The 144,179-nt window shown below is 40.2% G+C and overlaps 1 protein-coding gene across 1 annotated transcript; it reads left to right on the top strand.

Annotated features, from left to right (window-relative positions):
* The first annotated feature begins 33,732 nt into the window (after positions 1 to 33,732).
* Grpr (gastrin releasing peptide receptor) lies at positions 33,733 to 74,139 on the top strand. The gene is made up of 3 exons (XM_075958229.1): positions 33,733 to 34,589; positions 64,851 to 65,202; positions 67,264 to 74,139. The coding sequence occupies exons 1-3, from the start codon at positions 34,174 to 34,176 to the stop codon at positions 67,648 to 67,650; spliced, it is 1,155 nt and encodes a 384-aa protein (XP_075814344.1). The 5' UTR covers positions 33,733 to 34,173; the 3' UTR covers positions 67,651 to 74,139.
* The last annotated feature ends 70,040 nt before the right edge of the window (positions 74,140 to 144,179 follow it).

Genomic DNA, 144,179 nt, shown 5'->3' with positions numbered 1-144,179 from the left:
AAAGCATTCAATACAAAAACCTGTGGGGTGCATTCAGTGCTTGTTGGAGTTTGCTTTCTGTTGCTGTGATAGACATCATTACCAAAAGCATCTTGAGGGTTGGAAAGGATTTATTTACTCCTTTTTTATTCTTTCCTTTTATTGAAAATTATTTTTTCGTGTAATATATTCTGATTACACTTTTCCCTCCATCTATCCTCCCAGTTCCTCTCCTCCTCCCCTAACATCTAGGTCTACTAGAACAGGCTTCTGAAAGATAATGTTAAAATGTAACAAAATATGATATAGTAAAATAAAACCATCACAATGAAGTTGAATGGGACAAATCAACAGAAGGAAAGGAGCCCAAGAGAAGGCACAAGAATCAGAGACTCACTCGTTCATACACATGGGAGTCCAATAAAAACAAACCATAACATATGCATAGACAGCCCCGTTCAGACCTGTGCACGCCCTGTGTGCTTTACTTCGGTCTCTGTGAGTTCTTATGAGCTTTGTTCATGTTGATTTAGAGGACCTTGTTCTCCTGATGTCCTCCATCCCCTCTGGCTCTTACACTCCTTCTACCTCCTCTTCTGTGGGGTTCCCTAAGCTCCGAGGGTGAAAAATTGAAGATATTTCATTTAGGCCTGAGTGTTCTAAGATCTCTCACTCTCCATGTAAGGTCTGGCTGTGGGTCTGCTACAGGAGGAAGCCTCTCTGATTATGGCTGAATAAGGCACTGATCTATGAACATAGCAGAATACTATTAGGTGTCATTTTATCACTACGTCTTATTGATTTATTTTTGAATAGTATCATTTTTAATGTTTTTTAAAAAACTATTTTTTTTCATTTTACATACAAATTCAAGTTTCCACTCCCTCCCCTCCTCCTGTTCCCTCCGCCTTCTCCCCCCCCCCCACTCCTCAGAGAGGATAAGGAACATTGCTTTGAGGAAGGACCAAGGCACTCCTTACTATATCTAGGCTGAGTTAGGTATTCCTCCAAAGAGAATGGGTTCCAAAAAGCCAGTACAAGCAGTCGGTATAAATTCTGGTGCCACTGCCAGGTGCCCCACAGTCTTCCCCAGCCATACAACTGTCACCCACATTCAGAGGCCTTAGTTTGGTCCTGTGATGGTTTCCTCACTATCAGGCCAGAGTTGGTGAGCTTCCATTAGCTCAGGTAAGCTGTTTCAGTAGGTGTCCCCACCATGGTCTTTACCTCTTTGCTCATATTCTCACTACTTTCACTTTTCGATTGAACTTTGGGAGCTCAGCCCAGTGCTCTGCTGTGGATCTCTGACTCTGTTTCCATCAGTTGCTGGATGAATGTTCTACGATGACATTTAAGTTAGTCATCAATCTGACTACAGGGAAAGACAAGTTTAGGCAACCTCTCCACTGAAGCTTAGGGTCTTAGCTAAGGTCATCCTTGTGGATTCCTGGGAATTTCTGTAGTGCCAAGTTTCTTGATAGTCCCATAATGGCTCCCTCAATCAAAATATTTCTCTCCTTGCTCGCCATGTCTATCTTTCCCCCATCTCAAACATTCAAGAAGGATGAGACTTCCTGCAGTTCTTTTATTATCAAGGATTTTTTTTCAATCCTGCGTCTTTTGTTTTTCAATATGAAGCTAAACATTGTCCTTTCAAGATCTGTAAAAAATTGTGTTGGAATTCTGATGGATATTGCATTGAATCTATAGATTGCTTTTGGTAAAAGGGTAATTTTCACTATATTAGTCCTACAGATCCGTGAGCATGAGAAAATTTTCCATCTTCTGATATATTCTTCAATTTCTTCAGCGTCTTAATGTTTTTATTATGCAAGTCTTTCATTTGCTTGATTAGAGTTTCCTCAACATGTTTTATATTATTTGAAGCTACAGTGAAATGTGCTGTTTCTCCAATTTCTTGTTCAGTCTGGTTTATCATTTGTATATAAAGGGCTACTTTTTAAATAAATTATGTATCCAGCTACTTTGTTGATAGTGTTTATCAGACTTTTAATGACTACTTCTATTTCACTAGGTTTTTAACTCTGTTTAAATTGTTTATTTGATCTTGATTTAACTTTGGTAAGTGGTATCTACTGATAAAATTATCTATAGATAATTATCTGTAGATAATAACCATAGATTTTTTTCCATTTTTGTGGAGTACAGGTTTTTAAAATATATCTTTAAGATTTTTTGGATTTCCTTGGTGTCTGTTGTTATGTCCCCCTTTTCATTTCTGATTTTGCTAATTTGGCTATTCTCTATCTGCATTATAGTTAATTTGGATAATGTTTGTCATTTCACTGATTTTCCCCCAAGAACCATAGCTTTGTTTCATTATTTGTATTCTTTATTTATATTTTATTCATTTCATCCCTGAGTTTCATAATTTTTTCCTCTCTATTCCTTTTGGGTATAATTTCTTCCTTTTGTTCTAGAGCTTTGAGATCTGCTGTCAAGTTGCTATTATGAGACCTCTCTAATTTTTTATGCAGTCACATAGTGCTGTGAATTTGCCTCCTTGAAACATCTTTATTGTGTCCCATACATTTTCATTTCATTATAGAATGTCTTTAATTTCTATAGTGACTCATTCATTTTTCATTCAATAGAAAGCTGTCTAGTTTCCATGAGTTTGTAAGCTTTCTGTTCTGTTATTGCTGATATCTAGATTTAATCCATGGTGTTCAGAAAGGATGCAGGGTGTTATTTCAGTTTTCTTGTATCTGTTGAAACTTGCTTTGAGTATGTGGCCAGTTTTGGAGAAAGTTCCATGAGGGGCAGAGAAGATATATTCTTTTGTATTTTGGCAAAATATTCTGTAGATATCTAGTAGGTACACTTGATTTATAACGTCAGCTAGCTCCAGCATTTTTCTGTTTAGATTTTGTTTAGAATACCTATTTGTGAGAGTGGAGTACTGAAGTCCCCCACTATCAGTGTGTCATGGTCAATATGTGATTAAGCCTTAACAGTGTTTCATTTATGAACTTGAATACCCTTGTGTTTTAGGCATAGATGTTAAGAATTGAAATATCCTCTTGGAAGATCTTTCCGTTGATGAGTATATAACATTCTTCTTTATCTCTTCTGCTTAGTTTTGGTTTCAAGTTTGTTTTGCCAAATACTAAGATGGCTACACCTGCTTGCTTTTTAGGTCCACTTTGCTAGAATATCTTTTTCCAACTCTTTATTTTGAGATGTTGTCTGTATCTGATATTATAGTGTATTTCTTGGATATAGCAGAAGAATGGATCCTGTTTTCACATACATTCTGTCAGTCTGTGCCTTTTTATTGGGGAACTGAGACTGTTGATGTTGAGAGGTATCAATGACCAATTATTGTTGGTTACTGTTATTTTGTCATTGTTGTTGTTGATGGTGGTGGTAGTGTTGCTCTCTCTCTCTCTCTCTCTCTCTCTCTCTCTCTCTCTCTCTCTCTCTCTCTGTGTGTGTGTGTGTGTGTGTGTGTGTGTTTCCCTCTTTGGACTTTGCTGGTCTGAGATTTACCTCCTATGTTTTCTTGGATGTAATTAAACCTCTTTAGGCTGGAGTTTTCCTTCTAGAACCTTTTGTAAGGCTAAAATTTTAGATAGATTTTGCTTATATTTGGTTTAATCATGAATTGTCTGCCTCAATATTGCTTGCTTTTGAACAACTTGTCAGCAAAAACAAATTTCCATTCATTCCAACAACTGTAAGTTGAGTTTCATATTATTTACTATTGAGTACATTCCCCATGGATACACTTTCAATCTTATCTTTATTTTCATAGTGTTTTATTTACTTATTTATTTCGTATGTGTACTATGTAGGTACATATATCATGGCATGTGTTTAGATGTCAGAGGACAGCCTGTGGGAGTCAATTCCCTCCTCTCACCATGTAGATCTCAGGAGCTGAACTCAGGTTTAGCAACAAGTGTCTTTATTCTTTGAGCCATCTCAACAGCCCCATTGTGATTTCTTTCTTTTGTAAAATCTGCTTATTTTTTGTGCATGAGTGTTTAACCTGTATATATGTGTACTGTGTGCATGCCTAGTATCCAGGGATGTCAGAATAAGGTATGATTCTAAGGACCCTTAGAACTGGGGATAAGGATAATTATAAACTGCCTCATGGGTCCTGGGTTTTTTACATGAACTCAGGTCCTCTACAAAAGCAGCAAGTGCTCTTGACCATTCGGCCATCTCTCCAGCTCAATCAACAATTCCATAATGTGTTTTTTTTGTTTGTTTTTTGAGACAGGGTTTCTCTGTAGTTTTGGAGCCTGCCCTGGGACTAGCTCTAATAAATCAGGTTGGCCTCAAACTCATAGAGATCTGCCTGCCTCTGCCTTCCAAGTGCTGGGATTAAAGGCATATGCTACCACCTCCCAGTCAATTCCAAAAGGTTTTAACATGATGACCCAAAGGGAAAAATGTGTACCTCTTAGAAAAGTGATAGCAAGTAAAGTTCTGTCATCCATGAAACCACTGTTGTAAATTGTAAATAAAAGATTAAGCTACCAAATTGCAAAGTGTAAGTTTCAATTTGGTTATAATGGTTTTGTAATGATAAATTTAGGGAAAGGAAAATGAAAGTAAAAGCCCTATAGATTTGACTATTTTCATTATATATTCCTTCTTCTCTATATCACCTCCCCAAAACTCATTGAACACAGTATATTTCCCCTTTCCATTGATTTTTGTTTTGGCCATATAACTTCCTTTAAATGTTGGAGGCTGCTCATTCTTTTTTGGCTGCCCAAAACTGAAATAACCATACAGAAACTATATCATTTGCAATATTGTTTGGTAAATAGATTAAGCATATTTTGGGCTAACTCTTATATCTTAAATTAACCAATTTATATTAATCTGTGTATCACCATGTGGCTGTGACTTACCGGTAAGGTTATGTGGGCTCTGTCTTCTGTAGGCAGCTACATGGCTTCTCACTGACTCCGACTTCTTCCTCCTAGCAGTTAGTTTAGTTTTCCTGCCTAGCTCTATTCTTCCATGACTACATATCCAAAGTATATTCTCTATTAACCAATGGTATTCACAGCATACAGAAAAGAATCCCACATCACTCCCTTTTTCTGTCTAAATAATATAAAAAGGAAGTTTTTAACTTTAACATAGTAAAATTACGTATACTAAAACAAGTATTAAGCAAGAATTACATTTACAATATTTATATCTACTTTATCTTTTATCATTACTAAGGAAAACTATAACTTTTTATTCTTCAACTCTATCAAATATTCTATATACTATTACCTAAGTAAACAAAAAGTATATTGTAAGCAACTTCTAAATCTCTAGAATTGACAGAAACATCTTGCTGCCTGTAAACCAAAATTCTTGGGTAATGTTGTACCATCCATCTTCAGCCTACATGCCCATTGAATCCTGCAGACATTTTATGGAGCAGGAAATTTGAAGATCTCTTATCTTGTATTGTCAAAGTTTATCAGTTGCTTTCTTCTATGTCCTTCAGAATGTTTTGCAGACTTTTCCATGAAACGGGAACCCCAAAGGACTGTCTCACCTTTTTAGGCAACTTCAGCAGTCATTTTTCTGTGTGTCCTGCAAGTCCAGTCAAGCAGTTCAGGCAGGAGCTGTTTCTTGCCCAAATGGCCAACAAACTCCATAAGGAGCCTCTTCAATGCCCATCTTCCTCTTGAAGCAATAGCAGATGTGTCTCATTGTCATGAAAGTCTAAGTTCTTAAAACATTTTAAATGCCATATTCTGATGGTCTCTGAAAGATTTGAAGAATACCTATCTAACTGAAATATATCTCTATATATATCTAGAAAACCTAACTAATATGGCTACAAGCTTGACTGTTATAGATGACTATAACCTATATGTCTTAATTATACATTATATTTTAAAATGAGCTGAACAAGCACAATACCTTAATCAAGAGAAGAAATATGTTGTGTGTGTAATAATCTTTAAAAGATCCATAGCAATGCAAATCTCTATAGCATATCCTCATTTAAATGAAAACAAACATTTATAAACAATATTTGGGAATTTGGGTGTAGTTTTCTCCAAACTGCTTTCTGTTTTTTGTTGGGTGAAGTAATTTTTGGGGGTGTTCATAGCGACCTTTTGGGGGAGGATCTTGGTTCATCAAAACACATTAGTCTGGAAGGAATACACAGGTTCTCATCTTCTCTGGAAACAAATGTAGAACATCTTTTCCAAAGCAACAAATCTTTAGACCCAAATTTTGAAGTCAAGATACCTTTAAAACATATGTGTTGGTTTAGCTTAGCAGCCCATACAATGAGATGTCTGTCTGTACTTAGCTCCTTTACCATCAAATAAAGAATACACAATAATATTCATAATCCAGGCTCTCTGTGTATATTCTATCTTTACATATCTTTTTTTGCTCCTTTTATCTATGAATAACTATACTCTATCTCTTTAAAGACTTGGTTTTATTTATTTACTTATTCATTTAAAATTATTTACCCATTTTTATAACTATTTCTTCTCTCTCCCAAGCCTATGTACATTTATCCAACACTGTGACCCATTTAGAAGTCTTTTTTATCTGAATCTGTCTTTATTACATATCTGTAATCCTTTTCTGACCAGGATAGCTTCTTAAAATGTTAAGCAGCTTGGTTGCAGCAACTATGAATGCTGGCTCTGCCTCTCTCTACCTTTCAATATGGTGGAGGTACAATTACCACCAGCTCTGGGACCACTAGGTATGAGTTGTGCTCACCACTTTAACTCTGAGATGGAGCATGTAGCACATAAATCCTTTCTATCTGAGTAATAGCAAATAATATAGTTTCTGTATGGTTGTTTTAGTTCTGGGCAGCTGGGAATGAATGAGCAGCCTCCAACAACATATTGGCACCCAATATAGGGCACAAACCTATGACCCTGGGATTAAGAGTCTCATGCTCTACTGACTGAGTTAGCCGGGCAACCTGGAGCTCCCTCAAAAATGCCCGACTTTAACATGACTATGGTAAAAAAGATGCCCTCCAGCAGACTGTGCTTGCAGACTAAAGATAAGTGTGAGATCATCCCAGGAATCAATCTTAAAAGATAAAATGTGCTTGGTTCTATGTCTTGTACTCCCACTTCCACCACTGTAAGAGCATTCTAATGTAGGCCCCTGATCTAAGAAGGATGACTAAACTTGGGCTCAGAATAGTTTAGATGAACCCAGGAAACATGACTAAGAAATAAATGTTATTATATATCAATAAGTCTTGGAATGCTATGCTATACAGCATTAGTATGTGAATAGGTAGTTTATACACAATGCTGACAGCGGAATGCCATGGGGAAAGGTATTTCAGTAGCAGAAGATGGTCCTATTTAACTATGTTAGTCACATTAAAACTCTAATCTGAACTGACAAAATCATTCTTTCCCAGTTGACTAGTGAGTGTATGAAGAACATCCTTGATATAAAGAGGAGTCAAGACAGGTTTTTACTTTGAAGAGCTGGAAAGCAGAGTAGGAAGAGTGAGCAGGTTTGGTGTCTTGCCTTTAACAATAAAAGTAGAGCAGGTTCTAAGGGAGTGTGGATTACCATCTCCGAGGAAAGCTGAGAAAAGAAGTTGTGTCATGACCATACCCATTGATATACCCTGGAATTTCTAATTTTTTTCTAATGTTTGGTGTCCTCAGCCATTTTTTTCATCCAAATAGTATTAAATCTTTGAATACAGAAGAAAAGTGTTTGTTCTTATTTTGAGAGGACAGTGAAATAGAGGTACAAGAAAGCTTGCTTCTACCTCCAGGCAGTCTTTTGGAACATTTCAAGAGGATGTAGTAAGTTTAAAGGAAAGTTGAACTGAGGGCCTGATGTGTGAGCTACATCTTACCCTAAAAACTTCACAGTAATGAGGCATGTTAGTTCCTCAGTGTTTTTGAATAGAATTACCAAACTGTAGAATACAGAATTTTAGCTTACACAGTAGGCATCATTTAGGAGGTAAAATATTTAGTATCAAGGAAATTTTATAGATCAGCTTTCTGTGCCAGGTGACAAAACACCTTTAAGAAACATACCAGCGATGGACAAATATTATGGCAATTGTATCAGCATATTGATTGTACATATAAATGCATTACAAAGTAATTTAACAAGGGCTAATATTGGAACACAGACATCTCCCTGGGCTTTCTGAAAATCCTTATATGACAACTAATTTCCCTCAGAGCATGGAATATGAAAAAGCATTGTTCCCTATGATCTACCTCAAAACAAACAAATAAACAAAACAACAGCAACAAAAGTCATCATTTTATCAATCTTATTTTATTGACAACATGAATTTTAGTGTGGGAGAGGATTACAGAAAAGCATGAATTCTAAGAAGCAGATCACTGAGGACCACTATCGTGGAGACTGACTACTCAACATTCTGATATATGGTGTGTGTGTGTGTGTGTGTGTGTGTGTGTGTGTGTGGCTGGAATGCACATGTACGTACTTGGACAAGCTTATGGAGGCTAGAGTCAACAACAGGTGTCATTCTTGAGCTCCTTTCACTGTATTTTATTTTTATTTTGTGAGACAGAGTTTCTTGTTAAAGCTGGAGTTTATGAATTCAACTAGAATGTCTGGCCCGTGAGCCCCAGGGGTTCTCTTGTCATTGGTTCCTCAACACTGGAATTACAGGCAGATGCTGCCACATCTGGCTTTTCTTTTTTCTTTTTTTAAACAGGGGTCTTGGGGATCAAATGCAGATCCTCAGACTTGCACAGCAAGCACTTTGTAGACTGAGCCGTCACTCCCTCCAGTCTTCTCATACAAGTTTTTGTTGTTGTTGTTGTTTTAATATCGTCTACCTTTGCTTCCTCAAGCACATTTTTAAACATGGATTTATTTGGCAATACTTACAGATATTTTTGCTTGCCCCACATGATGAAGGGAGGATTACTAGCATACTTGTGTTCCTAGTTGGAAGAGGTCAGGGATGATGCTCAACATCCTACAACACACAGGGCTATTCCCCTTACAAGTAGGTATCATTCAGCCCTGAATGTAAATAGTTATACGGCTGAGAAACCCTGCATTAAACTGTTACAGTCTGCTAGAACGTTAGTTTCCCTTCCAAAGCCTTCAGTATATCACATAAACATTGCTTTTCATTTTCAGTCAAGTATAATCAGATTAAACAAAGCTGAGCTATTATAGTGCAAGATCAAATTGCAGGTGCATAGTCTAAAGGGAGTGAGCAGGAGACTTGAGTCTGGTTATGAAACACACACACACACACACACACACACACATCTCCGGAAGTATGGTGGGGGCAAATAGGTTTCTCTTTTATGTGAAACATTTGCTAATTTGCAAAAGCAGCCTCACATTATTGAGATTTCATTAAGAACTTCCTGCCAACAACTCAAAATGACATTACCTGCACGACATGGTGAGTGCTCTAAAAACCCCATCTGGTATTTTAAAGACAAGCGGCAGAATGAGAGAGTGAATTCAATAGCATCTTATTGACAATGTGTAGCTTGAAGAGCTTTCTTCTAAACTTTGACAAGTCTTTGTATCTGATGTTTATTCAAGCACTCAGAGGGGCTTATGATAGTGAATCTATAACCCAGCTGCTTTTGCCAGGGACCAATCTCCTTCTTCCACAGTATTCAGAAGCCAACAAGGAGTGATTATTAAGCAGACCGCCCTGATCTGGGGACAGCCTCAGGTCTCCTTGTTCGCTTCAACAATTAGGAAAAGAAGATCAGCCTGAACTCTAATTGTCCTTGAACAAACCATGCAGAACTGAATTGGCTTCTGGGCAATGTTAAAAGCTTGAGATGATGGGAACAACTGAATTGGACCAGACCTTCTGAATGTCTCAAGGCTAGAGCGTGGGTGATGCTTCTTCAGGAAAAAAAATAAAAAAAGGAAAATGTATCTTTGCATTGCAAGTTTCATTACTTGATGAATTATATATGCCTGTATTCTTAATCTTATTTTAGAAAATGTGATTAAGCAGTGACTATAAAATGATTTTCTGTCTTCCACATGGGAAAGCCTGGAAAGGGCTGGCAGGGGAGGAATAAAATTTTTCCTGAGACTGGGGTCTCTGCAAATAGAGGAAGCCATGTTCAGTGCTGGTTGTTTGGCATGTACATGGACAGTGGAGAAGAGGGGATGATGGGGATGGGGTACCTTTTTGTGAAATGGAGCTTTACAACAGCTGTGACTGACTTAAGGCTCCTGACAGTATCATCAAACCAAAACCAAAGTGCCAGCAGAGCTGGGCTCCCTTCAGAGGCACAAGGCAGTGAGTGAGCTTGTCCCTGTCTCTTCTGGATCCTGGTGGTCACTTGCATGCATGGAGGGGTTCTGATCACTCCTGTCTCTACCTCCGGGTTCACATGCATCTCCTCTTTCATCAGATATTCCTCTGCCTCTCACTGACAAGAATATGTGACTGCATATCTAGTGGCCATCCTGATAATCCCAAATAATATCCCTGCCTCTATATCCTTAATTGTTGACCTTCAAAGGTAAATACTGGTTGGATACTTTGGGCTTGCATTATGTGATCCCAAACTCCAAACTATTTCTGCTTCTCAGAAGATGCTGATCTTCCATTTTTTATACCCCTTCCCCCCTCCAAGATATCTACTTGTTTTCAAACAATAAGTAAATAGGGCCTTGTTCAGGAGAGGTTACTTAGAATGACAGAAATTCAATGTGGACTGTCTGAGACCCAATCACTGCACGTCTCCTGTGTGTCTTCAGCCATGATTGGTATACTTCATACTGTCTAGTGGGTGACATTAAATACATAATCCAGAAGAGTAACAGTTTCAGGAATCAGTGTGTTTTAGAGATACAAGGTTTACTTTTTTTAAAAAAAAAAAATCAGCTATGTATAAAGTAAGAGGTTTTTTTTTATTTTTGTTTTTTCTTGGAAAAAGTGTGATAAAAAATAGCATAGCAGAGTTCTCAACTTCATTTGGAGTCAGTTCAGAGATGAGGAAACAGATAGCATTTTAAAGAGAATAAGATGTGTCATTCAGGTAATGTCCATACAAGACAGTCATAGAGTCTTAGCAGTTTATAAAAGGCATACATTTCCCTAATATAGTTCTGCTTTGTTTTCGGTTTAGTTCAATGTGACTCTCATCGTTCTTGAACTAGTGCTACAACTGGAGGAGATTTTCTTATCATGATAGCAGAGGCCCAAAAGAACAAGTCAAACTATACACAGTCTTTTAAAGTCTACACCTGAAACAGAGGGAAATACTTCTACCCATTGCCCAAAGTAAGTCACATGGCCAAGCCCAAAGTCAAGGGGTCCACAATGAGGCCCATCTAAAGGTAGAGATTGGAAGGCAGGTAAAAAATTAGAGGTAGCCATTTAAGGGGCAGTCATTTAATTATCCACACATAATTTGTTAAGATCAAAGTATTACATAATGTTTCAGTTAATACATTGAATTAAGGGCTCCTAATTCCCCTATCCAGGGAAATAGCTTGTTTGGTAAAGTAAGCTTTGCTTTGTAAACATGAGATCTTGGGCTTGATTCCTAAAAGTGACATTTTAAAAAGCCAGTTGTGGAGAGAGAGAGAGAGAGAGAGAGAGAGAGAGAGAGAGAGAGAGAGAGAGAGACTCACCCACTGGTTAAGAATCCATAGTGCTTTTGCAAAAGACCAGAGTTTAGTTACCAGCACCCATGTCTGCCTTCTGCTGGCCTCAAGAGGCAACCATACACATACCTCAATCTCAGCCTATCTCTCTGTTTCTCCCCTCTCTATCTCTCTGCATGCCTCTGTCTCTGTTTCTTGCTCCCTTCTCTCTAAACATACACACACAAACACACACGCACACATACAAAATTAAAAAATAAGTCAAGTGTGTGTGTTGCAGGCCTTTAATCCCAGCACTTGAGAGGTAGGTCTTTGTGAGTACAAGACCAGGCTACACATTGAGTTCTAGACAAGTGAGGAGTAAACTATATTTAGACCCTGTATTAAAAACAAGTAAGGAAGAAGGAAGGAAGGGAGGGAGGGAGGGAGGAAGAAAGAAAGGAAGGAAGGAAGGGGAGAAAGAAGAAAGAAAGAAAGAAAGAAAGAAAGAAAGAAAGAAAGAAAGAAAGAAAGAAAGAAAGAAAGAAAGAAGGAAGGAAGACATTAGACAGGGAAGGAAGGAAAAAGGTGGACACTGCCTGAGAAATGACATCTGAGTTTGTCCTCTGCCCACCATAGACACAGGTATACACTAGCATACACACACACACACACACACACACGACAGAAGAAGAAAGGGGGAGGGAAGGAGGAAGGAAGCGAGGGACAAGGAGAGGAACAGACAGACAGACAAACAGAGAGACAGACAGAATAAGAGAGGCGCATTTCACCGGTTTTGTAAATTCTCTTTCTGCTGTCTCCCAAGAAACCCTGCCACCGTCTTCCTTTTGCTGTGCGGTGCTTCCTATCCCACCTGGGGGCAGTGGTTGATGTCTCAGACCTCTGCATCCTCAAGTCATCAAGGGGACACCATGTCCCCTACAGCCGAATTCACAGTTTTCAGCAGGATGGCAGTGCAGCGCTTCTTCTGACCTGTGTCTTTAAACTTTTTCAGGAAAGCAATGTCTCAGAGATGACCCTTTTCTGTGAGCTAGGGCAAATTTTGTCTTGTTTCTGCCAAGGGTGCTTATGGAAATGTTTATAGACATAAATTCATGTGAGAAATTTTTAGAGTTTAGGCCTAAACTAAGGCTGTGTGTGTGTGTGTGTGTGTGTGTGTGTGTGTGTGTGTGTGTGTAAAAGAATGAACTCTTAGATCAACAGAAACAACATCCCCCACCTGGAACTCATCAAGGTAGTCAGTCATTTTCATAAGGAAAGGGAAATTAATGGTGGATAGCACGTTTTCGTGACTTGTTTGCCAGTTCTCGTATTTTCCTCCTTGGGAAGTATTGCTTGAGAATTTGCTTAATGATTTCTACAATGTAATTTATAGGAAACTCCTCAATTTCATGAGGCATAACTAAGTTGAACTAGAATATGACAAATCCATTTAATTTTGTTGAGAATGCCTTTAGAAACTGCAGCCTCTCCTCAACGCTCCCACGTATCCCCAAAAGCCATTTTCTCCTGCTCAAATCCACTTTTAATATGGCTCTGAACATGTATTAACAGATGAATTGGGGACTCATGTTTCAACTTTCCTTTCTCGGTTTAAATATCTGTAGCTTCTTTTCTTTCAGCCAGGAAAACGAAATGGGCAAGCCACTTCAGCATACATTTTCCTCCTTTGGTATCACTTTGCAAGGAGAGGGGGGGATTAGCCCTTCTTAAATTGAACAGGGGCCTCGCACATGCTGAGCAAGTACACAGTTACTCCAGCAGACAGAAGCATCTTCTTCTGAGGTTCATCTAGCCCAGTGCTGTTCTTTCATGCTGCACTCTCTTGAAAGCTACCTTCATCTCTCTATACTTACCAACTGAAAAATAAAAATGTGTTTATACCCTGTGAATATAAATTTACACTATATTAAATACATTTCCTCAAATTAGCCATGCTTTCCGGGTATTCTGACCCATCCTTACGGGAAAGCACTGCCCTGATCCTGTTGTTTGCTTGTTTGTTTTACTTTTTTCAAGGCAGGGTTTCTCTATGTGGTCCTGGCTGTCCTGGAACTCTCTCTGTAGACCAGGCTGCCCTCAAACTCACAAAGATCTGCCTGCCTCTGCCTCCTGAGTGCTGGGAATAAAGACATGCACCACTACTGCCCAGTGATTCCCTGATCATTTTTATAAGTGCTGTCTTTTGATACTCTGCTAGCAAAGCAGTTATTGTTTGGACCTCATTCATATCTACTTTGCCTTACAATTTTAGGAGACAGATTTTATTTCCAGCTGCCAAAAATAGCATTGAGTATAGCTGCCTTCCTGGGAATTTTATATGGCCATTGAAGCCCTCTCCATGCACACACATGGCAGGCCAAAGGTGCCCCAAATGATGATCTCCCTGGGAGCAGTCCTTCAATGTGTGAATGGTGTTGGTTAAGAATATCACTACTCTGTTGCCTGTTCGGAAGAACAATTACCAGGCGTGTCTTCTATTTTATTCCCAGCATTTTTCTATGTGATTAAATTCAACCTGCCTACAATGGTAAATGGCTTATTAATCTTATCTTTATTGACTTTTTTCTTTCCCTGATACACCACCCCATTCAACTTCTAGAACTTCTTAAATTATCTGATGTGTAAATTACTACAATCGTTTTGGTGACACCATGGCGCGAACCTTGGGTTTGGGACATAGTAAGCAAATGCTCTACCACTAAACAACACCACCAGCCTCAACAAATGAACGTTGTTAAGTTCATGTCTCAAGATCTTCTAAGGAAAATGAAATGTACTGAAGTTAAGAAAGCCAGTTTGCCCTCTAACAGCAACAAATAGGATACTCTTGACACTGAATAAAAAACACATTGGGTGTTGATTTCTACTCCTAGAATTATTTAGAATCTACCAAAGCATGAAAATATAATGTCCTTTGACATGAATCAATAGACATGCTATACATATAGTTTATATACAATCCCATCAGTTTCCAGCTCTATGAGCTCACTTTCATCATCTGGAAATTAAGGTTAATATTAAGAGTCACCCCACACAGCATTTATAAAATGCCTAAGGTAATAGCTGATGAATGGTAACAGTTTAACACCGAATTCTCATGCTATACCCTGAAGAGTCCTGGGTATCTATAGTGTATTCGATTCATCAAGGCACAGCAATCCTTCTGACATTTTGAAGGAAACATGGGCATACACACTATCTTTTGGATGCTATGCAAACTCCTGCCTTAATGCAACTTGCAGTTTCCACATAAGGTCTGCTGACATTCTGCTGAGTACCCCACAGACACACATACCCCACTGGAGAATTGGCCATAGTTGTTCAACAATGAAATTTTTTGCCAAAATTTAAAAGATGTTTGTGTTACTGTTTCAGATTGCTGCTAAGTTGTTTGGATACAAATAAATATTTAACAAGTTGTTTGAACTTAATAAATGGAATTGTTAAGGTTTTCTTTTGGTCTTGTGATACCATGAACAAATTATAAACACACAGAGAGCTATAATCTAAAAAGATTTAAGAATCTCTTGTATATTTTAGCTATTAAGTAGCCGATTAAAAATTGAAATTAATTAAAAGTATTTGTTTCATGCTGCTTTGTAGCTGCCCACTACTTAGAAAAATCTTGGTATCTGCCAAGAAGACACCATCACTTCCAACCCATAGTTATATATGGTTATGCATCTCACATGATCTTTCTTAATGTATCTTTCACACCTAATCTGCCATCGTCTTGTTAAACCAAAATAGTTTAACAACTATTCTAAATCTAAACAGTACAACTTGCTCTTTCTCCCAGCTTTATGGTCTACATATGATACCTTTTCCACTCATGGCAACTTGCCAATTCTTCAGGAATCCTTCAATGGCAGAGTACATGTTATCCCTGTTATAGCCAGGGATTTTGCATGTCTTTCCTGTCAGATATGAATTCTAATGCTTAGAAACTATGAAGACTTTTACAAATCAAGCATATTTATCTCATACCTTCTTCTCTTAAAAAAGTATCTATTTTCTGTATGAGTATTTTTACTGAATGTATGCCTGTGTACCATGTGCAAGTCTGGGGCCCGAAGAGGCCAGAAGAGAGCTTCGGATTCCCTGGAGCTGGAGTTGTGGATGATTGTGAAGTGCTGTACTAGTTATGGGTACTATTGTGCTGAAACACCATGACCAGAGCAACTTGCGGAGGAAAGGGTTTACTTGGTTTGTACTTCCATATCACTGTTCAAAACAGCAAATACGCAACAGTCCCATTAGTGTCAAAATAAATCTCAAACTTCCCTCTAGAACTTCACGATGCAGGCCTTTATCATCTGCATTTCTCTCAACTCCCTTTTCTTCTACGTTCCCATAGAACAGCTCACCTACCTTTTAATGCTCAGTGACTTTTCCTTCCCCAAATTCCAAAATCCTTCTACAATCCTCTGCAAAACAACATAGTCATGTCTGCCACAGCAATGCCCCACTATCCTGGTACTAATTTCTGTCTTACTTAGGATTATTGTTCTGATGAAACGCCATAACCAAAGCAGCTTGGGAAGGAAAGGGTTTATTTTGTTCATCATCAAAGGAAGTCAAACAGGGCAGGAATCTGGAGGCAGGAGCTGATGCAGAGCTCCACGGAAGAGTGCTGATTACTAGTTTGCTCATCCTAGCTTGATTATCCTGATTTCTTATAGAATTTAGGCCTACTGGTTCAGGGATCATACCACACACAGTGGGCTGGATACCTCCCACCCCAATCACTAATTAAGGAAATGCTCTACAGTCTTGCCTACAGCCTGATCTTTTGGAGGCATTTTCTCAGTTGACGATCCCTCCTCTCAGATAACTGTAGGCTGTGTCAAGGTGACTTAAAACTAGCCAGCACAGCTGCTATGTGGGTTCTGGGAATTACACCTGCTTTCCCTGAAAGAAGCAGCCAGTACTTTTAACTGCAGAACCATCTCTCCAGACCATTTTATTTTCTTTCTTATCCAAAGGAAAGTACCCACATGATAAGGACATGTTATTTTTGGAAATGAGTCAGTGAACTGGACAGATGACTGGAAGGACAAGGATAGATGAATGGTTGGACAGCAACTTGACAAATGAGTTAAAAAGATATAGGCACAGCTAGAAGATGTGTAAATAAGAAATGGATGGGTAGATAAAGAGGTGCTCAGATAAGTGAGTGGATGTGTGGATAAATGTAATCGCTGTTTAAAAAGTCATTTCCCCTAATACTTCAGTCCTTCATAGGCATAGGCATCAATTACCCAAAGGTCACATCCAATTAATAATCATTTTATCCTTTCATGCCTTATTAGTACTCTAACATCTCTTCTCATATCATGAATTAAAAGTTTCTCCTACTTACCGATGAGATTTGTTTCTTACAGTAAATTTTACACATCAGTCTCCTATCAAATGATTTTATTTACCTACTTAAAAAGTATATTATGATAAATAATTTTCTTATATAATAAACTTTGTATTATTAGCCACATAAACACAGTGCAGTCGCAGAGGAAAACAAAATCCATTCATAAACTAGCTAATTTTGTAGAAATATGGTTCAAGAGATGGTAATGGAGATGACTTTAAATATTACATGCAAAATTTGGCAATATTCTTAGGAAAGCAAACCACTGTTTATTGAGTATTTCTCTGCATCGTTGAATTCTCACAGACTGCCCTGCTTTCTCCTATTTTCTGTTCTTTCCTGAGACAGGCTATAGAAATTGGAATTCCTCTCCCCCAGGCAGTCAGAATTTCTAAAAACATGGCTCTGGTCCTCCTCCCATGTTTCACTGTAGGACCTTGCCATCAAGAAATTCTCTGAGATAACTTGTCTGGCACTAGATCAGAAGACCCTCATTCTAGAGAGATACTGTCCAGAGCCTATGAAGAAGGAATTACCCCAAAGAATGGTCAAGTAGAATGTGACCAGACTGGCTTTTTTTCCTTTCAACCAGTTACTATTAAGTATAATCCCATGTCTGCATAACTGTCCTTTTTGGGGAGTGTGGAACTTAAGCACAAGAATAATTTTCTCTGGATTATTTCTAAAGCCTCCTGCGCTACTAAAACTTTGAATAAATTAAGATTATGGTTTGTCCTTATCAATCTATCTTCTTCTATGGGAGTGTCAACTGTGGCTCAATATGGCATATTATAACAGTCATTACATTGTTTCTGAGTTAAAACCTATGCATTCAGTTTTTATACTGTGTATTTCAAAGAATTAGAGAGTAGAAAAAAGAGAGGGTGGTGAACCAAGGGAGGGAAAAACAAGAAGGACCTGAAAACTCTCCAGGATCAACTTTATCCACAGGATTAACCTTATCCGCAGCAGAACTAATGAGTCTCCTACCTCTTACTCTTTCTCCCTCCAGGCAGACCTGCTGACTATTGATCACTTATTGCAAGTCATTCACCTTAAGACTAGGCGTCTAGGGAAGGCAAAGAACAGGACTTGTTGTTTTCGGTTACAACTTTATCACACAGTCTTTAGACGGCACGCTCTTCTTGGTTTCCTTTCTTGATATGTGGCTCTAAACCTCTCTGTGCCTCTGACTCCTTAACCATGACATGAATGCAGCAATAATGTCTATGCTATTGTGTGCGTATAAAATTCAAGTCAGGGTCAATAGGTGTCAACGGTGATGAAGTGATTGTGGTGGTGGTGGTGGTGATGGTGATATGATGAGGGTAATGGTGACAGTGATGTTACAGCGATAGGATGATTTCCCCCAGAGGATTCCAGGGAGACTTGGGGGACTAGTGACATTTGAACATGGAGTGAAAACGAGATTTGCTAGCTGAAGGAGAAAGCAGAAGATCCACAGGACATTGCAAGCAGCACTGAGGAGCCTTATAGGGCACTTCTGAAATGGCTTACAAAAAATCGCTCAAACGTCTCATCAACAAACAAATAAAACACACAGTTCCAGTTAGTTAAATGCACTGTATTTTGACTAGTGTAAGAATTGGGGGCCAGAGAGATGGCTCAACAGTTAAGACCACTTTCTGTTCTTTCAGAACACCCAAATTCAGTTCTCAGCACCCATCAGGAAGGCACAAGTGCCTGTAACTCCAGCTCCAGAGGATCTGATGCCGCTAGCCTATGGGCACCTGTACTCACACGCTTGCACACACACATACATACACACACTGCTAAAAATAAAATGTTTTCTAAACAATTTTTTAAAAGTAATTGCTATTTATTTATTATTTGCATCTGTGTGCACTGCACACATGTTCACTTGCTTGTATAACTTATATGCACTATGTGCATACAGTGTTTGAAGGGGCAAGAAAAGGGCACTTACTCGGTTCTAGTACTACTGAGTCTCTGATTGTAAGAATTTCCTAATGTTAATTTAAGACTTACTTTCATGAAGGAGACTGTTAAAAATGTAAAATTATATGTCAATACTAAGAATTCACTCATGTTAAAGACAAGAGAAAGGAATAAAGCTATTGTTCAAATGATTGACCTCTAAATTTGTTAGAAACATCAAAAATATTTATATGAGGGGAGACAGCTTAATGGGTAAAATGCATGTTATTCAAGCATAAACTCCTAAGTTCAGCTCTCCAGCACTCACATAACGGGGGGCATGCATGTCTGTAACCCTAATGCTGGAGGGGCAGAGATACGAGGACCCCAGAGGCTCACTGGTCTGGTAGTCTCACCGAAATGGTGAAGTCCAGGTTCAGCAAGAGCTCTTGTTTCAAAAAAACAGAAGGTGGGATGAGACAGTGGAAGGCACCCAATGTCAGTCTTTGGCTTCCATAAGCAAAAAGATAGGCAGGTGAATCCTCACATGCAAGCACTTGTCACACACACACACACACACACGCACAATCTCAAATACAAAACATCAGATGATTTCCTCATATGCAAAATCTAGCTAATATATGTGTGTGTGTGTGTGTGTGTGTGTGTGTGTGTGTGTGTGTAAAGACATGTGGGTACAGAATACATGAAGAAAGAGAACAAGAAATGCTAAGTGTAGTAGGATGAGTACGGGGTGAATGCAGGTAATGGCCACGAGTTATGACAAAGGATACAAAGACAATTGCTTTTCTAGTTCTAATTCTGTCATGGATATTTCAGTTTTGATGGCGGATAAGTGCATAAAATATATTTAATAGTGAAAGAATGACTATTCCAACTGTATATAGGGTCATTGAGGTGTGAGGTCTGGCTAATTTTGGTATATGGTGTTTATTTTATTTGCAAGTTGTTTTATGATAGAGTTCAAAAAAGAAAGAATATGAAGTCTGTGTCAGAGTGTCTAAGTTAGAAACCAGGTTCCAGAACTGACAAACTGTGTGATCTTGAGTAAAATATGAAAAACTCCTAGGCTTCTATTTCTTTATTTTTAAAATGAGATCAAGAATGGTGTTTCTTTAAGAAGGTTCAAAATCCAAACAGTGATAGTTCTAGCTCCTACCTTCCTTGGCATTCATGCCCCAATTTACAAATATTCTAGACTAGGCCCAGAGCTTGGAGTTAGAATTTAAGAGGTTACTGTGGGAGCAAGGCAGGAGAACCTGAAGTCTCCCTTAACTACTTGGAAAGTTCGATGTCAGTGTCCTGTGACCTTGTGGAAAGAAACAGAGGGAAGGAGAAAGGAAGGAAGGCATCAGGCAGACAGGTAAGTAGAAGCTAAAGCAATGGCTCAGAAGTTCAGAGTGCTTGATGCTCTTGCAGAGGACCCAAGTTTAGTTCCTAGCACCCATAGCAGTTAGCTAACAACCACCTGCAACTTCAGCTATGGGTAGACACTTAATAACATCCTCTAGCCCTTCATTTCCCCCGTATGTCTCTGTGTGTCTGTTTCTCTCTCTCTCTCTCTCTCTCTCTCTCTCTCTCTCTCTCTCACACACACACACACACACACACACACACACACACACACACCTTTAAAAAGAAGTGAGTGTGCCTCACTTTCGGTTAAGCAGCTGTTCTATTTAGGAGGAAGCTGAGTGCCCTGGTTTCTGGGAAGGGGTAAAAGGCATTTTTTTTTCCCCCAAAGTAGAGTTTGTGTTGTTTCTGGATTGCCTAGTAACAAAATCCTCTTCTTGTACTTTTCTGACCTGATTATTTTCAGCTCAACAAATATTTTTGATTGAAAGTTTTTTTTTAAAAAAATATTAATTGTGCTTTACTTCCCAAGTCATTTGAAGTCACCAAGTCTTAAACAAAACGCTGGAGAAGCACACAAACATTCTCATCTGCTTTCACCCACACAGTTACTCACTTTCTCTTCTGTTAGACTTGTGTGCTTGGCAACCCAGTAAAAAAGAGACCTGCTCTTAAGTTGGCCTTACAGCCTGGGTTGCAGGGTGGTGGCAGCGGTGGCAGTGGGAGGTGTCACACTGATCTCTTTTCAAATCCAAGGTTCCCACATGATCAGACCTTGATTAAGAAAGAGAATGTGGGTTGTTTCCAGGTTCTGGCTATAACAAATAATGCTGCTATGAATATAGTTGAACAAATGCTTTTGTCATATGATAGGGTATCTCTTGGGTATATTCCCAAGAGTGGTATTGCTGGGTCCAGGGGTAGGTTGATCCCGAATTTCCTGAGAAACCGCCACACTGATTTCCAAAGTGGTTGCACAAGATTGCATTCCCACCAGCAATGGATGAGGGTACCCCTTCCTCCACAATCTCTCCAGCAAAGGCTCTGGCTTTGTGGGAGCCTAGCCAGTATGGATGTTCACCTTCCTAGACCTGGATGGAGGGGGGAGGACCTTGGACTTTCCACAGGGCAGGGAACCCTGACTGCTCTATGGACTGGAGAGGGAGGGGGAGAGGAGTGGGGGAAGGAGGAGAAGAGTGGGAGGAGGGGGAGGGAAATAGGAGGCTGGGAGGAGGCGGGAATTTCTTTTTTTTTCTTTCAATAAAAAAAAAGAAAGATAATGTGTTTTGATGATTGGTGCAGTGGGACAAAACTCAAAGAAGACGCCTGGGAATTATTAATCATAAGAAAAGGAGAGTCTAGCAAAGAAGAAAAGCACACGATTTGGTTTGGAGGGCTTGAAGGTACTAGGCAAGCACGCCATTAGTGAGCTACATCCTTAGGCCAGAATGTGTGTGGTTGAATAGGTATGAGGTTTAAGCCCATTACAGCAGTATGGCTGCTCCTTTTGTAAAGATGGCTTCTCACTGTTGGTGAGAGGAAGCAGGGCTTGGGTTGCGACAGGGAATGGGGTGTAGTAAAGGAAACTGAACAGCCCAGTCCCAAGTTTCTCTCTAGTCCTAGGAGAAGCCTTCCTGCTGTGAGATGGGAAGTAGCAGTTGGTCAGTGCTGCTCTGAGTCATTGGGAAGCCTAGCAGCATTCCCTCACAACCTGGCATAATTTGCTGCATTTATGTCTCACCTTGTTTAGTACAAAGGGAAGCTCACTTGCAGTCCTGTCACCGCTGGGATTCTGCGAGTTTCTGTGCCTTTCTACTCTTTATCTTAAATTTCTTTGATATTAAGGAAATGTGACTGTAGACATGAAATAGGAAACAAGCTTCCTATGTATTTCCCCGGAGGCAAAATCTCCACCAAAAAAGGAACAAAGCAAAAATGTATTTTTTTTTGTCGAAGAAGAAATCAAAGCCATAGCTGCTGCGTTCTCCATCTTGTTTTTAATCTCTCCTCCTTTTCTTGGCTACACTTTCAGTTCTCTAATTCTTTATCCATAGTTTCTATTAATTCGTGTCTCAGAATCTCTTTATTTCTTTTTTTTTCCAGGTGTCCTCCCGGGAGAATCTGAGTCATGTCTTTCTATTTCACCTCTTTACCCTGAAAAGAAGTGAACTGATGCCTAAGCTCCCAATTTTCAGAACAAAGTTGTTAGCCATGGAAACGCAGCCCTATTGCTTCTCCTCCTTCAGCTCCTCTCCTGGAGGGGATACAGATAGCCTTGCCCCATAGGCTGTTTGGAAGGACTCCAGGAGAGAACTAATGTTGGTTCTTTGTATGACTGTGTCCTCTGTCCTTACTTCTTTCCATAGATCTTGCAGTAGTCATTGTCTATCTGACCAGCTTGGCTTGTATATAACATAAACCGGTTTGAAATACACTAATGTAGAATCAGGTATGGTAATATAAAGCTATAACCTCAGCATTCTTGGAGCATGAAGTAGGATCATCATGAGTTCAAGGCCAGCCTGAGCCACAAAGTTGGAACTTGGCCAGCCAAGCGATACATACATAGCAAGAGTGTGTCTCAGTAATGAAATATAATGTCCATAGAGTGAAATGAGAAGAGATTGGGTAGGAAAGCAGTAAAAACAGAAAATTTCCAAGGCATCTAGAAAGCATTTTTGTAGCTGACAGGTCAGCAACCACTGTGAAATCACCTGCTGCCCATGCCACTTGGTTCTCGGACCTCGAGATTGACCGATGTGGGGCACTGGCAACGCACACCTGAAGGGTGGACTGAAGAGCATGCACCCCCATGTACAACCAGTCTTAAAGCAACTTTCAACCCAGCCTTACCTTGGTTTTGCCCCTGCACATTTCTCCACTCCCTACCTGATGTTGAAGCAAGTTCTGATCATCACACCATTTTGGCCATAATTATTCTGGCAAGTTTCTGTGGGCCAGCATGTCATTTTATAAGTAAAGTTTGCTGGAACACAGCCACGCTCATCCGTTTGCCTATAGTCTCTTGGGTCTTTCCCTGAGTCAGCCTCAAAGCTTCACAAAGTCCAAAATATTTATCATTTTGCTTCTTAAGAAAAAGTATACAGAAGTTTACTTTAAACAAAAATGATTGAAAAATTATTATTTACTTAAACAATAAAAATAATGCCTTCTAAAGACAATCTATATCACCATCATGTTTCAGAAGTGATAATAATTGGCTACAAAGTCACTTGAAATTGTTTAGGAGTTTATCGGTTTTCAAATTCTTTGTTATTTGCTATCTCTTTTGAATCTTGCAATGAGAAGAATGAAAAGAAAATCCAATCAAAATATTCTTGAAATTCTCTTTGTATGCAAAACCATGGAAGCATAGAGAGTTTTTTAAATGACCCTCAACTGATCAATGCAAAGAGAATAAGAAACTGTGGCATGCTCAGAATGAAATGGGTTTTCTAGATTACCCCATCCCCAAGGCTCAGAAATTTTCAAAGAAGAGGAAACAGAAAGAAAGCCAGAGATAACGGACAGCTTCAGGGAAACATTATTTTCTGGCTACAACAGGTCAGTTGTACATATGAACTCACAGGGATTGCAACACCTTGACAAGACCTCCATACGTTCGTGCCAGGTAAAATTCCTAGGTGGAGAAGAGGTGGGCACGACATCCCACCCATATCTGAGGGGCTACTGGCATTTGATAGCTGCTGGGAGAAGGAAACAGTTGTCTTAATAGTGTGACACCCAGTAGGTCAACCACATTCCAGGGCAGGTCCCACTTCCAAGATTAGCTGAGCAACACAAAATGAACTTGAAGTATTAACAACTTTTAAAGAAGAAAACTCGAAGTTGAGTAGATAGGAAGATGAGGATAGAAAGGATGGATTTGGGGGAGTTGGGAGGAGAAAATGATCAAAATACTCCATATGAAATTCTCAAAGGATTAATAAAATATTATTTTAAACTAACATAATCAAAGGTAGTTAGCTAAAAAGCCATTGGAACAGAATCCCTTTGCTGCATACGATGGAGCTTAGAGAACCATGAATCCTGTAGTATGTGACTGGTCAATTTCCTGTGTGTTTCTGAGCTGCTCCATGTCAAAGTATTTGACTTGAAGAAGCTGGTATGGGAAATATATTTCAGACATGACTTGGACTTAATTTAAGGTGAGACTCCTTCAAGCAGTAAAAATAACAGCAGGTTTATATTGAGTGAGAGTTCCCATGGAACCACTTTGGAGTTTGAAGTGCCATACTGGCATTTGGAGGGAAAAAAATCTATGGGTAAGTCTTTTCTATCATCTTCCTTCAAGAAGAATATAGTGTGTTATTTTACAGACCTGGGTGGGGCAGGGGAGTGAAATGCGAGGTTTGGACTCTCCAGTTCCATGAACACCCAGGGTCTGGAGGCTCAGCTGGGCTTGTTTGTTCCGTAAAACCTTCTACAAACAAAATGAAAACTAGATTTTCTTAGGAGAAACCCAGTGGAATTTTTTAACTGTTTTTCTGAGAAATAATACTCTATATTTGAGAAGAGACTTCAAGAGAGCATAGAAAAGTGAGAAATACAGTAAGTTCAAGAATACTTTAGAAACTACAAGAACAATACTTTATTCTTCATTTACTTATCATTTTTCGTTTGTGACAAATTCTTATTATGTAGTCCAGGATAGCCTCAATTACCTGATCCTTCTACTTTACAAGCACTGAGAGTAAAAGTCTGCACCACACCCAGCTTTTCCCCATATGTCACTACAGTTCCCAAAAAGGCCAGAAAAGAGCATAGATTCCCTAGACTTGGAATTAAGGATGGTTCTGAACCATCCAGTGTGGATGCTGAGAACTAAATTCCAGTCCTCTCCAAGAGGTTAAGTATTACACACACTTAACCACTGAGCCATCTCTCTAGCCCTTGGTTCTCACCTTTATATTGCCTGAAACCCATCAAACAACCAAAGAATATTACTGAAGCAAATTCCAGATTATTTAAAAGGAATGCTTGTTTATACTGACTGATGTTTTCCTCAGAAGTCAATTAACTTCTTGGAAACAGGGACTACTGCTAGATACTTTTTGTATTTCTGAGATCTAGAACTGGGTTCTGTAAGGGAATAGCATCCCTTCTTTGTGGCTTTGAATGGCTACATAATGTCAACATTTTTCTTTACCTATACATAAATCAAATCACACTTCTAGTAATCAACAGGAACCTGTTACCTTAAATAGCCTAGCAGGCACCACCTTAACCAAGTGGTCACGTTTAACATGGCCACTGAGGACTGACATGGAATAGCAAATACCCTGTTGTGGGATGAATAATGGGTCCCAACAGTATCCAAGCCCTGGTCCTAGATCCAGTGTAAATAGACCCCTGCACATGACAAAAGAACTCTGTAGACAAAGACTTTTTTAAGATGTAGAGATTATGCTGGATCATCTGAGTGGGGCCAGTGTGTCACAAGGGTCCTTATAAGTTGGAGGCAGAGGAAGACTTGCTTGAATAAGAAAAGATAGGATGATGATGGAAACAAAGAATGGGGTAATATGGCCATAAACCAAGGAATGCTGGGTCCAATTCTCTTTGGAGCAGTGACTCTTATCCTTCCTAATGCTGTGACCCTTTACTGCAGTTCCTAATGTTGTGGTGACCTCACCATGAAATTGTTACTTCGTAACTGTAATTTTGCTGCTGTTATGAATTTTCGTGTAAATATCTGATATGCAGGATAGCTGATATGCAGCTGCTCTAGAGCCTTCAGAGACAATCTGCTTGAATAACAATTTAAATTTAGTCTTAAAGATTCATTTCAGAATTTTAGGACATAGAACTGAGAACACATTCTTCTTTGATCACATTAAGGATGCTAATTGGTTATAGAAGCATTTAACACAAACTCCCTGAGAAGATTTGAAGTGAAAGACTCCTGATTCTGTTTTTCCCTCCAGAATTCATCTCCAAAGTCTGATAATAAAGTCTTAGCAAAACCAAAATTGAAGGATAATCTATAAAATACCTGACCCTTGCCCTCTCAAATAGTGTCAAGATCAAACTAGGTCTGGTAACTTGGGTTTGAAATGAAAGATACTCAGGAGGGCATGGCAGAAGGAGCTCATAGTTGAGGCCTGTGTGAGCTACAGAGTGAGGTCAAGGCCAGCCTGACAAAAACTTTTTTAAAATACAGAAAAGGAAAAACTGGGTTCAGTCCCGAAAAATGGAGACAGGAAAAGGGGGGAAGAGGGAGGGATGGAGAGAGAGAGAGAGAGAGAGAGAGAGAGAGAGAGAGAGAATATGAAAACAATGGTAGCCTGAGAAACTCACAGACAGAGCACTAGTCTAAGGGAATCATAATGATTAACTACCATGAAGCATCTTGGATTACACCCTGGAATAGAACTAGGACTAAAGTCTGAATAAAGTCCATTATTTGTACAATAATATTTTACCAAAGTGAATCTCTTAGTTTTGTAAGATGTTAACAGCATGGGGAGTTGGGTGGTGGATATATCTGGAATCTTTGCCCTGTCTTTGCAACTTTTCTGTAAACCTAAAGTTATTTCAAAGTAAAATATTTAAAAAGGGATTCATCCTGGCACCTTGTTGTCCTGTCAGACATCTATTACGGATAGGCAGAAATAACTCAGGGATGCTTTTCGGGACATTTAGTACTCTTCTGGGGGATGGGGGAAGACTGGAAAGAAATGACGGATCTTAGAATGGTGCCTCTCTTGCGTGTTCGGTTATTGGTCAGGACTGGTGCCTCTTGTCATCCTGGGGCAAAGGAAATGGAGGAATGTCCCTGTATTTCAGATGGAAAATCACAGCACAGAACACTGCAGTAACAAATAATGTTCATTGAATTGATTTGACTTGCCCAAGCTCACGGAACAGATATAGAGAGGGCATATAAATTGTCTAATTGCCGGATATATAATAGCTGAGCAGCTAAGTTCAGCTCATTTATACTATTTCCAAAATACATACATTTTAGCCAGATAAGAAACTTTGGTGTTCTTGGATGACAAATGGATTGCTGTCTGCACAACTTCTCCAGACTTGACCAGACTTTCCCTTCATGAACCCCAGTTTAACAAGGTTCGACTCACTCCTTGTGATCTTTTTGTTTCTTTTGTCTTTTTTAGTGGTTTGTTTTTTTTCCTCCTGTTGTCCACTCTACTGACCAAGTGGAATCCATTGTATTATAACACATTACCATCGAGTGGTGATTTAACAGTAACAAACATTTTTAAACTCACCTCCTCTGGTGGTCAGGGCTTTGGGAGTGGTCTGGCTGGGTGTCCTGAGTCAGGGGCTGTCATGAAGCTGCAGTAAGGTATTGGCCAAGGCTTCAGGAATCTGAAGGCTTGGTTGTCTCTAGGGGCCCTATTCTTAAAATGACACACAGCTATCTCAGTTCTTCATCAAATAGGCCTATCGACATAGCCATTTTAATGCTGCATTGGTTAATTTCTTAACACCTGTGTCAAAATATCTGATAGGAGCAACTTCAAGGAATAGAGGTTTATTTGGACTCACAGTTTAGAGGGTACATTTCATCATGGTGGAGGAAGGCATGGTGGTTTGGTCTGGGGCTGTGGGACCTTGTGGCTGCTTCTTCCATCTTGGAGAATCAGAACTAGAATCAGAACATCAGTCAAGGTGTGTCTCTGTCAGACTAGATTGTCCAGTTAGGCTCCATGCCACAAAGGTTCCATGACTTCTCTAAAACCATTGCTGGCCAAGTGTTCAAATGGACCGTGGTGGCGGGGGCGGGGGGGTTGGATTTCATATTCAAACCATACCAAGTATCCTCATGAAATGGCAGCTGGCTTCCTCCAGAGCAAGTGACCCCAAAGAAGAGGTTGTGATGCTTTTTCCTATCTATTCTTGGGAGTTGTACACCATCCCTCCCTTCTTCATTGATTCACTTGTTAAAATCAAGGTAGTAAGTAGAAATTAATCCTGGTTTCCTAAGGAGACACATTCTATGTTGGTTACTTGTTTCATTGCTGTGACCAAATACTAACAAATTAGCGTAAGGAAGAAAGCACATATTTTGGCTCCAGGTTCCTGGGTACAGTTCATCATGAATGGGAAGTTGCTGTGGAAGGAACTTGAGGCAGCTGGGCACACTGCATCAACAGTCAGGAAACAAGGAACAATGAATTCCTGTGACTACTTCACATTCTTTAGATTCAATTCAGGACCCAAACCCATAGACTGGCACTGAGCACATTTAGGGTGGGCCCTCGCATCTCAATTAATCCATCAAGAAACTCCCTCCTTGGTAAACTCAGGGATTTGTTTCAAAGGTGATTCTAAACTCATCAAGTTGACAATCAAGGTCATCTAGTACACCCATCCAGAACAGGTGGAGTTAAAAACCACAACGTTGAGTGTTCCTTTAGCTTTAAAGTGAGTTAATAATCTGGGTTTCCCTGATAGCTGGGGGACCTACATAGGACCTAATTAGGTCCTCTGAATGTGGGTGACAGTTGTGTGGCTTGGGCAGTCTGTGGGGCCACGGGCAGTGGGAACAGATTTTATCCCTAGTGCATGAACTGGCTCTTTGGAACCCATTCCCTATGGAGGGATACCTTACTCAGCCTTGATACAGGGGGGAGGGGCTTGATCTCACCTCAACTTGATATACCAGACTTTGTAGACTCCCCATGGGAGGCTTTACCCTTTCTGAGGAGTAGATGGGGGGTTGGGTGGGAGGAATGTGTGGGGAGAGAATTGGAGGAGAAAAGGGAAACACAACTGTGGTTGGTATGTAAAAATGAAAAAAAAACCTTTTAAATAAAAAAAATTAAAAAAAAGAATGTGAGCTTCCTATCCAGGCTTTCTCTGGTCATTTGCATTTATTTCTGCAGCTTCATGAGGCTCAGCTCTTTGGGAACACACCCTGTGTCTTTCACGGAAGTTTTCCAGCCCATGAAAAGTCAAGAGCGGTGGGAACAGAAAAGGGAACTTGAAACAATCCCAGTTTTGTAGGATCTGGATAGAGTCATCTGCCTTGTCTGTTCCTGCTGCAGCACTAAAATTTGACATCTCTGATTCTTTTCAAGCAAGAGTTGCTGCAGCCCTCTGCACAGCTTCCCCATGCCGCTGTCACTAATCTCCCAGTAAAACCATACCCAGTGCCCACTGACCTTCAGCGCATCACCTCATCAAAGCTGAAGGTCACGCTACTCTTGAGCCTTTCTCTGTATGTTTGGACTATTAGACATCCATCATTCTTGTTTCTCAGTTCTCTTCAATCTCTCCTTCTCTATCTTCACGTCATTTCCATTGACTCACTTACCTTCCTTCATTCCTACAATGAATTCAGTTGGCACAAGACCAGGTTCAGAATTTCCCTCTAGAATGACTCCCATCTTATCCTTGCTTTTTATTCTCAGAGTGATATTCCTATAGTAAAGAAAAAAATCACTATCCTATGGTTGGGAGAACTGGCACATGCCCCGAATCTCCAAACTCAGAAGGCAGAGGCAGGTGGATCGTTGTGATTAGAGTCTTATTCATGAATATAGTGATGCAGTCTAAGACAGTGGGACAACTCTCGGTCGTTCTCAGGAATCTCAAGGAAATTCTTGACCATTATCAGGGGTATGAAGAACTCCTCATGCAGTATTTAATATTTTTTATATATTTGTTCTGCAATTTGGAACTCTTAATTCTCCTGCCTCAGACTCCCATGTGTTTGGGCTACAGACATGCATTTCCACACTGAAGTGCAGGGCTGCAGTGGTTCGTAGTTGAATTTTGAGGTGGTTCAGTTGCTGGTTCCATGCTGAACCTGAGCAAGCCTCCAGCCTCCTGCCCATTTCTCATTCTACTCTGGTTTCTTAACCATCGACCCCAGCTATTCCTGAGGCCTACATGCATCTTGTTACAGTGAAGAGTGCAGCTTATCAGGGGGAAGGGGGAGTGCCTAGGATTCCTCATTTCTAAAATTGTATTTATTATTTATTTTTTTGTTTGTTTTCTATTTTGTATGTGTGTGAGCATGCGCAGGCACTAATGTAACACACAGTATGGAGGTCAAAAGAGTAAGTTCTCTCCTGCCACCTTGTGGGGTTCAAGGATTGAAGTCAGGTTGCTAGACCTGAGCAAACACCTCAACCATTTGAGCCATGCCCTTGGTGCTGAGGTCATGCTGATGCTGCTGTCTTAAGGATTACTCTCAGGTAGCAAAAACCCATAGCAACAATGTAAACTCTTAAACCTGTTCCCTTTCTTACTCCCTCAGTATAAAGGACACAGTAAGTACTGCCATGTTGACATGATCTCTAGAGCCTATACTGTTGGCCTCATTAACCCCCAGGACTGCAAAGATCTGGAATCCCCTGCAGCCCTAAATGAAAAACAATGGTTGCTTGGTTCTGCCGTTGGAGATTTAAAATGAGTACATATACACTCCCCAAGAATCTTGCTGATTAACATTTTTGTTTATTATGTGTATGTGTGTGTATCTGTATGTATGTGTGTGGGTACACACATGTTGCTGTAGGTACTTGCAGAGGCTAAATGCACGAGTCCCCTTGGAGCTGGAGTTTGGGAGATGCGCATACTGGGGACTGAAATCAGCCCTTGTTAAGAGTACTATAACACTCTGAACTGCTGAGTCATCTTTCCAGGCCCATCTATTTGTTTTTTTAAGACTTGTACCTGATAGGCTAATCTCCAACCTGAAATCGTAAATGAAAAGTCTTCACCAACAGATCCAATACTCTTTATTTTATTTTGCAGTTCCTGCTCTGCTCTGGACACACCCACATTGTAACTAGCTCACTTTAGTTGTGTGTGTGTGTGTGTGTGTGTGTGTGTGTGTGTGTGTGTATATATATATATATATATATATATATATATATTTGCCTTTTCAATAATTTTAGCTGATGAAAACCAGAATACCAGCACATAATCATGCGAAGAAACTTTCTCTCTTCTCTTTAATTGCGTAGACTCCAGCTACCTTCCTAAATCTTATCAAATCTTTGTCCCTCTTCTATTAAAGTTCACAGAAGAGCAACTTTTCTGGAAGAGTAGAAAATGTGATCTGTTGACTGCAAGGGAAACACAAGTGACGTCATTGCTTCAACACAAAAGAAAAGACATTGCCCTATTCCAATCCTATTGAGACACTGAATTTTTTAAGGACAGTTCCATGTCATTTGCATAAGTCACAAGCATCTTGTGCTCATCACTAAACAACAAGCTAAACAAAAGTCTGAGGATACTCAGGACTTGCTTGGAAGATGACACGGCACCAGAGATGGACAGAGTCCTTATAGATAAGTAGTTGAAATGGCTTCAGAATTCCCTGGCTAGCCTTTTCCAACATCTTTGCGTCTAGAAAGTAGTAGATATCAAGCCTCAATAGACCTTCACTCTGAAAATATCGTTAGAACAGTCTATACTGCTGTGGAAGGCATGATGTTAACAGCAGCTTTGAGAAGGCAGCACATGCCAACAGCTGCTTATATGGGAAGAAGCACTAATAGCCTAAGTGGATTCAGGAAGTGAGACTGACTCAGCACATGGAGGCGTCTGAAGAAATAACAAGAAGCCCACGAGTCCTCTTTGTGTACCCAAACAGTGTAGGCAGAACTTCATAGCAACAACATGGGATTCAATACTGTCTCACCAAACTGCCTCCAGCTGTGTTTCATGTCGCACCTTCCTTGCGCTGTCTCTTCTAATTTGAGTGACCTTTATAAAGGGGCTTCTAGTGCTTCTCTTGCTCAGTGCTGTCCCGTCTTTGTGCCACTAATCACATGCTGCTTTTTCTCTATTCAAAAAGCTCTAGCCCACACTTAGCAAACCTTCAGCACCAAGCGTCACATTTTCTGAAGAAACAGTGGCTGTTCTTTTTCCATTCTAGAAAGGCAGTGGTGTCTAAAGAGGGGCACCCTTGCTCAGCGCCACCGTCCAGACTCATACTTGTGTAGTAAGTAGTGCCCGGCAGCTGTAAATTTCCCTCAGGTAAATAAAGGAGTTAGTTGGTGTTTCACTGGTGTGAGTGCAACTCCCGTCTATTGATTTGAGATCAATCAGTCTTCTGAGCTGTTCCAGAGCAAGTCTTTTCACGTCAGTCCCCAAATGGTAATTATGGTAATCATGATAAGTAGCTAAAATTAATCAAATGGAATTAATACTATCCAGTCTTACCAGGGATTGTGTTTTATTGACCTTCATAAATTATCCCCGCTCCACGGATAAAGAACCTGAACCTGAAGATGCATAAGTAACTTGATCAAGCAATGTGCCAAGGTAATAAATGAGAGGGGTCAGTCAGGACTGGAGCCCATGTCCTGCATCAGGAAGTGGTACTACTAGCGGCTGATTGACACCACTAGGCTCACGGTTATTGAGTCAGTAACAGTGATGCTGCACTCCACTAAGAAACCCTCCCACCTACAAGCAGGTACCATTAGTCTTCTGCCTGCGAGGAACGTTTTCTATTACAAAAGAGGTACAGCAGCCACTTGGGTACCAAAAGCTGCAAGGGTCCATGACAACACACTTGGAAGCTTTCTTGGTGGACCCCGACATAGCAGAAAGCCCTCATTTCTTTCTTTCTTATCGGTCCTGAAAAATGAGCCTTTCGCTAGCATTGTCTGTTATTAACTGGCTTTCAGAAAGGGCCAGCTCCACAGAAATCTTGAAGGTATAGCCTTATAATGTATTTATTAGTGCCAGCTAAAGGTCAAGCCTGATTCTGATAGTATTTTTAATAGAGTCTTTCTCAGCACTGCTTCGTCCATAACTCGTTTCTTTCACCAGTCTTCCCTCCCCATTTCTTGGGAGAGTCCACAACTGTTGTTTAGTTCAGAGGAAATTAAAAACTACACCAAAAGCTAGTTCATGTGATGTTTTTAGATCAGAAGAAAAAGCAATTTTTTTCTACTGGAAAAGATTATTGATCTTTGAGTATTAAGCATGCAGCTGGCTCCATGGTTAAGGAATATGGGGACTTGGGAAATATTCAGGAAAGAGCCCATGTGCACTGTGCTTCTGCTTTTCCTGGTCTGTGGCTGAAGGTTTATGGTGTGAGCTCTGCGCACGCAATTGTTATTAACAGTCCCTTTTCCAGAGCGACTAAGTAGGACAGCTCACACACAGACCCGGACGTGCCAATCTAATGCATTACTAAAGATTAGAAAGGGGGAGTGTTATGTGTCATGAGTCACATATGAACTCATGGAGATAGTATCAGAGATAGCTCCAGGTTGCAGAGAGCAGCATTTATTAAATACCGACCATAGGTGCTGCTGGCTTAAATGAAAAGGCAAAGAAAGGTATCTATCTGTTAAGCCCCAGGAGTTGCGATCTGCTGGCTGGTTCTCATTTGGAGAAAGCCGGCAGCTGGGTAGTGATTGAAGCGTCCAGCAGGGGGCTGGCATTCGCTGTCTATACGTGGTCCTGGCTCCTCTTCAGAGCCCCAGCTCAGGAGAGCTGCCGTTTGCTGGGGAAGCCAGTGACGTGCAAAGCATCCTGCCTATAGGATTGGAGGCTTTCTTGGTGCAGTTTTTTTCTACCCACTTTAAACCTCCAGGTTCTACATATCAGGAAAGACGGGAAATGCTGTGTGAAAATACCAATCCCAAAGTTCTTGGTAAACTGCAGCCAGAGGGACTCAGACTAGAATGGAGGTAGGAAGAGCTGGGTCAGATTGGGCTTAATCTTAAGCTTTTCTTTGGGCTGAGTTTCTGATGATTGTTAACTTAGGGCATTTACACTGTACTGCTCACTGGTGGTGTGGAGGCTGGGGCAGAACCAACATCAACGTACTAAGCTAGCTTTTGGAATACCAGTGTGTGTGCATTCAGAGTGTTTTTACTAAAGGGGATCAAGAGCCTAGCACAGATCTTAACTTCATCACCTGACTGCAAAACCAGAAGTTAAGAAGCAGCATCTTAAAGGTCCTTTTTTTAGAGAGAGGTCTTGAGATGGCTCTGAACAATTGTTCCCACCTGAACTTGGAAGTGGACTCTTTCCTGTACTGCAACAACACCTTCAATCAAAGTCTGAATACCCCCAAGATGGACAACTGGTTCCACCCGGGAATCATTTATATCATTCCTGCAGTTTATGGGATTATCATCGTGATAGGCCTCGTTGGCAACATCACCTTGATCAAGATCTTCTGTACAGTCAAGTCCATGCGAAATGTGCCGAACCTGTTCATCTCTAGCCTGGCTTTGGGAGACCTGCTGCTGCTGGTAACATGTGCCCCTGTGGATGCCAGCAAGTACCTGGCTGACAGATGGCTTTTTGGCAGGATCGGTTGCAAACTGATCCCCTTTATCCAGCTTACCTCAGTGGGGGTGTCTGTCTTCACACTTACGGCACTGTCCGCAGACAGGTAAGTACTGATTGGAACTTAATGTCTTCTCTTGGGGTGGTGGACCACACAGGAGAGCTGCCTTCAGGAAAGGGAAGTTTTACTCAAATTCAAACTCCCTTCCAGGCATGGTTTTGTTCTGGAAATTACGTCTGGAGTGTGGCATATTAGTTTAAGAAAAGAAAAATGAGTGAATGGCGGAGACAGGAGGAAACAAATGAGAATTAAATCTCTAAGCCCGAGACCCAGGGACATTTTTTTCTGAAGAAAAATTACTGTCTTCTCCCTCCCTAAAAAAATTAATTGAGCAGTGAAAAGGACAATCACACCCCATAGTTTCAATATCAGGCTAATGTGTCTTAGAAGCAATTCGGAACCTTTCAGAAAACAGGGAAGTTTCCACTGCCCCTCTGTGAAATCTTTGAGAAAGAAAAATAGGCTCCATTTCTCAGAACTTTGTCTTCCTGGGACAGTCTTAACTTTTCTTACAGCTGATTTTTTAGGTGTGTCTGAACAGAACAATTGTGTGTTGATTTTTTCCAAGTTGTCCTTCAGTGCATTTAAACATGATTGCTCCCTTTGGTCTGGCTAAGCAAGTGTTGCTCAAGGTTGACTTCTAATTTTAATAGCTTTATTAATGCCCTTCTATGTTCAATGTCTTTGGAGCCTAGTGGGCTGGATGTCCACTTTTATTCTGGAAAAACATATCTTTGTATATATATATATATATATATATATATATATATATATATATATATAAAACACTCACACATATATACATATATATGTGTGTGATTTTGCACTGACATAATCTTAAAACCTGTTCTCATGCATTTATCAAACATCTACCATGTTAAAAAAAATAAAACCCATGTTTGAACAGCAAGGAAAGACATATTTGCAGGATATTCACATACATTGTTGACCAGAGTGTATACTGGAAAAAGCATAGGTACATTTCTTAAAAGTTTAGAATCTGAAGAAAATGGCCTACAACTTAATACATGTGGTGTTGGAGTTTCTTTGTATAAAGGAACAAACTGTCCTCAGGTGAGCTGGCCTTGGTAAGTAATGGACAAATAAAGATAGTGTTATCAGTGTCTGTGGCCATGTGTTTATCCTAAGCTACTTAAAGTACACTGCTCAGTACAGATGATATTCTCAGAGACTTCAAAGGAATGATTCAGAAATGAGGGTACTGGGTGGACCAGACAGGAATCCTCCACTCACCCTCATCTTCCTTGCACGCCGCCTTTTTGCCTCCCCCCACCCCCAGGTACTAATGACCACAGATAGTTTTCTGCGTTCGTTCAGGGCCAGCAAACTTTGGAGCTGGCCGAAGCTCCATGGCTGGTTTCCACTGGTGGAGGGCACGTCAGGCTGAGTATAATTTTCTTGATGGGAAGAAGAGATTTGGGTTTCCGGGCTGGTGAATGCAGTGGTCCAGATGGTGTTTACTGTCTCCTCGGGGAGGCGAACAGAGTGGAAAGGGAGGGCATGGAATGGAAAACCGCAGCTGCAGGGACCCTCTTCCCAGAGTTGCAGAGCAAACCGAACTCGCCATCAGCAGTCAGGGAAAGCTCCGTGCAAAGCTGAGTTGAATGCCACCGCAGCTGCAGTGTGTCCTCACTAACTTTCTGTATTTGGCTAGGCCTTGCAAAGGCTGCTGGGTCACCAGAATTACAGGTGCTGCATCACACTGCCTTCAGTGGCCTGCCAGTTGGATGATAACACAAGACTGTACTTTCCTATTTATCTTATGTTTGAAAGCTACAAGATTCTTACAACGGCTTTATGGATTTGGCAATGTAAATATGAATTCTATATTTTACAATGTGTCATCTATGTGTACAGTAGAGTAAGTTAGCAGCTCAATATTTTACATGTAACTGTGTAGCCACTACACCGTTGAGATATTAAAGGTTTCCAGTACCTTGCCCCTTCCCGAGAGAGGCAATTGTTACTTTGATTCATTCACCCAGTATTATTTATTGTTTTCATATGGAATCATACAATGAATACAACTTATCTGACTTCTTATGCTTGGCAGAGTTCTGTGCTATTCATCCGTGTTAGTGTGTTTAGCAGTAGTTTTTTGATTGTGTGCAGGATCCCACTAAAAGAAAAGACCTCAGTTATCCTGATGAACACTGATGTATTTCTTATTTGGGGCTGAGAACCTTTTCTGGGTATCCCATTCTTTTTTGTTTTGTTTTCTTTGTTTGTTTGCTTTTGTTTTCCGATACAGGGTTTCCCTGTAGCTTTGGAGCCTTCCTGGACCTCGCTCTGTAGACCAGACTGGCCTCAAACTCACAGAGCTCTGCCTGTCTCTGACCCCCGAGTACTGGAATTAAAGGCATGTGCTACTACTGCCTGATGGTTTTCTTTCTTTTTTTTTCCCCAAATATTTCATACAATATATTTTGATCATATTCTTTGCCCTTCCCCAACTCCTCCCAGATCCTAACACCTCCCCACCTCCCCAACTTCATGCTCTTCTCTTTTTTTTTTTTAAAAAAAGAATAAACCGACAACAAACACACACACACACACACACACAAATAGACAAGCATGGGGTCTATTTTGTATTGGTCAGCTGCTCCTGAGCAGGTGTCCTGCTCTGGGGTGTGGTTGATATACCAAGTGCCACTCTATTGAAGACAATCGATTTTCCCTCTCTCAACAGCTATCAATTACAGATGGCTTCTTATTTAGAGGTGGGACTTTATATCTCTTGGTTGGCATAATACTTTATTTCTTCCAGGCATATGTTCAAGTCTGAGATGCATTAGTTATGAGTGCCTATATTTAATAAATATTGGCAGTTTCCAGATGAGCCTCCATATATAATAGCTTGGTAAAAGGATCAACCAAATTGTCCAGGGTGGATGATCATCATAACCAAAGGGGGTTTTCCAAACCCTACAGAAACCTAGGCCCCACCTGAAGCTACTGAAACAAGCTTTCCAACTTGTGAGTGGGACTCAACAGCAGTAATCGTCTGTGCCTACCCACCATAGATTGGCAGCGATGCCAGTGCTCATGTCTACCGCCCTTCGGCAGCCCTCTCTATCCACAGGTGAGGTTGAGTCTTTGTTACTAAGGAAAGAACATGTTCCTAGAAAACTTTGTGCCAATGTCACCATCCCCAAAAAGGAGATTTCAAGGTCGTCTCAATAAGTGGAATCCCAGGATTACCACAGCTGACCAATTTCAGGTTCACATTACAACCCCTCCAATTTTGGTTCCCGTCTTCTCTCTCCATTTGCACTTGCCTTCACAATACATTAATGCACTCATGCATGGTCACATCTTGTTGAGTCCACTCTTCAACATGTTTCTTTCTTTTACAAGTATACGGTTCCATTCCTCATCCCCATGCATAGGCTTGGGTGGGCACCAACAGGCCTGTGTTTTAGACATTTATCTGCTATTGCTATCCATGTGGGGGAGTTGGATCGAGTTGCTTAACTAACTTTCTGGCCTTGGCTTAATTACCTGTAAAATGGCCGAGTTTGGTAGCTTGTCTTGTTTAGAGAGAGAGAGAGAGAGAGAGAGAGAGAGAGAGAGAGAGAGAGAGAGAGAGAGAATTGTGTGCATCCACATACATGTACGTGTAGAAGCCATGGTCAGCCTCAGAAGCTTTCCATGTTTCCTGTTTGGTTGTTTGTTCGTTTTTTGAGACAGAGTCTCTCACTAGCTTAGAATTTACCAAGTAGGCTAGGTCGCTTGGCCAACAAGCCCTAGAGATCTGCTTGTCTCTGTGCCTTCTCAGCACTGGGAAGCTCTAGAAAGTTCATATTCCCCTTAACACCCAGGGTCCGCTCTACTTATAAGAGTTGAGGAACTACAGTCTGGTTGATGTTTGAGCAGTGAGCACGTAGTCTAAGCAAGCTGATAGCAGTCGAAGCAGGAATTTTTCAAGTTCCAACCCTTGTTTAACATAGAAACAAGAAACACGTGATGAGATTTAACCTTCAGGACAAACTTGGAGAGAAGGGAAATTAAAGCCTTACTCCCTTCACTGCAAGCCACAAATTCTTTAGCAAAACTTGACACTTTCTTTAGCAACAATCAAACTACAGTCTGATTCCATTTCCCTTCTCCTGACATTGGGAGCTACAGGCTCAAAATCGGGCTGTTCTAAAAGACGGTGCTGAATGAACCAACACAGAAAGGATCCTTCTCTCTGTTCACGTCAACAGGTCTCTGGCTACTATGGCAAGCTTCCTGGTTTCTGAGGAGATTGATCTCTTTCTCACAAAAAGAAGATTCAATTTAGTTTCTTCTAAAGCATCCATCCAAAAAAGTCCATTGGTTAGAGGAAGTTGGGTGGGCTGCCAGTTCCAAGTTCTCTATAGTTTGGTTTTCAGAGGCATAAGCTATCACTCTGGAAGGAAGTATAACTTGTGTCTGCCCATAGCCATGGCAAAGCAGCACTGTAGCCATCAGATTTGGGAATGAGTATGGTCCAGGCGCTGAGGAAGTGGGCTTCCCAGCCAGGCTCTCTCTCAACTGGAATGAGGTAGAAGAGGAGAGAGAGGCGGGCAACAAAAACCTTCATCTTGTCTCTCACACATTATCTTTTCAAGTGTCAGGCTTTTATGTGATTAATTAAGTATCATCTCTGGCAACTTAATATGCATGACGGCAAAAAAAAGCACAAACTTCATCATGAAACACGCAGCATCTCATGAAAGGGCTCCCTGGTGAGGTTTTTTTGAACTGTGCCTGTCAATAACATTCTTTAAAAATAGACCAAATTTGCATTCTTGCACTTATAAATCTTCCTGGTGTGTGGGGTTGCATAAATTCTCTCTTAATTAAAACACATGCTTTCAACATAAAATGGAAAACAGAAGCTTTCCTCTTTATCACCTCTGAATAAAAGCAAAGAGGGACATGCAAAAGGTTTCTGTTCCACAGTAGTGGCCTTCGCTAAGAAACCTTCCTTGGCCACTCGGTCTAACAAACTGGCCAACGCCAGCCTGCCAACCACTTTATTTCTTTTTTCCAGCTTTATTGGGATGGAAGTTATACATAGTAAGTTCTTAGGGGGGACATCAATAAGCCTCGAAATTCCCCACCTCGCCACATCACCTCCACCGACACAGTCCAAATAAATATCATTTCTATCGCCTCCTCAAATTCTTTCTGGTCCTTTTGGAGTGTACCCCCTCCTTCCACCTCAGCTCCTGAAAACCTCCATCTTTTCCAGGATGTTCCATAAATGGTAGCATATAGTCTGGTACCTTTTACCACACTGTGCCATGGTTTATTTATCTGTCCTCCTGTTCGTGATCAGTAGGAATGTTTTCGGTTTGGGGTGATGACGAATAAATCTGGCGTAAGTGCTCATTTACAGCTTTAGCGTGGATATAAGGCTTCCATTCTCCTGACTACATACAATCCATGATTATTTTTCTTGAGAATTTCTTTCCTCTTTTTTGTCATACTGTAATTACATAAGCACAAAAAATGGGAGTTTGGAGACTAGGGGGATGGCTCAGTTGGCCAAGTGCTTGTCGTGCTAACATGAGGATATGAGTTAGATCCCCAAAACATGCCTGTAATCTCAGCACTGGGGAGCCAGAGATAGAGAGATACTGGGGGCTTGCTGGCCAGCCATTTAATCTGAATTGTCAACTTCTGGTTCAGTGAGAGTCCCGGTCTCAAAATATAAGATAAAGAGCGACAATGTCAACTGCTGACCTCTGTCCATGTGTGCACACAGGGTGGGTACACCCTTGATTATATACACATATAAAAGTAGGAATCAATCTCATTTGTTAATGCATTCTCGGATACCAGAGCGGTTTCTAGCCTGCACTGAGTGCTCAAGATATCTTTGCTGAGTAGATGAAATGAAAGATTCATGAAAGGAGGAATAAAGGGATGAATGAATTCAGATGGCTCGTACCGGATGCACCTAGAATACTTGATTATGATCTGCAAATCATGTTCATTTCCTCTGATGATTCAGAGGAACACAAGAACAACAGTGGCGCCAGCCACAGATGACAGGAGCTAGGCTTTGTGGAAACTGAGGAGAGTTTTTAACAAAGAAAAACCAATAAAAATTTAAACAAAAGGTTTAACAAACAAATATTTAAAGTCATTTAGAACTTATGCAACAGAGTTGATAATCAAATGAATTACAAGTTAAAAGAGTTAATAAATTCCATAGTCATCACAAAATTTAGAAAAGTATGATAATACCTACTAACTAGTTTCCTGAGTTGACCATGCTTGTTTTCTTAAATATTTTGGCTCCATCCTCATCTGATTCCTCTTAAAATAACCATCATCTGGACGTATTATTTCCTTTTCTTTGCTTTCTTTTTAAGCGCTTGAGGCTGAACTGAAAACCTTAGGCATGCATGCTAAACATGTACTCTACAGCTGAGCCACACTCCCAGTCCTGAGAACAGTCATTTCTATAAGAAATTAGAATCAGTCTTCCCCCCAAAAGAGTCCCCTGGTAGCTTATCCATTCCCACATGGTTAGCACTACACATAAGAGCAACATGAAATAGACACTGTGGACTGTATTTCTATAGGCATATGTATATTGTATGCATGAATTGGAATTCTAGGAGAAGAGGTCATGGATTAAGAACAACTGGGGGAAACATAGGAGGAGTTGGATGAGGAGGAGGGATGGAAATGATTTAAATACAGTACTCGTGTGAAATTGTCAAAAAAAATAGGATACCATGGCTTACAATTACAATTTCCTTGAAAAGTGAAAATTTGACATTAAAATGAGGAGAAAAATTTAAAACAGAAATTAGAAGGGTACAGCTGTGTTCTATCATAGATGATTAAAATCAGTTTTTGGTAGAGGTTAGAAAAGTTTCCATCCAACTTCCACAACTCATTATTGAGCCTATCATAGAATTATAGAGTTTTTGAGAACTGTTGTCTTAATCTTGTTTTGCTCTTGTTACAACAGAATACTACAAACCGAGTAAATTATAAACAAAAGAAATGTATTTAGCTTATTGTTCTGTAGGCTGTGACATCCAAGAAGTGCTAGCAAGTAGTGAGGGTCCATGCTTGCGGTGATGACGAATAAATCTGGCATAAGTGCTCAGTTACAGCTTTAGCGTGGATATATGGCTTCCATTCTCCTGACTACATACAATCCATGATTATTTTCCTGAGAATTTCTTTCTTTGCTTTATATATGTGACTTGAAAATTGAAGGACTATTGGGAAGGAGAAAAATTAACAATAGCAGAGGGGTGAATATAACGAAAGCACAATGATACATACATGCAAAAAATATCATAATAAAAACAAATTCACTAAACTGTAAAAAGTAGCCATTCATTGTTGGTGAAACTAATGCATTCCTGCAACAAAGGCATTGATTCATTACTAAGGTTGGAGACCTCATAATCTGACCACTCTGTAAAGGTCCCTCCTATTAACACTGTACTGCTTGAAAGACAACCAAATTTCAACCCTATTTTTTTTCAGTGGAGGGAGGACATTCAAACTGTTGCAGCCACTACCAAGTTTTGCTTCCTATATAGGTTGCTAAAGTTGACAGTAGTTCCATTTTCTTGTGTTTTGAGTAATCTTAAGTACTCATTTGATGAATGGCACCTACTATGAGCTTTTTGCTATCTTCACCAGTCTTGGTATTTTTGTGATTTTGAATAACACAAGCAAATTGATGCAATACACTTGATAACTTGTAATTTGGTCACAGGCTTCTGCTTTACGAACACACACTGGTAAATTCGGTTCTACTTATATATCTAAATCAAAGATCTTACCTTATTACTTGATTTTTTATTGTTCACACCTGGTCTATAATTTGTCTCTCTTTTCTTACATTCTGTGCTGGCTAGTTGTATGTCAGCTTGACACAAGACATTAGAGAGGAGGGAGCCTCAAGGAAAAATTACCTCCAGAAGATCAGACTGTAGGCAAGCCTGAGGGCATTTTTAATTAGTGATTGATGGGGCAGGACTAGGATTGATGGGGGGTGCTATCCCTGGGATAGTGGTCCTGGGTTCTGTAAGAAAGCTGAGCAAGCCACGGGGAGTAAGTCAGTGGGCAGCACCCCTCCATGGTCTCTGCATCAGCTCCTGCCTCCAGGTTTTTGCCCTGCTTGAGTTCCTGCCCTCACTGCCTTTGATGACGAACTGTTACATGGAACTGGGAGTGAAATAAACCTTTTCCTCCCCAAGTGTTTTCTCCTCCTCCTGCTCCCTTACCTTTTCCCCACACCACTTCCCATTCGCTCCTCAGAGAGGGTAAGACCTCCCATGTGGAGTCAACAAAGTCTGTCACATCACTTGAGGTAGGACATCCATAGGGAATAGGCTCCAAAAAGCCAGTTCATGCACTAGGGATAAATACTGATTACACTGCCACAAACTGCCCAAGCCACACAACTGTCACCCACAATCAGAGGGCCTTGTTTGGTTTTATGCTGGTTCCTCCATTGTCAGTCTAGAGTCAGTTAGCTTCCATTACCTCAGGTAAGCTGTTTCAGTGGGTATCCCCAACATGTTCTTGACCCCTTTGCTCACATTCTCACTCCCTCCTTTGACTGGACTCTGGGAGCTCAGCTCAGTGTTCCGCTGTGGATCTCTGCATCCGTTTCCATCAGTTACTAGATGACGGTTCTATGATGAAGGTTCTATGATGACAATTAGGTAGTCATCAATCTGACCACAGCGGAAGGGCAGTTCAGGCGCCCTCTCCAATATTGCTTAGATTCTTAGCTGGGATCATTCTTGTGGTTTCCTGGGAATTTCCCTAGTGCCAGGTTTCTCGCTAACCCCATAATGGCTCTCTCTATCAAGATATCTCTTTCCTTACTCTCTCTCTGCAACCTTCCGCCAACTGGACCTTCTTGGTCCTTCCTGTTCTCCTCTCCCTCCCCACTTTCCTTCCACCCTCTCCTCCCTATGCTCCCTTAGATTTTGCTGTATCTTCCTATTTGTCTTCCTGCATTTTTCTTTCCTTTGTGATCTCTAGAGATCAGTCTCCTCCTGGCCAAAGAACTCCCTATGGTGTCCCAGTTAGTAGTGAGTCCAGTAGCGACACGTCCTCTTGATTTATGTTTGATAATGCCTTATTTGGGGTTTACTTTTGGAGAATATTTTCAGAATTCTGAGAGGAGGGTTTCTGTCTCTTGACACTTTGCTCTTACTATTCATCATCATCTGAATTCTTCTGTGAAGTCACAGTTTTATTGTAGTTTCTTTAACAATATTGTGTTTTTTTCTAATCTAACATTTTTTGTCTTTTTTCAACTTTGAATGGTATTACTGTGGTGCATATAGATGTATAGTTTGTTTGTTTGTTCACATTATTGGGGTTCATATTATTTCTTCAATCTGTGTCCTGAAGGTTTTAGTCTGTTTGGGGAAATCTCTTTCTATTGTAACTTTTTCCTCATTGTCCTACGGCAGCCTACCTATATTGTCTCCAGCAAGACCAAGCAATTTTTGTTTGAATGCCTATATTTGTATATGAAAACCTTTAGGTAAGTTGAGGCTCTGGGTGCTATTATATTCAGAAAATATAGCCTTTGCCCTTGTTGGTAGCTGGAAGGTAGTACTGAATCAATCTTAACTGGAACTGAACAAATTGGAAGCTGATCCGTGGCCTCTGTGAGCGTTGGTCTGCATTTGGGGGTAATTCAGGCCCAAGCTGTAACCTGGTCCAGTTCCAGTTTTCCTCTTCTGCTGATGGTTACCCCTCTGGGGCTCTCAGCTTAACCTCCAGGCTGTTAGCCTCCTTCAGGGGCTCCTGGACTGCCCTTATTACCCATCTTCACCCAACAGCTGCTTGAAATCTGTGAAGGCTTCAAGGGAGAATAGTACAGAATGCCAGCCTTCATTTCTCCCCAGGATTCCAGCTTCTCGCATTATTATCGCCTCTGATGGGTTTCAAAGAGATTTTTTTTCCCCCTAACATTTTGTTTCTGAAGCTCTGCCCGGTCACTAGCTAGTTTGCCATGATCAGGAGTGGAAAAGCTTACCCCACCTCTCTGAAAGACCTTCTAAGCTGCGCTGAAAAGGGCGTTTGTCTGCTCAGCCCAGCTCGGCTAACATGGAGTTTCTAGCTACCTAGTTGGGCCTGTGAGGTCAGCATTGAGAGTCTCAAACCCCCTCAGCAATTTAGCATCAGAGAACCGAGTTCTGGCTCACTTCAAAGTGAGTCAGTCAGAAACCTCAGCAGAGGTCTGCAGCAGTACCTACTGCGGAGAGTGCGGGGAGTGCAGGAGTGCGGGAGCATCAAAGCCTCAGGGATCCTGAAACTAGGCTGGGACTCTCAGCCCAGTAAGCAGGAGTTGAAGCTGAAATTTAGTTACACGATGTGTTTGTAAGGGTTGAAATTTCATGGGAAGAAAAGAGCCAGAGTGTTCTTAAGATGTGTTTCTTTAAATTTCATTATTTAATATTGTTTGAGAATTTCATACTTGAATGTTATATTTATATCATGCCCACCCCCTCTCTCTCTCCTCTAGTTTCTCCTATGTCTCCCACTCTTTCTCAAATTCATTGCCTCTTTTTCTGTAATTATTATTGTCACATACATATGTGACAATGCATATGATATAGATACACACATACATACACACACACTCAGGATGTGGGATGCCCCTCTATATGTTGTGAATATGTTTTATTACCATTGGTTAAAAAAGAAGCTGCTTTGGCCTATGGCAGGACAGAATATAGTTAGGCTGGATAATCAAAAAGAGATAAAGGGAGAAAGAAGGTAGACTTAAGGAGATGCCATGTAGCGGCCAAAGGAGAAATATACCAGTCACCTGCAGAGAAAACAAGATATGTAGAAAATGAGGTAATGCCATGGCCACATGAAAATACATAGACAAATAAAAAATTAATTTAAGATATAAGAGCAAGCTAGAAATACACCTGAGCCATTGGCCAAACAGTGTTGGCATTAATATAGTTTTTGTGTGATTATTCAGGTCTGGGCAGCTGGAAAACAAAACTACAATCTCCATTTACACATTCACAAATGTACACATCCTACTAAGTCAAATTAGTGTTGTCCATAGTGTACGCGTGTTTATAGATAACCCTTGGGACTGAATAGGGACTTGTCCCTGGAGAAATGGATTCTTTCAGAAACTCTTTATGTCTAGAAGACACTATTTCACAGTCGTGTCCTGGTTTTCCGGCTCTTGCTATCTTTCCACCTCTTCTTCCAAAATGTCCCCCGAGCCTGCAGTGTGTATGGGGTTGATATACTGATTGAGGCTGGTGACCGTATGGCCACTTTATTCTCTACACTTTGACCAGTTTGAGTTTGATCGTAAAAGGCATTGTGTATCATTATATTGTACACAATGATGGGTGACATAAAATTATTTTCATAGAAATATAAATTGTATGCTGAGCAAGTGTCCCAGCCTACTCTACTCTTCCCCCGTTCTCCTTCTCATTTCTTCTCATTACTCCTTTTTGGTTCCCCAGATGATTTTCCTTCTACTTTCACATAACATATCCATGCACAGTTTATATATGTAATATAAAATCTAGGAGCCAGGTGTAAAAGAAAGCATATGATGTCTTTGTAACCCTAGCTTAATTTGCTTTAGTTATGTGTGATGGTTAATTTTCATTGTCCATGCAATCTTGAATCACCTGGGAGAAGGGCTTCTGAGAAGGTCTACGACATGAACTAAGGTGGGAAGGTCTGCCCACTGTGGGCGGTGCCAGGGGATCCTGGCATATATATATATATATATATATATATATATATACACACACACACACACACACACACACACACACACACACATATATATATATATATATATATATATATATATATATATATATATATATGAGCTGAGGAGCAACACATAGGCAATTATGGGACCTCTTTTTCTTCATGTGGACTTAATGTGACCTGTTGCTTCAAGCTCTTATTGCTGCAACTTCGCCACTATGAAGTACTATATAACCTAGAACTGTGAGCCAAGATGAGCTCTCCTCTGTGTTGTCTTTGTGTGTTTTACTGCACCAACAGGAAAGAAAACTAAAACCTATTTTCCCAAAAATGATATGACTTGGTTCTTTTTCATAGTTGAAAAAAAATTCCAATCTACATCACATTTTCTTTACCCCTTCCTCTGTTGTTGGCTACTTGGGTTAGTTCCCTGGCTTAGCTATTATGAACAGTGCTGCAATAAATGCTGATGTGCAAATAGCTCTGTGATATATTAGCCTGGAATCCTTTGGGTAAACACCCGGGAGTGGCATAGCTGGGTTCTATGGAAATCTATTTTTAGTTTTATTTCTTTATTATTTTCCCGTCTCCCTTGCCTTCCTCCTTTTTGTTCTTCATCTCTATTTCTTTCATCTCTGTCTCTTTCTTTTGTATTCTACTCAGGCTAATTGGTCAGTGAAAACTACTGATGATCATATTAAAGAGATAGGGGGAATATGAAATTTGGCAATAAGGAAATTTATTTTTGAGCAGAAGGACTTACTGTGATAATAACATGTCTGTGTGACTCATTTCTTTCTTTACACTGTCTACATATAAATAGAACTATAGGTCACTTTCAAGCTTTTCAATGTTTCCCTTTGCCCTTTGCTAATTTTGTTTTGTTTTGTTCTGTTCTGTTGAGTTCGGCAGTGTCACATCTGGGTCAAATGTCTGTTAGGAAAAGTACTTTAAGCACAATTTTCAGAACAATGAAAAATTATGTTACAGTAAAACAGCAGGTAGTTTTTTTTTCCATGAAAACCTATGGGGAATGCTTTTCTAAAAACATCTTTTATTTTTTATTTTATTATATGGATGTTGTTTCTGTATGTGTGTCTATGCACCATTTGCATGACTGGTTGCTTCAGAGGCCAGAAGAAAGTGTTGGGTCCCATGGAACTGTAGTTACAGATGATTGTGAGTCACCAGATAGGTGCTGGAAATTGAACCCAGGTCCTCTACAAAGACAGCATGAGCACTTAACCACTGAGCTATCTCTCTAGCCCTGGAAATGCCTGATAAAATATGATGATCCAAACTAAATTTTAAAAGACTCTCATTATTGGGTGATTATCTAATTAGATATTGCCTGTTATTACATTAGTTGATCAAACACATTACAGAAGAATTAGAGCACAATTTTTTCTTAGATTGTCAACAAAAGTGGAATTGAAAAGTGAACTGAAAATTAAAATAGTGTGAAGAAGGCATGTGCCGCAGGATGCTCATAAATATAGTCAGTATTCAGTATTTTCTAAAAAAATCTTATTTAAAAGTTTTTCATTTTATATACCAACTGCACTTCCCATCTCCCCTCCTCCCGCTCTCCCCACCTCCTCAATTCCATCCCCATCCACTCCTCAAAAAGGGTAAGGCTTCCCATGGGGAGTCAACAAAGTCTGGCATATCAAGGTGAGACAGGACCAAAGCCCTGCTCCCTGTATCTAGGCTGAGTAAGATATCCATCCATAGAGAATGGGCTTCAAAGAGCCAGTTAAAGATAAATCCTGGTTCCACTGCTAGTGGCCTCACAAAGTGCCCAAGCCACACAACTGTCACCCACATTCAGAGGGACTAGTTTGGTCCTTAACTGGTTCCCCTGTTCTCAGTCTGGAGTCAATGAGCTCCCACTTGCTTGGGTCAGCTGTTTCTGTGGGTGTCCCCATCATGGTCTTGGCCCCTTTGCTCATATGATCCCTTCTCCCTCTCTTTGACTGGACTTCGGAAGCTCGGCCCAGTGCTTAGCAGTGTTTATTTTTAAGCATTCTTTACTTGTGCCTTAAGGGAAGACACAAGGTTTTAGAGAGCAATAGTCTTGCTCCATCTCTGAAAACTAGCTTTCAGGGTACCAGAAGGCACTATGCAAGCATCCTAAGGAGGGAGACAGATAACAGTCCTATTCAGCCATGATGTTATGAACCACATCAATGACCAGCATGGCACAATAACTCTAAGGGTACAATAGTGTTTTACATAACTTGGTGACTCACTTAACAAGATGGAAACAATGCCTAGTATTGGAAAGCTAGCTAACTATTCAGTGCTACTGAAATCATAGTAACTAGAAGAGAATCACCAATTTATTACACTAACATAATCCCTAACAGCTGTCTATAAACATTTGTCCTTATAGCCACAGATTAGTACAGTCCTAACTACTCATCAAGGAAACATCTCTTTGCAACAGCTATAGACTACTGCAGATAACTACAACCAATCAAAACACAGAGCTCTGGATCTCAGTTCCAATGAATACATCTACAAAACACTACCACACCTCAGGCTCAAGAAACATGGCGGAAGATGGGGCAGAATGATTGTAAGAGCCAAAGGAACAGGGAGTTTTCTATGAGATTGTGTCTCCTAGTAATACCAGATGCTACACCAACAAAATTGTATCAACGTGACTCTCCAAGCACGAGCTGAACAAGGATGACACCAATGGGCATGTCAGAGTAGAAATAGGAACGTCTACACAAAGAACTATAGGTACCCGAGAAAACCTTGAAGTTGGAGAGGTCTACCCCAGGGTATACCAATTGGCTGTTTAGTGCCAAATGGTCAGCCCTGAAAACATACATACAAATAACATTATATGGACTGAATATATATGCAATAACAACTGATGAAAAAGGCTATGCATTTGAAGAAGAGTGGAGAAGGCATATGGGCATATGGGAGAGTTTGGAAGGAGGAAAGGCAATGGAGAAATGTAATTATAATGCAATAATAAAAGTTTAAAAATTGGGCAGTCATGGGAAATCATCACGGAAGGGGCATCTAGAGCCTTAGGCTCTGGGACGTTCCCAGGTAACTGGAAATAGTACTCGGATACAATGGTATCTTCTTCAAGTGAAAGAAATGACACTTGATGCCTTCCTGCTTTCAGGCCTATAGTTCCATGGAGGAGAGATTTGGAATTAGAAGGATATGTGCATTTGTCTCTATTGTGGTGCAGTATTTCACATATTGATCCATTGCCATCATCTCTAAGGGCTCTTCACAAAGATCTATGTAGAAGTTATTGTCATGTTCATTAAGGGCTTTTTTTTTTCTGGGGGATATCTTGCTTCTCCAGTTAGACTTTAAATCCTCATTGGCCAGGAACTTTTACATTCAGATTGCCAAACAGAGCCTGAAATACCAATTTAGTCCTTCAGTGTCCTGATGAATTGACTCAGTGTGCTGAGCAGTGAGAGCTTGGTACTAGAAGCCCAATGGCAGGGCTCAGTGGCCTATTGTCTTTATTATCACAAATTAATAAGGCTAATAAGCAGTGTTGTGTGATGGGAGGCAGGCTTACAGCTATTTAAAGATGGAATAAATAGCTTGGAGGGGTACAAGCAGAGAACACAGGAACATTGGCCATGTCCCCATATTCAGTGCACATAGGCCAGAACTTGGCAAACAGTTATGTAAAGAGCCAGATGATAAACATTTGAGGATTTGAAGACCACAGGGTAGTCATTGCCACCGCTAAATTCTACTTTTGTAGCATGAAAACAGCTATAGATAAGGTGTAAACAAATGAGTATGGCCGTGTGCCAGTAAAACTTTATTTATGGGTGCTGAACTTAGAATTCCATGTAATTTTGACACATCCCACTTAAAATGTAAAAAAGAACCATTATTATATCATGACCATACCAAAAAGCCCAAAGACACGATTTGGTCAATAAGTCCCAAATAGTTTACTGTCCATGATGCAGACTTGTGTGCACACTTTCTGGAATGGAGTGGGCCTAGGAGAGTCCATGATCCCATTCCAGTTATCCAGGACGGAGTTGCTAGGGAACATTATATATAAAAAATCCAAAATCTTGGGTTGCAAGGAGATAGATAGCTCAATTGGTCAAGCACTTTCCTTGCAAGTATGTGTTCAATCCCCCAGAACAATGTGAAAAAGCTTCCCATGGTGGTGCACAATTGCAATACCAGCTCTAGGAAGTCAGAGACAAGAGTGATCCTGGGATTCACTATCCAGGTGAATCATGAGCTTCTATATTATGAGCTCCAGATCAGTGAGAGACACTGTCTTAAAAAAGCAAAGTGGACAGCAGTAGAGGAGGAACTCTTAACATTGTCTTCTGACCTCTTGTCACACACATGAACACACACATGGGGTCCTACATCTCTCTGCTATTGTAGTGGTTCAAGTCTCCTGCCATAACATACACCTTAGCTTTCCAGATCATCAAGAACCACTGTCATCTATGTTTGTAAATGGTGAGGTGGGGTTCTATAGCACATGATCAGAATACAGGAAAATCGAGAACAAAGCCAAGGTCTTTCAGTCAGGTATTTCTTCCTGCATGTCCTCGGTTGTCTGAAGTGAACACTTTAAACCCAGAAAAGGAAAGGCTTCGGACGGCAAAGTTTAGCTATATTCCAACACACACTCTGCTTCTCGCCTCCCACTTTGCATTTCACCATTGTGCATGGTGTTGCTTCCTTTTCATAGAGCTCACTGAACAAGTTTAATAAGTTGTGAATAATAAAGGGGGAAGGGGGAGGGAACTGGGTCTGGCAAGATCATTTCTCAGTCATCCCTAGTGAGTTTTGAAGACTTGAAATGGCCAGAGAATGGGAAAGAACTTGGAGTCTGTAAGGTGTTCAGAGCAATGTTGTGTGAGGTCTTGAGAGGACTCTTGAGCTAATCACATGACAGGAGAGAACTGAGCCACTTGAACATCTCAAACCTGTTTCCTTATGTGGAGTTACATATGGTGTGAGCCTCCAAACATGGGTGCTGGGAACTGGAAGAACTGCATGCATGTGCTCTTAACCACTGAGTCATTGTCCCAGCCAGAATCATCATCCTTCATTTCCAAAATGGAGTCTGGAAAAAAAAGTCACTTCATGTCCAAGCTTATGGATTCATTCACATTAGCTAGTTCCTAGTATAGGAACCTGCCAAAAATAGATACTTAAATATTCTTCTATGTTACCAGACATGCTGCTTTCTGGGTAGCTGGGAGTGCTTTGCTTCATTTGAGCAAATTGGCAGAGACATGAGAAAGAAGACACTGTGTTCTCTAGAGATCACCAGACTTCCTTGAAAAAACAGTGGCCAAAGAGGCTTGCTAGCATTGGCAGGGTACAGCCTGATGTCTAGAGGGGAATCTGTGGGATATCACAAAATGTTTATATGACAGACTGATGTTAAAAGATACAAAAATTCTAATTTTAATCCTCTAAAAACAACCAAAAAAGTAATTGGGAAGAATTATATCAAAACATCACATATAAGACTGTTTAGTAATTCTTGTTTTGTTTGTAGAATTCTCCTCTCTCTCTCTCTCTCTCTCTCTCTCTCTCTCTCTCTCTCTCTCTCTATCTCTATCTCTATCTCTATCTCTCTCCATGGTGTACTCTCAGGACTCTTGCACTGTGTTAACCATTCTCATTCACCTTCCTTGTTGATATCTTTACTGACTTAAGGTAACTATGTCAATTGGTTCTTGATCTATCTATCTATCTTTCTATCTATCTATCTATCTATCTATCTATCTATCTATCTATCTATCTATCTATCCATCTACCTTTCTCTTTCTCTGTGTGTGTGTGTGAAAGAGAGAGACAAACACACACAGAGAGAGAGAGAGAGAGAGAGAGAGAGAGAGAGAAAGAGAGAGAGAGAGAGAGAGAGAGAGAGAGAGAGAGAGAGAGAGAGAGAGAGAGAGAGAGAGAGAGAGAGAGAGAGAGAGAGACAGAGAGAGAGAGAGAGAGAGAGAGAGAGATTGGAAGTGGAACCCAAGGTTTCCCAGATAAAGGAAATGGGGCCTCTAAAGTCTTCTGCTCTAAGCCTGGACTCAGGAGCCAGATAGCCTCTGTTCAGATTCTAGTTTTTCCATTTTGTGTAAGAGAGAATGAGGGGTGAAAAGGCAAGAGGGTGAGCGAAAAGAAAGAATAGAGGTAGAGAAGAGAGAGGGGAGAGAAAGGATGTGAAGGGCAGAGAGAAATGATGAATAGTACTGACAACATTATACCATAATAAGGATTTTATAAAGGTAAGAGTAATTATTGAAAAGTATTTCATAGAATATTAGGCTTTTATTCCTCAAGCAAGAGTTCCAAAGGCATTTGACTGAGGATGCTAATAGGTATGGGCATAACTGCATTAAAGTGAGATTTAGAATTTAATGACAGAAAACATTTCAAGAGCTATCCATCTCTTACATAGTAAAATTCGAATTAGAGACCTTTTTATCATTTAGTGTCAATCTATCTCTTTCTTAAGTTAATTCTTGAAAGCCATCAAGAACTGTGCCAGGTATACAGTACATGCAATGTAAGTTTTCGTTAAATAACAAAACAGTCAAAAGAGAATCATGATAAATTGTTAATGGTGAAAGTAGAGTCTCAGGTCCCCAAGCCCCACTCTGCCTCTCTCCTTGCCCCCCAGCTCCTTCCTTACACAATAAGCCCTCCCCAACGCCGCCAATGCCAACTTAAGCTGGAGGACCCAGTAAGTTACTGAGCTGAGCCACTGCTCTTACTGCTTCTCAAACTTCTCACCAAAATTTATTTAAGTATACTGCTTTTGAACTTTTGTAATTCAACAGAATGAGTCATATGCCATGATGGTATTTTTGAATTTCAATGCATCTTGTTTTGGAAAAAATTGTAACATACTTTGTCAGGGTAGTTTAGAAATTCTATTTTTGGCCCCAGTAATGTGAAATATACTTAAAACCAAACACAGTCTCCAATGTTTTAAAGTTTACATATATGTTGAATAAACTAAATGGAGCAGGAAAAGAATTTCTGTTGCAGGTGGTGGTTGTATCCCCCTGGTATGCCCTGGGAGACTTGGGCTTTCTTTAAGAGATCAAGGGCAAACATTGTGCCCAAGGAAGGTTTGGGACAGGCTGAGGCCATCCCAGAATTAACAACCTTCAACAAGTCTCAGCCAAAGAGGGCTAGGGACAGGTGGGTAAATGCTGTCACTTTGTCCTTGGCTGGTACAGTTCTGTAACGTGCTCCCGAGGCTCTTATGGATTCCCTTGCTCTTCCTCCTTCTCTGTCTTGCTTTCCACACTCTCCTGGACTTTCTGGTAACTTCTCCCTACTTCATTTAAATCTTCACATCTGAGTCTGTTTGAGATGAATGAGCAGCTTTGAAGACAGTCTATGACCCCAGTCAATGATACATTCTATCCCAGGCTGTGAGTGAACCTTGTCTTTGGGTCTTGTCTCATTTTTCCATTTTCAGTGATTTTCTAGGCTGTAAGGTAGAGTGACTTCACTATGTCTGACTTCAGAGTAAAAATGGAATCTGGAAATGGTCTTCTAACTTTGAGGCTCATAAATTGCTGAAAAGGTGTAACGAGATCTAAATATATGTTCTTCCCTCCATAAAGTTTTTGAAGAATGGGCTATGAACAGCTTGTGCCAAGATCCTTGCATGCCTACCGAAGTTTAACTGGGTTACTGCTTTCCTTTGTCATTTTAAACATACCTGAGGGCAAGGGAGATATTTCAGCCTGCTTATATCCCTTCTCAAAAGCTTCCTTATGAGATTAGCATTGAACTCTGGAATTAGATCATCTTGATGAAACTCATTTTTGGCTCCAGGTTCAACTGGTGCCCAATTCCTTATGAGAAAGCATTAAAAGATGTCTAACAACTGATTACCTCTCTCTTCTCACTTTACCCCTAAGAGTTTCACAGCTCTCATATCCTAGACTCAGAGGGCTCTGTGGCTGTTGTTTTATGGTACTGAGGATTGAACTCAAAGTCTCGCACGTGCTGCACAAGTGCTCGACAACTGAGCTACACATCCAATTTCATCTCCCAGAATCACTAGCTTTCTCTCTGAAATATTCCTGGCATGATCCCAGATGCTAGCCTGTAGGCTTCTGCTTCTTCATTGATGCCAATACTTTTTTTTTCTTTTTAAACCTCAGCTCCAGGGTCTCATTCAGATTACCCTTTTAGGACCCAGGGGTCTCTCTCTCTCTCTCTCTCTCTCTCTCTCTCTCTCTCTCTCTCTCTCTCTCTCTCTCTGTCTCTGTCTCTCTCTCTGCGCATATGTATTGGGGGAGGTGTATGTGCATGTGTGTGTGTGTGTTTTAGTATATCAGGAATACCAGGTTTCATGATCAACTGCAGGACCATCAGATTAGGAAGCTCTCATGATGGTGAATAGGCTCAAACTTTGTCGCTAATGTTTAACATTGGTGGTCTTGGGAAAGGTACTAAAGCCCAGTTTACTCATCTGTTAAAGAACAGTAATATTGGTGTCTGCCCTACGGGATTGCTATGAGGACAAACCATGATCATTTAATCAAAACATAGCATAGTCGGTGCGAGCACAAGTGCCTGAGCTCCAGGTTTAGTGAGAGATCCTGCCTCAAAAAACTGAGGTGGAGAAGTGAAGAAGATACATGCATCTATCTCTGGCCTCCATCAGGTGCATACACAGATAAACATACACACATGTACACAAATAAAGATAGATATAAAAACATAGAGACACACAAAAGAAAGTCCCATATGGTGGCTGCAAAGTGAGACTTTGAAGAAGAAAGGAAATATGCGGAAATATCGCTGCCTGTTAACTCTTAACCTGGTGGGGGGATTTTAAAATCCTTCTTTGGGAAATAGTGTTCTTTCCTTAGTGAAAGGTGAACACAATGACGTTCATTGTACTATGGAACAAATAAGCGACATCGCTCCTCCCCAAAGCCGGCTATGCTCTCCAGGAGATACAGGGTGTCTATTGGGAGAGGATATGGTGGAGAAATTGCAACGCCCAGATAAAAAAACTTTAGAATTGTCTTGGGCATGGAAGGACTCTGCCTACATAGGCTATTTGGTTTTTTTTTTTTTTTTGATCTCTTTGAGGAAAACCAATTACATTTTGGTCTCTTTGAGGAAGTCCAATTACGTTTCACAGCATGGGTCATGACTCACTCCCTTGGCCTAGCTTTAAAGTTTGCTTCTTCCCAAAGAAGGAAGATCTCTGTTGAAGATTTCTAGGAATTCCACTAAAACCTTAGCTATATCATCTGGAAACTTTCCTATGGGACAGTGGACCCCAAAGAGGAGATCACCCATTTGGAGAGAGAGTTGAGACCTAGATAATGAGTAAGAAAGGAAAGTATCAAACCTATTTATATTGGCTTCTATTTAACTGTAAGGATGAATTAATCATTAGGGTCTAAACTGAAGCTCACTCCCTGACCACTCTACCACAGGATCCATTACCATCTCGCACCAGGCAGCAGAAGTGGTGCCCCCACCCAATGGCAGCCTCATTCTTCCCTGTGGCTCAGCTCACAACCAGTCACTCTGGACTGATGTGTATTTGTATGTAATCTAGTTTTAATTAAACTAGCCTCCCTCAATGAACAAGTGGCTTAAAAATAGTCCTGATGAAACAAAAGAGAACACAACAGAACCTCACAGGTTGTAGACAATATTAAAATTCCAAACCCAAGAGAACAATGTGACTATAGCCAGGAAGATATATCTCTTGCTCTTGGTGTAGGTCCTGAGCTGATAGACACATTCAGTCACATTTCAATTAAAATTTAATAATGTTGTTGACAGGGCAAAGGCTTTTACCTTTAATGGCATTAAGCAAAATATATGACATTATGTCTTAGTTAATTTTCTATTACTGAGAATAAATATTATGGCTAAGACAACTTATAAAAGAAAGAGTTATTGGGTTTACAGCTTCAGAGGGTTAGTCCTTGAACATCATGACAGGAAGCATGGCAACAGACAGGTAGGCGGGCATGGTGCTCAAGCAGTAGCTAAGAACTTATATGTTAGGACAATAACCACAGCAGAGAGGGGGGACAGAGAGGAAAGTGAAAGAGGGAGATGAAGATGGAGACAGGAAGAGGGGAAAGAAAGAGAGAGACAGAGAGAGAACTAATTGGGAGTGGTGTAGGCATTTGAAACCTCAAAGCTTGCCTGCAGTGACACACCTCCTCAAAAAGGTCACATCTCCTAATCCTTCCAAAATAGTTCCAAATGGAGAACAAGCATTCAAATGTGAGCATCTATGGGGGTCATCCTAATTCAAACCACTACACATTATTTTACCTTTAGTCTACTGTCAGCTTATCTTTTAAAAATATGTATTTAGAATACCTACTTACATCCAATAAAAAACATTTCCTCAATTTGCCTTTACAATGTAGTATGTATGGGTGTAAATGTTTGTGTTTATGTTTGCTTGCTGTGTTCTATGTTGAGCTTTGAAAAGTAAATCCCTATATACTTGAGTGTTTTTTCTTAGAATAAGGACACTCTTTGTCTTAGTGTTTCTATTGCTGTGACAATCTACCATGACCAAAAAGCCATTTGGAGAGAAATGAGTTTATTTGGCTTCTATTCCATACTGCTGTTCACTATTGAAGGAAGTCAGGACAGGAACTCCAACAGGGCAGGAACCTGGAGGCAGGAGCTGATGCAGAGGGAATGGAAGAGTGCTGCTCCTTGATTTGCTCCCCCTGACTTGCTCAGCCTGTTTTCTTATAGAACCTAGAACCACCAGCTCAGGAATGGAACTACCCATGATGGGCTTGACCCTCCCCCATTGATCACTAATTAAGAAAATGCCTTACAGCTGGGTGTCATGAAAGTATTTTCTCAACTGAGGCTATCTCTTTCAAGTAACTCTAGTTTGTGTGTCAAGTTGACATAAAATTAGCCAGCACACACTTCTGTATACCATTATCATATTGAGAGAACTTAATGAAATTTTTAACAACATATAATATTTAGCCCATAATCAAATTTCCCTTATTGTCCTCTAAAACTCTTTTATATCTTCTTTTTTATAATTATGGACCAAATTAAAGGCTTATGCATTACATGTATTACATGCATTATACCTCTTCCAGCACATTCCATGTAGAACCTTCCATTTTCTTTACTCTCAATTTCTTTAACAGCAATGGTATTGATTTTCTTTTTCAGTCTTGGCTGTCTTGGAACTAGCTCTATACATGAGGCTGGCCTCGAACTCACAAGGATCTGCTTGCCTCTGCCTGCTGAATGCTTGGATTAAAGGAGAGCGCTACCACCATCCAGCTTTGTTTTCAAATGTGCATTGGCATTTTGCTATGGCTGTTGGGCATGTGAATGCTGGGACTTGAACCTGGGTCCTCTGAGAGAGGAGTCAGTGTTCTTAACCACTGAGCCATCTCTCCAGCCCTAACACTGATATTTTTTAAATATTTTGTGTTTGCTATTTGGCAATTCCATACATGTATATAGTGCATCTTGGTTGTCTCCACCCCCAGCTTTCCCCCAACTCCCTTTGGGCCCTCTCCAAAACATCTCCCTCCCACTTCATGTCCCATCTTCTTTTTAAAAAATAACTCAGCTAAGTGGAATCAGTGCTTCCCATGTGTGCATGAGCCTAAGACTTTCCAATGAAGAATGAGAAACCTACCAGTTGCCACCAACAGCCAATAACTCTGCAGCTAGGGTGTGACTTCATGACCTCCTCCCCAGTCATGCTATAATGTTAACTGGTTTGATCTTATGCAGGTCACCAATACTTCTCTGAGTTCATGAGAAAAACAGCAATCTTGTATCCAGAAGACAGCATTTCGCAGCACTTTCTCCCATCATCTGGTTCTTATGTTCTTTCCTCGTTCTGTTCTGAGATGTCTCTAGAGATTGAACATGGGGGTTGATATAGATAACCTGTTTAGAACTGAGCATCCAACAGTTACTTATTATTAGCACTTTGGTCAATTATGAGTCTCTTCATGACCTTGTTACCCATTAGAAAAAGAAACTTCTCTGACCAAGGTTGAGATTAGCACTAATCTATAGTTATAAACATAAATACATTTAACTATTTATTTATTTTTATGTATATGAGTGTTTGGTCTACATGTATGTGTGTGCACTGGATGTGTGCCAAGTGCTCATGAAGGGCAGAAGAGGAGGGAACTGGATCTCCTGGAACTGGAGTCACAGTTATAAGCTGTCCTATGAGTGCTGGGAAACACAAGAGCAACAAGTGCTCTTAATTGCAGAGCTATTTACTTCTCCGGTCTCAAACATAAATATTTAGGAGGGAGTTTGACCCATCTATCTTGAAAAACAACAGTAGTAAATTCTCTAGAATTTATGACCTTTCCAACCATGAAATTTTGAGCAGGTTTATAGTACTAGGCATGAATTCTTCCTGCGGTTCAGACCTCTAACCCAATCCTAAAGAGGTTGGTTACCTCTATGACAATTATTCCACTATTGCACGAGTGGGCACATCATGTCTGAGGGTTGGTATTGTAGCATGCAGGGTTAACTCTTGGGTATATAATGACGAATTTCCCCACCATACCCCAAAGTGGACTTTGCATCAGATTCTTGCACTAGAAAACTGGCCAGCAGGAAGGAAATTTCCAGATCAATTACAACATGATCTTCTATGTCCTGCAGCCAAAGTAAGTGGTATCTTTCTTTAGCAGTAGGTTCCTACTATCTAGTTACAGTTGCAATAGATATTGCTATTTTTGATTACTCAAAGTCAGTTATTTTTTAGAATGTACCAGAATATGGATTTGTCTTTTTTTCTTCATGTTTAGATTCTGATTAAATGTTCCAGTCACAAATACTGAATGCATAGGTAGTCATTCTGATGACTCAGGCCTATAAGCCTAGTTACTTCAGAGACCAAGACAGGAAGCTTGCAAGTTGAAGGTTCCTTTTCATGAATACATTAGTATAATGACAAAATCAACATGAACATATTTTTTAAACTTTTAAATAAAATTAAAGAATTTTCCTGGACATCCAAGAATGTCTTAAGCACTGTGCCATGTGCCTATACTGTTTAAAGGAAAAATTTCCCTTGCATTTGATATGTTAAGGGGTAACTTCTAGATCCTTCTATCATAAAAGTGTATTTTCCAATTTGTAACCAAGTAGTGATCTTTAGTGAGCACGTTGTATGAATGTCTTATTACTCCCAAACCTCTAGCCTCAATGGTTTCATTGTTTTCAACAGAATCAGTGATTATATAGAAGGTTACAAATAGACATCATCTAAATGTGTTTTTTCTTTGTTAGCTGGCCCTTTTCTTTTGTTATTTAATTGTAAAAGAAAGGCTGGAAAGATGGCCCAGAAGTTCAGAGCAGGTAATGTTTTTGCAGAGGACCCAAGTTGGGTCTCATGCTGGTTAGTTGATAATGGCCTGTAACTGCAACTCCAGGAAATTTGACTTCCTCTTCTGGTCTCCACATGGTGAACATAAACTCAAGCAGAGGCACACACATACACATAAAATAAAAATAATGAAACAGCATAGGTTTTAAATAGCTTTAAATTCACTGAGTTATCTATTACCACTGCTCTAACTTTATTGCTAAAACTGTTCTGAAAAGACTCTTCAATATGTTTTCAATGTTCATTACTACAACTCTCTCATCCTTCAAACACTTTCTTTCTGCCTGTCACCATAGTGTATTTGAAGTTCATCTTATACAATTCCTACTTCAGGTTAGAATTAAACATTTCCTCCAAGAGCTTCCATTTTCTTTTAGTGGGCAATAATTTTAGAATATTTTCTTAAGGTACATGTATTATTTATAAAGAAAAACACATACATTGAAGGTGCATGTCTGTTTATTCTTTCTTGAGTGATGTTCCCAACTAGTACAACGAGTAGTGCTTTTACCCTGTATTTGAAGCTGAGTAACTCCTTGAGGCATTTAGTTTATCATCCTTCATTTAATATGATTGAAAATCTTCTTTAATACCTTTGCAATAGGGAAGAAAGATCGAATTCAACTCTATGCCCAACTTTTATTTGTTCATACCACTTCCACCAAGCCTTGGATAGGGAAACAAGGGAAACAATTTTAACAATTTTAAGTATTGAGGATCTGCTGCCTTGTGCTACTAGTGCCTACCCCATCCCACATGCTTGGGAGGCATGCATTTTATTATGGCGGAGTTGCATTTCACTGTGAAAATTACCACTTTCTGAGTGACAGCCCCTGCTTAGTCTTTAAAGCATTCTCAAAAAAAGTGTCTAATTCCCTCTCAACTACCCACCGCTATTACACTAGCTTCCTTGGGACAGTGAGGTGCATGACAAAGTCCAGGTGAAGGCGAGTGCATGACACGACAAGAAGAGAATCGTATTAAAGAGTCAGCCTACTGTTTAGTCCTTTCTTCTCCTCATTCCTTCTGTCATCTCCATTTACCCAACATCTCCTATTTCCTGCTTCCTTCTATATTCTCCCTTAACTTCCTTCCTTTATGTCTTTTTCTTTTTTCTCAACCTGTCCCTCCATTCAGCCATTTTCCTGGGGATTCTGCTTTGATCACAAGCCTAAGTTATAATCCAGAAGAAATTAGAGTATATTCAGATTCCCAGGATGAAAAAAAAAACAGGAACCATTAATGTGGGGAGAAATAGGAAAAGAATGACTGTAATATGTCACATATTTAAAAGAAAAGAATTGAATCTTCTGCAAGAACCACTAACCTATTTGCTGAGAAATAACTCTGAGGGATGGGGTAGAGGAGAGAGACAAGGATCTGGGAGGAGTTGGGAGACGAAACTGTATGATCAGAATATATGGTATGGAAAAAACTTTTTGAAAGATTCCACTTCTCTATGCTCTGGGTTATAGGCATCTTACAATCAGCTATTAGCAGCCTCACATTTTTTTCAAGGAGGACTGTAGGTGCTATTCTCAATGGAAAATAAATATGAGGTTTTGTGGTTTTGTCAAAGTTTATCTGTAGGATTCTAATTTAATTTCAGGAAACATACCTCAGAGACTATTTTGCTCATTTTGTTTTTTTTTTCTAGACCAGTCTTCCTTGTATAGTGAGCATTTGGATTATACTGGGAGTTTTAAAGGGTTAATGTTTGACAATTCCTACTGAATACAGTAGATAATTAGAGACAAACAAGGGGTGAAATATTTGAATAAAATAATGAACTGAAACTATCATCTGACTTATCAATTGAGTAAAAGTCATGCCTTTCTGTGGATGAAGGTTTCCAATATTGGACAGAGGAGTCAAATCAGTTTGAGTCTTTGACACATTAATTTTGTGAAGACCATCCTTCACCCTTTCCAATGTTGACACAAGAAAAATGAAGCACAGATGTTTTCAGAAGTGGGAAAGAATTACCAAGAGCCTCGTATTATCAGCACAGTGAATTTGCCCATCTACAGAAGAATGATTATTGCTAAGTGTGTAATAGTGAAGCCCCCCCCTCTCATTTGTGAGACCCTAGGAAGAAGAGATTCTCCTCCAAGTTATATATTGACAACCAATAGCAAGTGTCTGCTGAGCTCCTACTTAAGCATATGTAGAACAAGGGACTTGGGACATTTTGCATGATATAGAAAAAAATGGAAAGAAGTCAGAATCTTCATACTGGAGGAAACTGATGAAAAAGTCAGGTAGAAGAGGCATGCCCATAAAAAACTAGAAAGCAATAAATTAATGTTTGGCCAATTGGTGCAGCCCATAATCCAAGTTACTCAAGGAAGCAGAGGCAAGAGAATTGCAAGAGTGAGGTCTACCTGGGCTATAGAGTACGTTCAAGACAAACCTGGGCAATTTACAAGGATTGTCTCAAAATGAAAAGCAAAAAGAAATATGGGACTATATAGAGGGCTTGCCTAGCTTGCATGTACAAGGTCTTGGTCCAATACTCAGTACCACAAATAATTAACTAAAGACAGTGCATAGTAAGTGTAAGATGAGAAGAGCTGATAACCCTATAAAAATTCAGCTATGTTAGGAGGAAGAATGAGAGTGTTTGATGCATCAATTAGTCTGCAAAATATTCAAGATGACAAACTAGGAATTGTAAGGATCGAATTCAGATGTATGCAGACTGGACTGAGCATGAAGAAAGAGGGAGGGAAACAGAGATGAAATGGAGATTTCAGCATTTTCATATGTATTCCTTGAGTACAAAGAGGCGGCTTGTTCTTTTAAGGGTTGGAAATGATACAGGAGAAATGTGGTAGTTTGAAGGAAATCGGTCCCCATAATCACATAGGGAGTGGCACTGTTAGGAGGTATGACTTTGATGGAGTGGATATGACCTTGCTGGAGGAAGTATGTCACTGTGGGGGCAGAATTCGAGGCATGCTCAGGATACTTCCAAGTGTCTCAGTCAACTTCTTGTTGCCTGCAAGATATAGGACTCTCAGCTACTAACCCAGCACTACACCTGCCTGCATGCCTCCATGTTCCCTGTCATGATGATAATGGACCGAACCTTGGTAACTGTTAGCAAGCTGCCCCCAATGAATTATTTCCTTTATAACAGTTGCTGTGGTCATGGTCTTTCTTCACATAAATAGAAACCTTAACTAAGACAGGAAACTATCCTGGGAATAAATATGGTGGCAGTTTCAAATGGCCATTGTAGTTGACTATTTCATATAAGGCTCTTTTGGTCACAAAAATGGAAGCCACTTAATGTAACTCAAGAAAAAAGGCAATGACAGAATGTTCCAATTATAACACGAGGTTGTATGTTCAAAAGTAGCTCATAGGTCAGAAATGAAGGACTCTCTGTGACTTAGGGCCACATTGTCTCTGTTTCCTCTCATGTCTGCTTCATCCTTTTTTTTCCAGTCTATCTACTCTCTTTCCTTATCTTCTCCAGAGTTGAAGCACGACTCCTCTGATCACTTCTTTGACAGCAAAAATCTTTTCTCTACAGTATCAATCATTAACTAGCTATATTTTCTGGTTAGATGTTTAAGAGAAAGAGAATCTCTTCTATACCTGAGTAAACAGTTTATTAGCTGGTTCAGCTCAGCTATCCACCTCAATAGACCGTTGACTTCAGGCTTGTGCCTGCTTCCCAGAGTTCTTAACCCAAGGCAGCAATGGTACAGGTGCCTCACAAAACAGTAAGAGCTAGGGCAGAAGGAAGAAAATAAGACAGTGAAGCGAAGATCAGTTTGCTAATTACAGGCCTCCTTCTGGGTGTAGCATTTTCAATGGCCTATTCATTCCTCAATCTTTGAAAGAAAGAAGAGAAATGTTGAAAATATTTAATGACTTCAGGTTCCTGGAAATGGATGTGAACATTCAAAATGAAGACTGTGTCTCTCTTTAGGTAACAATTTGCTTTGTTATTCATTTCTGCAATTTATTAAGAAATCTGAAAGGAACATCAGCTTTTCTGAGAAGCACTCTTAAAATCAAGTCACAGTGAATTGTGCGGCACAGTGACTGCGGTTATTAACAATGTATTATATGCTTGAAAATCAGAGTCAATTTTAATTGACTTCATAGAAACAAAACCCAGATAACTACATGAGATAATACATATTCTAATTAGCTCAAGTCTTTGTATAATGTATATATATTTTGAAACATAATATTGTACACAATAAATAAATATATATAATTTTTAAAGGGAAAAATCTCATGGGAACCCTTGCCTAGACAAAAACAACTTCGGGCATCTAAGGAATGATGAGAGGGGGAGAAATAGTTTTCCCCAGGGAAGACTTCACCTAATTGGTTATTCAATACCAAACATTCAGTCCAGAAATTATATACATACAAGTAACATTAAATTACTGAGCACATTATATTATATATTTAGGAATGTGTGTGTGTGTGTGTGTGTGTGTGTGAGAGAGAGAGAGAGAGAGAGAGAGAGAGAGAGAGAGAGAGAGAGAGAGAGAACACACAGACACACACACACACAGAGAGGAAGAGAGAGAGAGAGAGAGAGAGAGAGAGAGAGAGAGAGAGAACACAGACACAAACACAGAGAGAGAGAGGGAGAGAGAGAGAGGGAGAGAGAGAGAGAACACACAGACACACACACAGAGAGAGAGGGAGAGAGAGAGAGAGAGAGAGAGAGAGAGAGAGAGAGAGAACACACAGACACACACAGAGAGAGAGAGGGAGAGAGAGAGAGAACACACAGACACACACACACAGAGAAGGAGAGAGAGAGAGAGAGAGAGAGAGAGAGAGAGAGAGAGAGAGAGAGAGAGAAAGAAAGAGAGAGAGAGAGAGAGCATAATGTTACTTCTCAAGGCATACATTATAGGCCAGCTAGAATGAGGCAAGGGACATGATCAGGTTGCCAAATTTTAGAAGGCAATTTCAGAAGGCACTCACTTTTGGGGTTATGAGAATTCAGAGTAAATATTTTCATGACTTAATGGTGAGTACTTCCTTAAATTTGCACCTCAGCAGCTTAACTTGCTTCACCTTGGTCCTAGCTGTGGGATAATCTATAATGATGTTGAACAATTTACATAGACCCATTCGTTTCCTTTTTGCTGCCCCAGGTACAAAGCCATTGTCCGGCCAATGGATATCCAGGCATCACATGCCCTGATGAAGATCTGTCTCAAAGCTGCCTTGATCTGGATCGTCTCGATGCTGTTGGCCGTCCCAGAGGCTGTGTTTTCTGACCTCCATCCCTTCCATGTGAAAGATACCAACCAAACCTTCATTAGTTGTGCCCCCTACCCACACTCTAATGAGCTGCACCCCAAAATCCACTCTATGGCTTCCTTTCTGGTTTTCTACATTATCCCACTGTCAATCATCTCTGTTTACTACTACTTCATTGCCCGAAATCTGATTCAGAGCGCCTACAATCTTCCTGTGGAAGGCAATATACATGTCAAGAAACAGGTGGGTGCTTACTGTCGGTTCATTTTCCTCCTTAGGTACTTGGCCTCTTGCACTAATTCTGAATCTTAGTGACAAGTATGGTGTGTAAGTGACCACTCACTTGATCTTGAGATTCTAGGAAGTGAGTGATGCCTCTTTAGGGGCTTTGGGTTATTTCTGTGATAGGGCACTTGCATAGCATACTCTAGGCCCCCGGATTCAGTCCCCTGGAACTGTGAAAAAAATAATTTCAGGGACTCCAATGCTTTCTATAGATTTATCTTTTAATTTTAATCATGCTGTTTGACCAGGAAGAGAGGGACCACACAGATAAAGCAGAGGGAGAGGAAAATGAGACTGGGTGAGGAAAAAGATAATCTGGTTAAAAACAGCTAGAGAGTTGACTAAAGTCAAAGGACATGACATGCTTGAACACCAATGTCTTCATGAAAACCATCTCAATCTAGGCAATGCATGCCTAGGCTTGCAGAATGATTGACTCAAATCCAGATTTGAGTTTCCCTTTTGAGGCCTCAGTTTTCTTATCACTGTTATAATGGTGATACTTTCTATTTTGTAAGGTTATTGAGAGTATAAGAGAGGATGTATAAGAGCTACAAGTCCCAGAATGCAGAATAACCCCCTATGTCACTCCACCTCTATCTCCATAGAGCCCTGAAATTTTATCCTAGAGGGACAAGTAGAAACTAAGGGTTCTGGTTTTCCTTTTTGTCAGTATTTTAATTTTTTGATTTATGTATTTTAACTTGATGTATATGACTGTTTGCCTGAAATGTATGTGCACCGTGAGTGTGCATGGTACCCATGGAAGTTTGAGGAGGGCATTAAATCCCATAGGAGTAGATTTATATGTGGTTGTGAGCCACCATGTGTGCAGGGAACTTAACCCAGGTCCTTTTTGAGCCACCTCTCCAGCCCTAGCCACTTCTTTTTGCTTCCTATCCCAAATGCAAATCATATGTATGTATACACACACACACACACACACACACACACACACACACACACACACGAACAAAAAGACTTCCCAACTCCATGGAAGTGAATCGCCAATTTCTTTTTTTGTCCCTTTTTTTCTTTATTCGAAGAACTAACACATTTTTTTGTTTTTTAATTTATTTATTTTTTATTGAAAATTTCCACCTCCTCCCCTCCTCGCACTTCCCTCCCTTCCCCCCATTCCCCCTTCCCCTCCCTCTCCAGTCCAAGGAGCAGTCAGGGTTCCCTACCCTATGGGAAGTTCAAGGTCCTCCTTGCTTCCCCCAGGTCCAGGAAGGTAAGCATCCAAACAGACTAGGCTCCCACAAAGCCAGTCCATGCAGTAGAATCAAAACCCAACACCATTGTCCTTGGCTTCTCCGTCAGCCTCCACCGTCAGCCACATTTAGAGAGTCGGGTTCCCCTTCCAAAGTTCGTTCCTTACCAAGGAGAAATAACAGTTGTCAGTACAACTGACTACCTATTTGAAAGGCCTTTAGTAAACAAACACCCACTCTACCCCAAATTGTTTAATGAGGAAGAAGTCCCCCCTTGAAGTCACAAAGGTAGTTAAGCACAAAAAGAGATGTTCACTCTGCCTTGAATAATCACCTTACTCACTGTGTCATCCAGAAATAGCTAGAGATTAAAAAATAATAATACAGACTTATCTCAGCTTGGCCAATGAGGAAGAATAAAGCTTGCTGCTGTCTTGAGCATCAGAGGGGATAAGAAATAATTAACTGTAAAGAAAGGCATAAAGTCGAATGGCTGATAAACTGCCCCAATGCTCTCTGGAGGGAAAAGAGGGCATTTACTAGCATTTCATTGTGCAATCCATTCAAGCATGTAATCAACTTTATTTAAAGATCTGGTCTCAGCAGTATGATGTAACTATTTTACCTCACGTGTTTCTGCTCCCTGCCTTATCAATCTCTGTTTCTGATTTAGCTCCCCCCCCCCACATTATCTTCATCTCCAATTGAACTCTTTCTGGCAGCTCTGCTCCCTCATCCATTTCCCTGTCCCCGTTTGTCTTCATCCCTCTAACACTGCACCCCCTCTGCCTCTTTCTCTGCTCAGATCGAATCCCGGAAGCGACTTGCCAAGACAGTACTGGTGTTTGTGGGCCTCTTCGCCTTCTGCTGGCTCCCCAATCATGTCATCTACCTGTACCGTTCCTACCACTACTCTGAGGTGGACACATCCATGCTCCACTTTGTCACCAGCATCTGTGCCCGCCTCCTAGCCTTCACCAACTCGTGTGTGAACCCCTTTGCCCTCTATCTACTGAGCAAGAGCTTCAGGAAGCAGTTCAACACTCAGCTCCTCTGCTGCCAGCCTGGCCTGATGAACCGCTCCCACAGCACTGGCAGAAGTACCACCTGCATGACCTCCTTCAAGAGCACCAACCCCTCGGCCACCTTCAGCCTCATCAACGGAAACATCTGTCATGAGGGGTACGTCTAGACTAACCCTTCAACCTTGCCTCCTAAGGGACTCCAGATTTTGTTTTATGGATGGCCGGAAGCCCTGGAATCGGTTGTTATCTCTGGACCTTCCGAAGACCCTTCAGGAGGCTAAGTGATGCAGATGGGTAGAAGAGATGACCAAATGCATCAACTAGTATTGTATCTCAGAGGAAGCCAGTAGGCTTCCTTTTCCATCTCAGCCTGGGAGGGCTTTTTCTGATGGCGATCAAATTTTCCTTTAAAAAAGAAGGAACAAATTGGAAATTATTATTCAAAGCACCAAGTCCTGCAATGCAAGTATGGTCAATTAAGTCATAGGAATTATATGAGCAAAGAGAGCCGAGAAACCACACACTGAATATCTACTCTGTGAAAGATTTTATTTAAACAGAAGCTGATTGCTTTCAAAACACGGCTTGACTCTTTTTTTCCAGAAATATCTATAATATGTAAACCAAGGGACAACTTTAATTTACATTCCTAAAATAAGAAGCCAACTCCAAAAAAGAGTCCCATGTATGAGGAATGGACTTCATTAATAACATTGGAAGCCAGTGTAATATAAAACAAACCTCTAAATATTGACTTTTAAAAAGATGTTGCTGAGGACATAGGAGAAACACCCAATATAAATTGTAAGGCACAATACAACCAAACACATGGCTCCATATATGGATATAGAGCAACAGTTTATGTTCTGACTTCTTGTTTCATAGGAATTCGGATTGTTAACCCAATTTGGGCTATTGTAGTGTCATTCTGCCATTTAGGTGAAATTTTTTTTGCAGGGAAAATGTTCATTTTATCCAATAACAACTATTTATAAATGTATAAAGGATGGCATTTATTCTTGGTGTACATGTTTTGAATCCAGTACCTTTACTTAGGTTTAATTGTGTTTGCTATGGTGAAGCAGGAGTTTCAATACGAGGAAGATCATAACTGTAGAGAAGAAAAGTCATGTTTATATTGGATGTATAGTTCCCCTAAAATGTGTGGAGGAAATTAATGTAGTTTTATTAACATGAATTTGTGTCTGAACATGTCTAAAAAACAGTCACAGAAAGCTTAAAATTTTTGACCCAACCAAAAAAGGTACATATTTGTTTCTATTTTAAAGGACTGTGCATGAAATAGCCCACATGCAGATAAAGACTGGACCGGTGGCTCCATCTCTCTCTAAATGCATGGAAAGCACCCTGTAAAGTTTGGACTATCTTACTTGAGAAATCCTTCTTTGACTTTTTCTGAACTTAAAGAAGGGCCAATTCTGACAGACTGTGAATATGCAGACTCACTTGACTCTAAATCCAAGTTGTACAAGTGTTTCTTAATGTGTATCCCTTAAATCCTAAGGCAATTTTATTTCAAGCTTTCTCTGCCTGGGTGATATATAAACAGCAAGCACATACATAGCACATATAAAAAGCTTTCTGTCGGTTGATGCGGGGAAGTACTGGCTGGCTGTGGAGCTTTAGGCATTAGACCCAAGACAGTGTAAGGATCTGTGCTGCTTACAATTGTACCAGCTGGAACAAAATCTCTTCATTCCCGCCTTCTCTGGGCTTTTATGTACTATAAACACAAGCTTTCCTGGTAGTCCTTAATTACATTGCACTGTTTGAAAAGCGAGACAGACAGCAGAGGTTTAAAAAAAAAATCAAGAAGACTTGCTATCCCAACATCACCTCTAGCTATATGACTTGGTTATCTGTTTTCACTCCTCTAGGCTCCCTTTTCATGTTTAAAATGAGAAGACAGAGCAAAGTCCCTTCTATTGCTAAGACCCCCCTGTGTCTTTTTATCTCGTCCAGTTCTGTCTTGAACGCGCATCCATGTGGCCCATCTCCTTACAGTTAGTACACTTCTCTTTCTTCTATAACCAGAAGTCACTGGAGACCCCTTACCCACTCTTCCATGCCCCCGGGTACATAGGTGGGATGAAAGAAGCTAGGTTGTTCTGCTACCCGAAGGCTTTTTGGCATCACTCACATGAGGAAAGCTCCATGAGCTTACAGGGTTTTAGAATTAGAGCTGAAAGCTACATAAAAAAACGTACGGCTCAGTCTTCTCACCATTCAAAGGGAGCTCTTGCTCTTTGCTCTTCTTTAGCTTTCAAACACCTGCTCTATCAAAATCCCGGGTCACAATTTACCTTTGCCTCAACCCTTCAAATCCCATGAGCATAAGTGGCTATGTGTCTAGATAGTTGTTAACATAGACAGCCTTCCGGGATGGCTAGAATTCTGGCATATGGAATTTGGAATTGTAGTTTTAGCTTCTCTGATAGACCTGCTTCTAGAGATGTTCCCGGGACAGGTTTCAGTCTCCTGTCTCCTTCAGTTACCTGGAGGTGCAGATTGTGCATCTCTTCATTAGCCACTAGACAAACAGTGAGAAGATCAAGGCCTGGGTATTGCTGAGTGTTCTAAGGAATCTTGTTATTTCCTTGTGACTTGTAAATGAAAGAGTTCGGGGGAGTTTTGGCAGCCAATGACCCAAAGTGATAAACCATAGAGTGAATTAAACAATGGGTCGAACCAGACCTTCTTATTAGCAAAGACTTCATTGGTCCATTATTTCTCTAACTACATTCAAGTTGTATTTTAAAATCAAGAACCTAAAATCATATGAGAAACCTGAGAACCATGTAGTGTCCCTTCTGTGCCAGGACAGAACACATTGGGACTGCAGCTGAGCCATTTCATGCCTGGCTTCCAAAGATAATCACGTTTAGCACTTATGTCTTTGGCGAAGGAAAAAAAAATCAATTTTTGCTGTGGAAACCCATCTGTGTTTATTCAATTGACAGATACTACCTTTCAATCTATCTTAAATTGAGCCTCCCCAAGGCAGGCAGCTCAACAGTGATAGATTAAGCAATAAACAAAGCAGTCTCCCCACCAAGGGCTGCTGCTGGCAGGGAAGGTACAGCTGCCATTGGGAGCGATAGTCTACAGCAAGATGATCCTCCCTGCTTAGGGCAGACAAGGCCCCTCCCTGCCGGTGATTTTATGATCCCCATAAATGGGCATGGCTCAGCCCACTTCTGGCTGCTCTCACTTCCCCACTGAATCGAGCTTTCTGCCTCATTAGCAAAGCCTCTTTACCCCACTAATAATTTGGTTCTTCAACTTAGAGGCTGAAGAGCCCGTAGGGAAGCTATTTAGAAGCTGCTACAGACGAAGCCATGTCTCATCCTGGTAGGAAAGTGCACACTGAGCACAAGTAAATGAACTAGACTGTGAGATGTGGGAGAACCCGGGTTGTAAAGTTCATGTTTCCGCCAAGAGGAGCAGTTGGTTATTGGTTTCTGAGCCTCATTCTGTGTCAGCTGGCCTCTAGCAAAGGAGATTATCTTTGTTTAGAGAATGATGTGGGGAATGGCATCCTCACCTGTGGGCTAAAGGTGGCGGCTAAGTCACTTTCCTCAGAAGCTGGATAGAAACAATTGCCCTGAGGGCCTGACTGTATGAGGATTGAATGAACAAATCATGGGGTTTTTTTAAGGTGTGTGTGGGGGGAGATGTGCACTTTCTTGCCATTGGCTCTCTTCACATCGATACTAAAAGGGAGAGGTTGTGCGAGAACGGATTAGAATTCACCCTGGGGTTCAAGGAGGGGCAGAGCATATTTCACAAAATTCCTGTAACTTTGGCCCCTTTTTCGGGGAATGAGCTAACAGCTGAAAAGAAGCAAGAATGCCTTACTTTACAGGACAGATCTCTCTGGCTCTCTGCATCTGTCTTCTCTCTCTCTTTCTCTCGGCCTCCGTGCGTGTGCGTGAGCGCACACGTGCTATTCATTGAAACCACACCGCCCTAAACTCCTTCCGTCTGAGTCTGCACTGCTATTCCTCCCAGCCACACCTCTCCCACAGAACAGACACAACAACTTCAACACTGCTCCACTCCTGCGGTAACTTCGGCCTTCAAGGCCAGTGAGACAGCGCAACTGGTAAAGGCTCTTACTGCTGAGTCAGACGTGCTGAATTTCACCTCCAGAGCCCATGTGGTTGAAGGCAAGAACTATCCCACAAGTTGTCTTCTGACCTCCACACATGCACCATGGCACATGCAGGGGCCCTCCACGCAACCACCCCTCCCCCCACACACGTAGATAAACAGAGGTAATAAAAAGAAGGTTTGAAATATTATAATTTGGGCCTTCAAAGACATCCTTTGTTAGACAAAGGAGGAGCAAGCATATGCTCCAGGAGAACATATATTATAGAGCACTCAACAAATAGCACACGAAGAACAAACTTGCCTTTTATGAAACCTCATGTTAGAAATGGCACTTAATGGAGTTGAAATATTTTCTTACAGTTTCAAGGTTGCACATGTATTCACTGTAGGAACCTTGGGTTAGATGATTACAGTCCATGATTAATTCAAAAGAATATTGCATTTACCTCATGTTCATGGTCTATAAAGTATTCTCACACGCATTACCTCATCAAATAAACGTGTTTCCCACTGACCGAAAAGACCATTTACATCCTTTAGTATGGGAATTTAGAAGTATTAAAGTCTCTTACTTGTTACCATCTAGCACTGAATTAAAAGGTCCATGGAATCATGGGACTGAAGCATGAGCTGTCAAAATCAAACCACATTTGACCCACGAAAAGGAAAAGGCTGTTTCATCCACTGTAATTTAATGTGATTTCACTTTTCTCTGATCTGAATTAACCATTCTGAACGAGTCTGTGGCTCATTCTGTGAAAATGACAGTCATTACTTCCCCAGTTTCCAGGACGTTTTGATAACCCTAGAAAGAGACTCCTTACTTTGGTACAAGGGAGTTAATAGGGTTATTGTTGTCTGTATAGAAGCGGTAATAACTTCCCCTGTTATAAGGAAGTGTTATAATGGAGCTCCTAGGACTTAATACAAAGTTACTCTAGATGTTACCCAAAGGCCTGACCTAGTGAGAGAATGAAAAGGGATCAGGTAAAGGACTCATTGAAGGCCAAGGCAGGGATGCAGTACAAACTGGTTGATCAGGGAAGTCCCTTAGCTTATACCTTCATCCCAACCCGGAGATACATATTAGTTGCAAGGACCCACATGCTTCTGTGGCTAGCTGAAAAACCTACCCAACAGGCTGCTTGGGGACACAGGCTTGTAATCCCAGCACTCAAGAGGCTGAGGCACAAGAATTATTACAAGTTCCAGGACAGCCAGGGCTACATAGTGATACTTTGTCTCAAAACAACCCAAAAAAATCAAATCAATGACAAATAACTTAGCAATGGACAAAGTCAAAGAAGAGGACCCAAGTCCGAACAATTAACTTTGTGTGGGTCAGGATTCATTGGAGAAAGGGTATCAGGAATGAGGCAGAGCCACTCACTCATCCCCCATCTTCCTTACTAAATAAATATGACAATGAATGGTTTCCTAGAGCCTGGGGACCCAGGCTACAACAGGAATGGCCTCTAATGGAAAAACTATTTCTTGGACTAAGGGACTTGAGCAAAAACTCAAATAAGGAATAGGTTGTCTGGATTTCCTGTTAGAATCCCAGATCCCATTCACTGTCTCTGCCCTCCCTGAGTTTTTACATTTCTAGGAGATAAGATTTATATTTTCCAAAATTCACTCCCAGAGTAATAGAACACAGAGACTCTCATAACTTTATGGTTTCTTAAAAGAATAATTTTAATGGATGATAAAACTTCATTAACTCCCAGGCAAGCTTGAAATTTTTGGTATAATTCAGGGCCTCAATATTTAAGACACATTGTATAATCTGGTCCTCTTGTGTATTCAAGATTTTCTTTGAGTTGGCTTTAGCTATGACTATGACAATGACAAAGGAAAAGTGTGTTCCCTAAACAATATTCTGTTCTGTATGCTGAGCTTTACTGATCTGTACATGACCTTTCTTGCATTCGAGACAACAGCGTTTGAGATGACACACTCCAGTGAGTTGTGAAACCACACGACACATGCCTCTTTAGTGTCATTTTATGTTTTGTTTTAAATACTAGGCACATGTTTTGTAAATTACAGTTGTACTTGTTAATATTAGCCATAAATATTTATTGCATTGAAAAATATACTTTGTGTTAAATAACTCAGAACGAGTTCCAGGTATGGTACTCAGTGTAAATAATGTCATAGCTTGGCTTTTCTAGACTCTTTGGATTGATGAATTCTGTAGAAGAAATTCACAATATGAACATGACTGACTCAGATGCTTTCGCCTTTGCCATGTGTGTAACTGTATGGTCGTGTGAAACTCGCTCTGTACAAAGTGTGCCCTGTGATTGAATTCGGAGTTCTCCAGAAATGCTTCCAAAGCTACTATTTTATCCTGTGTGCTCTCTGTGACAGTAACTCAAATCCAGTGTAGAGAACTGGATGTTCAAAGTAGTAGAAGATAGGTAGTTACTCTTATTTCTTAACACAGTAAAACATAATTTATGAACTGGACAGATGCATGCATCCAATAGTCAATAAAATAGTTGTGTGACTGCAGTCTGTGACTCTGTGTCCCTTTTATTATTAATAATAACTATTATTATTATTATTAATTTAGGGGTATATGTACAGCCTGGTACACATGCAGGAGATTAGAGACCACCTTGTGGGAGGCAGTTCCTTCTTTGGCCGTGTAGGTCCTGGGGATCAAACTCAGTTCTCGGGCTTAGTGGCAAGCACATTTTAATTGTTGAGCCATCTCACCAGCCCTGTCCTTTAGATAATTGGTTCCTCAGACCTACATCAGAGTCAATCAAGCCGATTTGTTACAAAATATAGAGTTTCTAATACTTTATTAATATAGAACATTCTGCATTGAAAAACATGCACTCCACATAATTCTCAATAACTAGAGTTTTATTACATTTTGCTTATATACATAGCATCTTAAAACCTATTTTACTTTTTTATTTTTTTAAATTAATTTATTTATTTTGAGGTGAAAGGGTTTATTTTAGCTCACTATTCCCAAAGAATCAATAAAAATAAACATATGGATATTTTAATGTACTTTTGAAAGTTAAATTTTTCACATACAATATGAATAAACTATGCATTATGAAAAAGTATGAAAGGGGTTTGTGATCATAGACTCATAAAACATAAAATATGCACAGGGAGATGGATGTGTTAGGAAAATACTTGCTATGTGAAAAAATTTTCATCTATGTGTACACATAAATGGAATGCAAACTATCTTTGCACAAATAAAAGGATTTTCCCTCCATCTGACATTATGTCTTAATCACTACTAATACAACATACAAAGAGTAGAAAATCAGAAGTTTTTCCTACTTACTTTATATTTCACCATGGCAGATGAATATGAGTCTTGATCAACAGAGCCTTCTTCCTTGACTTCTTTTATGTGTATCTGTAGAAACAGATTTTATGAATTCTTTGTATTTTGATCTTATCCATTTCTTACCCCTCCCCTGAATCTTCCCAGGCCCACCCCACTTCCCTATGTACCCTGCAACTTCATGTTGTCTTTTTCTTCATATTTTAAATAACTCCATGACTCTGAATTTGCACTGAACCATCTGGTAGTGTAGGGTTGGCCTATCAGGAAGAATACCCTTAAAGAAAATGGGCTCTCCCCACCCTCAGAAACCAAGTGACCAGAGTTCTTCAGTTAAGAGTAGGAGCTTGGGAACCTCTTCTTCCTCCATGCTAGAATGTTGACAGTCTTGGTCTTGTGTGGCTCTTGTACAGGCAACCGCTGCCGCTAGGACTTTGTGAGTGCAGTGGTTCTTTCATGCCGGAGGCTAGCAATTTGCTCTTATCCTCCCTACCCTCTGTCTCACGGTCTAAAGAACTAAAAGCACACGTCTCAGAACTAAAGGCATGGAAAATGGTATCTAGCACCGTTACTTAACTGTTACTGCCCCTTTTCCTCCTAATGCTCAGCATCCAGCCCAAACCCTGCAGCTGGTGATCATTGTTGTGTTGGTACTAGTGTGTTTATGTGTCTGCTGCAGTGCTTACACACATATATGGGTAATAATAAAATGTTTTCACACATTCCATCCTCAATTTACAGAAATGGTAGCATATTGGTTGCCGTGCCCCTGTTTACTCATGACACACCATATTGTGAAGATCTTTTGCTACCAGTGCCTGAAATGTTTCTTTATCTTTACTAAACTTACACGGCATAACCTCATTTTTTTTTACCCAGTCTCATTGGAGTTTTTCAGTGTTTTCCTATCATAAACAATGACATGATAAATAATAAAAATAATATGTTTGTAATTTCATGCATGTGAAAATGTTTCTGTAGAGAAAAATCTAGAATGTAGAATTGCTGAAACGAGAGTTTATAATTGTGACAATTATTCCAAACTCTTCTCCCTAAGACTTAGATGCTAAAATATAAGGATCCCTGCTTTCTGTAATTATCCTAGATAACACAAGGCAGACAAGCTCTTAAAAATTTATGGCTTAAGCAAGACCAAAGCATAAGGATGAAGTGGGCATGAAGTCCCACCCCTAGCCAAGGCGATATTGGCAATTATTAGTTGCTGGAAGAGGAACAGTCAGTTTTCTATATGAGTGTATCCCCTGGTAGGCCTACTATGGTCCAATAGAAGACTATATACCTAAGAACATTTGAGCAACATAAATTGGATTTAATGGGCTTTATTTTTAAAAAAGGACACAGTCTTTCCTTGGTTGCGGAGGCAGCTATGGGAAGAGTTGAGAGAGGGAAATGAAAGTGATCAAAATTTGCTATGTGAAATTCTCAAAATATTAAAAAAGAAAAGGCAAATGTGTGTAAGAATTCCTCTCATCATTTTTATAATGAATATATGCTAATGAAAGAAACATGCTAATGAAAATAAAAAATTCAATTTAAGCATGTGGGGGGATCCTTATGAATCAAAGTGAGGAAATCCAGTTAACAGATACAAGACAATTAACACATTACCAGTGTTGAGTTCTATTCTTTTTTCTATCTACTCTATGTTATTGTGAAGAAAAGCAAACAGATTTTAAGGTGGTATTTCCAAAAGCTATTTGGCACTGAGTTCATGAATTGTCCTATCCATTTCCATAGGACCAGTGGTCAGAAAGCTAATTATTTCTTCCTTGTCACCAATTCACTTACATAAAATGTGTGTGTATTGCACGGTGATCATGTCTTTTGAAATATTTAAAATACGCAACAGCAGCTATGGCTTGATATGGTTTGAGTATCTCCTAGGGCTTCATGTCTTGAGTTGAAGTCTCTGTTGTTAGGTAACAAGAGGATCAAATTTAATCCAACTATGAAATTAGAGGTGAAACCTTCAGGTGATGTAGATTAACTGAGGTCCCCATGATTAAATTTTGATGGCTTATAAAAGGAGGGAAGAAATCAGAAAGCCAAATATCATCCTCTCATTTGTAGTTTCTCGTCGCATGTAGTGTACAAAATTATGTGTGCATATTTAAAATGAAGCAGAAGTGAAACTGTTCTAGGGATGCAGGGGAACAGAAGGGAGGAGAGAGGGGCAAGAAAAGGGAGGACATAATTAGAGGTAAGGTGCTTTATGTATAACATAAATCTATAAGAACATATAAAATCAAATAAAATTTAAAATTGAAGCCACAAGGAACACACACACACACACACACACACTGCCCTGCACTGCCATCAAGAAAACCATCCTCTTTGGTGGCACAAGAATACCTGCAGTATTAGTACTTGGAAGTCAGAAGCATAAAGCTCATTGGAAGTTTCAGACAAGTCCTGGCTCTTTAGTGAGTTCCAGGCCAACCAGATCTACAAGCATTACTGTGTCTTAAAACAAAACCAGCAAAACAGACAAAAGACCATCACTAGCCCTAGCACATTGATATTGACCCTTCAGAGCTGGAAAACATAGATTTTTCCTTATAAATCTGTCTTTCTTGGTAACAGAAAATGAGCTAATGGAAGGAAATTGACAGCAAAGCAATGGCATAGTCACAGTGGGTGTAAATAAGAACCACCCAGACTCTGTGCCTTGGTGAGAAGAGATAATACTTGGGGTGCCTACCAGATGTAGTCAGAAAATTTCCTGAAGGGCACACTTGTCACCATGCCAAGAGGCTTCCAGAAGGTAGACTTTGAATGCAAGGAAGTTTTCTCATCTTACATGTGCCCTGCCGTGTACTCCACCTTCTTGATACCTAATGTGTACAGACCACAATTAAGTTGTAAATGCTTTATGGAAGTGTCAACACTTTCATATCATAACTGTGCCTAAAGTAATGCTTGAGTCTCTGGGTTTCGGGGATCATATGGCGATACAGTCCAGCTAAAACTTTTGGGCTATCCAGGAAATAAAATGCCAAACTGAATGGAAGGTGGTTCCTCTGTGATCACTCAGTTTCATCCATAGCCCAAATGATATTTCCTCTCTGAAACTCTTTGTAAGCTTTTTACCTACCATGTCAGAAAAAGAAAACTTTACTAATCCACGGATTGTAGTATAGAGAGTTTAATACTCTCTCAGACGCATGGGTTATCAGTGTTATAAGACATTCCAGAGAATGCCATACATAGCCCCTAAATTCACAAATGAGGAAGTTCAAGAAAAGTGTCAGAATTTATGCTTCATTTAGTCATCAGAATTTGAGAAAATGAAAACGAATGGGCTTGGAGATAATGTAGATGAAGTGGGCGGGGTTTCAACAGTCCCTTTTGCTAGGGGAAAGGTAAGGCTGTACAGGACTATGCTGCAACACACTAAGCTTGTTCATTAGGCTCAACGCTGACAACTGATGCTTTCTAACACAAGAGATATGTGATAATTTCTCAAGGAAACAACACAGAAGCCAGAGTCCTATCCTTTGTATGTGCACTGAACTGTGTTTACTATTAGAAAAATGAATTTCTGAAAGTACCACCCTTTTCTGGACTTGAGGTCAGGAAAGCCAAACACCTTGCTCCAAACCACAGGCCAACTTTAATTCCTCCCAGATCCTCTAGGCTTTTCAAAGGGGCTGCAATAGTTCCAACCAGTGTTCTCTTTACTAAGATCAGCTACTTTTGTGTGTTCGCCCAGGACAATGGTAGCTTGTGTATGATTCGTGAATCATTACCTAGAAGCTGGTTGAAATTAAGATTTGCACACCCTATTTCAGGCCTTTGTTTCCAAATTGGCATGTTAATAGATCACTAAGAAATTTTGTTCTTCGTGATCCCAGAGAATGATCTGTGATAGCTATATTTTAAGTTTGTAATGAGTGAATTTACGGAATGTATAACATGCAAAACACTAAATAGCAAGCATCAGCTAGCAAAACAGCATTAAATGGATGTATAAAACATCCAGTAGAGACAACTGAATTGGGCCAAATGAGGGAGCAAACAAAATGTAACACCACCAAATCATGGATCAGAAATATCCAGTAGAAATTTATTGGAGAAACCCCATTGAGACAGTCAGCAGGAGTTCCCAAAAGAAAGAATCCCAGGCAGAAGAAAATGTCCCCTCAGATGAGGCTTCAAAATAAATGAATAGTGCCGCCTAAAGATAACATTATCAAATTGGGCGCTGGCAACATCCTGCAGAAACCAACTGGGGAAGCTGAGGGCGTCAGATGGAGTTCCTGATTGATTGCACTTTCTCTCCATGAACAAGCTTCCCATGGATAGATTTCTGGCTTCTCATTCACACCCTCATTCATGGCATAAAACGATACTGGCCTCTGTTGCTGGTTCACCTTTTAACTGTTCTCAAAAACACAGTGGTTTTATTTTGAGACTGTATTACTCAACCCTCCTCCTGGCCACAGTGTTAGCAAAGGGGCAGCCCACACCTTGACAAGGGACTTTGGAGGACACTTTGAAATAAATGAACATGCTTGTGTTTGGAAATGGAGGGTGGCAGTTTCTTGGTGATTTCAAAGAGGACGTGACAATTAACAAATATAACGTAAGTTACAAGCTTCTCTAGATATTGAATTCATGACCACTGGGCAAAGACATCATTTACCATGGAGAAATCTGTGTTGGTATATCTGGTGTCTATTCACTCAACACTTCCCTTTCCTGTGGGATGTAAATGAGGTCAGCCTACAATGGCTATTGTCTACTGGACCCAAGTCACATTTTGCACTCAGAACCTAATTTTCCCTGATAGAAGCTAATTTAGTTATGTTATATGTCCAGCGTTCCCATGAGAATCTTCTGAGGAAACACTAATATAAACTGATATCTGGAGGCTGGAGAGATGGCCCTGTAGTTAAGAGCTCTTCTTGAGGGTGCAGGCTCTATCCCTAGCACCCACATTGTGGCTCATAGCCATCTGTAACTCCAGTTCCAGGGACTCCAACATGCTTTTCCGACCTCCACTAAGCATGCATGTATATGGTTTACATACATACATGCAGGTAAACGGCACATACAAGTAAAATCAAATAAATCTTAAAAATTAAACCTTTGAATCTGCTTATTTCATAGAAATAAGAGCTATCTGCCCATTTAATCCACCTCAAAGGAAGTACTGTTTTTCCGATTAGACACAGTCCCCTCAATTTTATTCGAGTTAGAAGAGACTGTGTCTGCCTGTTTACAAGCACATTTCCTGATACCAGGCAAGCCTCTGGTAGCACCTTTCCTACGGAGATGTGGCCAAACTCCAGACAGGACATTGACAAATTAAAGAAATGATTTCATCCAAGTCCATGCTGGTGAACCAATGAATTTATTGAGATTATGTACAGAAGTTTGAATGACTCAAACTCAGCTGTATCATTATAAGGCCCTGCTCCAGAATGAGTGACAGCCTCTTCAAAGCTGCACGGATGAAGTCTTGCCCTCAGTCACCAGTTCATCTCCTATATTCTCTTGAACCCTTCACGATCATATGCAGATGATGCAGATGGGAAAGCAGGTGAGAGTGGTAGATGGATGCTCAGGAGAGGGTCAGGGATTGCCCCTTTCCTCCTGTGGGGGAGTGCCAAGAGCCTCATTATTATTACCATAGATCTGCCACCATTACCATATTTTACTGCTGGACCAAGTTAGGCTGAAGGTCAGCAGAGGAATCTCAGCTTCATGATAGGCAATATTCCTATCAGGCCTGGAGGAAACAGCTCTGCTACATCTTTCTTTGCTGTCTCTGTGTAGCAGGAGGATACCATTCTGCTTTGACACGTTAAAAAAGGGAACTATCTCACAAGTCAAGAAATGAAACCAGTTGGGGCCTATCTGAATTCTGACAAGAAAACAAAGGCAACAAGTTCCTTATTGATCTACAGGTGTCAAAATGTCTTGAAACTTCATCCTTTTTGCATATTGTAAGAAAACGTAAAAGTTTCTCTCAATTCTTCAGGTACCCAATAACAAAATCCATTCCTACATTGATGCCTGGGCTGATTATATTCAAAATCAGTACCGCTGTTCCTTAAGATGCTTCACCACTTTTTGTCTTTGCATTCTAAAGGCTGTCAAGATTTCCTCCATCACCAAACCTCTAAAGTTTATCATCATCTTTGATTCCTTCCACTTTGATCACTCACATCAGTCAGTCCCCAGGTCTACAAATGTCCATCTAAAAATGTCTCAAACAAAAAGCCCATCTCTTAAGGACTCCATTCAGCAATGAGATGCTAGTCCAAAAGCCTAAGTGCTCCCTACAGTCTCAGCTTCTACATTTCTGCTTCTCTGTCATGCAGAAAGCAAAAGTTTGGGCCTCCAAAGCAGAGGTCTGGACAAGACTAGATAGCAAAGGCTCTTCTAGTTCCTGTGGCATGCCTAAGTTATTATCATTTTGCTCCCTACTTTTAAATATGCCTAGCCACATGTTAGCATCCCAGATGTGTTCCTTGTTCTGCCAAAACCCTCTCAAATAACTCCTAACAAGCTCTGATTTCTGACCTAGGACAGTTTACCCCTTCTTAGGCAATATGGTGTCCCCCAGTCCCTAGAGGTCACTATATAAATGCGTAGCATACTGTAGCACAGAACTTCTGAACTCAAGTGCTCCTCCTGCCCCAGTTTCCTGAGTAGCTGGTACTACAGGTGTGCCACCACTGTGCCTAGCTAGGCTCTTATTTCTATTTCCTCTTCACAGTATTTTCTATATCTTGTTTCATTTTAAACATCTGTATCATGGTGTTCTCACCACCACATTCAGTGATTAACTCCTTTTCCTAAAGCAAAGTTCACACAAGTAGATATTGACTCCCCACCACTCCCAACTTATCTCCTGCTCCCTTAAGCCTTCCCCTGTACCCAGAGTATCTATCTTAGTTAAGGTTCCTATTTCTGTGATAAAATCCCATGACCAAAACCAATTTGGGGAGGAAAGAGTTTATTTTATCTTTCACTTCTAGATCATAGCCCATCACTGTGGGAAGTCAGGGCAGGAACTCAAGCAGGGAAGACCCTGGAGGCAGGAACTGAATCAGAGACCGTGGTAGAGTTCTGCTTACTGGTTTGCTCCCCATGGCTTGTTTAGTCTACTTCCTTAAACAACTCGGGACTACCTGCCCAGAAGTGGTACCATCTTTCTTCCCATGGGCTGGGACAGCACACATCAACCATTAATCAAGAAAATGCCTTACAGAAGTACCTTTAGGTGATCTGATGGTGGCATTTTTTCAACTGAGGTTCCCTTTTCCAGATAATTATAGCTTGTATCAAGTTTTAACAACAAACAAACAAAATCAACCAGGACAACTGACTTTTTTTGTCAGTTTGACATATCAATACATTACTGTCAAACCATAACCCTTCCTTTCTTGTTCATCCCCAAGATGTCATATGAATATTAAAATCACATTATAAAACATTCCAAAGTCCCACAGCCTTTAAAACTCCAAACACTTTGAGATTCAGTCTCTTTAAAACATCGAAGGCTTTCGAAGTTAAAAAGCCTCCCTAAAATTCTAAAGTCTTTCTAAAATATTCAAAGTTTCTCTAAAATTTCAGTCTCTGTAAAATTCCCAAGTCTTTCTTAAATATCCAAAGTCTGTCTAAAAGTTCAAGGTCTCTGTTAAATTCCAAAGTCTCACTTTTGTGAGTATAGTAAAAAAAAAAATAGTGAGTCATATAACTTCTTACTCTAAGAGGAAAGAGCCTGGGCACAGTTAGATTCAAATCAAAGCAGAACTAATGTCCAACAGTGGAAAACTTAGTGTCAGACATCTGGAACTCACAAGCTTCGGGCCTTCAAGGGGATTTCTCCAGCTCTACTACCATTGCCGGCACACACAGGCAATCTCTAGGTTCAGGCCAGCTCCACTCCCCAGCTGCTTCCATCCCTAGCAATCATACAATGGTGCTACCATCTCTAAAATGCTGGGATCTCTGCTACAACTGAGCTACACCTTCATCAATAGTATCCCCTGGGCTCACTTCAGGGACTTCAACCCTGCCGCATGATGCCAGGCCTCAACTTCTCACCACAACCTGACCTCTCATGGCACCAAGCTTCATCTGCTTTCCATGACCCCTTAATAGCGTTTAAACCTGTATCACCTGAGAGACTATTACACATTACCAAGTGTGGCTTACAGTACAGGGTACAGCCTTGGTCCTCTCTGGACCACAGATTCTGTGTGCTGACTATGAGAAAATACTTTCCAGATTTGCCTCATGGATGGTCCCCCTCTCTCTCTTCTTCATTCCCCACTTTTATTGAAAATAGATTCTTTTCTTATACAGTATATTATATTTATAGTTTTCCCTCCCTCTACCCTTCCCAGTTCTTCCTAAAAGTAGAAGAGTCCCACCCGTTCTCACTGAGAAGTCCCATAAAAATAAGCTAATAACTGTTACAGAGGATCTGGTGCTGACTCATGTAGACCCTGCGCTTGCTGTTTCAGTATTCTGATGTCCTCCATTCCTTCTTGCTCTGGCAGTCCTTCCTCCTCCTCTTCTGCAGGATTCCCTGAGCTCTTAGGGGAGGAATTTTATGCGGACCACTCATTTAGACCCTCTCTTTCTCTGGTAATGTCTGGCTCTGGGTCTCTGCATCAGTTCCCATCTGCTGCTAGAGAAAACCTCTCTGATGATGGCTGCACAAGGCACTGGCATATGAGTATAGAAGAATCTAACTAGGTCTCATTTTATTGATAATCTTTTTCATATTTTTTAAAGACCAGTAGTCTTTGATTTTAGTCTCCCATTCTTAGATACCCAAGCAATGTCAGGATTCCCTCTCATGAAGTGGGCCTTAAAAAAATCAGACCTTGGTTGGCTACTCCCACAAGTTCCATGCATCATTGCCCTGGTATATGTTGCAGGCAGGACAGATTGTAGGTCAGAGGTTTTGTGGTTGGACTTGTGTTCATGTTTCTCATTTGGTAGCCTGCAGAGTACCTTCCTGCAACAACAAGACTAGAATGTAGGAGTGAGGGCTCCATGTAGGCACCAGCCTGGCTTGTTCATGTTCAATGAGTTGTGTGGACATTGTCCCCAGAAATGGGGCCCTATTGACAGTTTGCAGACACCAACACTTTGTCTTAGCAACAGACTGGATTGTTTGAAAATTTCAATGATTCCCCCACCCCATTGGCCAACAACCTAATTGAATGCAACCTAGTTCTGCCACTTGAAGCCTCCCTATCTCCCATTTCTAGGAATACTCATTACCATCACCTTTATATATTGGAAGAAGTTGTCACTGTACTGGGTTTACATATCAACACCCACAAATGCCCCACAATTTCAGCCATCTCTCACGACACTCTCTCCCTCCACTCCATCTCCCCCATTGATCTTCTCCCCAATGCTCCTGTCCCCGCCCTCTCCCAGTTCACCCATAAAATCTCTTCTATTTCCTCACTCCCAGGGAGATTAATGTGTCCCTCTGAGGCCCCTCTTCTTCACCTGACCTCTCTGGGTCCGTGGACTGTAGCTTGATAATCATTTACTTTACAGCTAATGTTCACTCATGAGTGAGTACATACCATATTTACCTTTCTGTGTTTGGGTTTCTTTACTCAGGATGATCTTTTCTAGTTCCATCCATTTGCCTGTAATGATATCATTGTTTTTAATAGCGGAGTAATATTCCATTGTGTAAATGTACCACATTTTCTTTATCCATTCTTAAATTGAGGGTTATCTATGTTGTTTCCAGGTTCTGCCTATTATGAACAAAGTTGCTATGAACATAGTTGAGCAAGTGCTTTGTGGTATAATTGAGCTTCCTTTGAGTATATGCCCAAGTGTGATTTAGCTGGGTCTATAGGGAGATTGGTGCCCAGATTTCTGAGAAACTACCCATATTGATTTTTAAAGTAACTACAAGTTTGCACTCCCACCATCAATGGAGAAGTGGTCCCCTTACTCCACATCCTCTCCAGTATAAGCTGCCATTAGTGTTTCTGATCTTAACCGTTCTGATAGGTGTAAGATGGAATCTCAAAGTCATTTTGATTTTCCTTTCCCTGATAGCTAAGGGTGTTGAAAAACTTGTTAAGTACACACTCTGCCATTTGAGATTCTTCTGTTAAGAATTCTCTCTATCCCATTTTTTCTTTTTTTTCACTGATTTTTTTATTTTTTCATTGATTTTTTATTGAGCTCTACATTTTTCTCTGCTTCTTTCCCTGCCTCTCCCCTCCCCTCAACCCTCTCCCAAGGTCCCCATGCTCCCAATTTAATCAGGAGATCCTGTAATGGGATTATTGTTTTTTTTGGTATCTGGTTTCTTGAGTTCTTTATATATTTTGGAGATTGGCCCTCTGTCAGATGCATAGTTAGTAAACATCTTTCCCATTCTGTAGAGTGCCACATTGTCTGAATGGTAGTGTCCTTTGCTATGCAGAACTTCTCAGTTTTATGAGGCCCCATGTATTAATTGTTGATCTTAGTGCCTGCACTAACAGTGTTTTTTCAACGTTGTCTTCTGTGCCAATGAGTTCAAGTCTATTCCTCCAATTTCTCTTCTATCAGGTTCAGTCTATCTGGTTTTATGTTGAGGTCTTTGATCCACTTAGAGTTGAGTTTTGAGCAAGGTGAACAGGATGGATCCATTTGTATTATTCTGTGTGAAGATACCCAGTTTGACCAGTTCCATTTGTTGAAGATGCTACATTTTTCTCTATGTGTGTTTCTGGCTTTTTTTTTAAATGAAAAATCAGGTATCCATATGAGTGTGGATTTATGTCTTGGTCTTCAGTTTGATTCCATTGTTCAATGTGTCTGTTTTTATGCCAGTATCACACAATATTTATTACTGTGCCTCCATAGTATAACTTGAAATCCAGAATGGTGAGACCTCTGGATGTTCTTTTATTGTTTAGGATTATTTCCTTTTCCTGGACTTTTTTGGTTTTACATATGAAGTTGAGAATTGTCCTGTCAAGGTCTGTAAAGAACTGTTTTGGAACTTTTATTACGATTCCACTGAACATGTAGATTGCTTTTGGTAGGATGGCCCTTTTTACTATGTTAATCTCACCAATCCATTGGCATGGGGAAATCTTTCCATATTCTGGCATTTTATTCAATTTCTTTCTTCAAAGACTTGAAGTTTTATCACACAAGTTTTTCACTTGTTTAGTTAAAGTTACCCCAAGATATTTTATATTATTTGTGGCTATTGGTATGAGAGTTATTTCCTTGATTTTTTTTTCCTCAGACAATTTGTCATTTGTATATAGGAGGGCTGCTGACTTTTGTGAGTTAATCTTGTATCCAGCTACTTTACTAGAAGTGTTTATCAGCTGTAAGAGTTCCCTGGTGGAATTTTTAGGGTCACTTATATATATTACCATATTTTCTACCATAAAACATACTTGAACTTTTTTCTTTTCAATTTTTATACCCTTAATCTCCTTCAATTGTCTTATTGCTCTATCTAGAACTTCAAGTACTATATTGAATAAGTATGGAGAGAGTGGACAGCCTTGTCTTGTTCCGGATTTTAGTGCAACTGCCTTGAGTTTCTCTCCATTTAATTTGACATTGGCTATAGCCTTGCAGTCAACTGTCTTTATTAATTTTAGGTATATATCTTGTACCCCTAATTTCTCCAATATTTTTATCATGAAGTGTGTTGGATTCATTAAAAGCCTTTTAAGCATTTTATGAGATGATCATGTTTTTTTCTCTAAGTTTGTTAATGTGGTGGATTATAGATCTTCATATATTGAAACATCCCCGCATCTCTGGGATGAACCCTTACTTGATTATGGTGGATGAATTTTGGATGTGTTATTGGGTTTGGTTTGAGTGTGTTTTATTGAGTAATTTTGCATCAATGTTCCTGAGGGATATTGGTCTGTAATTCTCTTTTTTTGTGTTTGGGTCTTTATGGGGTTTAGATATTAGGGTAACTGTGACCTCATAAAACAAATTGGGCAATGTTCTTTCTGTTTCTATCCTGTGAAATGATTTGAGAACTATTGGCATTAAATGTTCTTTTATTTTTATTTATTTATGTATTTATTTACTTATTTTTGGTTTTTCGAGACAGGGTTTCTCTGTGGCTTTGGAGCCTGTCCTGGAACTAGCTCTGTAGACCAGGCTGGTCTCGAACTCACAGAGATCCGCCTGCCTCTGCCTCCCAGTGCTGGGATTAAAGGTGTGCGCCACCATTGCACTGTTCTTTTAAAGTCTGGTAGAATTCTGTTGCTAAACCATCTGGCCCTGGGTTTTTGTTGCTGTCGTTTTAGGAGACTTTTAATGATTGTTTAAATGATTGTTTATATTTCACTAGGCATTATAGGTCTTATCTGACCTTGATTTAATTTTTGTAAATGATATGTATCTTGAAAAATATACATTTCTTTCAGATTTTCCAATTTAGTGAAGTAAAGGTTTCTAAGTATGTTCTTATGATTTTCTGGGTTTCCTATATGCCACTTTTTTTCTGATTTTGTTACCTTGTTTATTCTCTCTCTACTTTTTATTTAGTTTGGATATGGTTTTGTCTGTCTTGTTGATTTTCCTGAAAAACAAACTTAGTTTCATTGATTTTTGTACTGTTTTTGTTTTGTTGTTATTGTTTCTACTTTATTGATTTCAGCCCTGAGTTTGAATATTTCTTGCCATCTACTCCATTTGAGTGTGATTTCTTCTTTTGTTCTAGAATTTTCAAGTGTGTTGTTAAATTGCTTGTGTGAGAGTTCTCCAATTTTTTTAACGCAGACTTTTTTTTTCAAACTTGACTCTTAGAATTGTCTTTATTTTATCCCATTCCTTTGGGTACATTTTATATTTATTTTCATTCAATTCTAGGAAATCTTTAATTTCTGTCTTGACCCAATTTTTATTCAGTGGATAACCATTCAGTTTCCATGGGTTTGTAAGCTTCCCATTGTTTCTGTCATTGTTGATATCCAGCTCTAACCTGTAGTGATCTGAGAGGATACAGGGTACTATGTCAATTTTCTCATATCTGTTGAGATTTGCTTTGTGTATGATTATGTGGTCAATTTTGGAGAAAGTTCCATGAGGTGCAGAGAATAGGGTACATTCTTTTGTGTTTGGGTAAAATGTTCTGTAATTATCTGTTAGGTCCATTTGGTTTATAATGTCTGTTAGCTCCAGCATTTCATACCCTGCTTTGAATTCTGTTTACTTGTATAAATGCTGCTCTTTCCCACTAGAACATGGATTGGAAGACATTTTCTATAAAGTGTCAGATAATCAATACTTTAGACATTACAGGACATAGAGTTTTTGTGGTGACCACTCAACTATACCATAGCAGAATGAAGGCAGTCTTAGATAAAATGGAAATAATTGAGAGTGGCTTTGCCTCATAAACTAGTATTTGCAAAACTAAGATGTGCCCTGAAACTCCTAGTTTGCTGATCCCTGCATGATGCTAACACAACTACTTGGGGGTCATGGACCTACTCTTTATACCTCACCTCAATCCCTAGTATCTATTACGGGGCCTGAACTAATGAACATAAAGTTTCTTTTTCTGGAACTCTGTCTAGTCAGTTTCTCACTACCTTAGCCTAGAGCACAAGCAGCCAAAGTGAAACAGAAAGAGTCAAAGTTCATTCATTAGTCCTGCATTTTAAGCAAATACAAGTATCTACCTAATAACTTCCAATAAAACTGACAAGCACCTAGTCCTCACCAGTGAACTTCTCCCCATGCCAGAGTGAATTTTCCAGCAGTCCATGGATTCCCATCTACTGTGCTATGGGCTACTGAGTGTCTTGAGAAGGTTAATGAGATACAAATGATTGGACAAAAGCTAGTGTGTTAGAAACAGCTGTCCAATTTGCAAAAGCAGATTGTAGGCAAGCACACTGCCTGGAAGCCCCAAATAAAGCTTAAATAACTCATCATCATAAAGCATGCACATGCATCACACACACACATACCACACACACCATACACACACCATACACACACCACACATGGCACACACACATACACACACACCACACATACATACACACACAATACACATCACACACAAATACATACACATCACACATACACCACACACACATATGCACACACCACACACACATGCACACACCACACACACATACACACATCACACACACATACCACACACCACCTACACACACACCACACACACCCCACACACATACCACACACACCGCACACATACCACCCCCACAACACACCACAATCACATACCATACCCCCCCCCCACATATGCAGATACCACACACACCGCCACCACCACCCCCAACATACAGCCACTCAAGACAAGAGAGAAAGAAAACAGATCTATCTTGCCCATAACTACAGACAGTTCAACATTTTGAGAGCTCTTTAATATAGATTACCATAGGTGATCAAACTTGTCAAAGAGATTTGTCTTCATTATGGACGAATACTCTAGACAAAGCCCATGATAAAACCAAATAAATTTCCTTGATAATAGTTCACAAGTATTGTTTATTTGTAGTAAAGTACTTCTACGTTGTCCCACCCAGTCTAGCTCAAGACACACTTAGGTGTGTTCATTTACACTTCTTTGCTGTGCTTTACAACTTGTATCTCAGGTGATAGCAAGAAAGACCTTGTAAACAAACTACTTGGTTTGGCCTCTGTAGGCAGAGTGATGAGAATGTCAAAAGAAAAGAAAGGTACAAGTAAGGAAGAGAAGGAGCTGATGTTCAATGACCAGAGGACCATTGGCATGTGTGAGGTCATCTGAAAAAGACTCATAAAAGCAGGTGGATCTTGGACTGGATGGATGGTTCATCCAGTAAAGTGCCTGCCATGTCAGTATGAGGGACTGAGTTAGGGTCCCCCGTGCCTACACAACGCACCAGCTGCTGGGATGCGTGTATTCAACCCCAGCACTTGGCAAGATGCTGGAGCCACGTGGCTCCCTGGAACTCACTGGTTAGCCAGTCTAACTGACTTGGTGAGCTCCAGGTCCAGAGAGAAATCCTGTCTCAAAAACGAAAGTGGGGGGCCAGTGAGACGGCTCTTTGGCAAAGGCACTTGCTGCCAAAACTAACAACCTGAGTTCAGGACCTACAAGGTAGGTTGTCTGGTAGGCTGTCCTGTGACTTAAACAAACACAAATACACACACACAAAAATCAATAAACACAACAAAAATTTAAAAATGGTGGAGAGTGACTAAGGAAGACCCCCCAGTATCAGCATCTATCTAGCCTACATACATGCTTACACACACACACACACACACACACACATATATATATATATGCACTCACATGAATATGTACACACACACAATGCACGCAAAATCATGTGGCCCTAGTAGTTTCGTGAAGGAAGTCAAGTTATTAGAATGGAAAGTCACAATATATGTCTAGCTGAAAGCGAGAAGGACTAGATGGGCTGGCTTTATTATTAATAGTGCATCACCTGCCCAAGTCCCCCTACCTTGAGCTAACTTCTTGGGCAAGGAACTATTCTCTACAAGGTTTCTAGTAGGGAAACTGCGTTGGTGACATTTCCTGGGAAGAAAGGCTTTAGTCAATGAAACGGGAGTCAAAATATGAAATCCCATGTAGAAAAAGTGGAAAGTTCCATCTGAGAACATAAAGGGTTCCACAGATACCATTATGACTGCTCTCTGACCCTGAAGGCAGCAGGCAGATCTGTAAGGCTGAGCAACCCCACAGTCATGCTTTGGAGACCTCAGGACCATGAGAGGCTTATTCTGAGGAGGGTCAACTCAAATCAGCGATGGATAGACTGTGAGACTCTCATGTCTTTGGAGGTGGTTGTACTAGAGGAAGAATGAGAGAAGGACCATTCCAGAACAAGATCTTGCTCTGGGCTTCAGTCCTTGGAGTCTAGAATGAGTATGACTGCATTTGGCTCATCCCGAATCCAAGTCAGTCATCCCAGGATGGGACCTGGATCAGGGATACTCTTGGGTCTACTGAAGGCAGAGTCTCAAGACTAGTAAGGTGCCGAACTGAGAAAAGTTGGGGAAGAATAAGAAAAACACTCACATTGACAGGAACAGAGAAAGCACCACAAACTTCTAAGTTACTCCTTAGCCCTGCTCCTAGTTATCCTTGTCCCTTCTGTAACCTAGGAGGCACACCTAGAATCATCAGGTTAAGGAGACCCTTATTTTTTCTAGGAAGGTGTTGAGAAATGGAAGACTCTGGCCTAGCAGTGCTGACCCTAGTACTGCAGACAGTAGAGATCCAGGAGTTAAAGTCTAAACCAGTATCCTGAGTAGTATGAAGGAACTGCCACCATCAGCAGCGAGGGCCACGCATTTCCAGGCCCTTTCTCTTAGTCCTGCTAGTACAACTCAGGATCCCCTCCTTTCTGCCTGGGAGAGGTCCTAAGAAAGGGAATGACTCTACCAAAGGAAGTGGCCCTGCTTTCACTGAAGGAAGAAATTTAAGTCTTAAAAGAAGTCCTACTATGAAATGAGATTCTCAAAAAAGGAAGCAACCAAGATACAGAGTCCCAGATGGGAGGAGCCAGATGTAATGTACCTTGAATTACCTATTTACAGAGGCAGAGAAGACTGATATTGGTGGTCTCACTTTAGAAGAGAGACATTCTAGACTTGGAATTGGAGGATAACAGAATCCTACTTCTGTTGGCACCATGCAGCCCCACCCAGTTTGGGTACCTCAATTTTTGCCTTAGGAATTATAGGAAGGTAAGGTTTTGTTTTCTTTGAGAGACATGACTTTCAATCAGTAGAACTGAAGGACTGGCCCTTGAAACAAGGACTAGTAGACAAGAGGCCTGTTTTTTTTCAGAGGTTGAAATGCATTTTTTCCTTTTTTTCCTTTTTTATTGATTTTTTATTGAGCTCTACAATTTTCTCTGCTGAGGCCTTTTTTTATGTAACCAAGAAGACCCCATAAAGTCCTACCCTGGTATTAGCACCAGGCAACACACAACACAGCTACTGAACATCCTTCTGTGTGGATACCATCAGGAAGGGGAGCACCTTAATATTAATTTTATTTTATGTGTATAAATGTTTTACTTGCACTGTTTTATGTATATAGGTTTTTTGACTGCTTGTATGTATGTGCACTATGTGCATGCCTGGTGCTAATGAAGACCAGAAGATGTTACTGGATCCCCTGGAACTGGAGTTACAGACACTTGTGAGCTGCCATATGGATCCTAAGACTTAAACCTGGGTCCTCTGGAAGAACAAGTGTTTTTAACCACTGAGCCATCTCTCCAGCTTTAAGAGGAAGACCTTGAACTATATGTAGCAATCCTGGTTCTACTGAAAAGGACAGGGGTCCTACTTGAAATCTTGGGAGCGTCTGAATGACAGTGAATGAATCTCTTCTCCAAAATATCTGATCAGAATTCTTCCACTTTTGTCAGCCCAGGAATTCCAGGAGGGGATATGTGGTTTTTCCAAACATCCCCTCTAGAGATTTAGCAAAGTCTAACGTGCTACTTTAGTAAAGGAAGACATCTTGGTGCTAAGATCGACATATGAAGAGCTTCACAGGTCCCTCTCCTTTGCTGGGACTCTTAGAAGAACCAGGAACCACCTGACAGGGATATGAGTCTCTATGTAAGCTGTGTAGATCTGTGCTTTCCAGAGGTGAGGGCCTTGATCTGATTGGTCTAGCTATAGGTCATTCAATAGACAGTAACACTTCAGGTCTTGTCACCTGAGGACTTTGGATGTGAACTGATTGTCCACATGTAATCAGAGACAGCCTGATTGGTCCAACCTTGAGGAAAACTTCCAGTCTAGCCTGGTAAGACCTGTGATCATGAACAGATCATCCACACAACCCTACCACTGCTGGCCCTCAAAGACATGACCTTTGCCCCTCCTCTAACCATCACCCATGCCCCTGTAGCTTGCTCCCTAACATGATGGTTCTCAACCTTCTTAACACTGCCACCGACCCTTTAATATAGTTCTCATGTTGTGGTGACCCCCAATCATAAAATTATTGTCATTGCTACTTCTTAACTGTTTTTCTGCTACTGTTGTGAATTGTAATGTAAACATCTGTATTTTTCAATGGTCTTAGGTGACCCCCTGCAAAGAGGGGGGACTACAATTGCCTTATGATTTAAGGGATACATATTAGAAACACTTGTACAACTTGGATGTAGGGATAAGTTATAGTTATAGTTTTCCTTAGTTATGATAAAGATTATTGTAACTTTTACTTGATAACTGTTTCGTTATATGTAATTTTGCTATGTTAAAGTTAAAGCCTTTTTTTTTGTTTAAACTGAAAAAGGGGAAATGATGGAGGAAGGTCATTGGTTAAATAAAAAGAAACTGCTTGGCCCTCGTTGGTTAGAAGATAGGTGGGAGGAGTAAACAGAACAGAACGCTGGGAGGAAGAGGAAGTGAGCTCAGACTCCACAGCTCTTCTCTCGGGAGCAGACGCCTCAGAGAGACACCATGCTCCCAGCTCCCAGGCAGACGCACGCGATGAAGCTCCGACCCAGGATGGACATAGGCTAGAATCTTCCCGGTAAGCGCACCTAGGGGCGCTACACAGATGATTAGAAATGGGCTAAATTAATATGTGAGAATTAGCCTAGAAGAGGTTAGATAGAAATGGGCCAAGCAGTGATTAAATGAATACAGTTTGTGTGTTGTTATTTCGGGCATAAGCTAGCCAGGCAGCTGGGGTGCTGGGGACACAGCCCCGCCGCCGCCCTTATTACTACACTTGGATATAGAGACAATTGAATCTGCATATTCACAGTCTGTCAGAATTGGCCCTTCTTTAATTTCAGAAAAAGTCAAAGCTATTAAGTACAGGTGCTTAACAGGTTGGACCAAGAGTAGCTCTGAAGACCTTGGACACTGTGAGAATTGTCCATGCCATATTAGCGGGCGGGGGGGAGAGAGCTGCTTATAGAAGAATTCAAATAGATCCATACTGATCACCTTGCACAAAACTCAATCCAAATGGATCAGAGACCTCAACGTAAAACAAGATACACTGAACCAGACAGAAGAGAAAGTGGGACATAGCCTTGAACTCGTTGATGTAGGAAGTGAATGTGCAGATCTGGTCTTTGGCCTTGAACTTGAGGAACTCAACTCTGAGGGTGATTTGTTATAGCCTTGTTGCCAAGTTGTCCCTTCCGAATGATGGAACTCCGAGTGAAAACTGGCATGTTCCCAGGAATGGCCTCTCCTATGTCTGATCTTAATGAATGATGACAGTGTCACCAAGGCAAAATGTAAAAATTCCTTAATATAATGGGAATATATGATGGTGAAGAGCACTTCCTCTTTGGGGATGCTGGGAAGCTCATCACTGAAGACTTCGTGTGCCTAGAGTACTAAAAGTACCACACAGTCCAACTCTGATCCTCTACAGCAGTGCTTCTCAATCTTCCTGATGATGTGACCCTTTCATACAGTTCCCCATATTGTGGTGACCTCCGGCCATAAAATTATTTTTGTTGTTACTTCATGACTGTTATCCTGTTACTGTTATGAATCATAATGTAAATAGTTTTGGAGATGGAAGTTTGCCAAAAGGACCGCAACCCGCATGCTGAGAACCACTGATCCACATAGTATGCATTCATGTTGGGTCATGTGAAAACGAGCAAGCTGCAAGTCTGGGCACTTGTGGCCAAGAGCAGTGGTACTGTTCCCACTGGCTTCCCATCCCAGTATGAGGAGGCTCTGTGAGATGCAGAAAGGTGAGTTTGAGCCAGTGTTGAGCCAGGAATGGCACTACCACCTGTGTCGGGGACACATTTGACACCTTGTCAGAGATTTAGGGAACATAAGGACTTGTATTCACTTTGAGACTGAAAGAGGCCATCCGTTTTCTCCATAGTGGGAAGCATTGTGGGGTGAGAGAAACCACAATGTTTGCCTTTTCTGTGCTCTTGTTCAGAAATAACCTGGAGATTTATCTTTTTTTCCTGGCTGACATTGTTTTCCTTTCGAAAAGAGTTGATTTCTATTCCAAATCTAAGTCTATGAATGTCATAGATGAGTTATTTTCATTTACCACATTTACTGTTTTGTTTACAAATTCAGAGTTTTTGCTTTTTTATTGTTATCCAATACAACAAAAACACAGCCGTGGAGTATGACTTTACTTATAAAATGTGGAAGAATCCCAGTATGAAAGGGTTGGGATCATGAAACGTGAAGAAAAAAATGGAAGGTGGCCAATTTCTGGGTTTTCTCATTCCTGTTCATTTCTCAGTCAAATTAAAAGCTACATGTCTGGATTTGCTTCGCTCATTTGAGAACACTTGAGAAAACAAGTCAGAAATGAGAACTGGTATTCACTCTCAGTGACGCATTTGCTCACTGAAAAGAATCTCACTAGTTTTAGAGATATTTAGACACAGAATCTTACCTAAGCCCATTTGGGAGCCCAGGAACACCTATCACATAAGAAACATGGTGATCTTTTGTGTAAAACCTAGGCCCAGTAGCTGGGAGATACGGGGACAGTAGTGGTTCCTTATCAAAGCAGCCCAGTCTCTGGGGAAAGGCAAGTAGGCACAAGGAGAAACAACTAGTCTCAGTGGGTAGGGATTTTATTTTATCATTTTTATTTATTTGTTCATGCTGGGATTTAATCCAGCAATTCATGCATGCTAGGCAAGCATTGTGCCCCCTAAGCCATGTCCTTGAGCCAGGGAGGGAAGTTTAAGCTATCTTGAAATAGGAGCTACAGGAGATGGGTGTACAGGAACCAGACTCTCAGATAATTGGTGTGAAAATGAAGAAATTACATCTGCATCAGAGAACTGCTCCTAATACTTCTTAGGAATGTGGCAAACCAGAGAGAGCTCCCACATGTAGAGGAATCAGAAGGACTCTGTTTCTGTGCAGGTGAACAGGGCACACTAAAGGTATCATGTACACTCTATGTTAGGGAGTTCTGAGAAGGGAAAACTTGCCCCATGTGGGATGCCCAACTCACCACTGGATGTCTTTCTTTTTCCTGTGCTAAAGGAACTTGATTGCCCCATTAAAAGGCAATGTAGTATAGGTATATGGCATCTATGGTAAACTCTAAGCAAGGTCTAAATTTTTGGTGATGATTTAAAGGAAAAAAGAGAAATAGATAAAATACAGGAGAACTAAGAGGGAGGAAAGTTGTTGGTCTTTTGCAAAACACATTCATGGTACAGTCACCCAAGGAAGCCTTCACCACACCCACATAAAACGACTGATAAACTAATGGGGAATTATCAGTTAATTTAAAGAACTAAGCAGAATTGGGTTTATTCAGCTTTCTTTGCCCTAAATTTTACATATTCTCTGACATCTGATTATAAAAAAAAACAAAACACCAGTGTGGAACACAATGCTAACCTGTAGGTAAGATAACCACAGCAGTATCCACCACTTTAAGAAGTTTACATATTCACCAGGCATTGTGTGAGGATTGTGGCATACTTTCCATACACCCATCATTCCTAAAAGACAGAGCCTATCTAATCTGCTTTATACGTAGACAACTTGAAGCTCATAGAGTTCGCTAAGGTGAGTTGAGGCTATAAGTGACTGGGCTGAAAAGAGGACCTTGACCTGAACGTTGACTCAAAACCCTGCATGATCCCAGTCCTCTATTCCCAGTAATATTTTATGTGTTATAATTCATATTTTGCATCCATTCTCCAACATGTGGCCTAAGTAGAGTCTAGGAGAGGAATCCAAGTTCTAATCAAGGAGCACCTCTCCAGAAGCAGGCAACATCCCTGTTGCTATCACTGGAAACACCCAAGTCATGGAGACTGTTACAGTATTCCTTACTGGGTCAGGGATGTGAGAGAGGATCGCCCAGAGGCTCTGGGACCATGTCAGGAAAGGAACCTCCCACGGTCCAAGGACAACTTATATTCCCCATTGAGAAATCAAATCTGGGTACCTCCAAATGGGGTGGAGGACTAATGTGTCTTCTTTCTCTTTTAGGGGATAACGGGCATAGAGTTCAAGTTTGAGATGTCAACCTGAGCACAGCAAGGGAAAAGGCACTAGTCCCTGTCAATAGTTATGCTGAATGAAGGGTTCTCACCACCAGCTTTTCTGTCACCTCACTCAACCCTAGCTAGGGTTGACATCCCTAAAGTATACTCCAATTTCCAGTACAGGTTCTCAGGGCACAGGATGACAGTGACCATGAGGACACTTACAAGGGGCCTTAATAAGCCTAAGGCCATAGTCTCACAGGTTGAAAGGGATTCACTCTCCAACCCTTTACCTCCACATGCTCATGTCCTGTGTCCTCTTGCAACAACCAGCTTACTGTCCCTGGTCATGGTCATTATGCCTCATGGTGACCAGAAGACTAAGCTCTGTGCTCAGAAGAAATGTTACAGAAAAAAAATAAAACAAAAACAAACAAACGAAAAAGAAATGTTACAGACCCCAAGAAGAGCTGTGAGGGGCTCAAGCCATCCCAGCAGAGGACCAAAGGCCCCTGTCCCCTTTCTCCTCTATTTACTAGAGTGTTTCCTGGGGCAAGTGCAATGCTCTTCTGGGGCCTTAAAGAACTTCATGTGTCACTCCCTGCTGTAGCTGCTTCCCATAGTGGGTCTTAAGAAGGTGTCACTAACGTAGCACAGACAGGAAAGACAAGTTCCTTCCTGGCTAGTGAAACTGTGTTCATACCATATCTGTGTTTACACTGGAGTGACAGCCTTAAAGGTATCTGTAAAGGGCTAGGGAATGCACACATGTCTTTTCATCTCTCTTCCTCCTCTTTGTCCTCCCCCCAGTCCTTTCATACACTGGGGATATATGCACCTACCTGTGGAGGCCTGAGGTGAATTTCAGGCATCTTCCTTCCTCAATCATTTCCACCTTATTTTATTCTATTTTTGAGACAGGATCTTCATGAACCTGGAGATCACGGAGTTGGCTCAACTAGCTGGCCAATAAGTCATAGGTACTTCTGTCTTCTCATCGTGGATTGCAAGTATGTGCTTGGCTTTTCAGGCTGTGTTGAAGACCCGAACTCGGATCTTGAGCAGCAAGTGCTTTATTGAGTAACCCACCTTCCCAGGCTCCTTGTCTTCACATTTCTGATGAGAGATGAACTCATCACACATTCTTTAAATCAACTAAAGGGTCATTATAAAAGCTAGAGAGAGTGTACTCATCCACCATACTTATCAAAACTGAGAACTGGAGAGAAAAGGCTTAGTTCAGTAGAGGCCATTAATTCTTTGATTCCATTCCCATGAGTCTACTGGCAACTAAGAAGTGGAGAGCATCTATCCCCCCTTCATTTCCATCCAATGTTGTCAGTGCAAAACCCACAACTTTCATCTTAAAGGGACTAAGAGATAATTAATTCTGAATCCATTTTGCATGGCCATGGAAAAGAAACATGGACTTAGGTTTCCCAAACATCCCTGTTCTGATGTGGAAGCAGTTTCAGGAAGTTTTGCAGTTTTACAGACTGAAGAAAGTCGTAAATCAAGGCAAGTTTAAAATCTATCGGTGTGTCCATCGGAGAGGCAGGCACAGCAAGATGGGGGAAGCTTTTTCTATAGGCCAAGAAGCTCTCTGATGACAGCCTTAGCTTTCGGCTTGGTGGGAGTCAGTGGTCTGCTCAGTATCTATTAGTCAAATGATGATAGTTTCCAGAGGTGGGAAAGAAATGGTTATTCAGGGTGTTAAAGCTAGTCCCGAATCAGGTGATTAGCCTGGACTAGGAAGAAGCATTCCAACCTCTCCCTATCACGCAGTTCTTCAATCACTCTCTGCAGACGTAGCTTTTTACCAGTAGTCCCTGTTCACAGCTCCCTTCCCCATTGAACAAGCATGTGGGGGGACATTATTTATTAGATATTATAAGGTCACTTCTACCTAAGAGAGCCCCTTTCTAGCATCTGATGTAGATGAGGCTGGTGTAGGAAGGCTGCCTGAGGAGAGAGGAACAGCCGGTAAAGTCTATTGGGAGAAGATCCTGGGTCATATCAAAACTATTAGCCATCATGACCCAGACCCAGTTTTTTCTTTGCCTTTTGTACCTGACATAACATTTACATATTACATAGATAGGATTGCCATACCTAAAATAGAAAATGACAATGTTTATTATAATTATAAATGAATACATCTAGTGTTGCAAAATATTAAAAATGTGTTACATTTGTTTATGCTGTGGAACATTTACTCAATGATGCAAAGGTGTGTTGCATTCTTTCATGTTGCATTTGTTTACCTCTGTAAATTTGTGTTACTTTGCCTATGTAAAACACCTGATTGGTCTAATAAAGAACCGACTGGACAATAGCAAGGCAGGGGAAATGATAGGCGGGTCTGGCAGGTAGAGATAATAAATAGGAGGAGAAATTTGGTGAAATAGATAGGGGAGTAAGAGAAGGAGAAGGGGAGGGGGACATCAGGGGCCAGGCACCCAGCTACACAGCAAGCCACAGAGTAAGAAGGAAAGAAAGGTATATAGAATGGAGAAAGATAAAAACCCAGAAGCAAGAGGTAGATGGGATAACCTAAGAAAAACTGACTAGAAACAAGCCAAGCTAAGGCCAGGCATTCACAAGAAAGGAAAAAAAAATCACTAAGAACATAGTTTAGCCTAATGGACTGGAGGTAACAGATGACAGCAACATGATTTTTTAATTAAAAGATTTACATATTTTAACTAGATTGACCATATGTTTTCCTGGTATTCAGTTATTTGTGCTCTGTAAATTATCTTACTTATGCTTAAATGGTTAGAGATAGAACTGAGACTCTGGAAGGGGTCACTGTAGTATTGTCCACCATTATTAAATTGGTAAAAAACAAATAGCGACTACTTTTTATAGGATATTTTAGATAGCAATTAAGTCAAAAAGCATCAGTATTTAAGTCGCTGAACCTCATGAATGTGGTTGCTGTTGGACATTGATGACTTTTGTATAAATTGGATAAGAAGAGTTAACTCAAATAATTGGGTAGCTCTAGCTAGATAGAGTATATAGAGTTAAAGTTAGATTTAAAAGCTAGATGTTTCTTGATACTAAAAAAAAAATCTACTAAAAAATTCTATGCTCTGTAGAGACTCCAGTATTGTGCTAAGATTTCACATTTCTCCGCTCTGCGTGGTTCCACTGGTTTATGTGTTTATCTCTGAGCCCACGCTGTGTTCCTTTAATCACTATAGTCTTAAAAATAAGCTCCCATATCTGGGAGAATTTGCTCTTCATCCCACTCTGCTTCTGTAAAAAGTTCCCTTTCCCCTTCTTATCCCTTTACACTCTTCCACAGAGAATTTCCAATCAGCTTGTCAGTTTCCAAAGCTGTCAGAGTTTCGTTCCTACAAATTAAACTATAAATCTCAAAAGCTGAGGAGTTGTCCAATCCACAAATGTTATCAATTCTCTCCACTATTTCAGTCTTTTCATTAAAATTTTATAATTTACTCCACATGGTTTATTAGATTGAGTTTGAAGTGAATATTTCTGATGCTAGTATACATGAGAATTCTGTGCCTTACCCATTTGTTAATTGATATAAATCAATGTAGTATATATAACAAATATACACAACAATATATAACACATACAGAAATGTATATATTACATTTCTTTTTAACAATTACCAATTGAGGAGAGAGGCAGAAAGTTTAATGGCTACTTGATTAGGTATATTAAACACATGCATACATGATACTAAACATTCCTATTATTTTTATTCATATGTACCTGGCTTAGGCTTTTATACAAATTTAATTACTGAGTAATGATGTTTTCTGTCTACCCATCTAACTACGTTTCTTTTCCTTGCCCAACCCAGAACATCAGTACAATGTTGAAAGAAAGGGATCGATAAGCCACTCACTTTATGATTGAACTCAAGGGGAAGCAATTCAGGCTAGCCCCATAGATGATGTTTGTTGTAATCTTTCCGTATTAGGTTAGGTAGACAGATAGAAAAACGAATGACTTTCAAATTATAAAGTAGCATTTTAATACTTTAGGGTTTTTTTTTATGTTCTCGCCATATCCAGGTAGCTTCTCTCCAGTCCATTGTTTTTAGACTTTGGGCGTAATTTTTAAAATTATGAATCATGCTAATTGCTTTCAAATATTTTCTACCTCACTGTTAATATATTTAAGTGTTTTCCTATTCATATAATGGATTAATGATTGATATCTAGATACTAAGACCAATATTATGTTTCTACACTAAAAACAACATTTTTTAAACAGATTGAACTCAAAACAGAAGAGGTGAATTATCAGTTCTCTTCAAGAGCACTCTCATAAAAAGGCTAAATTCATCTGATGCAAGTTTTAGTTTGTATTCTGCAGAGATCTGTGTATGTAAATATTCCAAACCATGAGACCAGGGTAGGAAGTCCTTCAGTTCCTTTACATAGAAAACAAGTAGAAACACTTTATTTTACAATGCTAACCTGCAATTACTCCATGACTACACTGTAAATACATGGCTGCTGCCATGCTAGTGCACAAGAACTACATGCTTGGTAGGTTGAAGTGATACCCTAAAACTTTTAAACTAATTACCTGTTAATTATGATTGAGTTACATAGTAACTCCCAACTACAATCCAGTGGAATCTGAAGGGCATGTAATCATAAAATTTGGAGTAATAGATAATCATTGTTTATGTCCTACAAAGAAGTGGAACCAAATCATTTGGAAACATGCTTGTCACATGATCTCAAGCAAATATTAGCAGAATAGCAATTTCTTACATTAGTCATGTATACTAACATTACAGACTTGTTCTGTGTGGCAGGTAATTTTGTTTTGTTATATAGAATTTAAAAGAACAAGCACCTCTGAATTAAGCATGCAATATCAGTGAATTAAGATTAAAAATGATTATACATTGACCAAATGTCTGTATTTTATGAATATTTTAAAAACTTAATACAAATCTATAGACAATTTTTGTTATTTTAAATTTCTACCCTATACTTATTCATTTAATTTTTTAAAGAAACTGGTGTAGGAGTTCCTTCTGTTTGTGTGTTGCTTTCATTGGTTAATGAATAAAGAAACTGCCTTGGCTTATCTGATAGGGCAGAACTTAGTTAGGCAAAAAAGACAGAACTGAATTCTGGGAGGAAGAAAGTAGAGTCGGAGAGATGCCTTGGATGCGAGGCCAGAGGTAGATGTGCTGAAACTTTTCTGGTAGGCCATGACCTCGTGGTGATGCACAGATTGATAGAAATGTGTTAAACTAATATGTAAGAGTTAGCCAATAAGAAGTTAAAGCAAATGGCCAAGCAGTGTTGTTGTAATAGGAGCAGCAGGCTGCTTCCTGCCACCCAGCTAGCTTTACCCCAAATAATTACATGGAAACTGTATTCTTTTAAACACTGCCTGGTCCATTAGTTTCAGTTTCTTATTAGCTAGCTCTTACATATCGATCTAACTCATTTCTAATATCCCTGTAACACCCTGAGGTGTCTTACCAGGGAAGATCTTAACCTGCGTCTGTGTCAGGTAGGAGAATCATGGCGACTCCTTGACTCAGCTTCTTTCTCCCAGCATTCTGTTCTGTTTACTCCGCCTACCTAATTTTATGTCCTATTAGAGGGCCAAGGCAGTCTCTTTATTTAACCAATGAAATTAACACAAGCCAGAAGACTCTCCCCCATCACAGTGTTTTAATGAATACAGTTTCTGTGTGGTTATTTTGGGTGTAAGCTAGCCAGGCGGCCAGGACAAACAAACCTCTCTCCTTCCAACAAGAAACTACAGTACTATTAACTTCATGTGAATTTTTCCATTGATTTGCGACTTTACATAGACTCTATTTTAAATTATAACTACACGGATAGCTAGTGCTGGGGAAGAATGATTAAGCAACATGCTTTCTTCTTCCCAGGAAACTAAAATAGCTTTGCCAGTGCACAACATTCATAATTAACAATTAATAAATGGGACATCCTGAAACTGAAAAGCTTCTGTAAAGCAAAGGACATGATTAACAAGACAAAACAACAGCCTACAGAATGGGAAAAGATCTTCACTAACCCCACATCAGACAGAGGTCTGCTCTCCAAAATACACAAAGAACTTAAGAAATTGGGCACCAACAGATCACATAATCCAATAAAAAAAATGAAGTACAGACCTAAACAGAGAACTCTCAACAGAGGAATCTAAAATGGCTGAAAAACACCTATGGAAATGTTTAACATCCTTAGTCATCAGAGAAATGCAAATCAAAACAACTCTGAGATTCCATCTTACACCTGTAGAAATGGCCAAGATCAAAAACCCTTGATGACAACTTATGCTGGAGAGGTTGTGGGGAAAAGGAAACACTTCTGCATTTCTGGTGGGAATGCAAGCTGGTATAGCCCCTTTGGATATCTGTGTGGCAATTTTTCAGAAAATTAGGAAACAACCTTCCTCAAGACCCAGTAATACCACTTTTGAGTATATATCCAAAGTATGCTAAATCGTGCCACAAAGACATGTGCTCAACTATGTTTATAGCAGCATGGTTTGTCATAGCCAGAACCTGGAAGCAAACTAAATACCCCTTGATCGAAGAATGGATAAGGAAAATGTGGTATATTTAAACAATGGAGTACTACATAGCAGAAAAAAAAACGATGTCTTGAATTTTGCAAAAAGAATAGATCGAGCTAGAAAATATTGTTTTGAGGTGATGTAACCCAGACACAGAAAGACAATTATCACATGTACTAACTCATAGGTGGTTTTAAAATATAAAACAAAGAAAACCAGCCTACAAACCACAATCCCAGAGAATTTAGACAACAATGAAGACACTAAGAGAGACTTACATAGGCTTAATCTACATGGGAAATAGAAAAAGACAAGATCTCCTGAGTAAACAGGGAGCTTGGGGACCTTGGGAGAAGGTTGAAGGGGGGAGGGAAGAGGCAGAGAGTGGAGCAGAGAAAAATGTAGAGCTCAATAAAAATAAATAAAAGAAATAAATATATCAACTTAGGTCCAAGAACCATGCAAAAAATTAAATGTATGCAGAACACTGAAATGTATAAAAAGCAGAATATAAAAAAATGAGATTTATTAATTATTTTATATTAAAAATTAATCATATGAGTCGAATGGTGGTGGTGCATACCTTTAATGCCAGCACTCAGGAGCCAGAGGCAGGTGGATCTCTGAGTTGAAGACCAGCCTGGTCTACAGAGTGAGTTCCAGAACAGCCAAAGCTACCTAGTGAGACCCTGTCTTGGAAAAAAAGAGAAATATATGAAGATCTCCCAGTTAGGAAAGTACAAAAACCTACTCTTCACAATATGAAAATTGACATATTTCATAAAGAGATAGACCATCAGTGAAAAGTGTGCCTAAAAATATTTACTGTTGGAAAAACAAGACACACAAAAGTAGTGCAGAACAAATAAATATACATCACATGCATGGTAAAATAAGTGAGCTACAAAACACTCTACCGAAATTCAGCAGGTCATGTACAAAGGGAAAGCTATTGTTCAAGACTACTTGTCCAACTATTATTTCTTGTTAATTCATCACACCCATTTACTGAGTAGGAACAGCACAACAGCTAACCGCCAAGCCACCTACAAGCATTAATGGAAGAAAAAGGCAAATGAATATCCCAGTTAGAATCATGCAGTTCACGAGGAAAGAAAAAACTGACCAGGTACAGAGGGGCATCATCCATCCCTCCATTCCCATCTTTGCAGGGAAGTCTTTGAAATTGGTTCCCTTGCAGCGAATGAATTTACTGTTTTACCAGAGTGCTGTCTCAAAGACTTGATAATTCACCCCTTTTATTTTGAAGACTTAAATCTTCTGTTAAAAGATGATTTCAAAGTTGAACGTGATGAATTGTGGCAAGCTCACTCCAGTTATGTGCAATTCTTATCTCACACTTTGAAAAGATCTTTGCAGTGTAATTCTTTGTTTTTAATTGCCGACATTTCAAAATGTCATTTTCTACGTTAAGAGTAATCCTCTTTCTTGCTGGTGTTTCTAAAGAAAAAAAATCAGAAACCAATCTTTCTACTAATGTAAATTTGAGATTAGTTTTAAGAGGTTCTTGGTCATTTGCTTTATTTGATTATCTTATTTTAAAGTTAATGCAATTGAGCATTTAAGAATTGGGACAATATGGTATTTAACTGGATTTTTTATATTTAAATAATTTTAAATATAATGAGTTTTATAATTTCATCAGATTTTTGCAGTTTTTTTGAAGTGAAGCCTTTAGCAAGCATATGTCTAGTTTTCACTAAGCTTTATTTTTTTCTAGTGTATTACTTGTGGGATCAAGAAGAAACATAAGTGTGTCATTTAATTGTACGACTTGGCTAATTTCCATATAGATTATTACCACGTATGGGGAGATTTTAGCTGTATTCTAGCATCTTTAATAAGGGTAATTAGCTTTTTATTAAAGTCACTTTCAAGGTAAGTTCCTATTTTTGTATCTTCTACTCTTAAGCTATATAACACAGTTCCTTTTTGTTTAAAGTTCACTTGTTGAAATGGTAGTGACAAATTAATGCTACTAAATAACTTGCAAATGACTATACAAATATGCATATTCTTTTAAATATTTGCAATGCGAGATGTTGAATGAATAAAACTTTTAACTCAGAAAAAATATCCATTATTTCATTAAATATTGTAATAAATAACTATTTTATATCATGACTAACTTGAAATTTTTGTAAGTTTGTTTCTTCCTGTTCTATTTTTTTTCTGCTAATTGTCACTCTTGGACTTTTATCTTGTATTTTTATTTCACTTACTATTGTTCGTATTCTTTAAATGTTCAATTAGCATTTGCTAACACCCTTCCATTTGTTGCTAGTGCAGAGAAAATTAGCTTTTGCGTCTATCTTCGCTGTACGCCTTTGTCAAACTTGTATAAAACAATAGACTGCCAGTATCAGGTTCTGCCGAATCCTCCAGAACTGTGAATTTGAGCTGCCAACTTCCTCAATATCCAGCCTGCAGACACAACTTCCTGCGGGCTTCACTTCACCCTGTCTTTTCCATGGAAAGGTTGAGAAGGCGATTTTCATTGCAATCCCCTGAGACAACAGTGCTTTGTACTACCATACTGCCAGAGCTGTTATTACACATAGACCTCAGGCGGGACTTGTTTGTTCTTCTTCTGAATCCATATCACACAACAAGGACATTGAAGTTCAAGTTCCTGTCTGTTTGGCACAAGCTGTCAATGTCAAACACTGCTGTGTTGTTCTGGTTTGCTGTTTTGCGTCTCCATTTCCACTCATTCTATCACCTATGTATTCCTTTCTTGACCCAGATCAGCTCACACTGTAATTTTCAATCTAGTAGTTCAAATGGTTTTCTGAAGGAGAGTCAAGTTGAAAACATCTCATGCTGTGTTAGTATAAAGGAAAGGCAATAATTTTATCTAATTACCTTGTAATTAGTTATTTTTCAATTTTCATGTGGATCCTACAGTAGGTGAATAAAATTAGTAAAACTCAGACTCAAACAAACATCCCTGGAGAAGCTGAAAGGGAAACCGAGAATACAGGCTTCTAGTACTTGAGAAAAGAGGGACCACAGCTAGAGTTCAGCGGGTAGAGCACTTGCACTTGCCTGGCATATACGAGGCCCTGGGTTTGGTCCCTAACAGTGTAAAAAAACTGTCAGTGGGAGAAAGGAAGAAAAGATGAAAGCCTAGTCCACCACGATCCATCTTCCTAGATGATAATGGAGATCCTGGGATTGGCCTAGTCCCCGTATTATAGAGCCCCTACTCTCTGCTTATTCTCTTCCCTGAAGAATATTGAGCAGTGCTCAGATTGTGCCAATCATGACTTAAGCATTCTACTTGTGAGAATTGTCCTCCTCCTAGACTGTGCCAAGTATAACTAAATTCTTCATTGCTCTTTCACTATCAAGAATGAAATGCTCAGGGCTGGAGAGATGGCTCAGAGGTTAAGAGCACTGGCTGCTCTTCCAGAGGTCCTGAGTTCAATTCCCAGCAACCACATGGTGACTCACAATCATCTATGATGAAATCTGGTGCTCTCTTCTGGTGTGCAGGCATACATGCAGGCAGAATGCTGAATACATAATAAATAAATAAATCTTTAAAAAAAATGAAATGCCCAGCAGCCCTCACCTAGGGGCTATTTTGTCCAGCCCTCACCCATCAGTGGCCAGGTGGTCATGTCAAGGGATTTATTTATTTAAAACAAAAAGAGATAGATTTGTTTATTTGTTTTTTGCTTGTTTTTGAACCCAGCACCTTGGGCATGATTCATATATTAGTTCCTTTTCCATACCTGTGAGAAAAGACCATGACCAAGGCAACTTACAGAAAAATGAGTTGATTTGAGCTCCACAGAGCTAAGAGTCCATGATGGTTGGGAAAAGGCAGGTATGGTACCTAGAACTGAAAGCTGGGCACTTGAAACAGAAGCAAGAAACAGAAAGAGCAAATTTGATAGGGCACAAGTCTAAAAACTCTCAAAGCCCACCTACAGTGGCATACTTCCTCCAACAAAGCCACACCTCTTAAATCTCCCCAATAGTACCATCAACTGGGGATCAAGTGTTCAAATGCCCAAGACTATGGGGGGACATTTCATTCAAATCACCTCATTTGGTAAGTACTCTACCACTATTTATATGCCTGTCCAAGAAGGCAATTTTATATTATCACACTAGCAGTAAGGAGATAACTGGGATATGGAAGGTAGGTGTCTTGGATGCCACTAAGCAGTGCCCCCCAACAAAGAAATATCTGCCTCCAAGGGCCTATAATGCTGAGGTTGGCATATTCCAGGAAATGATAGATGAAAACGAGTTTTCCGTGAGAGGATTACTTCCTCAAATATTGTAATTTTGGGATTGATTGTGGATCAGATGCAATTCTATTTTTTGTTGTTGATTTTAAGGTAGGGACTCTAGTCCAGGTTGACCTTGAAGTATGGCAATCCTCCTATTTTGGTACCGGAATTCTAGACATGAGTCACCAAGACTATCTTGAATGCAATTGCTCTAACTTTTGGTACCTCCCTGAGAGAAGCTTCCACAGGAATATTTAAGCAGCATGTGTTTTATTCATTGGTGTGTGTGTGTGTGTGTGTGTGTGTGTGTGTGTGTGTGTGTGGTCTCTGGGGATATGTACACAGTGTGACTTCATTAAATATTTGACCCAAAGTTCCATTTTTCAGTCTCATTTGTTTCTCATAAGAAGCGGGGGAAAATCGATAATTGTATATTAAGTGCTAAGACAAATTAAAGCAATTCAGGACAACTTAAACTACCTCAAGAGGGAATTTGATCATGGGTGTTTGTGGACAGCCATGTACTAATTTAACTTAAATCAGATTATTCGATCTGTTTAATCAATATGCATCACCAACAATCGCAGGAGGTCACTTTTCTTCAGAAAAATTAATTCATTAGCCCTTGAGAAACCAAAAGATTCTTTTCAAGGTGACCTAGTCAGGGTTCAAGATTGAATTTCTGGTAGAAAACATACAATTTCAAGACTTCTAAACTCCAAAGTTGCATACTAACATACTTTCTAAATCCAGTTCTAAGTAGAAAAGAATATCTGAATCACACAGGGTTCAGTGAGAGAAGCAGAAACTTGAAGCCTGATCTGGAGTGTCGGATTTCTTACAGTAGGCAGACTTTATGGTGCTATGGGGGCAGTCAATAGTCCATGCAATGCTGCATGCTTCCGCATTTAATGTCCCCAGCCAGACCACCAGCTGGAATGGAGTTATGTATGGGCAGAAAAAAATAGAAGCCAACAATGTGCATTTCTCACTCCCTCCAACATCAGTGCCATGGGCAACTTTCAGGAGCAGCTAGCGTTGCCATGTCCCTCACGTGTTTGCCCCAGAGAAACCAAAGGAGGAGACCCGCTAGAATCTTTAAGAGTCAGATGTCCAAGTATTGCAATGTGCCAATTTGGCAAACCTGGAAATCAATCACAACCAGCCTGACATGCTATATATAGCAGAGTGTCAACATAGCTGCTGCTTTGCTCCTACCTTCTAAATCTTCCATCGCTTTTTCTGGGGGCTAATCCTAACCTGGAACCATACAGGGAAGGGGCCTATATGAGGCATAGTATATAGCCACCATGAATATCCTACTTGACAATGGAAGAAAATTCGATATTAGTGAAAATTCCCACCATCAAAATTGTGAGAAATAGCAAGGGATCCAACCTCCCTCTTCTGGATTCTGAGGGCATCTATGTTTATATGCACACATTCACATGCAGATAACATACAAACATATACACATAATTAAAAATGTAGTAAGAATTTGAAAAGAAACTGTAAGAAATAATGGATGAGAAGCTGGGAGCAGCATTGGGATTGGAGATCAGAGAAGAGAATGTCAGATGATTATGAATGAAATTAAAAGGTACAGGGAGTGCTCATTAGGGACTCTACCAGGATGGGAGCTGAGGAACAGCCCATAGCCATGGCATTTAAGTTCACAGCTAGAACTGTGGTTAGATCTGTGGAAAAGTAGGGACTGGATGCCAGCTCCTTAGGCACTGAGATGTTTGATGCTATATAAAAGAGAGACTGAAAAACATGTTTGGAAAAACAGATACAGATTGGAAGGTTAGCAAATTTTGAAAAATGACATTTCATGTACTATATAAGTTTTTGAGAAAGCTTATGCCAAAATTCAACATCTCTTCATGATTTAAGTAAAGTAGTAGCATTTAGTTTAGGAGCCCACAGATATTGCTATAAATAATAAAGAAATTGAGCACATTTTTATGTTTAATATCAATATAAAGAAAATATTTTTGTTGTGTGTTGAATATTAAAATATCCACCAGTAGCTCTTGTTTTGAATATATGGTCCCTATGTGGACCTTTTTAAAGAGGTTGTGGAAGCTCAATAAGGTGGGACCGACCTGGAGAAAGGCTGTCCCTAAAGAACAATCCATGGAGTAGATTACTTCTGAGCACTTCCTGTTTTGCTCTTGCCTTCCTGGTCCATTGTGAAGTAAACAGCTCCCCTCTGCCACATGCTTCTACCACCATGGTCCTCTTGCCAGGGACATGGTCCTAAGTTGACTGTGCCTTCTGAAACCATGAGCCAGAATTTTTTTCTTTTGTTTCTGATGGGTATTTTATCATAGCCATGCTTAAGAATCTAATGGGTTTTTTTTTTGACAAATGAACATGAGCCAATTTCAATTTCAAGACAGATGTTACTTATAATATCCACAACTACTGAACACAAATCCTAAAATTAAACTTAATAAGAATTGTGAAAATTTTCTGAAATCTATTTTATTTTTATTATTTATTTATTTATTTGTGTGTGTGTGTGTGTGTGTGTGTGTGTGTGTGTGTGTGTTTGACATGTTCAGGTGCCCTCTGAAGCCAGAAGAAGGCATTAGATCCCCTGGAGTTGAAATCACAGGCAGTTAGTTGTGAGCTGTCTGATATGGGTGCTGGGAACTGAATTGCAGTCTTCTGAAAGAGCGGCAAGAACTTTAACCACCGAACCACCTCTCCAACACTAAAATAATGTATAAAGAAAAAATTTAAAAGTCCTAATGGACAAACAAAGTATATACCATATCTTTGGATATAACACCTCAGTATCATAAAAATATTGGTTCTCTCCAAATTAAACTACTATAGAATCTCAATAAAATTCCATGTACTTCGGGGAGAAATATAGGAGCTAAATCTAAAGTTAGCATGAAACAATTTACCAATAAGATAATCCTGTAAATCTGACATATGTGTTATAAATAGTAGATTGTAGCATTATTAAATATTAAAATATTGTGGAAGTATAAATTTAAAAGTAGTGCGTGAGTATAGAGTTCAATTAATGACATGACAAATTTGAGACGTTGATCTAGCTGCACATGAGTGTCTAGGATATAAAGACAGCATTTCAAAAGAGCATAGAAAAGATACTGCAGCGACTGAACAATATCATTTTAATTCTTTTACATTCATTTATTTATCATATATAGAGAGAATGTGTGTGTGTTCTCCATTTCCATTCATTTTCTTGCTAATTCCATGATTTTGGTTTTCTTTACTGCTGAAAACCATTTTATTGTGTTCCTTTGCCAGATTTTCCCTATCTCTTCACCCCTTTTAATGGACACCTAAGCTAGTTCTGCATCGTTGCCATCGGGAATAGTTCAGGAGTAAACGTGGATATGTAGTTTTCTGTGTGGTAGGACTTAGGAATACTTTGGGGATCTGCCCAGGAATGGTACAGCTGCATCATAGGGTAGTTCTCCTTGTTTCTTGTTTTGGTTGTTGTTGTTTCTTAAGAAACTGCCATATGGGACTGGCAAGACTGCCCAAGAGGTGAAAGGATAGGAAGCATTTGCTACCTGATGATGCAAGTTTTACAACCTGAGTTCAATTCCCAGAACCTACATAAAGGTAGAAGTTGAGAGTCAACTCCAGGCTCCTCACATATAGTAAAAATAAATAAATAAAATTTAAATTTAAAAACCCTCCATTCTGTCGGCATTTATTTCATATTCTCGGCTGTGTAGATCACCTGGGATGGATGTACTTTAGGCTACAGGTCTGGGGACCAGTGGCACTTATCAGCATTTTGGAAAGAGTGGGCTCCATAAGGCATATTTTAAAACCTAGCATGAACTGGATGTCAGAACATACCAGGTGGAGATGATTGTCTCTATGAACATGATGCTTGAAAGGCCTGGGTCAGAGGGAGTCTCCTCTCTCCAATTTCATCTCTAATCTTCTGCATGACTATGCATGAATTACCTATTAGAAGGAAAAGGACTTACCAAGAAAAGGACTATCAGCATAATATCAAATGAACTGAGCAGCAATAAGTTTTAAAATATTAGTCGAAAGTAAATAAACGTTTGGAAAATGTTACATAAAACAGTTGCTGTTAACATCAAGGAAAATTGAGAAGCAATGATTAACTGTATACACATAACTGTAGGACAATAAACAGGGCCAAATTATTTATAATAAATATATTAGTGATTATTATATATCATAGAATGAGAATGCCGGGTCATGAAAATTGTAACTCATAAACCATGTTTGTGTACAAAATAAACAATAAGCACTTTAATGTTTAAAGCTACACTAAGAAAATAAATACATGTTATCTTTTAACTGGTAGATAGCTAGCAATTTATGCTACAACTCTATGTGTTTGCTTTTACATACAGCAAGCATGGAGAAAACTAAATTGACTAGTTAAGTAACATAAATATCTCATAAGCATTTTGTGGGTATAATACCGAGTAAGAGATGGTATAGTGCACATGTGCTTTCTTATACCTTTTAATTATTTGAGAACTTTATATATTATATTTTGATCATAACCCTCTTCATATGTCCTTCCAGATAGCCCCATTCCATAACCAACAACTTTATGTGCTCATTTAAAAAAAATCCCAGAGAGGGAGAGCAAGGAAAGAGAGGGCCATTGTGGGGTTAGAGAGAAACCAGGCACTAGAGAAACTCCCAGGAATCCACAAGGATGACCCCAGCTAAGAATCTAAGCAATAGTGGAGAGGGTACCTTAACTGCCCTTCCCCTGTAATCAGATTGATGGCTACTATAATTGTCATCATAGAACCTTCATCCAGTAACTGATTGAAGCAGATGCAGAGATCCATAGCTAAGCACTGGGCTAAACTCCTGGAGTCCAGTCATAGAGGAGGAACAATATTATGAGCAAAGAAATGAACATCATAATGGAGAAACCAACAGAAACAGCTGACTTGATCTAGTCAAGTTCACTGATCCCAGACTGACACCTGGGTAACCAGCATAAGACCTAACTATGTGGGTGACAGATGTGTGGCTTGGGCGCTAAGCAGTGGAACCAGTATTTCTCTGTAGCGCATGAACTGGCTCTTTGGAGCCCGTTCCCTATGGAGGGATTCCATGCTCAGCCTAGATACAGGGGGGAGGCCTTGGTCCTGTCCCAAGTGCAGTGACAGACTTTTTTGACTCCCCATGGGAGGCCTCATCCTCTCTGAGGAGTGGATGGGGGGTGGGGTGGGGAGTGGATGGGGGGTGGGGTGGGGAGAAAGAAGGAAAAGTGAGAAGATAGGAGAGAGAGGGAACTGGGATTGGTATGTAAAATAAGATTGTTTTAAACATAAATAAGTAAACCTTTAAATAATAATAAAAAAAATCCATCAAATCCCATTAGTACTGGCCATTCACTGGAGCACATTAGACATACTAAGGAACACACCCTTAAAGAAAATTAATTTTCCCTTTCCAAGTAACTATCAATAGATTCTCAATATCAATAGGTGGAATTTCAAGTCTACCTCACCTTCTATGCTGTGATTTTCAATACGCGCAACATCATGCTGATATTTTGCATGAAGCTAATATGCATAAGTTAATAAAATGCCATATGTATGTACACATGCACATGACAGTATTATGAGTCATTCTACATTGTGTCTGGAGAAGTATGAAGAAATAGATTTTAAAACATTTTCATTCTCACTTATAAAAACACATTTTAAGCTTTCTTTCCCACGATCCAGCCCCCCCAGCACCCCTCCCCAACCCTGCCCTGCTGTATGCTAGGACCAGTGCTCAAGTACAGTTTTAAGCTCCTAAACTAAGGCGACCCACCCAGAACGGTGAGTGCCTGCCTACCGGGCAGACCTCAGGGTCCCCTGTAAGGGAGCCGGGCACCTTCAGCTCTGGCGCCAGGCTTCCTGCGCGCTCCTGGATACCATCCCCCCTTGCTCCATTCATCCTGTTGGCCCTGGATCATTGGGCTACTGGCGGCCCTGTTTAGCTGCTGAGGAATCCCATCAGGACGGGTGAGTGTGTGCTATCCAGGGGCGGGAACGGTTCCTACTTCTACACTGAAGAGATATACCCAGAGAGTCAATCACAGCAAAGACTGGACCAAGAGACCAGGCCTCTCCTGGCTCCATTTGAAGGAAGAGATGGGAAGGCGCCAATACAAGAATTCCTCCAACAACCTGAAAGGCAACATGACACCACCAGAAACCAGGGATCCCGAAATAAGAAGAATTGTACACCCTACTCCTGAAGAAATAGAAGAAATCGACTCAAAAGTTAACTATATGAAAATAATAGAGGACCTTAAACAGGAGGTGAAAAACTGCCATAAACAATTAGAGATTACAAACAAAAAGGTAGAGGAAATGAATAAATCGCTCAAAGACACGCAAGAAAACCAAGAGAAACAAGAAAAAGCAATCAAACAGGTTAGGGAAGCGGTTCAAGACATGAAGAATGAAATGGAAGCAATGAAGAAAGCACAAACCGAGGGAAGAATGGAGATGGAAAATCTGGGTAAACGAACAGGAATGACAGAGACAGGTACTAACAACAGATTACAAGACATAGAAGAGAGAATATCAGACACTGAAGATACCATAGAGAAAATAAACACACTGATCAAAGAAAACAGCAAAACCAACAAATTCTCATCACAAAACATTCAGGAAATTTGGGACACAATAAAAAGACCAAACCTAAGAATAATTGGAGTAGAAGAAGGAGAAGAAGTGCAGCTCAACGGTACAGAAAATATACTTAATAAAATTATAGAAGAAAACTTTCCCAACCTGAAGAAAGAGGTACCTATGAAGGTTCAAGAAGCATACAGAACACCAAATAGGCTGGATCAAAAGAAAACATCCCCTCGCCATATAATAATCAAAACACAAAATATACAGAATAAAGAAAGAATATTAAGAGCCGCAAAGGAAAAAGGCCAAGTTACTTATAAAGGTAAACCTATCAGACTTACACCTGACTTCTCTATGGAAACCATGAAAGCCAGAAGGTCCTGGATAGATGTACTGCAAAAACTAAGAGATCATGGATGCAAGCCCAGACTACTATACCCAGCCAAGCTTTCGTTCACTATAAATGGAGAAAACAAAATTTTCCAGGATAAAAACAAATTTAAACAATACGTAGCCACAAATCCAGCCTTACAGAAAATTATAGAAGGAAAATCACTAACCAAGGAGTCCAACAATGCCCACAATAACTCAGTCATCTAGAGACCTTTCACCAGCGCATCTCAAAGAAGGGAAACACACAAATCCTACTACTAAAAAAGTGACCGGAGTTAACAACCACTGGTCATTAATATCACTTAATGTCAATGGGCTCAACTCACCTATAAAAAGGCACAGACTAAGGGATTGGATTCGAAAACAGGATCCAACATTCTGCTGTCTACAACCACACCTCAACCACAAAGACAGGCACCTACTCAGAGTAAAGGGCTGGGAAAAGACCTATCAAGCAAATGGACCTAAGAAACAAGCAGGTGTGGCCATACTAATTTCTAACAAAGTGGACTTCAAACTTAAATCAATCAGAAGAGATGGAGAGGGACATTTTATACTCATAACAGGAACAATTCATCAGGATGAAGTCTCAATTCTGAATATCTACGCCCCTAATATAAAAGCACCCACGTATGTAAAAGAAACATTACTAAAACTCAAGGCATCCATCAAACCACACACACTAATAGTAGGAGACTTCAACACTCCTCTCTCACCAATGGACAGGTCAATCAAACAGAAACCTAACAGAGAAATTAGAGAATTAATGGAGGTAATGAAGCAAATGGACTTAACAGACATCTATAGATTATTCCACCCGAACAGGAAAGAATATACCTTCTTCTCTGCAGCTCATGGAACCTTCTCGAAAATTGACCACATACTCGGTAGCAAAACTAACTTACACAGTTACAAAAAAATATTAGTAACCACCTGCGTCTTATCAGATCACCATGGATTAAAGTTAGAATTCAACAACAATGCTACCCCCAGAAAGCCTACAAACTCATGGAAACTGAACAGTCAACTACTGAACCATACCTGGATTAAGGAAGAAATAAAGAAAGAAATTAAAGTCTTCCTTGAATTCAATGAAAATAAAGAAACAACATACTCAAACTTATGGGACACTATGAAAGTAGTGCTAAGAGGAAAGTTCATCGCACTAAGTGCCCACTTAAAGAAAACAGAGAAAGCACATATTGAAGACTTAACAGCCCACCTGAAAGCTCTAGAAAAAAAAGAAGCAGACTCACCTAGGAGGAGTAGAAGATTGGAAATAATCAAACTGAGGGCGGAAATCAACAAAATAGAAACACAGAAAACAGTCCAAAGAATCAATGAAACAAAAAGCTGGTTCCTGGAGAAAATCAACAAGATTGATAAACCCCTATCCAAACTAATCAAACGGCAAAAAGAGAACACACAAATTAATAAGATCAGGAATGAAAAGGGGGACATAACCACAAACACAGAGGAAATTCAGAGAGTCATTAGATCTTACTACAAAAGCCTGTATGCCACTAAACTGGAAAATGTAAAAGAAATGGACACTTTTTTAGATAAATACCATTTACCAAAATTAAACCAGGACCAGGTGAACAATCTAAACAGACCTGTAAGTCACGAAGAATTAGAAGCTGTTATCAAAAACCTCCCTACCAAAAAAAGCCCAGGGCCAGATGGGTTCAATGCGGAATTCTACCAGAACTTCCAAGAAGACCTAATTCCTATTCTCCTCAATGTATTCCACAATATAGAAACAGAAGGGTCACTACCAAATTCCTTTTATGAAGCTACAGTTACTCTGATACCAAAACCACACAAAGACTCAACCAGGAAAGAGAATTACAGGCCGATCTCACTCATGAATATCGACGCAAAAATCCTCAACAAAATTCTGGCAAACCGAATCCAAGAACACATCCGAAAAATTATACATTATGATCAAGTAGGCTTCATTCCTGAGATGCAGGGCTGGTTCAACATACGAAAATCTATCAATGTAATCCAGCATATAAACAAACTGAAAGAAAAAAACCATATGACCATTTCATTGGATGCTGAAAAAGCATTTGAAAAAATTCAACATCCATTTATGTTAAAAGTCTTGGAGAGATTAGGGATACAAGGGTCATACCTAAATATAATAAAAGCTATATACAGCAAACCGACAGCTAACATCAAATTAAACGGAGAGAAACTCAAAGCCATCCCGCTTAACTCAGGAACACGACAAGGCTGTCCACTTTCACCATACCTCTTCAATATAGTGCTGGAAGTTCTAGCAATAGCAATAAGACAACATAATGGGATCAAGGGGATTCGAATTGGAAAGGAAGAAGTTAAACTTTCGTTATTCGCAGATGATATGATAGTGTACATAAGCGACCCCCAAAACTCCACCAAAGAACTTTTACAGCTGATAAACACCTTTAGTAATGTGGCAGGATACAAGATCAACTCCAAAAAATCAGTCGCCCTCTTATACACAAAGGATATGGAAGCAGAGAGGGAAATCAGAGAAGCTTCTCCATTCACGATAGCCACAAACAGCATAAAATATCTTGGGGTAAATCTAACCAAGGAAGAGAAAGATCTACTTGATAAGAACTTTAAGGCATTGAAGAAAGAAATTGAGGAGGATACCAAAAAATGGATGGACATCCCTTGCTCTTGGATTGGGAGGATCAACATAGTAAAAATGGCAATTCTACCAAAGGCAATTTATAGATTCAATGCAATCCCCATCAAGATCCCATCAAAATTCTTCACAGAGCTGGAGAGGACAATAATCAACTTTATATGGAAAAACAAAAAACCCAGGATAGCCAAAACAATCCTATACAATAAAGGATTGTCTGGAGGCATTACCATCCCTGACTTCAAACTCTATTACAGAGCTACAGTAATGAAAACAGGGTGGTACTGGCATAAAAACAGAGAAGTCGACCAATGGAATCGTATAGAAGACCCGGATTTAATCCCACAAACCTATGAACACCTCATTTTCGATAAAGGAGCTAAAAGTATACAATGGAAGAAAGAAAGCATCTTCAACAAATGGTGCTGGCACAACTGGATGTCAACCTGTAGAAGAATGAAAATAGACCCATATCTATCACCGTGCACAAAACTCAAGTCCAAATGGATTAAAGACCTCAATATCAGCCCGATAACACTGAACCTGATAGAAGAGAAAGTGGGAAATACCCTACAACAGATGGGCACAGGTGATCGCTTCTTAGGTATAACCCCAGAAGCACAGACATTAAGGGCAACATTGAATAAATGGGACCTACTAAAACTGAGAAGCTTCTGTAAAGCAAAGGACACTGTCACTAAGACACAAAGGCAACCTACTGACTGGGAGAAGATCTTCACCAACCCCACAACAGACAAAGGTCTGATCTCCAAAATATATAGAGAACTCAAGAAACTAGACTTTAAAAGGCTAATTAACCCAATTAAAAAATGGGGCACTGAACTGAACAGAGAATTCTCAACAGAAGTTCAAATGGCCAAAAGACATTTAAGGTCATGTTCAACCTCCTTAGCGACCAGGGAAATGCAAATCAAAACAACTTTGAGATATCATCTTACACCTGTCAGAATGGCTAAAGTCAAAAACACCAAGGATAGCCTTTGCTGGAGAGGCTGTGGAGGAAGGGGTACACTCATCCATTGCTGGTGGGAATGCAATCTTGTGCAACCACTGTGGAAGTCAGTGTTTCGGTTTCTCAGAAAATTCGGGATCAACCTACCCCTCGACCCAGCAATACCACTCTTGGGAATTTACCCAAGAGATGCTCTATCATATGTCAAAAGCATTTGTTCAACTATGTTCATAGCAGTATTATTTGTAATAGCCAGAACCTGGAAACAACCTAGATGCCCTTCAATGGAAGAATGGATGAAGAAAGTATGGAATATATACACATTAGAGTACTACGCTGCGGTAAAAAACAATGACTTCTCGAATTTTGCATGCAAATGGATGGAAATAGAAAACACTATCCTGAGTGAGGTATCCCAGACCCAAAAAGATGAACATGGGATGTACTCACTCATAATTGGTTTCTAGCCATAAATAGGGGCCACGGAGTCTACAATAGGCGAATCTAAAGAAGCTAAGTAAGAAGGTGAACCCAAGGAAAAACATATAGTTATCCTCTTGGATAAGGGAAGTATACAAAATTGCCGGGGAGAAAAGTGGGATGTTGGGGGTGGGGTGGGATGGGGGTAAGGGGAAATGGGGAGACAAAAGGTAGAAGGAAAGGAGGGGGGACTTGGGGAAACAGGAGGATCGGGATAAAGGAAGGTTGGATAGGGGAGCACGGAACCCCATTTCTTAGTTAAAGGACCCACTTTAGGATGGGCAGGAGACTTGACCCTAGAGGGGATCCCAGGTGCCCAAGCTGAGGCCCCCAGTTAGTTCCTTGGGCAGCTGAGGATAGGGAACCTGAAATGACCCTATCCTAGAGCAATACTGACGAATATCATGCATATCATCCTAGAACTTTCATCTGGCGATGGATGGAGATAGAGACAGAGACCCATACTGGAACACTGGATAGAGCTCCCAAGGTCCCAATGAGGAGCAGAAGGAGTGAGAACATGAGCAAAGAAGTCGGGACCACGAGGGGTGCACCCACCCACTGAGACAGTGGAGCTGATCTACTGGGAGCTCACCAAGGCCAGCTGGACTGTTACCAAAAAAAAGCATGGGATAAAACTGGACTCTCTGAACATGACGAACAAGGAGGGCTGATGAGAAGCCAAGGACAATGGCACGCGGTTTTGATCCAACGCAATGTGCTGGCTTGGTGGGAGCCTAGCCAGTTTGGATGTTCACCTACCTAGATATGGACGGAGGGGGGAGGACCTAGGACTTACCACAGGGCAGGGAACCCTGACTGCTCTTTGGACTGGAGAGGGAGGGGGAGAAAAGTGGGGGGAAGGGGAGAGGGGTGGGAGGAGGGGGAGATGAATGGGAGGAGGGGGAGGGAAATGGGAGGCTGGGAGGAGGTGGAAATTTGTTTTTTTTTTCTTTCTTTTCTTTATTCTCCTTTTATCAATAAAAAAATACATAAAAAAACACATTTTAAAATTCAATATGAGGAATTGAAATGATTCTTTCCAGGACATGCCAGCAAAGGAAGCAGGTGGACTAGCTTCACCTTCTTCCCCTCTTTTCCTCCAAATTCAATCCCCTAGTCTCAACCCAGCCCTGCAGCAGAACACCTGCTGTGCCCACTTCCTGTCCCCTTCTCCATTGGCTCACACAGATCTCCTCCTCCAACCTTCCTTCTCACTTATCCCATTGTTCCAGCCCCCAGCTCCAGCAGGTATTCCCTAGGAACCCTTCAGGCAAGCAAGCCTGCCGGAGAAGCAAGTACCCACAAAGGAGATAGGCATACTTCAGATTTTTACTCTCCTTCCTCTTCTCCAAATCCAACCCCCCAGCCTCATCCACAGCTCTGGAGTCAACTGTCTGTTTTGGCCTCTCTTCTTTCTCTGCCCACACTTCCCAGGGGGTTAGACAGATCCTAGGGAAACACCTTGGTTTCCTCTTTCCTGTGGAACCCCTCACCCTCCTTCTTAACTCATCTCCATTCCTAAGTATCAGTTTCCAATACCTAGACACACATTCAACCCACACCTGACAGGATCCCAGAAGTATCCCCTATCAGGCAACACTGCCACCACAGTCTTCCTAAGAACCAGAGAGGGCAACACAAACTACAGATTAAAGTATCCACCCAACAAAGAGAAGACCAGCTATTGGCGCCTAGAATTACAGTCATCCCGATTCAAGATGCCAAGACACCAGTGTAAAAACAATAATAACAGCCAGGACAATATGTCTCTACACATCCCAGCAACATTACTACAGTAGGGCCTGAGAAATGAAACATAGTTGAAGCACAAGACAAAAACCTTAAAATATCTTTTATGAATATGATAGAGGTCCTTAAAGAGGAAATAAACAACCTGAAAGGAAAAAAAAACCACATGACCATCGTGGGGCAATATTATACAGGCCATATATTTCTGCATTGTATTGGCAGCCAGGTGCTCAAGCCACTGTCGCAACTGAGGTGGTCGCACGTAGAGATTGGCTGCCACCTGGTCAGGATATGCTGATGTTGTTCTGCTCCCTTCTTTGTAATTATGGGAATCACCTGGGAAGAGTTGTTAATTCAAACTAGTAGCAGAGCTGAGGACCTGACTTTAGCCCTGCTACTCTGGAAACAGAATGCTAATGAATTTCCCCCTCAGTTTACCTTTGGAGATAAAAGCTCTTTGGAGAATAAATGCTGGTGATCTTCAGGATTTGAATGCACCCTGAGACTCCCTTCTGATATTGCTGTGTGAACTGTGTCTCAATTATTCCCGCGCCTACACGCCTGTCCAGAGAGAAAGTTTATGTTGTGGTTGGACACCCACAGACTGTCTAAAGTGAAAAGACTTTATTTTTTATTCCTTTATAAATAATACCATTCAAAATTTCCACTTCCTCCCCTCCTCCCATTTCCCTCCCACTCCCCCACTCACCCTCTCCTCTTCCACTCAAGTCCTAGGGGAGGGCGGGGTACCCTGCCCTTTGGGAAGTCCAAGGCCCTCCCCACTTCATCCCTCCATCCAGGTTTAGGAAGGGATGCATCCAAATAGACTAGGATCCCAAAAAGCCAGTACATGCAATAGAGGCAAATCCCAGTGCCCTTATCATTGGCTTCTCAGTCTGCCCCAATTGTCAGCCACATTCAGAGGGTCCAGTTTGATCCCATGCTCGTTCAGTTCCAGTCCAGCTGGCTTTGGTGAGCTCCCATTAGATCAGGCACACTGTCTCAGTGGGTGGGCCAACCCCTCAGCAGTCTGACTTCCTTGCTCATATTCTCCCTCCTTCTGCTCTTCATCTGGACCTTGGCAGCTCAGTCCAGTGCTCCAGTGTGGGTCTCTGTCTCTATCTCCATCTGTCTCCAGACGAAGGTTCTATGGTGATATTCAAGATAGTCATCAGCCTGACTACAGGACAAGACCAGTTCAGGCACCCTCTCTTCCACTGCCCAGAGTCCAGCTGGGGACATCCCCGTGGACACCTGGGAACCCCTCTAGAGCCAAGCCTCTTGCCAACCCCAAAATGGTGCCCTTAATTAAGATATCTTTTTCCCTGCTCCCATATCCATCCTTCCTCCATCTCAACCATCCCATTCCCCCAAGCTCTCCCAAACCCTCCCCTTCTCCCTTCTCTCTCCCCATCTCCCCTTCCCCCCACCCACCCCCACCCCCATGCTCCCAACTTTTGCCTGGCTATCTTGTCTGTTTTCAATTTCCAGGAGGATCTATATATGTCTTTCTTTGGGTTCACTTTATTACTTAGCTTTTCTAGGCTCAATGTCCTTTGTTTATGGCTAGAATCCACTAATGAGTGAATACATACCATATTTGTATTTTTGGGTCTGGGTTATCTCACTCAGGGTAGTGTTTTCTATTTCCACCCATTTGCATGCAAAATTCAAAATGTCATTATTTTTAACGCTGAGTAGTACTCTAATGTATAGATACGCCACACTTTCTTTATCAATTCTTCCATTGAGGGGCATCTCGATTGTTTCCAGGTTCTGGTTATTACAAATAATGCTGCTATGAACATAGTTGAACAAATGCTTTTGTAGTATGATTGGGCATCTCTTGGGTATTTTCCCAAGAGTGGTATTGCTGGATCCTGAGGTAGGTTGACTCCCAATTTTCCTTATATCTTAAATTAATCCATTCCTATTATTTTATATTTTACCATGAGGCTTGTGGTTTACTGGTACTGGCATGCAGACATGTTTCTCCTCCAGCAGTTGCATGGCATTCATTGACTCCACCTACTCTCACCTCCTCTGTCTACTTGGAATTCATGCCTTGTCCTATTCTGCACTGCAATAGGCCCAAAGAAGTTTCTTAATTAACCAATGGTATTCACAACATACAGAGCAGAATCCTACATCATAGGGCTGGCAAGCAGAGAGAATAAATAGGAGGAGAAAAAGGGAGAAAAGGAAGATGGAGCAATAAATCAAGGAGTGTAAAAAGAAGGGGCCAGCCACCTAGCCAGACACAGAATAAGAAGGAAAGAAGAGGTATACAAGAATATAGAAAAATAAAAACCCAGAGGCAAAAGATAGATGGGATAAATTAAGAAACACTGGCTAAAAACAAGCCAGCTATTCCCAGGCATTCATAAATAAGAATAGTATCATATGTATTTATTTGGGAGCTGGTTGGCAGGTCCCCAAACTAGCAAAAGAGAAAAACAATCAACAACATTGGAGGGTATTAAAAACAAAAGGCAGGGATGGAGATATCTCAGTGATAATGTGCATGCCTTGCAAGCAAAAGATTTTAGTTCAATCCCCATCAACCATGTAAATAATATGGGTGCAGCAGCATGTACCTGTAATCCCAGAAGTAGCCAGATAGTCATAAAGATTCCTGGAGCTTGTGGGCCAGCCAGTTTAGCCAAATCAACAAACTTCAGGTTCAGTGAGAAAACCTGCCTATAATCATAAATCATAAAATAATGTAAAGACCAATTGAGATAGATACTGATTATTAACCTCTGACCTCTACACAATTCACCCACGTGTGCACCCAAGTATAAACACACACATACACACACAATACACGTCAATGGATTCTATAGGATGGGAGCCAACTTTTAGACAAAGGAAAACCTCATTTAAAAACCTAAATATCATTACAAAGTCTGAGAAACCTAAACCAAAACTTGTTTAGTAAAAGTATTCTAAGTACTACTTTATAGAGAAAAATCATGTGATCCATTTTCTAACCCCTGTCAGTCCTTAATACAACACTACCTCTATATGACTAATATCTGCATAAAATAATTAATTACATCTATCAGAGGCCTGTTTATGCTGATTCTATTTTTGTTAATCTTTCATGCTGATTTAGGAATTATATCCTAAATTTCCAATTTATAATCTGTTAAATTTTTAAATGTTGTATTGTGTGTCCCTGAGTTTATTTCCTTCATAAAAAAATGAGGCACTTATGTATGTATGCATGATACTTATGGTAATAAAATTTAAATACTTACTCCATTTTGATTTGATGAATTAGATTTTGAGCATTTTTCTCAAACTTGCCACTACTTTTTTTTAATTAGATCACTCATTGTTGGGATGCTCTCTTGTACACTGCAGAAAACTGAGTAGAGTCCTTGACATTTATGGACTGCATGCCAGCAGTACCTCCACTTACAACCAAAATTCCCTAGACATATCAGAAAACCTGTGGGTGGCAAGATCACAATTTCAGTCTCTTGTATCTTCCCATGCTGTTGAATCTTCATGGTTGCCTTAAAGATTCAGTCTTTGCCATTAGATGTTTCCAAGAAAATAACCTGTCAAAGACATACTGATTTTGGAATTATATCTTAAATTTCACAATTGTCATTTGTTAAGTCTTAAAACATTATATCATATGTCCCTGAGTTTATTTCCATGAAATTCAGAATTCCAAGTTCACTTTCAACCAACTGCATATTGCTTTTGTACCATCAGGAAATCATAAAAACTTAAATTGAACCATTGTAAGTTGGGAATTGTTTGCATAAAATAATTCCACAAGCATTCATATGCCAAAGGATTAGACAAAGTAGCAACTTTCAAAGCAACAGAACATTTAACAAACATATAAGAAGTAAACAGCTTGAAATAGTAACAATAAAAATCCCTACAGTGAAGACCTCAAGCTCTCTTTGGTGGTGAATTATACCAAATATTTGAATAAAAATCAATGCCAATTCTTCACAAATTCTTCCCTTCCAAATAGAAAGATCATTTCACAATCCATTCTATGAAGTTTTGATGCTAATATAAGACAAATATATTATTATAAGAAAAGACAGAGAATAAAAGGAAAGGGAAACTGCGGAACTATTTTCCAAATGAATATAAGATCAAAAATCCAAACAAAATATATTAAAGTAAATCCATGAGCATATAAAAGGATTATATTACAGGATCAAATGCCATATATCCCTGGATTGAAAGCTTAGGCTATTATATTGTGATGTTTCTTCTTGTTTGGGTTGAGGGATGACTAGGAAGTTAATAAAGTACAAATCTCAGAATGTCTATGAAGGTGCTTCCACAGTTGGTTATCATGAGGGCTCTGACCTAATAAGCATATTCAAAAATGTGAATGCCACACTGGGAGGCAATACAACTGTGAAATGTAGGATACCCAGTTGGAGTGTATCTTGGCACAGCCACCTCTTATGCTCTCTTTTCTTCCTGACCACCAGGAGGGGAGTAACTCTACTCTGTCACACCTTTATTCCACAACATTCTGATTCATGGCCCCACAGCCTGACACAGGGCAGCAGTCGATCATGGACTAAAATTTCCAAGAAATAAGAACTGAAATTACTTTTTTCCCTTTTATTTTAAGGTGTTTGTGTGAGGTATTTTCTCATGCTCATAAAAGGCTAATGTACATCTTAAAATCAATTTAGTATGTGATATTAATGACTAAAAGCCCAACATGATCATTTTCACAGACCCAGATAAAGCAGCTGAGAAAAAACTAACAATTTTTATAATTGAAAAAATAAATGAAATAGGAACATCCTCTCAAGGCAATGAAGTAGTATTTACATAAAACTGACAGTTAAATCATACTTAATGATGAATACTGAACAGCTTCTCTGTTAGTTCAGGACAAACATAAAGAATGCCTGCTCATGACACTTCTACCCAAGCTTATGCTGGAGATCCTGAACAGAGCAGTTAAATGAAGAAAATAAATCAAAAGCATTCACACAGGGAAAAAGATGCAGAAGACTATATCTATTAGCAGAGGATATGATTTGTGTAAAGAAAATCCTAGTGAATCCACAAAGATATCTATTAAAGCTAAGAAGTGAATTCGGTAAGGTTTCAAGATTGACAATCACTATGTAAAAATCATTTAGGTGTGTTCCCATATATTAGTAGTAAATAATACAAAAGAGAAAGGAAGAAAACAATCTCATGGACAATTGCACCCAAAAGGATAAAATACTTAGGAATAAATTTAACAAAAGAAATACAAGACTTACACATTGAAAACTCCAAAATGATGTACAAGGGAGTGACCTCCGAGGGAGCAGGCCTGAGCCAGCGATCTCCATGGGACCAGGCCCAGGCCAGTGACCTCCACTGGACTAGTCCCAAGCCAGCAGCCTCCACAGGAGCAGGCCCAAGATAGTGACCTTCACGAAAGCAGGCCCAAGCAAGCAACCTCTGTGAGAGCACACCTGAATGACCTCTGGGATTGCAGAGTGACCTCCAGAAGCACTGAACAACCTCCAGAAATACTGAGTGACCTCCAGGGTAACTGGAACCATGGCCATGACTCTACTACCATCAGGAGCAACCATCTAAGCCTTGGCAAATCCCAAAAAGGGGGAAAAACACACACAATAACATCACCAACAATGAAAACTAAAATAAGAGGAACTAGCAATCACTGGTCAATAATATCCCTTAATATAAATGGACTCAACTCACCTATAAAAAGACACAGGCTAGCATATTGGATACAAAGACAGAATTTATCCTTCTGCTGCATACAAGAAACATATCTCAACCTCAAAGACAGACGTCAGCTCAGAGTAAAGGGTTGGGAAAATTTTCCAATCAAATGGACCTAAGAAACAAGCTGGTGTAGCTAACCTAATATCTAACAAAATAGACTTCAAACTAAAATCAATCAAAAGAGATAAAGAAGGACATTTCACATTTGTCACAGAAAAAATCCATCAAAGGAAATCTCAATACTGAACATCTATGCTCCAAATACAAGGGCACCCTCATATGTTAAAGAAACACTACTAAAGCTTAAATCACACACACTAATAGTGAGAGACTTCAACACCTCACTCTTACACTGATCAGGTTTGCCAGACAGAACAGTAACAGAGAAATAAGGGAACTAACAGATGTTATGATTCAAATGGACTTAACAGACATCTATAGAACATTCAATCCAAACATAAAATAATATACCTTCTTCTCAGTACCTTATGGAACCTTCTCAAAAATTGACCACATACTCGGTAACAAAACAAACCTCAACAAATCCAAAAATTTGGAATACCCCAATGTACCTTATCAGATCACCATGGTATAAAACTAGAAGTCAACAGCAATATTAATCCCCCTAAACCCACAAACACATGGAGATTAAACAATGATCACCTGAATCACCAATGAATCAAAGAAGAAATTAAAGACTTCCTAAAATTCAATGAAAATGACCATACAACATACTCAAATTTTTGGGACACAATGAAAGTAGTGTTAAGAGGAAAATTTATAGCACTAAATGCCTACATAAAGAAGCAACTAAATCCCACACTGGTGAGTTAACAGAACAACTGAAAACTCTAGAACAAAAAGAAGCAAACTAACCCAAGAGGACTAGACAGCAGGAAATAATCAAATTGAGAGGTGAAATCAACAAAATAGAAACAAAGAAAACAATACAAAGAATAAATGAGACAAAGATTTGGTTCTTCAAGAAAATCAACAAAATAGACAAACCTTTATCCAAACTAACCAAAAGACAGAGAGAGAATATCCAAATTAACAAAATCAAAAATGAAAAGGGGGACATAACAAAAGACATGGAAGAAATTCAGAGAATTCTCAGACCATTCTTTGAAAATCTGTGCTCCACAAAATTGGAAAACTTAAAGAAAATGGACAATTTTCTGAAAAAATATCACTTACCAAAATTAAATTAAGAACAGATAAGCAAATTAAATATACTAATAACTGCTAAAGAAATAAACAGTTATCAAAAGTCTCCAAACTAGAAAAAGCCCGGGTTTCAGCGTAGAATTCTGCAAAAATATCAAAGAAGAACTAATACCAATATGCTTCAAATTTTTTCACACAATAGAAACAGAAGGAACATTATCAAATAAAATACTTTTTATGAGGCTATAATTACCCTGATACCCAAACCACACAAAGACATTAATAAAAAAAGAATTAAAGACCAATCTCACTCATGAACATTGATGCAAAAATACTTAATATAGTACTGGCAAACAGAATCCAATAACACATCAGAAAAATCATCCACCATGACCAAGTAGGTTTCATCCCAGAGATGCAGGGATGGTTCAACATACAAAAATCTGTCAATGAAATCCACAAACTGAAAATGATATAATGATATAAACAAACTGAAAAATAGAAAACACATGATTATCTCATTAGATGCTGAAAAAGCCTACGACAAAATACAACATCCCTTCATGATAAAAGTCTTGGAGAGAGCAGGGATACAAGGAGCATACCTAAACATAATAAAGGCAATATACAGTAAGTCAACAGTCAACATCAAACTAAATGGAAACTCAAATCAATCCCACTAAAATCAGGAACAAGCAAGGTTGTCCACTCTCTCCATGTCTATTTAGTATAGTACTTGAGGTTCTAGCCAGATCAATAAGACAACAAAAGGAGATCAAGAGGATACAAATACAAATAGAAAAAGAAGTAAAACTCTCACTATTTCCTGATGATATGATAGTTTACGTAAGTGACCTCAAAATTCTACCAAGAAACTCATAAACACCTTCAGTAATGTAGCAGGATACAAGATTAACTCAAAAATATCAGTAGCCCTTCTTTATACAGATGATAAATGGACTGAGAAAGAAATCAGAGAAACATCATGTTGATTGCCTTTGGGTGGGCTACTCAGTCTAGGGGTTGTAACCCACCCTGTAGTCAGTTATTCCAGGGTCCCGGAGAGGCACTACCTGTAAGATATGGGCTGAGAGAGAGGAAGAAGGCCATGCTAAGTTTGTCAGAGCCTTCGTTTATTAGAGATGGGGTACAGCTTATATATGGTAAAGAGTTGGGGAATGGGCACAGGGGCCTGGGCTCTTGCCGCGTGGTTCACGTTGGTCACATGGTCCTCGTTGGTCACGTAGGCAGGAGGTTACCTTCGGTCAGGTCACTGTAGGCCAAGAAGTCACAACTAGGAGATGATACACCTAGTTCTCTAGATAGTTTGGAATGTGGGGTGGGTTCCGCTAACAGATAGCTCTCCGTAAACAGCCAATTTGGGTGTGGGGTAGGCTCTGTCAATAGAACGATTCCTAACACAATTAGGGGTGTGGGGTTCTCTGCAGGCTCCCCAGGGTGACGGTTCCTGTAATGATTTTAGGAGGAAATTGGCTCCTGACAACATCACCCTTCACAATAGCCAAAAATTACATAAAATATATTGAAGTAACTCTAACCAAACAAGTGGAAGACCCATATGACAAAAACTTTAAATCTTTGAAGAAAGAAATTGAAGAAGACACCAGAAAATGGAAAGATCTCCCATGCTCTTGAATAAGTAGAATTAACATATTAAAAATGGCAATCATACCAAAACTAATCTACAGATTCAATGCAATACCCATCAAAATCCCACAAATTTCTTCACAGACCTCGAAAGAACAACACTCAACTTCATATAGAAAAACAAAAACCCCAGGATTTTTGATTATTTAGCCAAAACAATGCTGTACAATATAGGAACTTCCAGAGGCATCACAATCCCTGACTTCAAACTCTACTACAGAGCTACAGTATTGAAATCAGCCTGGTATTGGCATAAAAACAGACAGAAGGACCAATGAAACCAAATAAAAAACCTGGATATCAATCCACACACCTACAAATGCCTGATTTTTGACAAAGAAGCAAAAAATATAATAATAAGAATATTCAATAAATGGTGCTGGCAGAACTGGACATCAACATGTAAAAGAATGAAAATAGATCCATATCTATCACCATGCACAAAACTCAAGTCCAAAATGGATCAAAGACCTCAACATAAAGCCAGCCACACTGAACCTCACAGAAGTGGGAAGTACACTTGAACACATTAGGACAGGAGACCACTTCCTAAATATAACCCCAGTAGCACGGACACTGAGAGAAATAATTAATAAATGGGACCTGCTGAAATTGAGAAGCTTCTGCAAAGCAAAGGACATGGTCAATAAAACAAAATAGCAAGGACCACCCACCTCCATCCAGGTCTAGTAAGGTGAGCATCCAAACTGCCAAGGCTCCCACAAAGCCAGTACGTGCAGTAGGATCAAAACCCATTGCCATTGTTCTTGAGTTCTCAGTAGTCCTCATTGTCCGCTATGTTCAGCGAGTCCGGTTTTATCCCATGCTTTTTCAGACCCAGTCCAGCTGGCCTTGGTGAGTTCCCAAAAGAACATCCCCATTGTCTCAGTGTGTGGGTGCACCCTTCGCGGTCCTGAGTTCCTTGCTCGTGCTCTCCCTCCATCTGCTCCTTATTTGGACCTTGAGATTTCAGTCCGGTTCTCCAATGTGGGTCTCTGTCTCTGTCTCCTTTCATCGCCTGCTGAAGGTTAATATTCAAGAGGATGCCTATATGTTTTTCTTTGGGTTCACCTTCTTATTTAGCTTCTCTAGGATCACGAATTATAGGCTCAATGTCCTTTATTTATGGCTAGAAACCAAATATGAGTGAGTACATCCCATGTTCCTCTTTTTGGGTCTTGCTTACCTCACTCAGGATAGTGTTTTCTATTCCCATCCATTTCTATGCAAAATTCAAGAAGTCGTTGGTTTTTACTGCTGAGTAGTACACTAATGTGTATATATTCCTTGGACTTCCCACAGGGAAGGGAACCCTGATTCCTCTTTGGGCTGATGAGGGAGGGGGACTTGACCGGGGGAGGGGGAGGGAAATGGGAGGCGGTGGCGGGGAGGAGGCAGAAATCTTTAATAAAAAAATAAAAAAAGCAAACTTACCACTTAATAGTATGCAAATTTGTCAAGTTTTGTAATTGTAATTTTTGTAAAAGTTCAATATTTTTCTTCTGGTACAATTTACTCTGTTTGCACTACTCCTAACACAACTGTTATTTTTATTTAACTGATTAGGCAATTTTCCAACAGGAGTGCCTATGTTACCTAATATATATGTTAATGCATGTATTAATAAAATAGACTTTTTAAAGTGTATTTTAAAAAAAACAAAATAGCAGCCTACAGAATGGGAAAAGATCTTCACCAACCCCACATCCGACAGAGAGCTGATCTCCAAAATATACAAAGAACTCAAGAAATTGCTCATCAAAAGAACAAATAATCCAATCAAAAAATGTGGTACAGACCTAAATAGAGAACTCTCAACAGAGAAATCTAAAATGGCTGAAAGAAACTTAAGGAAATGCTCAACATCCTTATTCATCAGAGAAATGCAAATTAAAGCAACTCTGAGATTCCATCTTATACCTGTAAGAATGGCCAAGATCAAAAACACTGATGACAGCTTATGCTGGAGAGGATGTGGGGTAAAGAGAACACTCCTCCGTGGCTGGTGGGAATGTAAACTGGTAAAGCCACTTTAAAAATCAGTATGGCAGTTTCTCAGAAATTTAGGAAACAACCTACCACTTCTGAGTATATACTTAAAGGATTCTGAATCATACCACAAGGACATTTGCTCAACTATGTTCATAATAACATTATTTGTTGTAGCCAGAACCTGGAAACAACCTAAATGCCCTTTGACCAAAGAGTGGATGAAGAAGATGTGGTACCTTTACACAATGGAGTACTACAAAAAGGAAAAAAATAATGACATGTTGAAATTTGTGGAAAATGTATGGGTCTAGAAAACATCATACTGAGTGAGAGAACCAAGAGCCAGAAAGACAAATATCATATGCACTCACTCATAAGTGGCTTTTAGACATAAAGCAAAGAAAATCCAACCTACAATTCACAATTCACAACCTCAGAGAACCTAGACAACAATGAGGACCCTAAGAGAGACATACATGGATCTAATCTACATGGGAAGTAGAAAAAGTCAAGATCTTCTGAGTAATTTGGGAGTGTGGGGAATCATGGGAGATGATAGAAGGGGAGGGGGAGGAAGGGAGGTGAGGAGAGAAAAATATATAGCAATATAGAGCTCAATAAAAACAAAATTAAAGAGAAAGGGAGAGAGAGGAAGGTAGAGAGAGAGAGAGAGAGAGAGAGAGAACTATAAAACATCAGTGAAAGAATTTAAAGAGCTCAACGTTTAAAGGCACTTGCTATTCTTTCAGAGGACTATAGATGGTTCCCAGAACTCACTTGAGAGTACACAACCATCTGTAACTCCAGTTCCCAGGGCTCTGACATCTTCTTCTGGCCTCCATGGATTCACATGTGCATGTATTCTTTCTCTGACTTTTTCATATAAATTATCCACCTTTCTATTTTCCTTTTTGTCTTTTGATTTGCTTGCTTTAATACCAAGACTCTATTTGTTTATTCTACAAATCATGCGCTGATGCTGGAGCCATGCCTCAATTGGAAAATAGCTTGCCTAGAATGCACAAAGACCTGGCTTCAATTCCCAGTACCACATTAAATGTAGATAGAAGACTAGAGAGATAGCTCAGGATTTAAGAGCCCTCGTTGCTCTTGCAGAGGACCCAGGTTCGGTTCCCAGCACCCACAAGGTAGCTTACAGCTATCTATAACTCAAGCTCCAAGGCCTCTACAGCTTTCTTCCAATCTCCATGGGCAACAGTTATGCACATGGTGCAAGGCATTGAAGCAAGCATAACACTCATACATATAAAATAAATAAATATTTTAAAACTGTTCTTCCAGCACTCAGAAGGTGAGGCAGGAAGTTCCGAAGTTCAGGGTCACCTTGGCTATTTCACAAGTTTGAAGTTTACATGTGCTACAGACACTGTTTCAAAACAAAAGCATTCCTTTAAGTAACGCTTTGATTAATTTTATTTGTAGTGTGTTTCGTCTCAAAACGATCTGGAGTGTTCACACAAAATCAAATAATTTTTCAGTTGGAAAATAGTTTTATAAATACTTAGACATAAACTGTTTATTTACAAAAATATGAAAAGTCCTCAGGCTTCCTTAAACTAATTGTGAACTACCTTCAGATTTTTTGTGAAATCAAACCCCTTATCTTTTTTAAATATGAACTGAATAGTCCCCATAATTTTATAGCCATTTTGAGATTTAGCATCCCCTTTATTTATACAAAGCAATTCCTTATTTTCCCATCATTAATTAAACATACATACTGACATATTTTACCAATTTATTTGCTCACTGTTTTTTCACACATCCGAAGCATTGCCTGGCGTTCACTCCTCTTCTGGAGAGCATGCATAATTCAGTATTTCTTTCAACTCAGGTCTATGATTCACACCATTCAGCCTTTATAAGTTGTAAAATATTTGTATTTTACTTCACTCTTGAATAAGAATTATATGCACATAAATTTCTAGCTTGAATATATTGCTCCATTGTCTCCTTGCAACTATTGCTAATGAAAAGCCTGCTCTCTTCCTAATTATTCTCTTCTATCTGTTTTTTCTACTTGGTAGCTCTGTCAATATTTTCTCTCTATGCCTGCTGCTCTTCATTTGCACTGCAGTATTGTCTAGTGATGGGGATCCTTTGATTTATCCTGCTCAGTCTCCAAGTGTGCTTTGCTCTGAAGATTCATGCTTGTCATCAGTTATAGGAAAAGTTTATAACAGTCTCCTTAAATATCACTGACAGTTTTCCCTTATAGAATGCACATTGTATCTAAGCATTGCTACTGTTCAAATTGAAAGTCTTGCTATGTAGCAATGGCTAAGCTTCAGCTCCCAATCTTCCCGCCTCAGCTGCCAGGATACCAGTACTATAGGACTTCTCAATCTCACCCAGAAACCTGTGTGTTTTTTAACCTATCTCCATGGTAACTTTTCTAGTTGATATTACTTGTCTCTGTGTTGTATTTTGGATGAATTCTTCAAGTGTAGTTTTTAAATTACAAATTCTCTATTCAAATGTGTTTAGATTTTTTTTATCTACTGAGTTTTGGAGCTGGTGTGGTAGCTCCACAGTTAAGAGATCTTGTAGAGGATTCAGGCCAATTTCCAGCACCCACATGGCAGCTCCATAATTCTAGATCCAGGGAATTTTCTGAACTCGGAGGACATCGCAAGCACAAGCATGCAGTGCACAGATATACATGCAGGCAAAGCACCCATACACACAAAATAAAATAAATAAATTTCTAGCTTTTGAGTATTTCCAGTAATTATATTTTCATTATGTGTTGTTTTAGCATCCAACTTGCCCTTATTCTTTTATAATTTCTTGTTCTCATGAAAATTTTCTTTTTCAGTCTGTCATAGGTATACTGATGCTATACGATGCAATCCTTGTAAGATTTAAGCAAAGTGTTTTATTTCCGTCTTGAGTGAATTCGTTTTCTCTCACTGGAGATTTGCCAACTGTTTTTCTTGTTTGGTACACAGCTTTCCCACTGTCTTTGGTAGTGTGTGGGTGCATGCCTCCATGTGTGCATGTGTGCTTCTGTGTGTGTGTGTGTGTGTGTGTGTGTGTGTGTGTGTGTGTGTGTGTATGTGTGTGCGTGTGTGTACAGAAGTCAGAGTTCAACCTCTGAGACTGATCTCCAAACACCAGTTTATTTTGTTTTTTTAGATAGGGCCTCTCACTGGTCTACATCATGCCAAGCAGGCGATACTAACCATTTAAAGAGTCCCAGGGAAGTGTATGGCTTTTGTCTACTGTGGGTTCTTGGGTTGGAACTCAGCTCCTTATATTTCCATGGCAAGCACCTTCCCAGCTGAGCTCTCTCCTCAACCCCTCATCTTGAGAGCATTTTCTCTTCTCCTGTAGCCTCTTCTACTTTTCCAGCATTTTTTTGTTGTTGTTGTTTTATTTGGGGAGCTGAAATTATCTTGCCTCAGCTCTCAAGTAGCTAGGACTACAGATGTGCTGGCCAACATGTTTTCAATACTTTAACAAGTGGGTGATGGTACAGAACCAGGCCCAGCCTTGTGATCATCTCAGATTTACAGCTCTGGACACTAAGCATGTGGTCTCTTGGTCTCCATTCTGGTTTAAAGCTGCCTATGTCCCCTCAACCCTCCGAGGGCCAGCCATGAAGCAGAACTCATGAGTACAGGCCATGAGGCACAGCACATGAGGCACAGCGCATGAGGCACAGCGCATGAGGCAGGGCCCTGGGTGCTGCCTTTCATCTTCCTGCTTTGTCGTCTTTAGAGATGAATCGTGCAGGAGAGAGCACTCGCCACCTATTTTTCAAAACTGGCTGAGTTTTGTGGTGCTGCATCACCTAGGTACTGCTCAGCAGGCACAGTGGGGCTTCTGCAAAGATGGTGAAGCAGGCAGTCTATCCAGCAGGGGCCTAGGAAGCAGGCTTTTAAAGCCCAAGACAGAATTCTGCTTGAAAATGACTCTAACTGATTTTAAGTCTGGCTCTTTGGGCACAAATTGTACAGAAAGAGTTTTAACTCTTTCTGCCCCCTTTTGTGGACTAGTAGAATATCCATTTAAGTATGTAAAGATGTGTTGCATTTACTTAACTATGTAAAGATATGCTGCTGTTTTACCTTGCCTGCCTAAGGCACCTAATTGGTCTAATAAAAAGCTGAATAGCCAATAGCTAGGCAGAGGAGGGGTAGACAGAGCTGGCAGGCAGAAAGAAAAGAGGAGCCAGCCAGTCAGCTGGGATCCAGCCAGTCAGACATGAAGGAAGCAGAAAAGCAGGATAGATTGTACAGAGATGAGGTAAACGAGCCTCAAGCAGCACATAGATAAAAAGAAATGGGTTCATTTAAGTAAAAAAAAAAAGCTAGCTAGAAACAAGCCTAAGCTAAGGCCAAGCATTATTATTAATAAGTCTCTGTGTCATGATTTGGGGGCTGGCGGTCCAACAAAATCAGCTGCAGCACCCTCCCACACACACACACTCACACCACTTTGGTAAGGGACTAGATCAAATGTTCAATAAATGAATGTACTTTTAAGAATATCAGAATATAAGAAAATATTGCAAGGACCCAAAGAAGGAGCAGAGCTAGGGATGGGCAAGGAGAAGAGAAGTGCAAGAGAAAGTAGGAGGGGCAGGGAAAGGAAGCTGATAGGGAAAATGAGGTAGGGGATAAAGACGGAAAGCCAGGGCACGAGAAGACAGAAGCAGACAGAGATAGGGATGGGGGACAAAAAGTCACAGGTAAAACGTAAGAGACAGTCAAAAGCACTGAAAAAAAAAAGAGAAAAACTTGCTAAATTACCATCACTATGTTCAAATGGGTCCATTTTTTTGCTTTTCAATATGAAAACAAAGGCCATAACTGTATGTGTAGATACAGTCCATTGCTGAGTTCGGTGAGGGGAGAACCCAGAAGGGAGGAAGTAGTGATGTCCCTATCACTAAATGACTAATGTGTCTATCACTGGAGTGACCCTTCCAAACTGGAATGGGAAGGCTGTTCTCCCCTAGCTCGTTGCCTGGCACCGATAGGGAGCACTCCCACCACCTCTGGTCACTTCTACGAGCCAGGCTGATTCGATAGTCTCTTCAATATCGCATCCATCCACGGCTTTATAATAGTTTTTATCCTGAGTAGCACTAATTGCCTTTCGGCTGAGAGCATGTGGAAGGTATTGATTGATGACCCTGCCATCAGCAGCAGCCAGAGGAGTCTTAGTTGGTGCTCACGTTCCTCCTGGCCAGCATAGCAGGTGGAGGTTATTTGAGACCAGTGACTGAGGGGCTGGGGAGAGAGAGTATGAGCCCTCATCTGCAAACTATAAGTTAGGTTAATAGTATGAACCACAAAGATTAACCCCATCTTCATTTTTCTCTTGGAAAAAAATTCAGTAGGCTATCAGTATGAGGCCAAATATTTACTCTTCTCCAAGAGTGCTTCCGTTTAAGAAGACTGTAGAAACTACAAGTAGTTGATTTGGCAAGTGCTGATAACACAGGTAAGGGAGTGGAGAGATATGAAAAGGGCAAGAAGGCAGAAGATAAAAGAAACTTTATCAAGCCAGCTCCACTGTGGGCAATGACTGCCTAACCCTACAAGGAAATAGTAGAAACAGCACAAGCCTGAGAGATATGCGAGGCTCCTATAGCACTTGCCCAAAGACCACAGTAGAACTGGTGAGGTTCGCTTCAAAGACCACAGTGGATCAGAAAACCCCATCCTATTCATTGATTCATGATTCTGAGTGTTAAAACCCTACTTGTAATACTGGGTTTTGCTTTGGTCAACTCCATCACTAAAATCAAACCACTTTAGTCAATTTTGCATATCCTTGAACTGCTAAAATGTTTTATACATATATATATATATATAATTTCAAACAAGAACAATAAAGAGTTAGCATCTCTTAGAAAAATAGATCCATTATGATGGCATGAGAAGTACAGAGCATGATTGAAGAGGTCAGCAAAAATACATGAGTTCCTTACTTCTAAAAAAATGTATAACTAGCATTATAAAGGATGTGTGTTTTCTAAAATTTCTTCAACCACTGTGATCTTACTATGTTAATATACAATGCAATATAATAGCGGTTTACTCGCAGTTATTTAGTTAGTTATTAAAAATAAACAGGAGCACTTTCTTGAAGACCTTACATGTCTGTATCCTACAACACACATTGCCATTCTATATTGTGGGTTCACTTTTTCATGAGTGCAAAGCCAATAAACACAGCTAAGGAGATGAAAGGATGGACTTAAGCAAAGAGTAGTTGGTGCTAAGCCACATACAAGTAAGTATGGTTGGAAAACATAGATTTAGGCTTGCTCAATAGAATGTTCACTGTGGAGTGTTTAAATAAATATTAAATAGTCACAGAACACAATGTTTCATCCATCAAGGCATGTTTCCACATATGTCAGTGTGAACATAAGTTAGGGAGCTAACAGAAAAATGAGGAAATTTTGTAGTAAGTCCCTAGAGGTTATGTGATGGCATTCTTAGGTTGGTGAACTTTTGTGGTATGCCAGGTATAAGAGTGATGTCTCAATGAGTAGATGTTTGCTGTGTAAGCCTGCACTCTGCATTCTGATCCCCAGAACCCATGTAAAACCAGTAGCATATGCACCTGTAACTCCAGTACATTCCTTTTGGGGAAATAGGGGGCAAAGCCATTAGAATCCCTGAATATTTCTGAGCCATTTAGTCTGCCATACAAGGCAGTGAACAAAAAAAGTGACCCTGTCTCAAACAAGGAGGGAAGCAACAACTGATACCCCCAGTTGTCCTCTGATACCTATGTGGGCACCATGGCACATGCATTGTCCCGTACACACACCATACACACACACTTCAAAACCTAACATAATTTGAGATTTGGATCTGTAACATTCCAATCCCCACCATTACAGAGGTTCTAGTGGGACAACTAGTTTGCATCGTCAACATAGATGTGGCTTTTGGGGGTGACGTCTATTTCTTGAGTGAAGTGATGGAGGTGGGTCTTGTATCTTATCTGTTGCTTTCATTGGTTAACTAATAAAGAAAACTGCTTGGCCTGATAGGACAGAAAATTAGGTAGGCGGAGTAGACAGAACAGAATGCTGGGAGAAAGAAGCAGAGTCAGGCATTCGCCATGATTCTCCCACTCCAGACAGACACAGGTTAAGATCTTTCCTGGTAAGCCAGCTCGTGGTGCTACACAGAATATTAGAAATGGGTTAGACCAATATGTAAGAGCTAGCCAATAAGAGGCTGGAACTAATGGGCCAAGTAGTGTTTAAAAGAAAAAGACCACAGTGGAATCGGTGAGGTTCGCTTCATTTAGGGAGCTCATCTGGGAAAGCTTCCCATTCCTAAGGTTTTGTAGCAGCTGCTCATTCAGGGTAGATCAGCAGCCTCTGTTGTGAAGCACTTGAATGAGTCCCAGCACTTGAATTCGACTTCAACATTTTGATCCACAACTAACCAGCCAGCCAGGAAGATGTTGAACTCCTCTTGACTCTCAGTTTGTTTGTTTTCGTTTGTTTTTCCATCTATCAATTATCAAATGGGGAGAAGACCTGACAGTTCCTCCTCACAGGAATAAAGAGAGACTCAACATCAAAATAATGTAATATACATCTGGAGTGTATTGGTTACTGTTCTCATCACTGTGGCAAAATACCTTACAGAAGCAGCTTAAGGGAGGAGAAGTTGATGCTGGCTCACAGTTTCAAAAGGCGCCATCCATCATCATAGGGAATTCATGGTGACTGAAGTGGTTTGGGCCATGGGGTGGTTTGAATGAAAATGGGCCCCATAGTGGCATTATTGGAGGTGCAGCCTTGTCGAAGTAGGTGTGGCCTTGTTGGAGGAAGTGTTAGGGGGTGGGTCTACAGATGCCAACTGCCCCTGGTGGTTCACTTCTGCTAGCTGGGGCACAGTCCCAAATGTTTTACAAGCTCTAAAAGACATCACTATCATATAGAGATCAAGTGATCAACACATGAGCTTGTATGGGATACTTTACATAGAAACCATAATAAGAAATTAATAAACTTTTCCGATAAAAAACATGGAATAAGTATCATAAGCTCTTACAGACTTTGTGGTGTCTGTCACAACTCATCATTCCTACTATTGTAACTGAAAAAGATTCTTGACAATTGTTAACCATGAATATAACTGTACTCCAATAAATTTGAATGTACAAAATAGGGTGGCAAGCTAGATTTGAGCTACCTATCCATTGGTTGTGACCTTCTGACTTCCTATATATACAAAAGACCTTGGTAAATGTTAGTGCTACACACATTTCAAAGTTCATTTCTTTCACACTCAATAAGCCATCGAACTCATGACATACTGTCATTCTGGGGCTATTTCCCTCCCTCACACAGTGCCTGCTAATTGAGTACCAGTTCGGTGAAAGGCGCTGTGGCGGCTCTGAAGGGGTGGGACATTTCATGCTAATAAAATGACCACAACCCACACCCAGCACCTTGAAGTAGCATCCAAACCCTGTCCCTCTACCAGTCTGTGCCCTTAGAGTGCTATTCCATTGAGTCAACAAGTGACCAGCAACAACTGCATTACTTGAGAAAGAGCAACTTCCCCCTACATTTGCAGCACTCCTTCCTAGACCCCAGAGAGAGCCTTAACAATGATTTATATGCTCTTAGATGGGTGTCCAGTTTATAAATATAAGTATTTGAGATAGAGGCCACTGCTGTTTGTTGCTCAGACTTCTCTCTCCTTCCTTGTAGTTTCACCAATGCTTTGAAACAACACTGTAAGTCAGCAGAAGTCATTGTAACCCTCCCTTTAAAGATTCGTTTATTTTTATTTTATGTGTATTTTATTTTATGTGTGTGGTTGTTTTGCCTACATGTATCTCAGTGTACCACATGCATACAGTTCCCCCAGAGTCCAGAATAGGGCATTAAATCCTCTGGAACTGAAATTCAAGACTGTAGTCAGTCACCATATGGATGCTGGGAACTGAACTCAGGTCTTCCACAAGAGCAACAAGAGCTCTTACCTGCTCAACCATCTCTCCAGCTCCATTCTAAACTATTTATGACAGACTCTTGGCCTTGGGAGTGTGATTGATTGAGACTTTCTGGTGACAAGACCTCTTTTGAGGGGCGAGAATGGACAATTATTAACTAACCATTCACTATGGCTCTTTGGGGCTCCTGTGGCCAAATCTCAGAAGTACTGCTATTGACAGCCATGATAACATCGAACGTAGAAGCTAGTAACACAATGTAATCCAAGGGTCTCTGACAAGTTATTTGAGGATGCTAATTACCTAAGCTGAGAGAAATCCACATGACCATCCATGTAAAGTCACTACGATAACAACTTACAAAGTCACTTTTACCTCCCCGCAGGCTTGTTTTCATTTCACCCTGGAACTAAACTGAGCCTGATACTGTAACATTCACTCCCCTAAATACCAGTTTCCATGAAAAACTTAAGAATGGAGTGGGAAATATGGCTCTCCTGTTACAAGTATCTGCTGTTCTTCCAAAGGACCCCAGTCTGGTTCCCCACATCCACATGTGGTTGTTCATTCACGACTGCCTGTAACTCCAGTTCTATGAGCTCTGACACACTACTGGCCACTGCAGGCACCCGAACACAGGTGACACCCACACATACACAGACACAGGGATAAGAATAAGATACATCTTTTTTTGTTTTTTTAATAAAATAAATCTTTAAAAACAATAAACATAAGTCTTGTGTAAGTAGGGATATGCACGCCTATTCAAATGCAATGTGTACTAGTGTGGACCCCATGGAGACCATTGCTGCTTGACAAAGTTCCAGCATTTCGACATTTGCGGACCACAATTCTCCAGCACCTTTTTACTTTCATTTTTAGTGATTCTCACTGTGTGCAATGGGAGTTCCTTTATGCCTTTTCCTTTGGGAGATTCTGTGTGGGCTTCAGTGAAGGATGAGGATGTATACAATGGTAGCCTCTTTAAACAAAACAATTGTTTGGATAAAATCCCCACCATTTGAGAGGCAGAGGCAGCAGAATTGGCTCAGGGGCAAGGCAGACTGGCATACACAGGGATCCTAGGCCAGCCAGAATTACTCAGCATAGTAGCCATTGCAGCTGAGTGGTAGCAGAGAATGCAGAAAAGTCCTTAGGGCCACTGTCAGAACTACAGCCTGGCTTGGGCACCCTCACAACTGTGTTCTTCCTTGCCTCTGCCTCCTATCTTGCCCCTTTATTTTCTTGTCTAGCTGCCACCTCCCCAACATCAGCACCAGACTGTTTCTAAGAGCCACAGGCTTCTGAATGGCCTTCTCTGATGTAGAATAAAGTTTTGGTACAGACAGGCATAGTGTATGCTTTCTGGGCTGCTCACAGTAAGGGTTGACATCTTGTTGCCCTCAAGAAGAAAGTGAAACTATCTGCCAACAAGGTCAGGTTTCATAAAGATGGTTTTTTTTCCTGTGTGGCTCATCAGCTCTATAGTATTTCCTCCACAAGCAAAGCATCAGTTAGAACTGAGAGTTGTCTACTTGTTATCATTTCTCTTAGCATACTTTGCTTCGTAATTTCAGTCACTTCATAAGAATGACATAGTACAGCATGTATTGTGTGTGTCTAGTATCTTTCCCTTATTATAGTGTTTATGAGACTTACCCATACTGTCCTGTATCAGGAGTTCATTATTTATTTACTTATGTTAATCCAGGCTGCAGTTTCCCCTCCCTTCTCTCCTTCCAGTCTTCCCACCCCACCCCTTTGTTCCCACCCCTAAATCCACTCCTCCTTCATTTCTGTTCAGGAATGGCCAGGCCTCCCATGGAAACCAACAAAACATGGCATATCAAGTTGCAGTGAGACTAAGCACCTCCTCTTGTATAAAGGCTGGGCAAGATGACCCAGTATGAGGAGTAGGGTCCCAAAAGCCAGTAAAAGAGTCAGAGACAGTCCCTGTTCCCGCTGTTAGGAGTCCCACAAAAAGACCAAGCTAAAATAAATGTCACATATATGCAGAGTGCCTAGGTCAGTCCCATGCAGGCTGCCTGGTTGTCAGTTCAGGTTTTGTGAGCCCCTATGAACCCAGGTTAGTTGATTCTGTGGGTTTTCTTGTGTTGTCCTTTATCCCTCTGGCTCCTACAATCATTTCTCCCTGTCTTATGCAGGATTCCCCAAACTCTGCTTAATGTTTGGCTGCGTGTCTTCATCTCTTTCCATCCGTTGCTAGGTGAAGCCTCTCCAAGGACAAATGGGCTAGACACAAATCCCAGCACATCGTGTAGGTAGGACAGACTGTAGGTTGAAGGTTATGTGTCTGGATTGGTTTCCCACTCCAACCACTTGAAATCTTGCTTGGTCACAGGAGATGGCCAGTTCAGGGTATATATCCACTATTGCTAGGAGTCTTGTGTGGGGTCAGCCTTGTAGATTCCCAGGAGACTCCCTTGTACTGGGTTTTCACCTGACCCTGAAATGAGTCACTCTTTCCAGTAGTCTCATTCAATTCTCTCCTCACTCACCCCCCCACACAACCTGATCGCTCATGTTCCCATTCTCAACTGCCCTCAGTCCACTAACTAAATCTCTTCTATTTCCCCTTCCCAGGGGATCCGCGCATCCTCCCACAAACCCTCCTTGTTATCTAGTCTCTCCAAATCTGTGGATTGTGGCATAGTTATCACTTATTTTACAGTTAATATCCACTTATGAGTAAGTGCAGTTCATTATTTTTATTACTGAGTATTATTCTGTTGCATGAGTGAACTGCAATTTGCTTATCTAAATCTGTTGATGAATATTTGTAGTATTTCTAATTTGTGGTTAAACAGAAACAAGCTTATATATATATATAAATTATATATATGTATATAAAATTTAAATTATATATAATTTAAAAACAATCCCCTTAGTTTAATTAGCATTGCTGACATATGCATGCATGATGATAATGTGGGTTATTTACTTGATCATGGACAATATACCACTGGTTACACCCCTGAGCCACTCCCGGTGGCCGTTAACTACCAATAGTTCCTTAGGAAGGGGTGGGATCTTCCACACTCCTCATCTACACTAAAATGTTAATGGGCTTGGTCTTGGGAAGATCTTGGGCAGGCAAGCACAGCTGCCCTGAGTTCCTAAAGGCAACGATTTTGTCATATCCAGGAGACAACATTTCAGAGCAACCCTCCCCATCTTCATGCTCTTACAAGTCTTCATCCCCTCCTTCCACGGTGTTTCCTGAGGTTTGAGTGGGGAATGATATAAAGCTCAAATTTTGGACTAAGCACCCAGCAGACACTTATTCTCAGAATTCTGACCAGTTATAAGTCTCTGAATTAGCCACTACCCACTACAAAAAAAGAAACTTCTTTGAAGAAAACAGTATTAATATATGGATTTAAACATAAATATTTAGTGTGTAGTTTGACGACATGTTCAGTTCTCAAAACAATCACATAGGTTCCCCCACTAGGTCCTATGGCCTCTCCAGATAACTGTTTTTGACTAAGTTTTTAGTATCATATATGAATTCCTTCCTGTATAGTATGCCTCAAACCAAATCAGAAAAATGGTTGGTTACTCCCATAACATTCATGCCACTATTACACCACTGCGCACATCTTGCCTAACAGGTCAGTATTCTAGCAAACAGGGTCAATCACTGATTATGACTTTACTCCATCAACAGCTTACATAGCATATTTCAGCACTATGAAATATAATCAGATGAGAGGAAATTTCCAGGCCAGTACCAGCGTGATTTCTCCATTTCCTTCAACCAAAATACAAAATACAACCAAGAGTAGTAGCAATAGCCCATATTGTTTGGAGGACATTTATAGCCTCACGGAAGAATAACTCATAAAGCAGTATTCTACATCTGGCACATATTTTTCTTTAATAACCTATGACTTGATGTTTGGATGATTATATATATTATTATATAAAGCTTTTGTAGGCATATATTTTTATTACCCTTAAAGAAATT

This window comes from Microtus pennsylvanicus, chromosome X, assembly GCF_037038515.1.
Source record: "Microtus pennsylvanicus isolate mMicPen1 chromosome X, mMicPen1.hap1, whole genome shotgun sequence".
NCBI lineage: Eukaryota > Metazoa > Chordata > Mammalia > Rodentia > Cricetidae > Microtus > Microtus pennsylvanicus.
This window is presented reverse-complemented; position numbering and strand designations above follow the sequence as displayed.

What these genes read in the sequence shown, in the direction of transcription:
- Grpr (XM_075958229.1), top strand. Translation starts at nt 34,174, where the DNA reads ATGGCTCTGAACAATTGTTCCCACCTGAACTTGGAAGTGGACTCTTTC. An exon ending in ACGGCACTGTCCGCAGACAG is followed by an intron (nt 34,590 to 64,850) that starts GTAAGTACTGAT and finishes TTGCTGCCCCAG; the next exon opens with GTACAAAGCCATTGTCCGGC. An exon ending in ATATACATGTCAAGAAACAG is followed by an intron (nt 65,203 to 67,263) that starts GTGGGTGCTTAC and finishes TTCTCTGCTCAG; the next exon opens with ATCGAATCCCGGAAGCGACT.